The 144,179-nt window shown below is 37.1% G+C and overlaps 8 protein-coding genes across 14 annotated transcripts; 3 read left to right on the forward strand and 5 right to left on the reverse strand.

Moving 5' to 3' along the window:
- Positions 1-646: 646 nt before the first annotated feature.
- On the reverse strand, positions 647-36,830 carry LOC125228794 (1-acylglycerol-3-phosphate O-acyltransferase Pnpla3-like). Of its 3 annotated transcripts, none has more exons than XM_048133473.1 (10): positions 36,440-36,830; positions 33,110-33,342; positions 30,180-30,368; positions 28,590-28,853; positions 27,884-28,059; positions 19,166-19,282; positions 17,339-17,521; positions 10,657-10,783; positions 2,629-2,758; positions 647-2,155 (listed from the first exon to the last, which is right to left on the reverse strand). In XM_048133473.1, exons 1-10 carry the CDS (start codon positions 36,597-36,599, stop codon positions 1,995-1,997), a joined length of 1,740 nt encoding a protein of 579 aa, XP_047989430.1. In that variant the 5' UTR covers positions 36,600-36,830; the 3' UTR covers positions 647-1,994. The 3 variants fall into 3 exon arrangements, with proteins under 3 accessions (XP_047989430.1, XP_047989431.1, XP_047989432.1); XM_048133474.1 differs by lacking the exon at positions 19,166-19,282 and adding an exon at positions 21,832-21,936; XM_048133475.1 differs by lacking the exon at positions 19,166-19,282.
- Positions 36,831-37,504: 674 nt separating this feature from the next.
- Positions 37,505-38,911, forward strand: LOC125229004 (nitric oxide synthase-interacting protein homolog). Its single transcript, XM_048133763.1, has 2 exons — positions 37,505-38,291; positions 38,489-38,911. The coding sequence occupies exons 1-2, from the start codon at positions 37,600-37,602 to the stop codon at positions 38,673-38,675; spliced, it is 879 nt and encodes a 292-aa protein (XP_047989720.1). The 5' UTR covers positions 37,505-37,599; the 3' UTR covers positions 38,676-38,911.
- A 608-nt stretch (positions 38,912-39,519) lies between these two features.
- On the reverse strand, positions 39,520-50,282 carry LOC125229003. The gene is made up of 9 exons (XM_048133762.1): positions 50,024-50,282; positions 49,455-49,954; positions 48,830-48,892; positions 48,139-48,264; positions 47,466-47,565; positions 47,144-47,269; positions 42,026-42,175; positions 40,713-40,840; positions 39,520-40,632 (listed from the first exon to the last, which is right to left on the reverse strand). Exons 1-9 carry the CDS (start codon positions 50,105-50,107, stop codon positions 39,618-39,620), a joined length of 2,292 nt encoding a protein of 763 aa, XP_047989719.1. The 5' UTR covers positions 50,108-50,282; the 3' UTR covers positions 39,520-39,617.
- A 335-nt stretch (positions 50,283-50,617) lies between these two features.
- LOC125228749 (60S ribosomal protein L21) lies at positions 50,618-55,126 on the forward strand. Its single transcript, XM_048133415.1, has 3 exons — positions 50,618-50,749; positions 50,941-51,077; positions 54,753-55,126. Exons 2-3 carry the CDS (start codon positions 50,949-50,951, stop codon positions 55,101-55,103), a joined length of 480 nt encoding a protein of 159 aa, XP_047989372.1. The 5' UTR covers positions 50,618-50,749; positions 50,941-50,948; the 3' UTR covers positions 55,104-55,126.
- A 1,198-nt stretch (positions 55,127-56,324) lies between these two features.
- Positions 56,325-70,180, reverse strand: LOC125229173 (ubiquitin carboxyl-terminal hydrolase 46). Of its 2 annotated transcripts, none has more exons than XM_048133963.1 (8): positions 69,962-70,180; positions 69,664-69,744; positions 68,164-68,380; positions 61,530-61,610; positions 57,873-58,072; positions 57,499-57,756; positions 56,781-56,924; positions 56,325-56,624 (listed from the first exon to the last, which is right to left on the reverse strand). In XM_048133963.1, exons 1-8 carry the CDS (start codon positions 70,004-70,006, stop codon positions 56,514-56,516), a joined length of 1,137 nt encoding a protein of 378 aa, XP_047989920.1. In that variant the 5' UTR covers positions 70,007-70,180; the 3' UTR covers positions 56,325-56,513. The 2 variants fall into 2 exon arrangements, with proteins under 2 accessions (XP_047989920.1, XP_047989919.1); XM_048133962.1 differs by having other exon boundaries at positions 56,781-56,936.
- Positions 65,249-67,416, reverse strand: LOC125229174. The gene is made up of 2 exons (XM_048133964.1): positions 66,398-67,416; positions 65,249-66,096 (listed from the first exon to the last, which is right to left on the reverse strand). Exons 1-2 carry the CDS (start codon positions 66,984-66,986, stop codon positions 65,720-65,722), a joined length of 966 nt encoding a protein of 321 aa, XP_047989921.1. The 5' UTR covers positions 66,987-67,416; the 3' UTR covers positions 65,249-65,719.
- A 3,853-nt stretch (positions 70,181-74,033) lies between the features above and the next one.
- LOC125228941 (calumenin-B) lies at positions 74,034-83,249 on the forward strand. The gene is made up of 8 exons (XM_048133661.1): positions 74,034-74,052; positions 74,129-74,233; positions 74,790-75,009; positions 77,693-77,852; positions 78,376-78,502; positions 78,874-78,995; positions 80,032-80,144; positions 81,655-83,249. The coding sequence occupies exons 3-8, from the start codon at positions 74,795-74,797 to the stop codon at positions 81,878-81,880; spliced, it is 963 nt and encodes a 320-aa protein (XP_047989618.1). The 5' UTR covers positions 74,034-74,052; positions 74,129-74,233; positions 74,790-74,794; the 3' UTR covers positions 81,881-83,249.
- A 707-nt stretch (positions 83,250-83,956) lies between these two features.
- On the reverse strand, positions 83,957-92,405 carry LOC125228879 (facilitated trehalose transporter Tret1-like). 4 transcript variants are annotated; one of them, XM_048133580.1, is made up of 9 exons: positions 92,042-92,405; positions 91,457-91,535; positions 91,109-91,228; positions 90,574-90,729; positions 88,574-88,741; positions 87,958-88,090; positions 84,875-85,101; positions 84,555-84,749; positions 83,957-84,386 (listed from the first exon to the last, which is right to left on the reverse strand). In XM_048133580.1, exons 1-9 carry the CDS (start codon positions 92,053-92,055, stop codon positions 84,117-84,119), a joined length of 1,362 nt encoding a protein of 453 aa, XP_047989537.1. In that variant the 5' UTR covers positions 92,056-92,405; the 3' UTR covers positions 83,957-84,116. The 4 variants fall into 4 exon arrangements, with proteins under 4 accessions (XP_047989537.1, XP_047989535.1, XP_047989536.1 ...); XM_048133578.1 differs by having other exon boundaries at positions 91,457-91,566; XM_048133579.1 differs by having other exon boundaries at positions 91,457-91,597; positions 92,042-92,128.
- Positions 92,406-144,179: the final 51,774 nt, after the last annotated feature.

Raw genomic sequence — 144,179 nt, forward strand, 5'->3', positions numbered from 1 at the left:
TGTCTATTAAATTTTCTTTGAAATTTTGCTTGGCACGAAATGTCTAAGGCCCTTTCACTGTAGGACTTGGCTCATATGTGATAGGATAATAATGGAGCCGAGAATCAGATATTTCTTGTCGTGGCAATTAAATTCATTCCTAGTATCAAAGTAGAGAGCAGAGTACCAATAATGTGATGTAAAAAAGAACAATAAAAACAATAGGTTATAAAAATTTAATAATTTCCAAATATCATGTACTTATTGATATTTGTGCGATTCCATAATTCGCTTTTTATTGATAATAAGTTGTTTTGTTACATTTCAGGTACATACTTTTTTATAAGACACCATCGGTTTAGATTGCTGACGTTTGAACAATACCTTAATGATACTATTATACTATGAATTTTCTGAGATGAACATTTCGCTTTAGCCGTAATCTGTTAAACAAAGGCCTTTGTGTCTATTGTTTACGGCGGCTAGCTCCCGTTTAAACGGCACGTGCTATAGTCTCAGTGTAGTTAAAAAGCAACTATCATGATAAAAAGCCCTTTCGGAGATAACACGTTTTGTCATCTTCAACATCTTCAAAAAAAGTTACCTGCATACTGCAAACTGTTTAATAAATTTGAACCTTATTGCTATCATGATAGTTGCTTTTTAACTACACTGAGACTTTAGCACGTGCTGTGGAAACGGGAGCTAGCCACCGTGAATAATAGAAACAAAGGCGTTTGTTTAACAGATTACGGCAAAAGCGAAACGTTCATCTCAGAAAATTCATACTATACATGCATTGTGTTATATTGTTTACAAAGGGATATTCATCTAACTAATGTGTTACCAAATTGAAAAAACAATCTTGGTGAAGGTTTCCTTCACTTTGGTAAGCATATTTAAATTACCATCACCTAAAATATTGGAATACCTAGAGCTTATGCGATTGGTAAATACATACTTCTTATATCGTCAGTTAGATTTGAGACCTAGGTAACAAATTTCTAAACTAAAACGAAACAACATATATATTTATTTTATCACATTTTTGCTTTGAATCTAAGGTAACTTGTTACAGGATATTGTAATATGTAATTTATAGTCATATAAAAACTGGCATGATATTTTTATATCTACATTTAATGTTGCATTCTATGTAAGTTACTATGACTTATTTTTAGGGATACAAATGTCAAAAATACACAGTTTTTGTTAGCTTTCAACAGACCTATGATTTTATTTTACATATATCACATAGAATAATTAATATTCTATAATTTCAAACACCACCAGCCTTAATTGAATTATTAATATTTTATATAATAAGTTCAAGTATCGAGTTAGAAAATTCAAAATCGTAACTGTGAATCGTAAATATGCTTTATATTTTTATTGTCACTACTTCAAGATGCCTAGATTGCCTAGTACGGTAGGCGACGCTATTTGAACATTTTTATTTGCTAAGCCTGTCAGGAACAGAGAAACTTTTTACGCCTATCCTATGCGTCGATGACACGAAGTCAGAGATGTTAGCGCTGTAACTCTTGATATTTCAACGGCGAACTCCAAATTGCGCAATATGGTTGACCGGATTATGACTAGTGCAGAAGTCCATCTGAGCTTGCTCCGCCGTCGACAGGACCAGTTGTGGAGATTTATAATCGTCACAATTTGTCTTATGTACAATAAAGTGTTTACATACATACATACTTTACGATAGGTAAATACACATGTTTAGGTTAGATTTGACGCCCCAAAATTCCATAAAGGTGCGAACACACTGCTGCTTAATAAAAGATGGCGATACGGAATTGCAGCAGCGTACCGTGGACTTTTAAACAACGACACTCCCGAACGCCGAGGTCTTCTCTGAGACCTCTGGGACAACGCCGTCCCTTCGCGAGGTTAGTTTTCAAAACGTAATTATACGCGATAAAGTTATAACTTTAAGTCAAAGTGATGTTAATTCTAAGGTCTGGTAGCAATGATATCTCCACTTGTCAGTGGTGACGTCATCAAGCCTCGTAGAGATGCTGGCGGTCGCTCTCGGGTTGTTCGGCGTCGCTTTCGGAGCTAGCGAGCGAGTGTCGGCGCCACTCGCTCTCGGGGTCCGAGAATATGTTGCGGTCGGCGAGCGACTCCGAGTCCAGGTCGAGGCCGTCCACGTCTAGCGAGTCTGGAATGACAGGGACACATAAGAACTCAATCAACACTCTTTCAATACCATTTTGGTTGGACTATAAATGTCTACGTATCATCAATATCATCATCCTCCTTGCGTTATCCCGGCATTTGCCACGGCTCATGGGAGCCTGGGTCCGGGGCATGGGAACGTATTTAGGGTATCGAATGACCACTAAGAAAATTCGGTTGACATCTAAAATTACAGTATACGACCAGTAACAACTCTCCTAACAAACTTACCTACACCGCGTGATAGTACATACATACCGCGCGGCGTAGGTTATGTTAGAAGAGTTACTACTGGTGTTATACTGTATCTAAAATGTTGCGTTGATGTGAGTACTCTAAAAGTGCACCGTAGGACGACATACGTCTCTTCTCTTACTATTATTAAGTACCTAATATAAAATACCCGATAATCAGATTGTCGGCTGAGTGTATTAATATCAACGAACTAAAAATTACCTGTGTCTGCGATCATGTCGCGCGACCAGTCGTTGTCGAACTCGAGTTGCTCGTTGACGACGCGCTCCGTCGGCGACTGTACGACGTCCGTGTCCGCGTCCGTCACGTCGTATATCTCCGTCATTTTCATCTGAAACGAAAGAGTCGACCAAATATAGTCAATATTCCCAGCCTATTTATTGGTAGGATCCGCTTTCCGACATAAGGCCAGTTGCATCATACACAGTTAACATACACATCAACGTCACGCAGCAGAAGTCTATGAAAAATCCCCAAACACAAAAATACGAACGCTAAAAATCGGTGACAAACGGTTTGGAGCAACCGGAGAACTAAGGAAGAGGAAGATTAAAAGGGAATCTTCACCACTTTGCGGTTTACGACATCCTCACAGGTGCCGAATGGCATTTATACGACGCGAAACGAAAACGAAACGCCGCGAAAGGTAGTCTGGCTCTATCGCGCAAATACGCAAGAGCGATAGAGATGGATATTTACGAGCGTTTCGTTTCGTGCGCGTTTGTGCCATTCGGCTACGGGGCTAGGTGTGAGAGTGTAAGATATTTACGGCACTGTGGCTTGCTAAGTAATGACATTTATTAGGTAATGCCTGACCAGAAGTATATGATCATTCTCTCTGGGGGCATTACGGTATATTCCAAATTTTATTAAATTTAAACCAATAGTTTAGGAATAATTACTAGCCAAAGTTTCTTAGTTTTGTCACTCACTGACTGACTGACATACGATCATCAATGATAATAAGACACTTCTAGTACACTTGGAAGCTTCAAATTTAGAATACAGTAAGTGTTTAGTGTATAGATCACACAATAAACTTTTTAACAAAAAATAAAACCGCCTTCAAAAATAAGCGCGTTACAAAACACGGAGAAACTAAAAAGCCAAAAATAATAAACCTTTCAATTCAGATTTCTTATCGTATTGCAATAAGCTAAACATCCAAATTATAAACAAATCAATTATTTTTGTAGTCGGTACCAGACCTGTTCGTCGCCTTGCTATTGCCTGTTTGCCCCACCCAACCATACACAGGCTGGTACCGACTCCAAAAATAATTGATTTGTTTATAATTTGGATGTTTAACTTATTGCAATACGATAAGAAATCTGAATTGAAAGGTTTATTATTTTTGGCTTTTAATTTCTCCGTGTTTTGTAACGCGCTTATTTTTGAAGGCGGTTTTATTTTTTGTTAAAAAGTTTATTTATTTGTTGATTTTTAGTGGTTCCTAGTGATATTATATGTATCAGTCCGAATACATGTACAGTAGTGAAAGAATTATCCTTTAACTCCTAACCATTGAGGAGTTGACCTTCCATCATCAGCTCAGTTGATTTTTAGTGGTTCCTAGTGATATTATATGTATCAGTCCGAATACATGTACAGTAGTGAAAGAATTATCCTTAAACTCCTAACCATTGAGGAGTTGACCTTCCATCATCAGCTCAGTTGATTTTTAGTGGTTCCTAGTGTTATTATATGTATCAGTCCGAATACATGTACAGTAGTGAAAGAATTATCCTTTAACTCCTAACCATTGAGGAGTTGACCTTCCATCATCAGCTCAGTTGATTTTTAGTGGTTCCTAGTGATATTATATGTATCAGTCCGAATACATATACAGTAGTGAAAGAATTATCCTTAAACTCCTAACCATTGAGGAGTTGACCTTCCATCATCAGCTCAGCCACATAAAATTATTACCATCAGACGTAAATACTGGTGTACCTTTGAAAAATAGACTAAAAACATTACATGTGCCTATAACATTTGAAGAGTTCCCTCGATTTCTCCAGGATTCCATCATCAGACCCTGACTTGGTGCCAATGGGACCATCTCGGGGTTATACCGGTTCGATCAAAAAAAAAATTTTGAAAATCGGTCCACGATTCTCGGAGATATCGAGTAACATACATACAAAAAAATAAAAAAAAAAAAAAAACATTCAGTCGAATTGAGAACCTCCTCCTTTTTTGAAGTCGGTTAAAAATTAAGAAATGTTGCAATTTCATTCCAGGTTTTTAGATACATCAACTGCATAAATAACTTTGTAATCTCATATCAATATATGGAATTACCAAGTTATATTTGCAGTTGATTTGCAGTGAATACCTAAATCAGTGTACCTGTCTATGTAAAATAATAAGTTTATACAGGTGCCCTATGTGGTGATGGGTTAAAAATCTCACAACCCCATTTCCTCACATGGAAGTCGTAGAAGTCAACTATGGGATATGGATTCCATTGTGGTGTGTGCGAATAGGCTGACAACCCTTTAATAATTTGCCAATGGTGGCACTGAAAAGTGTAGTTTCGTGTGCTCTGCCTACCCTGTTTGGGAATACATATATGTGTAAACGAAATTTTCAAACAATCAGTATTCCTATATCACCAACCGCATAACTAACTTTGTAATCCCATATCAATATATAGGATTGCAAAGTTACATGTGCAGTAATTACAGTGAATATATCAGTGTGTTGTAAAATAGAGGTACAATTAAATAATACGTACCTAAATATTATGTTCAAATGTGAAAAAAACTTGTATGTTTAGTTAAGTCGTTAATAGTAGGTACAGTCGAGATCATAAATATGGGTACCTACATTTTTTCAACTAATTTGCAATGGGTTAAGGTGAAAGAATGTGTAGCTGATTAAACGTAGAGCAAGTAGAGCGACCGCTCTAGGCGCCAAATGGTAAGGGGGCCGCCAAAATCGTACAGCTACATGTAAAAAAAAATCAAATAAAAAGTATTACTTCCACTTCCTTCCAAAATAGCGAGAGGTGTCAGGAATTAATTCAGATATTGAAGTGGTTGTGGAACGATGTAACAAAATGTCGCAGTCTCGCAGTGTACAACATTCATAAGGCGCTTGCTGCTGCTAAGGTGCCATGAAAGGAGGATTTTAGTCATTGACAAACCTTTGAAAGACAATACCTATTCTATTAAAATTGTATCAATTATGTGGTGTTGCCTAACATCAAATAAAGTTACGTAGTTACAAAGTTACGTCGTAATCCAAATAGTTAAAATACAGTCCGAAGTGGAGTTCTCCATAAAGCTAAAACCGCCAAAGGCGCAAAACGTCTCAGAGAGTCAAAGGAGCGTAAGCGTGATGATGAGCACACTAGGGAACCGAAGGGACCTACTGAAAAAAATACGGAAATGGGCATGCCGACAGAGTTACTGTAGGCCTAGCACATGATTGCCGCGGGAGTATGTCGCCGCGAGATAGATCACACGTCTTCTTCTAACTGTATTAATGACATAAGGACGGGTAGTCTATCTCGCGGCGACATACTCCCGCGGCAATCATGTGCTAACCCTGCTGGACCTATAAGTATATTTGGCCTATGAAAGACAAGGGCTTTTATATAATCTCCCCCTTCCTCTCCACTAGCGGGTTGAGTCTTGATAAATTGAGTCAATAATAGAAAAAAAATTCGCGCTCGCTTCGCTCGCGTTCACTGGTTCCGCCAAATATCTTTTATTTGTTGGACATAAAGAAATAAGTGCAAATGGTGAACAGAATGCATTTTTTACTTACATACTCGTACTTAGTCAAAATTTCTCGTTTGCTACGCTCACGTTCTTGTTTAAAGTCGGGTTTCTGACGCTGTTATGTCGTAGGTACATGAACACGATATCCCCTATCAGCCCCAGAGCCATATACCTCTATTAGGGCGTGTATGAGGAGGTTCAAATGTACAATGTATATAGGTATTATGCTTATAAATAGGAAAGAAGGAAAAAAGTTGAACTATCTACAGAGAGTCTACAAAAAGAAATGAGATCCCATCAAAAACAAAACTTGTAAAAACACCAAGTCTTCGCAACTCAGTTCTTCTGGCGTAAAAAGAGTTGAGATCCCTGTGATACCAAGTCGGTTAATTTATTCAGTCCCTACTTAAAGGACCTTCTGCCACAAGTTATTACGTAGTTTACCTACAGCTAACCTAATAACATATTACTCATAGCTATCATATCAATATGAAAAATATTTCATGTTTGAAAGAAAATGGACTGACTTGGCAATCGCATGAGTATACAATGTATCTCACAAGTTATCATATTACTTACAACGATGACAAAATTGTTTCATGCGATTGCCAAGTCAGTCCATTTTCTTTCAAACATGAAATATTTTTCAAATTGATATGATAGATTATATTATTCTCATTTATGCGAGAAGAGGATAGGGACAGTATGAAACCACGACACAGTGACATACTTACATGTCTTAAATATGTATATGAATAACAAATACGTTCACTCCGACATTATATAAAGAAAATCTTAAGAGGACACGTATATACACGAGCCATGCACTTCTGTGATAAGCCAACAATAAAGGAAAATAGTGCGATTAAAGATAATGTGATTGCGTAAGTACTAGAAATAGCATGATTACTACTTTGATTGATGTTTCTAGTCTAATAAAGTAAAGGCAAAGCATATGGCAGCGGTAACGGTAGACAGCTAAAAGTATATTACCTCTAGGATCATAAGTACAATATCGTTTAAAAATAAATTTGTAATTTAATCTTCAATTATTAATATTACAGCAAAAACCGATAGAAATCTAACGCACTTGGGTCTATTCGCCAATCAAAACATTGCGATTATATTATGATATTAAACATTAACGCGTCAATATAATGTTATAAAACAACTCCTAGGTATGTTAAACTACGTATTTTTTGCGTCAACCGCCTTGGCGATCAATAGGGAACTGGACTGTAGTTCAAATAAAATATTTTATACCATGCACGAAATAAAACATCAGATAATTATAAGAAAAACATGGACAGAAGTTATTTTTAAATCCAATTTCTATTTAATAAGTCAGGTGGAAATATATAAAGTAAATGAGTTAACCGTGACGTCACTCAATTCGATTTCATATAAATTCCATATTAGCTAGTCGTTCAAATTCGTTTTGACAGTTCTTAAAAATAAGCTGATTTGACTAGGAGGCAAGTAGCATATCAGCTACGACTCCAGAAAATTTTGAAAGTACCGGTTTTTAGGATGGGAACGCGTTTTTTTGAATTTGAATTTCAATGGTCGATAATGGGAAAAAACTTACATCCTCATTAGCGATATCTAAACCGCTTCACAACAAGATACAGATATAATATAGGGATGTATCGACTAGTCGGGAAAGCCGACTATCCGGCCACATTTGTAGTCGGCGATTAGTCGGCGACTAGTCGGCAAAAAGGGCCGATTAGTCGGCACTTCATTAGTGATAGAAAAACAGTACAAAATTAAATTACCAGCTGAAAATTATGGTTGTATTATGTAGCTATTAGTAATTCCTTTTTTTGTCAAAACAATAAATATCTGTTATCACCACAGAAATAAATTTCCTACCTAGGAATCGACTTCATAGGCAGGATCACTACTCTACCCACTAAGCCAAGCCGGTTGTTAAAAATGGAAAATGTATATAAATATTGTCATGAACCTTTGAACATCTGTAAAAAATCATGAAAAGCGCGAACGAAGGACCAAAAATGACATTCAAAATGTGAATTTATCGAAAATTATGTTCTGGCCGACTAGCCGACTAGTTGGCCGACTAATCGGCCACCCAAGCGCCGACTAGTCGGTAGTCGGCCTAGTCGGCCAAATCAATAGTCGGTACATCCCTAAATATAACATTATCAATATCATAAACGATTATAGTTCCGTATCCGCGCCATTGGGTGACCGTCAACAAAGACCTGACTCATGGAGTAAAGATCACTGGCTTGACTTTCAATGCCATATTGAAATAAAAAAGAAGTGTAAAATATGACATTGAAACAATATACAAAGTCCACCTTTTTTTTTGTCTTGTCGCGAAGTACGAACCGTTGCGAGAAAATTTCTCACGCGGCAAACGGCCAACGCATTTCGGCCGAGGAACCTGCCTCGATTGTCGAGGTAGGTCTACATTATCCATTTGCCGAGGAAAATGGTCGCGCGCGCTCTTGATGGACCGGACCGATCCGATCGGTGGTATCCGTCAGATATGGTTAAAAATGCAGAGACACAAGGCCGAAGCAAACATTCATGTAGTTATCTTAATCTTACTGCTGGGCACAAAGGCTTCAACTATTAGCTTTATCGGTTCTTGTGATAGATGGCATAGAACAAAGGCTTGACTCATAAGCTCAACATAGCATCAGTTAGTCGTAAAACATAAATAATTAAATATCTATTCAAAGTAACAAAGAATACATTTATTTCACTGCGGGGCACAGTCTTGTGCTATTTTAAGTCGTTGTGATATTTTCCAAAAAAATAGGGCTCATCTGTACGTCCTGTCCTAACGCTATATCCATGCTGCAACACCACGTACCATAGCAGTATTTATTCGTCCGAAACTACATTACTCTGCCAAGATTGACTCCGTTCAGGAACTAATTACGTACAGACTAAAAGTTCCATTAGATAGCGGAAAAAAATATATGTACCGGACACGACCCAACCGAATCTATCCGATCCAACCACTTAAAATCAATATAATGATGCCGATATCACGTCCCGGACGAACAGAGTTCAGTTTATATATCGCTAAAACACGTCGAGGACACATGTAACCAAAAGATCAATGGATCCGGGTACACAGGTGCACACGGTTCTCAATATTCGGTACCTATCTTCTAGACTCTAAAAAGTCCCATTAATTTTTTAACAAGTTCTTAAATTCGTCCTATTCTGCTTTCGTCACCCATTTGTCATTAATTATTTACGTCAGTAGTCTTGTTTATCGTTGTTTGTCTTCATCTTTCTTATTCGGGCTCATTCGTAATTCTATGATCTTCTATTGGCTTTTTCGCAGTTTAAATATACATAATATTTTATTAAGTTTGAATATATTATCCATAAGAACGACTGGATGAGATTAGCCCAGGACCGGGAGAAGTGGCGTACTAGAAGAGAGGCCTATGCTCAGCAATGGGCGATAAAGGGCTGATATGGTGATGATGATAATGATGATGATGATGATCCATAAGAACAAAATAAGAGCGTTAAAGTGTAACCAATAAATCAGTTTTTCATTTTCAAGAGCAAATACGATAGGACGAAAAAAGAATGTCGAAATAAGAAAGGTACAAACAATTTGAATATATGAATTATATGATCAAAGACTAATTGACAAAAGTTACGAATGATGAAAGGGACGACTTTAAGAACTTAACACAAAACGAATGGGACAGTCACCGGCAATAACATTACACAAAAATAAGTCCGCACAGATATATGACAAAATCTTATTTCTAGACCTAGAGCCATAAGAGTGTGTCAGATATTTATGTACGTTTCTTTTTAGAGTTTTTTGTATGATGTTATTGCCGGTGACCGGACGATCCAAGACGATACCTTTGTATTTTTAATTGCATACCTAGTTGCAGGTACTTTCGTTGGTGTACTGATAAGTGAAGCATTACAAACAAGTGTTTTGCTAATTAGCCATAACAATAAACTAAAACAACAAAGAATGTTCGATGATAACCCGACTGGGTCGCGGCGCGATTGGTGTGATGTAGGTACTATCGCGAGCGTCATCACTGGATGACGTCAACATGTGCGATGGATGTAACATATTTGCAATGAAGTCGGTTAAATGTACTAGCATCTGTAGGTTTAGGTCTTGATAAGGTAAGCACAGATTGGCCCGATTCCTAGATGTGTTCTATTAAGTCTTTTGAACGCTAAGAACAACCTCATTTGTCGATACTGGCCGCGTTCAAAGCCTCAAGAGACAAAAAATATAGCTGTAATGGCCAACGCTGTTAAATCAGCATTCACAGTTTCCAGTAAAGTTTATATCAGCTCCATTGTGTCCGCGAGCTTGAGGACTTGATTCGATTGGCGTGCTGAAATGTATCTAACCTCAACAGCCCGCAATTTAACTAAAATCTTATATGCAAGTTCGCGCGTCGTGTAAATAAGACCTAAAGCGTTCAAAACATTAACAGTAAGTAATAGTGTTGTGCTTTCTCACCTTATTGTCGCTATCTAGGTAGTAATACGCCAGGAGTGCGTCGTTGTGTGACGTCACGTTGAGGATGTGCTCGAACGTGTCGTCTGCGAGCACGTCTCCGTACGATATGCGCATCTCGCTCGCTCTTCTGAAAATAAATTACAAAAAAAAACATTTAGCACAGTTTAAACATCGCTAGTATGTCAAATAACTCATATAGGGACCGTGTGCGTTGGAGGAGATGCCATCTTGAGATTCTTGAGGCTTTCCTCGTAAACTGTGCATTGATATTTCCACTTTCTGCTAAAGCAAGTGCTCCCTTCGAGTGTTAACAAGTACTTTTTGGGCATTGTAAGTAAAGAAAACAAATATTTTGTGGGCTGCATTGGAGTCAGAGACGAGGGAGCTTATCTTATATGCAGGCTATGCAGCCCCCGAAAATTAATTCAAACAGAATTTTATATGGAAAAATAATTCTTTTACACAAATCATCCTGATCCTTAACAGCTAAACACATGCCGCTCTTCACATTGAAATCGTATCCGCACACCGTTCCGGCATTCGCGCGGGATTTCGCTATATGCGTGTATTGCGTGCTCGCACACCGGAGCGGCGTGCGGAGTCGTCGCCAGTGATATTAACCGCATATCATGGAAATGTTAACGCACCGTAATCTGAAAGTAACTTATAACCCGAACAGAACGAGGTCGCGACCTACGCTTAATTCGCTACACTTTATTGGTGACTTTAGACAACAGATTTGGGTAAACGACCGCTAACTACAAAACGATATAATTTTAATAGGCGTTTTCTAAATAAATAAGTTTTACCTAATTGTCTAATACATTTTTACTCGTCATGATGATAATACCTAATTGTCTAATAAATTATTAGTCATGTGCACTACCTACCAGTAGGCATAGACTTTGAATTATATACTATAATTTTGTACTACGTAGGACGTATCCTTCCTCTCTTGATTTAAAATAAAATGGGTTTGCAAAAAACATGAAAGGGCACTCGCATTACAGAAATGATTATAATTCCGTTACAGAACTTAACAATGGTATAGGATTATGTAGTATAATCCTTAGCCAGTATCTGCACGAAAAAATAGTATAAAATTTACTTATCAATAGAATTGATTGTTACAATGAGCGTTAGGAAATAATAAAAGGAAACATATACCTATTGATAGGAACGAATTGCCACATTAAATACAACGTCAAGTCAATGCACAAACAAATAGACAAGTAGGTAAAGTCAGTAGGTAAGGAGCAGGAAGCAATATTATCTTACAGATAAGGAACAAATTCGTTAAATTACGTCATTCGTCGTACAGAAATCATAATACCTACGCCAAGTCATGAATGGTTGCACGCTACATAAAAACAAAACTTAATTGCGCATTTCTAACAGATAAAAATATTAATCTTGGCTAAATACCTGTCACTTCGAGATAATGACGAAGTTACAAAACACCCCCCAAGGTTACCAAAGCCGCTTATCTAAATTCCTAAGAAAATAACCTATTGACATACCGACCTAATCAAATCTACTCGGACAATACGTAATTCTGCCTTTGAAGCGCGCATAATAAGTGCGTCAGAAGGTATTTTTAAAACATAACAGAGGCATCTCTTATGCTTCGGTTTCCTAGGATAGCGGTGCCGTCATATTTTTTTTCTCGTCTGTTTTTAATCTGTTTTTTTTTACTATTTATGTGCTATACCTATTGTTTTTATTTTTTAGTTTCACAGTGCCTTGGTTTTACTTTTATGCTGTGTAACTTATTTGAATAATAAATAAAAATAAATAATATAGCGGCCGTCTCCATACTACGTACTCTCCATACTAATACGAGTAGTGACCACGAGCTTTAGCTAAAGCTGCAGCTTTAGGATGATAATATAATCATGCGCGGATCCAGGGGGGGGGGGGGGGGGGGGGGGGGGGGTCATAGGGGTCATGACCCCCCCCCCCCCCCCCCTAGGTAGGCCATACAAATAGACCACGTGACCCCCCTCTGGGGCCTAGGCCTTTACCACGCCCCCCCCCCCTGGGCACGAAGCTGAATCCGCGCTTGAATATAATGGTTAGAAAGAGTAATAAAAGTACACCTTATGAAAACGACATAAGGGACTTTCGATATTTGTGAAATATTTGACACCTCGTCCGATAGATTTCAAGGCGACTGTACGTAAAAGCATTTAAAATAGGTACCTTCGTATACATCATTAGGTCCCTACGCTACGCCATCATTATGTTTAATTAATTTACTTATAGCATATATTATTTAGTGATTCAATATCGTTTCAACATATCCCCCAAATGAGTTGAAATGAGAAGCTGCAGGAAGGGGAGACCTCTTTAAACAAATGTTAACACAGTTGCCGCGATAAGAAATTCCTGGTAACAAGACAATGCAAGAGAAATGGGTCATGGATAACAATATTTATTTAACAAACGACTGATAATTTTGTAGCTGTGCCTATTTTACCGATTTTGAATGAGGAACTTACTTTTAATTCAATACGAGCTCAAAACTAACTGATAATAAACTGATTAATCTGTATACTAGATTACTAAGGTAAGTGTACGCCGGGACTTACGAACTTATGCTAGCCGGCCGGCCTTATCCAATGACCATACAACAATGGTATAAGTTATTATTTCGCGCTGACTGTAGTAACAACATTGATATATTATTAACAAGTCATATTATTAGTCAATAAAAAATACGTCCAAATTGTGGGACCCATCCATCACGCAAATATCTGTTTTCAATTGGGTTTTAAACCGCACCCACTAATTTAGTGTCAGATATATTTACCTAATCACTAAATGTGTTTTACTATGTAGTATCTAACGATCGTGTGAAATCATTAATTCATTAGTGATCTTACAACCCTACTGATATTTTTTTTTAAAGTATCAATTTAGGGTTGCCATAACTGTCCCATGCTGGACTATTAACGCATCTCAAATTTTTGTCTCGTTAAAATATAGCTGTACACCCCGAGACACGCCATTAGATACTACGTACTCCTTTATCCCGGACCCGGACGGCACTAGTTCACTCCACTCATCATCATTATTCAGTTGCCCTCATACGCGGATCCAGGGGGGGGTCATGGGGGTCATGACCCCCCCCCCCCCCCCTGGAGCCTAGGTTGGCCATACACATAGACCACGTGACCCCCTCTGGGGCCTGGGCCTTTACCACGTAGCTGGATCCGTGCTTGGTTGCCCTACTATTAAAATTTCATCTTATCATCAACACGACATAAATTATAGAGACCAACATGTTTTGTTAGCCGTTGAGTCATATTTGGAAACAAATAATTATAAAGCAATAAAATACGACGCAACGATAAGTCCAAAACAATTAAACACGTGTTGATGAGAACAAGGAGCAATTTATGCGTATAATTTGCTAGGCCCACTTCGAACTTGAAGATGAGTCAAAACGTAGCTCTTGTGACGTACCTACTTGTTTTACATCCGATCGATTCATATCGTATCTAGAGCAGTTTCTTGACTTCTCTCAATGTTCGGATCTGGCACACATGTTCTAACATGCCGAAAGTGTACGTCATAAAAGCCTTTAGGGTCTCCCCAAAACTATCGACGACGAATCGGCTTTCGCCGGATAAAAATCGCTTTATGACCATGCGTTCTGCGACGGCGACGAATCGTCTTCATACTAACCAGCGATTTTTGATCCGCATTGAAGAAACCCTTACGTTGCAACAAATCGGCATAAGATTTTAGATAATTAACAAGGAACTGCAACGGATTGAATAAAGCGATCAAGATGTTAATATCCAAAGGACATTGAGGACTACGAATCTTTTGTAAATGTGAAAGTGAGTGTGTCTGTTTGTTTGTCCATCTTTCACGGCAAAAAGGAGCGACGAATTGACGTGATTTTTCGTGGAGGCTACTTTTTGTCTCTTTCTAACGCGAGCGAAGCCGCGGGCAAAAGCTAGTTTTGTATAAATCCTTTTCCGCTTTCTCCATAAGCCTTAAAAGTGCTCACGTTGAACTTAAGCCGATAGCGATCATGATAACTCTTGCGACGCAATAATCGGCACATTAGGTAAACTTTCTGAAGATAACGTTCCGTACACGGATGCAGGAAGATAAACGCACTTCTGAAGGTTACCGATTAGATATTATATATTGTATTAACATTTAATTCTTTAATGCATTAATTATAAATTAAGTGATAATCTAACAAAGATCTACTTATCAGCCACTTTCGAGATAATTAATTAATAATTCAAATTGATACAATAGGTACATATAATATACCTACAGAGAAAGATGTCTAAACAAAGAAGTTATATTAAAGTACATCTAGTTGTTATATAGAAAAAAAGTCATAAAACAATATTAAATTACAAAAAAATATGTCTAAATGATATTTTTTTCAATACGAGGTACTACACGAATAATACAAACACAACCATAACCTAAATATATTTTCGTATATAACGTACATATTCGTAAGAATGACCTCTAAGCTAATCTATTCGAGTGACCTGGGATGGGACGTTCAAATGTCGTTAACCTGCGACTGCTGTTAAACAAATTCGTTTTACTACCTTTTAAATTGGCTTTACTTAGCATTTTATTATTTGTAAAGATTGATTTTGCACCCTGTTTTCGTAAAATCTCAATACTTGATCTACTTCCAGGTGTCATTCATCGCGTATTATAAAAAAAACCGGTCAAGTGCGAGTCGGACTCGCCCACCGAGGGTGCCGTACAAACTTTCAAACTCTCCAGTTAAAATAATCTCATGTTTTCACATAACTCTAACAACTTGACTAGAAGACAAAAGTATAGGTACTAATGAGTATTATTGTGTATAGCGCCATGTCTAGGTGAATTCGCTAACTAATTTGCGCGACCATAGTATGTTGGTTTTTCAGGGATTATTCTTTATAATGTTAACCGATTTAAACAATTTTTACTTTATTGGAAAGAAGATGATTTACGTAACATCTCGTATTAATTTGAAGTACTATATACATCCGCAAAGGTGGGTAAATTAAAAGTAAAAATCTGAAAAGTTTTTTGTGAATTAAAAAAAAAAGTTTTCAAGATACAAACACGATTATATTTTTCCTGTAATATTTAGCATAAAACCAATGTTTCCTAAAATTTTCATAATTTTTCTTTGGTAAACTTCGAAGATAGGGGGGGGAACGGTATTTTTTTTTACATTTTCCTTCAAAATTCTTTTTTTTTCCACAACAAAAAAATTATAAAAAATTGTTTATTTACGTTCAATTTGAGCTCTTTCTAACGATACCCCACTTGACCTAGTAACTTGAAATTTACAGTTTGCCCCCCTTTCATTTTGGCCATTTTCTACAATTAAAATTAATAAATTTAAAAAAATTATACCTTCTATTTGTAGAGGTTCACAATGTTCACAACTATTCCAAATTTCAAGTTGATAGCACTAGTAGTTCTCGAGATATTTAGGAATGTGACAGACGGACAGAGTCGCACCATAAGGGTTCCTGTTGTACCTTTTTGGTACGGAACCCTAAAAAACCGGCCAAGAGCGTGTCGGGCCACGCTCAGTGTAGGTTTCCGTAGTTTTCCGTATTTTTTCTCAAAAACTACTGAACCAAGTTCAAAACAATTTTCCTAGAAAGTCTTTATAAAGTTCTACTTTCGTGATTTTTTTCCTATTTTTGAAACATATGGTTCAAAAGTTAGAGGGGGGGACACTTTTTTTTCCTTTAGGAGCGATTATTTCCGAAAATATTAATATTATCAATAAACGATTTTAGTAAACCCTTATTCATTTTTAAATACCTATCCAACAATATATCACACATTGGGGTTGGAATGAAAAAAAAATCAGTCCCCACTTTACATGTAGGGGGGGTACCCTAACAACATTTTTTTCCACTTTTTATTTTACTACTTTGTCGGCGTGATTGATATACATATTGGTACCAAATTTCAGCTTTCTAGTGCTAACGGTTACTGAGATTATCCGCGGACGGACGGACGGACGGACAGACAGACATGGCGAAACTATAAGGGTTCCTAGTTCACTACGGAACCCTAAAAAAGAGCGTCCTAGACAGATATAAACGGCCAAACTAGACAACGCAATAACATAACAACCAAGGATCAGTTCAACGGAAATCCTCCGATTGTTGTCAACACGTTTGTTTACCAGCTCAATATTATTGCTAAATACTGTAATGGCATGTCACAGTAACTGATAACGACATGTACCTACATACCTACTATGAGTAGTAAACAATAGCAATTATAATTATAAATTAGCATCCAAGATTTTATTTACACGAACAATTCATAACAACTTATGGTAATTTAAACAAAAAGTAGGTATACAGTTAAAGTCATATAATCATTACAGCTTTTACAATGTAATGTCCATACAATGCGTTGCGATTTTTTTTTAAGGTCGCGGACTGAATTCGCAACAGTCGCGACCGCCGCTGCCCCCCAGTTCCATTCACATTTTGATCCTTCCGAGCGAACCACCGCTCGCCGTACCGAAGCGGCACGAAAAACATGTATAGGTATGAAGCTCTTTAGCGAAAAGACGGGGGCGAACGCTTACCGCCCCGTTTGCCGTTTGAGCGTCCAACCCATAAAACGTAAAGAATCTATTGTGATTGATTTGTTTGAAGCAGAAACTAACCTCCTGTCCATCTGGCGTCCGTCCGTGACCTCCTTTTTGGCGTCCATGGTGAGTTTGTAGTATATCTGCGCGGCGGCCTCGGACCGATCGTGAGCTGAGTACAGGAACCCGTGGAGCTGCTGGATGATGTTGAGACTGAGCTTCCACAGCGACCGCGACATCTTCGGGGTGCACGCTACGAATCTGGAAACAATTTCATATTTGGAAAAACGCATCGTGGCACAATTTTAATAGTCCGTGACACTGTCGAACGATGTTAGTTTAAGGAAAAGGATCCAATCCACAAAAATCTGTCAATATAATTTGAACTTTCTGTCAAAAGGAAAAATCATTCATTTCAAAGGGTGGATCCTCTTCGCTAAACTACGTCCACTTGTGATTTGACATTTCGACGCTCACCTCTGATCGTCCTACCAAAAACATATGAAGGTAGTAAACGATCTTGGAAATCTCTTCAAGTCTCTACTCTTCCCTAATTTCATGATTCTCTGTCCTACGATGATTCTAAAGACGGGTCAAATTATAGCACCTCACTTTATTAAATGTAGGTGTACTTAGTACATATGATATGACTAATGCACGCAAAAGACGATAGTATGCAGGAGGGTACAGTATTATTTGTTTTGTAAATGTTCTAGCGGTCGGTAGCGATCTATTAAACAATTCAATTTTATTTTTTTATAACTTAGGGCCGTCTAATTACGCATGAGAGAAAATTCTAGTAAATAATCTAATTGTAGTCGAAAGTATCCGGGGTAGCTGATAAAAACGTAGGTATGTGTTGCCCAAATAATAACTAAAAATAATGGGCACAATTAAATTTGTTTATCTTTAGCTTGACATGGAAGGAATGGAAATAATCATTTTCTTAAGGACGTTAAATCAATAAAAATAGATAAATCAAATCAAACGATAAGTAAATGATATACGTTCCGCCATTTCCTATTTGTGTTATAGACCGCGAGTTAGGGACAGGTTTCTATGATCAACCCCGGGCTAAAACTTGTAGTATTAATCGTGGACATCAGCTGCCGCTTACTTGGTGGATTGAGAAATGGCGCATAATTTTTACATGTTTATGCCATCAGCTGCTGTTTTTTTCACCGCGATACAACCTGTGGCTGTAATTTGTTGTCTATAAGAGTATCTTAACTATCATCGGGCAAAATATCGTTTGAAAGGCGATGACTAAATAGATATTTTTTACGCCATGCAGTGACTACCATTCCTCAACCCACCAACAAAGAAGTAGCTGACGTCGACGACAATTTATCAAAATGAATCAAAATCACACTCAAAACATATAACAGAATAAACAATGATACACTGATAAGATAAATGAAACAGTAAGATATCACCCGCCACCCTAACCTACATTATAAATATACCACCTGTAGCAAATTGTGAACTAGAAAAATTACAGTGAAATACACAAGTATAAGGACAACCTTATCCGCCAAAAACCAACAATGCGAGACAAGACAAAGGGACGAGTCATTTTGCCAAAAAGTGTTTTTTGTTTTTTACAACCCGCCTTTGCGTATGCTGTGAATACCAGAATTTCGGTATTTGCTATCTCGTCGAAATAGTGGCGTCGAAATCTGAGGTTAATTTTTAGAGGCCCTAGGGTGGCCGAATTAAATTACGCTCGTGGACGTCAGCTGCCACTATAGTGGTGGCGTGAATAGACGCCGCCTCAAATGTGCAAGTAGATAACGAAATATCGAATTTCGAAGTTGGTTTAGCTTCCAGTTCATATATGAAGCAGTAATCAAAGCGAAGCCGAACTATAAGCGACACATATAAGTAATATTAAAAGGTAGGTACGAGAGGTTCATAATTCTCTTCGCCAAATCCAGCAGGGCTAGGGCGTGTTGGTTAGCTGTCACGAGATCAAAGTCTTCGTAAACAAGCCTACGGCCATTCTTGATAGTTGTTATGCCACTGAAAATGGTTATTACGTGTAAATACTAAAAGAGATCAGGTATAAACAATATTCGAACAATATTTAGTTATTTTGCTCTCAAGTTAGTACCTATCTTAAATTTAACAATATGGTTATTGTTGTAGGTAGGTAAAAGCATTAAGAAAATCACTTTATTCTGTCTCTTTGAAAGCTTCAGCTCCTTAGATAGGTACGTAGTTCCTCATAAATAGAAGCAGCTAACAAATACCCGTTTCTTCTATCTAAATTAAACATTTAATTACTGTCCATATTTCTTGTTTCTTTAAGATAAGATAAACTGTATGTATAATGTATAGTAAACTTTTTTTGTAACTGATAATGTAAGTATTTGACGCAATTAGGTCTCGTGATTCATTTCAAAATACATTTTTTTTTTCAAAACATTAAACAAACTATACACGATATCACGTCATATAACAATCTGTGCTATCATTACGATAATTCAACTGAGAGCAATAAAAACGCAACACTTTGTACGAGAAGGTCTATACTTCGTGACCCATTGTCATGCTTTAGTTATAACAAAGCGATACGCGGGGAGACCATATGCGTCAGACCCTTGACCCAATAGTCGTGCGATGTATGAACTTAGATACGGAAACGATCAGATATTCTTTAACTCAACATACCGATAATGGTACCACTACATCACGTAAAGTTTCATCCAAGCAGATAGTCAGAGGTGTGTTCAAATAACATTATGATATGAGAAACGAAATTTAATTAAATATGTTTGATGATTATTAATTTATTACTTTATAATCTTATAACACAACTTTAATTTTAATCAATGATTTCAATCATCAATGCCTTCTGGCATTAAGTTCGCCTTTTGTAGATTTTTTTACTGTGCAATAAAGATTAAATAAATAATGTTCATGATATAAGGACCTACCCACACCTATAAATTAAACAAATTTCCTTACAAGCAAGCTTGTATCACCATATTAAGCATTAGTCGCTGGCTATATTTTTCTGACAACAGGAAACTATATTATTATCTATCTATCTTATCAAAGAGTTTTAAAAATTCTTATGACACCACAGAGCCAGATGGCCAGGCTTTGGCATAAATATTTATACATGAATATCAAAAAATTATGTACCTAAATCAAACACTGGCTTGGGTTGCCGTAACCACTACAGATATTTTTATATTAAACTAGCTTGATTGAAAACAAATGTTACCCTACATCTTTATCCATTTAAAGCGCTTATTTTAAATATGTTAAACAAATAATGCGTGCAAAATCTGACGTTATCAGTTCGTCTAGGCGCCACTGGCAAACATTTTTGGAGTTATTTACATATAGTATGTCATCATCACAGATGTCATATATACCATAGATCAAGTAAACGTATCTACTTAGCGTGTCAAATGAACTCAGTGAAATCCACTGAGTTGTCCGTCTTTAATCGCAGCTTGCAGCTTTCGGGCGTCAATTTTTGTAAGTTGAAGTCAATCAAAACATAAAAAATGCCTCGTTACGTGATATTCAATTGCAACAACACAAAAATTATGAACAATCAAGAGCCTGAGACATATTTAAAATTACAGGCAAGAAACAACTTCAGTACAAAATTTGACACGCTTGGCCCCTATACAAATAGATGAACTTGTTTCTTCTATCTAAATATAGTTCTGTGGTCATCATCATCCTCCTTACGTTATCCCGGCATTTGCCACGGCTCATGGGAGCCTGGGGTCCGCTTTGACAACTAATCCCAAGATTTGGCGTGGGCACTAATTTTACGAAAGCGACTGCCATCTGACCTTCCAACCCGGAGGGTAACTAGGCCTTATTAGGATTAGTCCGGTTTCCTCACGATGTTTTCCTTCACCGAAAAGCGACTGGCAAATATCAAATGACATTTCGCACATAAGTTCCGAAAAACTCATTGGTACGAGCCGGGGTTCGAACCCGCGACCTCCGGATCGAAAGTCGCACGACTCGCACGCTCTTACCGCTAGGCCACCAGCGCTTCCATTTACATATAGATTCCATTTACTATACATACTATTTACATATAGTATGTATAATTAAATAATTGTATGCCCCCACCGAACATTAGATATCCTAATTACCTGTAGGTAGTTACGTGTTTAAAGAAAAACTAGGCCGCTGCGATTAAAGTAATGGTATAGTGATAAATATACAATTATTGTCTCATGAGAAACGTCATTATTTTAACAATTAATGCCCTAAAATAATGTCTATCCAAATAAATGTTCAGCTATTAAAACTAAGTTTAAGATAATGCATTTAAACGTACACAGGCCCAATCGAAATAGCACCATGACCCAAACATAGATATCTATATTCAAACGAACATGTGAAAAACGATCACAACTACGTATTAAGGGTCGGTTGCACCAGACCGTTTGACACCGAATTTAGCGTTCGCAATTTTTTTTTATTAGTGACGTTGATGTTGAAGTGAGCAGTCACTGTGGTTGATGCAACTGGCCCTAAGTCCAAAACCAAGTTAACAGAACGTGGACGAGACGGCACACTGCGGCACTAACCTAGTCATAGTGTTGTTGTGTCGGATACACCTCTTCCTAAGGACGATCACACTTGCACCCACTTTGTATTGCACCGAATGCTTCTCTACAGTATCTCCGATATAGCTAAAATGTGTGAATCGTTTGTTAGACACAGAAATTTTAACAGAAAAGGAATTCCACATAGCGACTAGTGGAAAGTGACTGCCACATTTTGGACAGAAAACTGTTACTATGTTAACAACGAAAATAGTAATTAGTTAATTACTTTAATCAGTGATATCGGTACCTATTATACAGATATGATATTTAAAGGCGCGAAAATCACCCCGCGAAGTTGCTTAAGTGCTAATCTATGCTTAGAAATCGGAGCGATGCCGATGTAGTAACGGGGTGGTCCTGGTCACACATATTTATTAGGAATTATTCGACGGTTCGATTGCAAGCCATATTAGGTACCCTTTTCGTCATATCACAACCTATAATTTTCATTTCACGATTTTCGAAGTAATGTTACACCACAAAACTATAGAACACACGAGTTAGGTCATACGTATTTCATTCGTATTATTCGTGTTACAAGTAGGCCGTAGGTACAGTCAAGTGTGAAAATATGGACATAAAAAAGTTAAATATTTCCTAGGTATAGCTTTTGTACACCCATATTTTACATTTGACGGTGCCTATTTATAATAAAATTAAAACTAGTATCGCGTAATCGTCATTTTAGAAGCGTAAAACAATCCAACAATCTCATTACAAACAATCTGCACAAATATAATATACTCATCATAGCTTGTCCTTTCCCTATCTCTATATTGTATTCTATAAGATTTGACTCAATGAGCTGGCTCAAAAATTCTAAGGCAGCGTTCCCACTTATGCGTCGCGTGTCTCGGGGCGCGCAAAGGGCGTCCGCGCCACGCCACCTGAGTGTAATTCAAAAAGTGGGAACGCTGCCTAAGGATTGACACGGCAAGCGAGTTCATTTTGAAATGCTTTACAGTTTTGTAACTATTTTTTCCCCTCACTAGCTCGGGAACACGTGTTTTGTCCTTTAATACCAGCGGGTAAAAACGCATTTTATCCACTAGTGGGTAAAGTAATTTGTTGACCTTGAATAAAGTCAAATTAACTGCTTTAAAATTGATAAAAGTAGGTGAATCTAGTAATAAAGATGATTTACCACCTGTGGAACTACTGGAAGCAGTGATAAACGCATTTTTTGCGTTGTAGTTTCCTCGCTATAGTGAGGGGAAAAGTTTTGTGTTACACTCGGGTGCAAATGTATTTTACTTCTCGTGTGTTAAAAAACTCGCAAGTTCAGGATTCTATTCTCGAACCACTCGCTTCGCTCGTGGTTCAACTATAGAATCCTTTCACTTGCTCGTTTTTCAATTCCACACTCGGCGTTAAAATACAACTTTGCCCCCTTGTATAACAAATAACTATAAACTGTTAACATAATAAGACCGTGGCCCATTTGCAAAGTGACAAGTTGAGTAACGAAACGAGCACAAATTCGATTATTGTGCGCTTATCGAACTAATAATGATAGATAAAGTGATGTTGTAAGACTTGTACCTATTCATACTATTTATGAATGTACATATCCATCATATGTTGTATGTAGGTAAAATAGGTACCTACATATTTCCACATGAAGATAACTCGAGTATAGGGAAGCTACAGCTCCAATCACAAATATCAAACTCTTCTTACACCATTCTACTGTAAGACCTAACTTACAATTGTAACTTTTACTTACGTAAGTAATTAGGGACAAATCTAGTTGTTAAAGATAATGTAAACAAAACCATTCAATGGGTAGACATGGGGACAACAATAGAGCGAAGTCTAAAACAAGTAGAATTGCCTGCATCATTAGCGGGGCAGAGTTTGCTCAAAGGTCAATTTAGCTTAATTGAAATGTCGTGTCTCATACCATAAAGTACTTACCTACCTACTTACAGTACTTACCTATACCTAACAAACATGTACATTTGTACAATTTCATTGTGTTCACATCATATCAAGGCACATGAGTAAATTCCATTTAAAGCAAAGTATTTTAGCTACATTTTGTGAGAGCTTAAGAACGAGTACCTAATTGTAAATTGCTTCATAATATGTTGTTATCTGTGGTACTCGGTACCGTGTAGAAATTATCTGCGAAATATTTTAGGGCAATATGGTAATATCAAATTATCAAAATCGGATTTTTTTGATAAAAGTGTCAACACAAGTACCTATTCGATAGATATTTGTTTTAAGGGTCATCTACACGCCTCTAATGTAGATATTTTCATTTTTCATATTATTATTTACTATTTACGTTTAAATAAATCTACTGAAGTACTACTTACTTTATACTAACCTAATAAAGTTAGACATTACAATACAAGCTTTCAATCGCAAGATAAACATCTCCATAAGTACCTACAGTAGGGTTAGCACATGATTGCCGCGAGAATATGTCGCCGCGAGATAGACTACCCGTCCTTATGTCATTAGTATAGTTAGAAGAAGACGTATGATCTATTTCGCGACGACATACTCTCGCGACAATCATGTGCAAGGCCTATTACTAGTGTTGTGAATTTAAGCTTTGAGGCGTAAACTACAAAACTCGAGTCGCGACTTCTGAGTCTTAAAGCCTCGAACCCTAAAGCCTCGACCATATAAGCCTCAACCTTATAAGTTTGCGTTGCTGCTTACGAGCACAGAATCCTCGAGTCTTTAGTCCTCAAGCTTTAAAGACTCCTAAGCTTTGAAGGTTTAAGTCTATAAGGTTTGTAGCATTTAAGTCTTAAGAGCTTTTAATAAACTAGATCCTAAGGTCAACAGAAGTAAAAAAACAGGCCAAGTGCGAGACGGACTCGCCCACTGAGAGCTCCGTACTTTTTAGTATCCTGAGATACATGAGATACAGCGTGGTGACGTGACCGGGCGGACGGATATCTGAGTCTTAGTAATAGACTTACGTTTTTACCCATTGTGTACGGAACCCTAAAATCTACCAAACCGACACGTCAAATTAAGGGTTAAAAATAAATACTATCTGCCTATAAAGCTCGTTGCGAGCTCTTAAAGCTTGACACAGGCCTTCGAGGTTTAGGGGGCTTGAGCTCTCTATGAAGCCCGAGTCTTAAAGACTCACTCTTAAGAGCTCATAAAAAGCTTGAGTCGTTAAGGTTCTGAACCGTTTCTGAGCTAAAACCTTTAACGCTTGAGTCTTTAAAGCGTGAACCTTTAGGGTTTGCAAGTCTTTAAGGTTTAAAAGTCTTCAAGACTAGTCTTATAACAACACTACCTATTACAGTTCAGAAATATTATACCTATACCGATTTATTTACATGTCCCCGACTTCATTGTTCTTCACCGAATGTCAATTCATCTGATTACACAATGTAAATAAACAACAAATATGGCGGGAACTATGTCAACTAAGCACAAGATATCATGTTTACTAATTGAAATGCATACAATTTGTATGCATTCATTAAAGTATGATAAAGTTACTGTATACTTGTAAATTAATATAGCTTTTAGTGCTATAAGTTAAGTGGTCAGAGTTGATTGAAAGGAGAGAGATAGTCGCTAGTGATAAAAGGTTATCAGCCGACATGGGAGTTTGACTTACTATTTTTAAATTATACGCCGATTAATATACTTTTAGAAAGGTCTAAAAACGTGTAATACTATACCTGGTACTCTTCACAGTCCTAACCTAAATGAACTTTCTATCGTTCGTTATTTCTTTTATTTTTTTCGCAAAAGAAACTTTTTAATTGATTAATATGTCGAATCGAAGTAGAAGTATTATCATAGCAATGTGTTTCAAAGCTTTTGAACGCTACATATATGTAATAAAAATTACGTGCCTCCGACTATCTGTTTAGGATCATTGATTTGAAAGTTGTTACTTAATTACGAATTTACGAGAAACAGAAAAATGCGATTACGTTCGTCACTGAAGAATAGGCCGATCAACTTATAACAAGAACTTAAAGTACTTAGGTATTGGATAATTTTGTCAATTAACTCAATTGAGTACCTGTTTAATGTGTATAGTCAACCAATTGGAACCCTAGGTCACTCTACAACCATGTCAAAATAACAAGCAGTAAGAGATTTCATACAATCTGATTTATAACGTCACTGTGACATAGTTCTACAGTGGCCCTAGGGTTCGAATAGGCTAGTTTCTTACTAGTCAAATCAGCATCTTTTTATGAACTGTCAAAACGATTTGCTAATATGGAATTAGTAGGTATGAAATACTGAGGAGTGACGTCACGGTCAATTCATTTACTTTTTAGCTTTATCTCTTTGACTTATTAAATAGAAATTATGTTTAAAAATAACTACTGTCCATATTTTTCTTCTAATTATGTGATGATTTATTTCGTGCACTGCATATAATATTTTATTAAGTATAGGAAACTAGCCTATTGGTTGGGGGCTGTCCATAAATTACGTCATCGATTTTTTTCAGATTTTAGACCCCCCCCCCTATAATCATCCTATCGTCATATCTTAATGACCCCCCCCCCCCTTCTCCCAAAATTGACGTCATTACCAGTTTGACAAAATAAAACATTGCAGATTTGAGAAAAATAGGGTATTATATGATTAAAACCCTTGGTTATAGAATCATCTTTTATTATTTTTTTTGGCAATAATCATTGATATAATATAACCACTTATAATATAATATAAATACATAGTATAAAACAAAGTCGATTTCGCTGTCTGTCCCTATGTATGCTTAGATCTTTAAAACTACGCAACGGATTTTGATGCGGTTTTTTTAAATAGATAGACTGATTCTTAAAGAAGGTTTATATGTATAATACATTTAAGTACCACGGGCGAAGCCGGGGCGGGCAGCTAGTATTATATGTAATATTATTGTTAGAGTATTTTATCTGTAGTTATTACTGTATTTGTGTACATCTATGTTGCATTACTTATGTATGTTTATTATGAGTTATTTTAGTATTGTATGCGCCTTAGCCGCCTCTCACATTTGCAGTCTCACTTACTAGGTGTGCTGGAAGAAATTTCTTTTTAGAAATAATCTTTTTGTACGTGAAAAATAAACTATAAATAAATAAATAAGAATGACGTCAATTTCGAAACACCCCCCCCCATCTATCATTTACCGTCATCCGCAGACCAAACCCCCCCCCCTAATTTAGAATGACGTAATTTATGGACGGCCCCTTGGCTGTACAATATACAGTAGGTACAGTCAACCAATAGGGAACTTGACTGTACTTAAAATAAAATATTTTATACCATGCACGAAATAAAGCATCAGATAAATATTAGAAAAACATGGATTTGTTAGTTTTAATCCAATTTCTATTTAACAAGTCAGGTACAAATATATAAGGTAACTGAGTTGACCGTGACGTCACTCAATTCAATTTCATAATAATTCCATATTAGCAAGACATTGAAATTCGTTTTAACAGTTCTTAAAAAGAAGCTGATTTGACTATGAGGCAAGTAGCCTATTGCCAGCCACTGTAGAACTATGTCATAGTGACGTTATAAATCAGATTGTAAGAAATATCTTACTGCTTGTCATTTTGATATGGTTGTAGAGTGGCCTATTGGTTGACTATACCTACAACAACTAACTTATGATCACGGTTGCCGCTGCACATTGCGTTAAGCGTCACTATGTAAATACTTATTCGAATTTAAGGCTTTATACGTGCCAGTTGGACAATCCGTTCTTATCAGACTGATCACCGGTAACGGCCGGTCTGCTATGAAATCTCCCATACAATTTAGCGAACGCTTTAACTGTGACAGATTTTTTTATGCAACCCTAACATTTTGTGGCATTACGCAGCGTACAGTCAACCAATTGGAACCCTAGGCCACTCTACAACCATGTAAAAATGACAAGCAGTAAGAGGTTTCTTACAATCTGATTTATAACGTCAATGTGACAAAGTTCTACAGTGGCCTAGGGTTCCAATTGGTTGACTGTACATCGTCAACCAACCAATAAAACACAAAACTTTGATACAATGAAAATAATCAGCCGACTTACTTGGTGAGAGTAGCGTACATGATGTCAATGGGTACGCGGTATGGAAGTGTCATGATGCTGAGGTAGCGTACTGCACGCTGTCGCATCACCCAGTTCACGATGCCGTGGTTGGCCGAGTCTATTGCGTTTTGGAATATCGACATCACTGTGTCGGGTAGGTCGTCTACTAGTGCATCCTGGAATAATTCAATAAGTCAATAATTTCGTTCACAAATGTGAGCCAGTAAAAGTGAAAAGAACTATTTTGAACAGCTGACCGAGGACCGCCATCTTGCCGATCAAATTTGCTCGGGCGAGGCAAACGTGCGCGCATAAGTACGGACGTTTTCCTCGTGCGGCCAGTGTGGACCCGGCTAATGCCTTATTTTCTTTTATACTACGTCGGCGACAAACAAGCACACGTTCAGCCTGATGGAAAGCGGTCCCCGTCACCTGTGGACGCCTGCAACTCAAGGAGTGTTACGTGCCAACCCTTTAGAAACTTCGTACACTCCTTTTTGCTATGTCTTGTGTGTGTGTGTGTGTGTGTGTGTGTGTGTGTGTGTGTGTGTGTGTGTGTGTGTGTGTGTGTGTGTGTGTGTGTGTGTGTGTGTGTGTGTGTGTGTGTGTGTGTGTGTGTGTGTGTGTGTGTGTGTGTGTGTGTGTGTGTGTGTGTGTGTGTGTGTGTGTGTGTGTGTGTGTGTGTTTTGTGTGTTATGAGACCAACCTGTCTATGTGTCTTGCACTCCTCACAGTCCGGGTCATAATCGTACACGGTGTCATCCAAGACCTCCTGCAGTTGGAAGGTAGACTGCACGGCCAAGCACCTTGTGCATGAGATCATGTTGTTCCTGTGCAGGAACCTTAGGGCATCGTCAAAGCCCTGCTTGCACATGTTGCTAAGAACTTCTGGCTTCGGCGGGAAGAGAATGCGGGCGAATCGATTGATGTTCTGCTTTGATAGCTCTATGCTTGTGTTGGCTATACTGACCTGCGGGAAAGACGACATGTTTAAGGTAACCCCCGAGAGTTAGGTTGGATGATTGATATAGTTATTAACCCACATTATAGTAGCTGGCCGCTTGAGCAGGTATTATTATCGTTATTTAGCAATTTAAGCGTCGATTCGATCGTCGATCGAGAACTTGCATGCTATTTTTATGACGTAGCACCGGACATTGCATTCACTCAGTGGATTGCAGTTCAGTGGGTATTTGGGTGATCGACTATATTCATTGTAATTTGTGGTGAATCTTTACAAAACTTGTTTCTGATACAAAATAATAACAAAGAATAACTAAAATGTTCTCACAATATTCAGGCTACGAACAAATTCCTAAGTATAATTTATTCTAAACTTTTTCATAACTCATTTGTAAAAAAAACAGTAGGAATTTGTAATTTTGAGACAACATTGTAACTACTGTTTTCTTTAGTCACGAAAGAACGTGAGATTACTGTAAATACGTTTAATCACTGTGAGTTTAATTCGAGTAGGTAACTTAGATAAAAGTTGACATGATTTCCGCGGTAAACACGGTAATACTGATCGACACAGTAATACGTCAGACTTAGTTGTCAACGAGTATATATGCGTAATGATGAACGCTTGAGAACCCTAGCTTTTACAGATCGTGAGATTTCAAAATGCCCCTTCGGTTTTCGGGAGAAATCGGACGTAATAAAAAAATTACATTATTCTAGTATTATCGCTCCAAAATCCGAAGGCCCTCTTGAAGACTCACGCACTGTACAAATATTTACTACATTTGTTTCTATTACAAAATGTTCCACTTTGTTCGTAGATGATGATGACGACACGGTACTGCTATTGCATAGAGTAAGTATATGCTATTATCAGCTTCAACGCGCTTATGATATAACGATGCAATGCTTTTAAGTAGGTAGGTACTGGTAAATCGTAGTTTTAGGTAAATTGTTGCGAATGGAACTTGGCATTTCACAAGTTCAACAATTTGCAACAATGAAATACAGTAATTAATTCCTTCCGTGATGTACGAGTATTACACGACAAATTGTAAAGTATAGGACAAATATTAGAGCGCTTTCACTTTATTCGATCCGATATCGGATATAGCTGTCAAAAGCAGATTTTAAAGATTGCTTTTGATGTATAGGAGATCGGTCCTACATCCGATGTCACATCTGATACAATGAAAACGCTCTTAAACTGCAGAGTTGAGGCATCGACGAGTCAGCAATTGCGTTTTCTACTAAACCATATTATCAGTAAGCAATGATGGAACAATGATAAGATTTAGGTATGAGTCGACTGTGGGACAAAAGGAGCACTCACATGGAACAACTGCGAGCTAAGGTCCCTCGGGCAGATGTCGCTCTCTCCGCAGAAGGGGCTGACTGTGATGGTATTCTCGTTGAGCACGGGCAGGTTGTCGCTAAAGCCGCCGTCCATGTATCGGATGCCGTGGAACCGCGGTGGTAACATACCACTGAACACTGGCACGAAACATGACGCTAGTAATGCCTGGAACAAACACAACATAACAATAACTTTGTAGGGGTGATCAAATCGAGTTTACAACTTTACATGTACAACTGAACATCGTCCATTGCATGTTTTATGCTTGATTCATACAATTATCATATCGAGGGTTTACTGGTGAAACCCTATAAATCGAGATAATTTGTCCTTGAAATAACAACATTGTGGAAATTACACAGTTCGAATTTCAAAAACCAGTTTGCTCAACTTATCAGGTTTCACCAGAATCACCATCACCAGTAAACCCTCGATGTATTTATAATATTGTCGAATATCTATTAATAATTCCAGATGGAATCGTCCTCCTATTAACACGCGGATCATCAGGGCCCTATGTGATACTGATAGCGAGCTATATTTACCTATGATGACATAAGATTAGTAAGTAGGTATTATTTGTGCTCTACATTCGTAATAAGACTAATAAGGTAACTGATATCCTGCTCGAAATGTTATCCCCTTTATTTTATTTTTTTAATACTACGTCGTCGGTGGCAAACAAGCATACAGTCCGCCTGATGGGACGCGGTCACCGTAATCTATGGACGCCTGCAACTCAAGGAGTGTCACTGCGCGTTACCAACCCATTTGGCTGCGGTCTTCTGTAAGGCGGAGGTACTTCCCCAGTTGGGCTCTGCTCTAGATTCGAGCGAGATGATATCCGCTGTGCTGTGCCCTACCACACAAAGTGGAATATCATTCACTATGCCCTACCTCCTTGAAAAATCCTTTTTAGTAAAGTCATAGCTTAGGTGTGAATGTACAATAATAATACGGCACACCAAATTTCCCCTTACGATTACGCTCTAAAAAGAAAAGCATAGTTAAAGACGAGAACCGGAATCACAAGACTGGTTAAAGGATTGTTAGTAAGTGAACATGTTTTTATTGGGTCATCCATCGCTAAGACAATAGGTTAGGCCTATACTTTAATATATTGCAAAGAGGATCGAGTATTATAGAGTTACTGTCTAAGTAAAATGTGTAATCACAGTGCATAGACTGCCATCTCTTGACACAGGCTTAAAACATTTGAAACTCAGTTTTGACAATTTGATCCATATTCTTAGCTCGATATGTATTAAAACGTCGAATATCAATATTAGCGCCATCTACCTGAGCGTACCCCAAAGGTGTAATGCCATCTAGGCCACCGTACTTTTTTCTGTATGGTACTGAGGTACGTTTTTTTCTTAGACTTTATCTGTCTATACGAAGTTATATATGTCTTTGATATATTGTAGCAAAAGTTTGCAAGTTGCGAATGCATCTAAATAATCACATAATCAGAGAGCTTGATTGCATGTCGATTGCGTACATATAATGCTAGTGTTCGTTCAGACAGGTTTTCGAGAGAAAGTTAGAGACTGAGACTTGATCCATAATTATATGCTTTAAAGGTAATGTGATATTACAACACAAGACTTATTTTTCACTGCAACTTATATCCTCGTCGTGGTTGCAACTACCTTATATGATTCGCGATGACGAATAGGTATTTTAGACATTTGTTAGTACCCGTGTGGTGACGGGTTAAGAATTTCACCACCCCCTATCTTCCCGTGGGTATCGTAGAAGGCGACTGTGGGGATATGGGTTAAATTGTGGCGTAGGCGAGAGGGTGACAACCTGTTACTGCAATGATGACACAGGTTCGTTTTCTTTCAACCCCTTATTTGCCAAGAGTGGCACTGTAACTTTAGCAGTTTCATGTGCTCTGCTTACCCCCTTTATACATGCGTGATTGTATGTGTTGTTAGTACTTACCTATGCTGTTTTTCTTTGACATATAGTAAAAGGACGATAATAATATTATAACGGAATATCCAATCATGGGCTCGAACCCAAAACCTTCGTTTGGACTACGGTTATGCTACTCTGAGCTTTACCTGATGCACCTGACCCTACGTCAATCATCTAGTTCAATTTGTTAAAAAGTCAGATAAACCAAACGACAAACCATCACGTAAAATAAGGTTGCCAAAAGCAGACTCCGCTCTTCCTTTCAAGATGCAACCGGGCGAGTTCTAAGATGAAGAGTTTGTCTACACCGTGTTTTTTTTGTTTTCCATTAAATTCGACGCGTCGTTAGGTTCATTATCAGGAACCATCCTGTATATCACTTTCAGTTAAATTCGCAAAAAAAAAATTTTCAGTACAGATGGTGTTTTTTTTACGCACTAGTGCGAGAGAAGTGGTTCATTATATGCCAGGTCGAAACTTCGCAGGCTCATCTGTACTGAAAAACGTCGTACGATACACGTGCGAAAAGGAAATTCGTAACTCGTGTCGATTTAAAACACTCCCTTCGGTCGTGTTTTAATTTATCGCCACTCGTTTCGAACTTCCTTTTTTACGCACTTGTATCGTAATGTACTATTTCATCATTTTCATACATAATAAATGAATTTATTAGTGTGGGAGACCCTTAAGAATATCATTAATTGGCACATGTCAAAACAAATAACATTAGGAATTTGTAAAGGCTGTGACACACGCGTTCAGCAATTATCTTTATTTTTTTAATAAATCGATAACCGCAAGAGTTAAGACGCTAGTTTCTTAGAGAAATTAATTGCATTTTATGTAATGAATCTTCCCTTAAAGTTAACGGAATTCAATAAAAACAAGGTGTAGAAGCTGGTCTAGCTTTTGGCAGACGATTTCTAAGAGGAAAGAGTTTGTCCAGAAACTAGTATATTCGAAGCGTTAGTTGGCCTCACCTGCATTAAATCCTGCCTCGTCGGGAACTCAGATACTATCACGTTTTTCCCATCGTACACTCTCGTGAGTGATATGTGCAGCTTGCCACTGACGATCTTGTGCACATCGTGTGGCAGGTACTTGTCCATGCCCTCTAGGAGCACATTCTGGATGTTGAACGACGGGCTGAAGGGGCCGAGGGACCCTGCCCGCGCCTCCCCCACCACTCGGAGGACATCACTGGTTATTTCACCTGAGATGAGAGTAGGTAATCAGTATAGAGTATTTTTATTGCTCCTATAGGTACAATAAGGTACTTTACTTATAGGTACATTTCCTTCCCTTTCCCATTTCCAGAACTCTCAGTTGGTAGGGACAGTGTGCTGCACTATTAGGCATGTATGTAATTATTAGCAGCTTCTTAACTTAAGACGATACGGTGGGGGCAATTCTCCATACAAACGCTCTCGACTATTTCCTCCCTAATTTTTGAAGATAGAGCAATGATTTTTTCAACACAGATTGTTATTATTTTTATCTGTGTCGGACCGTTTTGATTTTTTTGATATTCTGCTTTTTAAAGACTCTAGAGCCAATCAAAAATTTCCAAAACGGCCTTTTTCATTGTGGCGCAAAAAAAGGTGTGATACTCAAGATTGGTAACAATTAACCAAAAACCGGCCAAGAGCGTGGCGGGGCACGCTCAGTGTAGGGTTCCGTAGTTTTCCGTATTCTTCTCAAAAACTACTGAACCTATCAAGTTCAAAATAATTTTCCTAGAAAGTCTTTATAAAGTTCTACTTTTGTAATTTTTTTCATATTTTTTAAACATATGGTTCAAAAGTTAGATGGGGGGGACGCACTTTTTTTTTCTTTAGGAGCGATTATTTCCGAAAATATTAATATTATCAAAAAACGATCTTAGTAAACCCTTATTAATTTTTAAATACCTATCCAACAATATATCACACGTTGGGGTTGGAATGAAAAAAAATATTAGCCCCCACTTTACATGTAGGGGGGGTACCCTAATAAAACATTTTTTTCAATTTTTTATTTTTGCACTTTGTTGGCATGATTGATATACATATTGGTACCAAATTTCAGCTTTCTAGTGCTAACGGTTACTGAGATTATCCGCGGACGGACGGACGGACGGACGGACGGACGGACGGACGGACAGACAGACATGGCGAAACTATAAGGGTTCCTAGTTGACTACGGAACCCTAAAAAAGCTAAACGGTCCGACATTGATTATTTCATTGTTATTCAGATTCTCAAATTTCGTTCCGATTGATTAAGTTTTGAAGGAGGAAAGAGTCGAGAGCGGAACCTCGATTTTAAAGATTTTTTTGAAATATCTTTTGACTGAGTTGTTCTTAATGGACAATTTTTTTTCGATAAATCTAGTTAATAACACTTGTATATTTAACTAAAACCTCAATCACTGATACTGCTGATAATTACTACTATTAGCCAAAGTTACTAGCAGAAGCTATAGCTTACCTACCTATAGTATACCTAAATATACCTACATAAAAAAATTGTCACAAACTAGGTAATTTGGGCGTTTTCAAAAATTGGGACCCAGAATTAGTGAAAGTTGTTAACAAAAATTAACTCGATGTCAGTTTTGTGACGACAATTAAGAATGAAATTTCAATAAAAATATTGCTTCTGTGTTAATTACGTAAACTATAAGCAATAATCTACATTTAGACATGAAAAAGTTGGTTTTTAGACAAATTTTATTCTTAATTGTCGTCACAAAACTGAGAAGTTAATTTTTGTTAACAACTTTCACTAATTTTGGGTCCCAATTTCTGAAAATGCCCAAATGGAAAATCAATTTTGCATTATCAAAATGCAGTAGGTACGCAGAAGTTAATCAGTGATATACCTATATTAACACTTCTTTATTTGTTTGTTTGCTTCATTACTATGCAAATGCATCTCAAGGCTTTAAAATTGTGTGTAAATGACCCGTTCAATACAAATGAACTGCAGGTAATGAGTTAAGTTACTATTTTCATAAGCATTACCATTTTAATGATTTCTTCAAATCAAGGGTGAAAAGATATCTTCTGGGCAAGCTCACTCCATCGTATAATTAAAAAAAAAGGAAATTACCTATTAAGTTCAGTATGAATTACAAGGGTACAAATTTATTTCACTAATATCAATTAAGCAGTAAATAATTGAAGAAGGACGGGTGGAAGGGCGTGGATGAATGTGGCAAGAGACAGGAAGCAGTGGAAGACTTTAGAAGAGGCCTTCATCAAAGAACGAGTTGGAGTTGCCAATGTAAATAAATAACAAAATATGTACTTGAAATGAAACTTAGAGAATAAAGGCTACTTTTATTTTTTATTTTATTTTAAATAATTGAAACCTTTTTTGTAATGAGTTTCAACACATGCTTATTTTTTGTGCTTTTGTAGTTTTGTGAGAAAATATGAAAGCAACAATAAATTGATAATAAAATTACCTTATATAAACAAAATTTTGTTTCCTTTCTATAAACCATGTAAAAGACAGCTATTAAGTTAAAGGCATTTTTATGGGTTGACTAGAGAGAAATTTCTAGAAGAAAAATATAATAGATAAAATAAATATCATTAAAAAAATACCCTAATAATGGCTAAACCAGTCTGAAGACAAACATAATTACATAATGAGCAAGTAGCTCACAATTTACTAAACATCTTATCAAGATCTGTTGTTAGGGAAGCAATTTTTTAATGGGATCATTGTGTTAAAGATTAATTAAAGATGTATGAGTATTATGTAATAATGAAAGCTAAAGAAAATAAATATTTGCATATTATATTGTTTGATTTTAAACAATATTTAATTAAATATACATTATGTGAAGACCAAAAGAAATTTTATAAATAATCGAAGCAATTGTATTTATATGTGTTGAGTGGTTACAGAAGTAAGTACAGAAGGTGTTACTTTGAGAGTATTATTTGATCTGTGCTTTGAGTTACATTCATAGTATGAATTTAAACAGTTACCTAGGTTGGTCCAGTGATCGACTTGATCATCATTATTGACTAAAATTTTAATGTTAGTTGTTCAATATGGTGTTATAGATCTAGAAAACGAATTTAATTGAGTAATTTAAGTGTTAAACTATATATTTTAATGTAACACTTACATCAAATATGAATCTAACCTTTAAATAAGGCTGAATTAGAATCCTATGGCTGCCAAATTCCTCAAAGTCATTGTAATTGTAAAAAAGTTTAAATGACTCTATTTAACAGATATCATGTGAAGTGAACGGAAATAAAACATTGCGCTGTTCTGTATGTGTGTATTTATGCCTCAACAATAACTCACCTATAGGCACATCACAAAGTAAACAGCAGGCTGACAAGGCACCAAATGAGGCGCCAGAGATTTTACCTAAGAGCAAGTGTGGTGCATATTTTTTAAAACACACTGCGACTCCGACATGATATATGCCAAGAAACCCGCAACCAGCGAACGATAAATTCATTATTCACTGTATAACTGCCACAAAATATGTAATAATAAAAAAATAAATCACAACTACGTAAATGAACACTGCACTACGAAGCACAAACACAATAACTTTGATAAATACGATAAAATACACGAAATCCTAATTATCTACGAGATTAAATATCTCTGATACGTTAAGTACTGTACAAGACTAAATTAATAATGTCGCTTGTTACAAAACACGTCCGCGTAATAACACTTTATGAAAATAACTAAACTAAACAAAAGAGAAATCGTATCACATCACATAATCATACGACAGACAGTGACGTGCGTGACGTTCGTAAGCGTTTTATTATTGCACGTGTTGTTTACAATACATGTCAATTAATGTCCAGGGCTATACAGACCAATGATTTATTCAATCAATCTTATAGGGTCGGTTACATCTACACGTTGAAACAGACCGACGTTTAAAGAAATAAAATATTTTTTTGGTATGTTTTACATACTTCGTGTCAAAGAGCATTAAATTACTACGTTCTAAGTTGATTTTAAGAGTCGGCAATGTCGGCATCGGTCTGGTCTAATCGGTCTAATCTATAAATTTGTGATTTAAGTAGCCCTTGTAGAAAGAAGTTCAAATTGTTTCCATGTTTAATTTGTAAAGCACATTCATAGCCGACATTCGCAGCCGCACTACAATTAACATGTTTCGTGACGCGAATTCACGTCTTCGGTAGTGAATGGGTTAAATGCCAAGCTGACTAGGCTGTTAGGCTCCGCGCACACGGGAGACAAAACTGTTTTGTCTCCGTCGTATTTGTATGAAAAGTTGCGTCGCCTCGTGTGCGCACCTTCATACTAGCCCATAGACCGAGCGACGGAGACAAAACAGTTTTGTCTCCCGTTTGTGGGGGGGCTTAGAGCCAGAGCTGTCAGTGTCAGATTAGACGTACCTGTACTACCTGTACCGATCCAAACCGTAAATTATTATTGTTTATTTGGTGTTCATGGGTTAATTTTGCAATATAATGACAAGACACGCAAGAAACTGTACTGCTGGAGCAGTTTATACTTACCACGAGAAGAAAAAAGACGCAGCAGCATCTGGTTATGGCACCCAAAGTGAACGCGTAGGCAAGGACTCTGTTAAGAACTTCGACGACTGCAGCCTAACTTTGCAGCCTTGCAGGAACCCCGTAATCACTAAAGAAGGCTATCTTTTCGATAAGGAAGCTATCCTAGAGTACGTGATTTCAAAAAAGACCGAATACACGCGTAAACTTAAACGCTACGAAAAGCAATTAAAAAAAGAAGAGAATGAAAAAAATGAGCTAGCAGCGGCCGAAAAAGAGGCAAACCTTATCAAATTTATGAACAGAGAAAAGAATATATCAAGCTCCACATCTAAAAACTCAGAAAGTGGGCCGTCATCATCCACCTCTGTATCAAATCTCGCGAATGGCAAAGAGAAGCATTTACCTAGTTTCTGGGTACCAGCTATGCTGCCAGATGCCAAAATTTCTAAAGTCGAGAAGCCAGATCCAACAGTGTACTGCCCAATCAGTGGGAAACCGTTGAAAATGAAAGACTTGATTGAAGTGAAGTGGACACTGGTACCAGACCCTGATGATAAGAAATCTTTGATTGCAAAAGAAAATAGATACATGTGTCCAGTAACCCATGACATTCTGAGTAATGCTATTCCATGCGCAGTTATCAGGTAATCGAGATAGATTCAAGATATATTATGCAACTATTATGATCCTGCCTGTGATAGGGTTAAGTAAACATAAAGAAAGTTAAACATTTATAATAACATTTGCACTGGCAAGGCTTTTAATAGAACTTATATTGGTCTAGTTCTTGTATATTTTTTGGCTTTAAACAAGTGATATAAAACATTAATTTAACTTTCAGAACAACCGGTCATGTGGTGACAATGGAGTGTGTTGAAAACCTGATAAAGAAGGACTGGGTGCACCCGCTCACTGGAGACAAATTGAAGGAAAAGGATATCATTCCGTTGCAGAGGGGTGGCACTGGTTATGCCCTCACCAACCAGAACTTGGAGGGCAAGAATGAGAGGCCTGTGTTGCAGGCCTAGTCTTTAGGAATTAATATTATTGGTTGATGTAATTAAGACTCTTAATTACAGCTTTGTATGACTCTTAATTTAAGAGTCATACAAAGCTAGTTTGGCGGTGATTTTGACGGACTTGCTGGTGCAAATGTTATTTGAAATGTGTATGAGAATATGTTGTTTATTTAAGCCTTCCACAAATGAGGGTATCAAAATCATTGCAAAGTTAGCTTGGTCGGAATATATAATTCTTAAGTTTTTTTAAATGTTTTATTTGCATGCATGAAAGGAAAATCCAATCAAGGCCATCAAGGGTACCTATTATATAGAGCAAGAAATTATTCAATTTAAAACTAAAATCAGTGACTACACAAAACTTGTGCAGGGCAGTGTACATACTCCATCTTAGTTAATAGGAAAACAGCCAAAAGATTAAAACCAAATCTAGAAATAGCCAAACTAATTGCTATTGTTTAACAGTATAATTCTGTGTAAGAATGTCCTATAATATTTATTTATAATCCTGCTCCAGTGACCTGAATCTACCTGTTAGTATATTATATTATAACAACACAAATAAATAGCTTTTAATATCTTGTTTGACAAGTCTGACCTTAATATTGTCTTCTTTACTCTGATAGTTACTCATGAAATAAAACTATGGAAACAGATTATATTGCGATGTTTCGAACACTAGTTCATGGTCAAGGGGTGACGTCTGACCTGAATGCAGCAAAAGAGATCAGGGTGTGAACTCAACTTCAATTGTCTTATTTCTCTGTTCAAATTACGTGACGTATCTTATTGCGCTTGCCAGATTAATTACAGGGTGACCAACGAAAAAATGGGACTAAATCAAACAGATGTGTAGGAAATTCTACTAAAATTATTTTATTGTAAATAAACATTACTTATTTATCAGTCATGTGTGCTTAATTTAAATATACCTATGCTTAGGAACTAGTGTTAAGTATTATTAAACGAAAATAAGTCTAATTGAAAGTCAACTGCAGCATTTCTAATCTCAGGTTCAGGATAACTTAGTTCATTACCTAAGGTTTCTAGAAAGTTCAATACTGATTGATGTTGACTCAAACTTAGGCGGCCATCTTGAGTATCGTGTTCGTCAGTCAATACTGGCATATCAGCGTTTTGGTTGATATCACTATAAGCCAGACTATCGTCAGGTATGTGTAACAGAGCCGGCTCTATCACCGCATTCGACTGGTCATCATTCGAAGACGATATCGCCCAATCCTTACCACTATTGAAATTAAGTCCATCACTGAGTTCATTATTTATTACATTTTTACACGACATTTCTATTTCATCTCTAAATATACTATCTAACTTTGTACAATCTGAGATCGTCGGCGTTTCATTTATAACTTCATTGGGTGTCTGATCTAGCTCCAGGGGCCTTATGATTTGCACGTTTAATTTCTCCATCTTATCGGGGTTTATCTGGAACGTCCGGAACACCGTGGAGGAGGAGGGTTTGATAGGGGACGAGCGGATATCGAAGTGCGCACTATGAAACTTAACGTGACCTTTAGGTTTCTCGATTTCTTCCGTTTGGGGTTTGTCGGGTTGCGGGTCGGGCTCGATTTCATTTTTGAGAAGGGAGATCATCTTTTGCGGGACCGGGACCTCGGCGTCGCTCGCGCCGAGGGCGAGGAGGTCCTCGCGGTTGAGTTCTATTATTTCGCTGTCGGGGACGAGCTTCATTTTCTTGTTCTTTTGAGTCTTCTGCTTGATGTCGTGGAGCTTGGGGCCGACGACGGGCCAGGAGTGCGCGGTGTGCACGCGCGCGCAGTCGTCGCGGTGCTGGTGGCGCCAGCGCTGCGAGGGCTTGCCGTCCGCGGGGCCCGCCGCCGCCGCGGGCTGCGCGGGGTTGTGCTTGCAGTGCCCGTCCTTGCCCTTGACGCAGCTCAAGGCGTCCATGTCCAGGTTGTACTTGCCGGAACTCAGACCGAATAATCTGCAATACATGTTTAGATCACTTTACGTTCAATGCATTAATATTTTTTTTGTTCTATGTAAATGTGAAGTGTGGCTTACCTGCCGACGTCGTCTCCGATGTCAGCGGGCTGCGCGGAGGGCTTGCCGCCGGGCTCCCCGTTGGACGCGCCGGCGCCGGCCAGCAGACACGGCAGCAGCGCCTTCAGCTTCCGGACCAACAGCTCCAGCTGAAATGTTTTATGATATGAGGCACATGAACAATGAACATACTTGTCGCTAGAGGGCGGCTACTGGCTAGACAACGTTGCCGGCTTTTATGATGGTGGTAGCTTATTTTCATGAAAAAATAAATAATACATTAATATTTTCATGTGTCAATTTCTAAAACAATGAAATAAAGATATGATGATGACGATTATTATATCCTGTTGTCCCTCATCAGGGGCATAGGGCTCTTAGGAAGGATTTCCACTGTTCCCGGTCCGATGCGGCCTCCTCCAGGCGCGCCCAGCCGAGGCCCACTGAGCCAGCCTCCTTTTCCACCGTGCGCCTCCAGGTAGTTCGCGAGCGACCTCTCCCCCTTGATCCGGTAATATTCCAAATCAACCCTTGCTTGGACAGGTGGTTTTTTGGCTTTCGAAAGACATGTCCTATACAGCGCCATTTCCGCAGAAGTATTAAGGTTTTGTCCAGTCGAATCCCATAATAGGCTAGTTTCCTATACTTGAAATAAAATATTTTATGCAGTGCACGAAATAAAACACCACATAATTAGAAGAAAAACATGGACAGTAGTTATGTTTAAACATAATTTCTATTTAATAAGTCAAAGAGAAAGATATAAAGTAAATGAATTGACCGTGACGTCACTCCTCATTATTTCATAGTAATTCCATATTAGCAAATCGTTTTGACAGTTCTTAAAAAGGAACTGATTTGACTAGTAGGAAACTAGCCTATTTCGCATTAGAGATGGTTCGTGGCCAGAAGACTCCAACGATTCGACGCAAACACTTGTTTACGAACACCTGAAGTCTTCTGCTATGTCTTGTGTCACGGGCCATGATTCACAATATGTTTCAAGACATGATGAAGTACACAATAAATAAAAAACGCGAAAACGCCGTTCAAACGTACTTAGACGGTGTGTGAGCTGATCAGCCGACTCTGGAAGTGTTTAGTATTCGGTCCCTGTTGTATGAACAGCTTATCCTTGGCCTCGGCGGGCGTGCCGGCCTCGATAGCTAGCAGGCAATGGAATAGATAGCATCTCGGCTAGCATGGAAAGTGACTGCAGTAATATGTAGCTCTCGTATGAACAGCTTGGTCCTGGCTTCAGCAGGTGAGTTAGCTTGTAATAGAATAGACAGAGCGTCTCGGCCAGAATGTAATGTGACTGTAGTGACATCTACCTGTTGTATGAACAGCTTAGCCCTGGCCTCAGCAGGCGAGCCGGCCACGATGGCCAGCAGACAGTGGAACAGGCTCCAGTGCGTCTTGGACGGTGCGTGGGTGGGCTGGCTCTCGTAGTGCTTCTGCAACTGGTAGAGGCTGCCAAAGTCCTAGAAACATTGAAAGTGTTGGATAAATACCTACACTACACTTGCTCTAATAGCGAGAACTCTATCACAAACATATTATAATATAACTGTAAAGGCTTGGCCAAACACACGGCGCGACGCAGCGTGGCGTCCGCGCGGATCACGCCGGCCTCGCGCTCTCACCACGCGCCCGTGGAGGGTCGCTTACTCCTTGACTGTGTGAGTGAGCGCGGCGCAGCGTGCCGCGACGTCCGCGCCGCGTGGACGCGCGACGCGGGGCGCGATGCCGGCGGGACGCAGTCTGTTTGACGTCGCTAACCTTGCAGCGCTGCGTCGCGCCGTGTGTTTGGCCAAGCCTTAATGGGTTCATGAGTTGTAAATATGACACGGGATAAGCGGTCAAACCCGAAACTTAAGCTAACTGGTTATTGAAATTCGAACTATGTGCAATTTTACTATGCTATGTCATACAAACTATGTCAAATAATTTCTAATTATCGGGTTTACTTGGTTTTACTTCTAACCCTTCGAATTATCATTTGATTCTATCATGCTTTCAAAATTTGTATTTACAATTACTTTCCTTATAGTTACCATTTCGCGCCTTTTTCTACTGACAATTTGGGTGTGTTTCAGTATAAGTTAAGAGCGCTATGACAAAAAAAGGCGATATATTGTAAAATGCACAATATTTATCGACAAAATTGTACACTTTACTCATACTAAAAGACAGTGAAAGTACTTGTTTCAGTTAGAACATCTTATTAACTGTCGGTTAAATAAAAAACATATGAAAAAAAAAAGCTTTTTCAATTAGTAATGATTGTTTTTCTGATGCTCGTTTAGGAAAAACCGCGTGAAGCACAGAATTCGGAGCTCTTATTATGTACAATTTGATAAGATCACTCTCATAAATGAGGTAAATTTAAGTTCCAAATATCTTGTACTTAAGGCCCATTAAACAATATTTATCATTTAATCCTTTGAAATTGAGAAATTGAAAGTAAAACGAACTCAATTTTGTCTTGAAAATACATCGAAACAAGTGATCATTTCTCCGAAAATCTACATGTTATCGAATTTATTTTAGTATATAAATAATCTGCACAATGTGCTTAAACTGCTGTTATCCATTTGTCGTTATAATATTTTATCATGATTTTTTGCCAATTTTTTGAAAACTAGCCTTCCTGTCGCTATTTTACCGGCGACGGACGCCTGCGATTTCAGTGCCGCGCCGGAGCTCGAGGAGGTAAGACGTATGTCGCTTTGGTCTCCGAGTTTTCATCGCAAACGTCGAGAATATTTATTGTTGTGTGGGTCGGACGCCTTGTTTCTACACGGGCTATTCTCGCATTGTGTGTGTGTAAACAGCGACCAACGAATTTGATCCTAGATCCGTAAATATTTGCTTTTGTAATACTTTGTTATGTTTAAATGTTAAAGTATTACAACGTTGTGATGATAAAAATGTGAAAATTACAATACGGTCAAGATGATAAGACACATCAAGATGGTACTCGGGATCTGATGATGGAGCCAGAAGGTGGTCACCAGTACCAGTGAACCATGTAAGTAAACGACTTCGTGTTTAGGCTCGTTGGGTTCGTCTCAACAAGACCTTTGACAAGAGGTGGTACTCAGGGTCTGATGATGGAGCCAGATGGTGGTCACCAGTACCAATGAACCATATAACTAAACCCAGAGATGGGGAAATCGTAATCGATTCCAGATTACACGATTACTTGATTTTACTTTATAATCTGACACTACTGGGTGTCAGATTACTTGTAATGTAATCAAGTGAAACGGTAAATTACCATTACATGTAAAGGAATCACTAATCATCTATACAATCATTACTATTACCAATAATTCGGAATCATAGTCGATTCAAAATAACTGAAATTATTGACTTGATTACTTTCAGATTACGAATATGTAGTACCTCAGATTGCTGACTGTCACTTTGACACAAAAGTCGTCATGGGTGTCGTAAAATAGGTTTTAGGAGGTGCTGATTCCAAAATTAATGACTAATCTTCAATCTGACATTGCTGACTGTCACTCTGACACAAAAGTCGTCATGGGTGTCGTAAAATAGGTTTTAGGGGTGCTGATTCCAAAATGAATGACCAATTTGGAATCTGACATTGCTGACTGTCACTTTGACACAAAAGTCGTCATGGGTGTCGTAAAATAGGTTTTAGGGGTGCTGATTCCAAAATTAATGACCAATGTGGAATCTGACATTGCTGACTGTCACTTTGACACAAAAGTCGTCATGGGTGTCGTAAAATAGGTTTTAGGAGGTGCTGATTCCAAAATTAATGACTAATGTTCAATCTGACATTGCTGACTGTCACTCTGACACAAAAGTCGTCATGGGTGTCGTAAAATAGGTTTTAGGGGGTGCTGATTCCAAAATTAATGACCAATTTGGAATCTGACATTGCTGACTGTCACTTTGACACAAAAGTCGTCATGGGTGTCGTAAAATAGGTTTTAGGGGGTGCTGATTCCAAAATTAATGACCAATGTGGAATCTGACATTGCTGACTGTCACTTTGACACAAAAGTCGTCATGGGTGTCGTAAAATAGGTTTTAGGGGGTGCTGATTCCAAAATTAATGACCAATGTTCAATCTGACATTGCTGACTGTCACTCTGACACAAAAGTCGTCATGGGTGTCGTAAAATAGGTTTTAGGGGGTGCTGATTTCAAAATTAATGACCAATGTTCAATCTGACCTTGCTGACTGTCACTCTGACACAAAAGTCGTCATGGGTGTCGTAAAATAGGTTTTAGGGGGTGCTGATTCCAAAATTAATGACCAATGTTCAATCTGACATTGCTGACTGTCACTTTGACACAAAAGTCGTCATGGGTGTCGTAAAATAGGTTTTAGGGGGTGCTGATTCCAAAATTAGTGACCAATTTGGAATCTGACATTGCTGACTGTCACTTTGACACAAAAGTCGTCATGGGTGTCGTCAAATAGGTATCCGGAGGTGTTTGAAAACTAATGACCAATTTGGAATCTGACACTGTTGACTGTCACTTTGACACAAAAGTGATTATGGGTGTCTTCAAATAGGTTTTCATGGGTACTGATCTCAATATTAATGATCAATTAGGAATCTGACATTGCTGACTGTCACTTTGACATAAAAGTCGTTATGGGTGTCGTCAAATAGGTTTCCTTTCCAGGGGTACTGTGCAATGTCAGGTTCCAAATCGGTCATTACTTTTTAAATCATTTCATTAATTTTGGAATCAGTGCCCCCTAAAAACTATTTGACTACACCCATGATTCCTTTTGTGTCAAAATTACAATTAGCACTGTGAGATTCCAAAATAGTCGTTAATTTTGGAATCAGCACCCCGGAAACCTTTTTGAAGACACCCATGACGACTTTTGTGTCAAAGTGACAGTCAGCAATGTCAAGATTCCAAATCGGTCATTAATTTTCAAATCAGCACCTCCGGAAACCTATTTGACGACACCCATGACGACTTTTGTGTCAAAGTGACAGTCAGCAATGTTAGATTCCACATTAGTCATTATTTTTGGAATCAGCACCCCTAAAACCTATTTTACGACACCCATGATGACTTTTGTGTCAAAGTGGCAGTCAGCAATGTTAGATTCCACATTGGTCATTAATTTTGGAATCAGCACCCCCAAAACCAATTTTACGACACCCATGACGACTTTTGTGTCAAAGTGACAGTCAGCAATGTCAGATTCCACATTGTTCATTAATTTTGGAATCAGCACCCCGCAAACCTATTTGACGACACCCATGACGACTTTTGTGTCAAAGTGACAGTCAGCAATGTCAGATTCCACATTGGTCATTAATTTTGGAATCAGCACCCCCTAAAACCTATTTTACGACACCCATGACGACTTTTGTGTCAAAGTGACAGTCAGCAATGTCAGATTCCACATTGTTCATTAATTTTGGAATCAGCACCCCCGCAAACCTATTTGACGACACCCATGACGACTTTTGTGTCAAAGTGACAGTCAGCAATGTCAGATTCCACATTGGCCATTAATTTTGGAATCAGCACCCCTAAAACCTATTTTACGACACCCATGACGACTTTTGTGTCAAAGTGACAGTCAGCAATGTCAGATTCCAAATCGGTCATTAATTTTTAAATCAGCACACCCGAAAACCTATACTCGTGGTATATGCACTTGAAATGTGAAAGTGAAAATGCTAGAATGACATGTAAACCACGAAGTTGTATAGTCATATTGTTCATTGGTATTGGTGACCACCATCTGGCTCCATCATCAGACCCTGAGCACCACCTTGAAGTAATTAGAATTGTATTTGTCTTATTTTATCATCATATTAATATAATTATACTTTACTCTAATACTTATCATATAACAAAAGCAAATATTTGGGATGGGATCTACTTTTATAATTATTACTTTAATTTTTTAAATAAATTTTAACATAATTGATATTATTTCGCGCTATATTCTCGTATTTTCGTACAAAATAATGTTTATTAGAAACCAAAAGTTTATATCGAGATAGTAGATTGTGGTTGTTATCAAAATTCCATAGAAAGGATCAAGATTGTTTTGTCCATTATTGTAGTGCGAGCGAGTGATAAGACGTGCTAGAAAGGGTCGGCATATTGGGCTCGCGCGGCGGGTAAAATACCTAATTTCGCCCGACGCCGAAATGTTATAACGCTCTTAAAGGGTACAGTCGACTACAAAGAGATGTATCCACTTTTTGGCCTTATTACAATGCAATGAAAATTGACTGTACAATTGGCGGCACATAACTTTAGCGCTCACAGTTATTGCCCAGAAGTCAATAACAAGTCTTACAGGGGATTACATGGGGTGGTTGATATGTGTCTCCATACGCAGCTATCCCCTCCACACTTCACTCAGCGCTAAACTTATGTGCCGCCACTTGTAAGAAGTTGTTATTTGTAATTTGATGACTTACAGTGTCGCACTGCGCGCATGTGACGACGGTGGCGGGCTTCCGTGCGGTGGGGCGGGGCTTCTGTGGCTCTTCCTCCTGCACGGCGCGCGGCAGCCGCACCTTGCGCCCGCTGCGCGTGATCACCGTCTGTCACCACACAATGTTATACATCAGACATCACACTTGCAATAAGAAAGAGAAAGAAAAGATTACATAGCTAAGAGAGAAGCAAATTTTGGTACAAGAAAGTATATAACTAAGGGAGAAAACGTTTTTCGGTTCTATCAGTCTCGCTACACCTAGTAAGTAGTAAGCAAGTGTGATGAAATAAGTATTCACTCACCCCCAACGGGCGCGTCTCGACCGCGGCGGCGACACGGCGCTGCTCTTTCAGCGCCACCTTGTTGCGCCCGACCACCTTTAAGTCTTTTGGTGACACGACCCTGTAAAATAACAGAAATTACATTGAAAAAAAAAAGCCTTTTATTCCAAATCTTACATTTAAAGTGTTTATGTATTGGTTAGTAGTTTCCTATAGCTAGGTGTTAATGTTAATTATTACGTTTATACTGTGTGTGTGTAGCATTAATACTAATTTATTTGATTTAAGGAAATCGGGAAAGCCATATAAACGATGGATAGACGATATAAAGGAAACGGCAGGAAAACACTGGCTAAACAAAGCCCAAGATAGGGAAAATGAGAGTTGGAGGAGGCCTACACTCTAAGAGGGGTCTAAATCAAATAAAAGAAATGACATTATTACATCTTATTTGTAAGCCTGTTAAAGATAGATAAACTTTTGGTTGTGTCTAAAAATTGTGACCATATAAAGCCTGAAATAAAATATTAGAAAGCTTTACTTTACAGTACCAAAACACGATTTTAATATTATAATATAACACGATTTTAAAATAGGTTTGACGTGCCTTGGTCTGTGTGGACCCGGCTATTGAAAATAACAGTTTTGTTTCACGGAAAACTTGATCGGCTCTATTGGAAGCAGTATTTCTTACTTGTATATGAATCGTGTATTTGTGACAGGGTCGTAAGCAGGCTCAGGAGGGATCTTTTCTGGATCCTTGATGATGTTCAGAGCTTGGTTCACCATTTTCACCTGGTCGTCACTCAGGACATTGAGACTAGAAGAAAAAATTTTATTGGTTAGGAAAATAACAAAACATATTATTTTTTTAATTTAATTTAATTTTTTTAATTTTTAATATTGGGGTCACCTTACACAGATCAACATAGCCCCAAACTAAGCAAAGCTTGTACTATGGGTGCTAGGCGACTGTATACATACTTATATAGATAAATACATATTTATATACATAGAAAACATCCATGACTCAGGAACAAATATCTGTGCTCATCACACAAATAAATGCCCTTACCGGGATGCGAACCCAGGACCGTGGCTTAGCAGACAGGGTCACTACCGACTGAGCCATACCGGGCGTCTGATAATGTAAATGTTGTATAGTGTAGTATTAACTTTCCTCCGGTATATTCATTATGACGAGCCTTCCATATTTCCATTGCCAGACAGAATAAAAAGAGGTCTGTAGGTCTTGTGGGACTGAACTGAACATGTTAACTATTGACTTGATATGAAGTCAGAACATTTCATTTCCAAAGATTCCAAAGAATTATTTAACTACATTTACCTTACTTATAGACTGCTTTGAATAAATTAATACAAACCTATGGTATGTCTCTCCTAGCTTGAGTAACTGCACTGATGTATATTTTGGCGGTTCTGGTGTCCTGCAAAAGAGAATATACAATATAATAATAGTACATTACAATACAAGTGCGGAAAAGAGGAAGTTCGAAATGAGGTGATAAATCGACACGAGTTACGAATTTCATTTTCACACGTGTATCGTACGACGTTTTTAGTACAGATGGCACGCTCAAGTTTCAACCCGACTAGAAAGCCATCTTCAGAGGGCCACCTGTACTGAAAAACATATGATACACATGCGAAAAGGAAATTCATAACAAAGGCCTCCATCCAGTATTAACTGTATTTATATGGTAAATAATTAACAAATTTACAGAATAAAAAGATGCTTGTTTGTAAACTGTGTTACTGTGGCACTTTGGTGCATCATGGACAATAAACAGAGGTTAAGCAATACTCTTTACCATGATACCTATCTATGAGTATTACAAATGGCCATATGTTAGATTAGGATGCCAAGATTACTTTATAATTAGTGAGCTAAGGAGCAAAAATTTCGGGAACCTCTATACTAGATAGTATGTTTGTTTCTGAGATAAAATATAATTAAAATATTAATTTCGAAAATGTAATGATACTTACACTTCTTTGGGTTTTATCTTTGGTACTGATCTACCACGGAAATGTCTTGAAGCTGTATCAGAGGGCTTCAACTTCACAATCTTCCTGTCCATGTCTAGCTTCGGCACTGCATGCGTCATGGTGAGCGGAACATTCTGGCTAGTAGTAACCACAGTAGCTGTCGCCGGCTTGAACACTATATTGTTCGCGGTGTTAACTGTGTTCAATGTGTTCACTGTGTTCAATGTGTTCACTGTGGTCACAGTGTTTACTGTGTGCACCGGCTTTGTCTGAACATTATGAGCACTTGTCTTCGGCACAAGAAAACTGGCTAATTTCAGGTTATTTCCAATCTGACCCGCTTCAGCTTTCTTCAAAATTCTAGGCTTCGCCGCTGGGGGCTCTGGGCTATTCAGAAGAACACTCTTCTCCAAATTCCCGCTACTTTCGTAAAATCTTTTGAGGTTACTCACTGGTTTTTGTTCAACTTGGTTCGCCGGTGTTAAAACATACGACGTAGCCTGAAAATTTAATTTATTTCATTACAAATGCTCGCAAAAAAAATGCAACACAATAGAGATAACAAATACCTGAGCGACGCCCGAATCCTGTATCAAATATATCGGTGTTAGTTCACAAGAATTCACTATGATGTTATCCGGTGTCCCGTCCATGTTTATTTAATACTAAATTATGCTAGTTTAATTAAAAATCTAATACGTAAAATTAACTAAAAGTAAATAATGCTCTCAACCCACAACCCGCCTCTCTTGCGCGTAAAATGACACATATACATTGACAATAATGTGACACAAAAGCTTCGTTCAGAAATCTATATTATGCAAGCCAATGCAATCAATTAAGGCTTCTATAGACCATCGAACTCAAATAACAATACTCACATGAACCAACATGTTTTGAAAATGCCAAAATTATAACATTTGGCATGCGATAATTTTATTTATTTTAGGAAAAATTTTACATGTCAGTCAAAGTAGTGATTCATTGCTCTTTGATCAGTCTTTCTAAAACAGAACATATTAAATACTTTGATGAAATAGAACAAAGCTGGTTCACAAGTTATGGGAATGGTATCTATCGTTCTAATTACACCTTGTCAAACGTAGTGATTCAATGCTCTTTGCACCTTGTAGTGAAAAAGAAAGATGTGCGCATTTTTCGCTTCATTGTTTGTCATTTTTGACGGTTGGACCGTGTGAGAGCAGCTTTATAAACCAACACTTCCTTTTCCTTGCTACTCTATACCATAAACTAAACTAACCTCTTTCTTTATCCGTCAAGCTTTGTAAGCAAAGGTGAATAGTAAAATTATTTCTTTAAAATATATAATTTAATTACACATAGAGTGTAAAACCACATAAAAATGTAGACTGAGCTTAAGACAATGTATAGGAATAATGTTCTTTACAAACAGTTTCATATTTTAAGTGATCAGTGCAATTGTTAAGTCCACGTGCAGAAGGTTACAACGTTGGTTTGATTTCAGGCGACAAGATGACGAACTCAAAGGGTTACCGCCGCGGTACGAGGGATCTGTTCGCCCGCAGGTTCCGCACCCATGGCGTCATCCCGCTCTCCACGTATATGAAAGTGTACAAAGTTGGAGACATCGTTGACATCAGGGTTAGTTTTTTACACCTATTTTTGTCTTCGCATGCAACAGTAATCTCATTTCAAATAATGTGTTTATTCCCTTTACACATTAGCACGAAATTAAATTTCGTATTCATAACCAATAGTTCGAAACATCATCAATTTTATTGCAGCTACTAACAAACAATTCCAGTTTAAATGTCTGAAGAATGTATGTTTTTTAAAGTACTATTTGTGCGTAGAAGCTGATGCTAGTATTATTTTCTAACTAATTCATGTACTGTAAGGATGTTGATTTCCAGTTAATCTAACTTGTATATGTAATTTCTGCAGTAGTGATACTCCATGAGTATGTTACACATTTTTCATGTGCGGTAGCTACCTCAATATAACTCGTATATCATGAAGATATTTCTTCATTTTATGGTTAATATACCTGCCTTCTCATCAGCAATATGGGTCTGAATAAGCAAATAAAGTAAAGTAAAGTAAAATTTATTTCCAAAATAAGTCATTTTGCTAGTCACACATTTAGTGGATCACACTAGGCAGAGCCTGTCTCGTGACTCAACGGTTTTTACATTATTTTGAAAGACTATTATTAAGTTTATACATTATGTTATTATTATATTATTATTCAGGAAATCTATTCATAAGGACAATTCAGTATAATATTGATTAACGATTGATGAACGTGTAATATTTATAATATTATTAATAAAATGTCTATGTCTATGTCTATATTTAATTCAGTAGTATATAAAAATGTGAGATCTATCAGGCTATTTATCTTAAATTAAAATATATATATAATTAGAATTTACAAGATTTAGATTTAGGGTTACCATACATGTTTTACAGATAGAGCATAGAGCAACAGTTCATTTTTATTATAGCCAATGCCAATAATTTGATAATCAAGGAAATTAAAAAAAGTGGTATCTGATTAATCTGGTAGCCTTACTCCCAGGTGCCAATCACAGTTTTCGTAATTGAATTTTATGTAAATTAGACAGATATTCACATTACCACTTCATCATTGACAAGGCAATTGTAGCCATAACACCAGAGCCGTATCAGCAGGCAATTATGTAGATCCTAGAGTGTCAAATTACTATGCCAGCGATTGTTAATATACCTAGATGTCTAAAGAGCTCTCAAAAATGACCCCACGAATATTGTGCCACGGTGGGCGGGGCCTAAAAATTGTGCCACGGAGTTTGTCAGTGCGCTAATGGCGGCCAGTCGGAACAGTCGTAGTACGGCATATTTAGAATATATGTTTACAAAAAGAATATGCCGTACTGTTTTGTAATATCATGTGCTAGTCGTTCCAACAAATACGGAGAAAAATATGGGATTAAGTTTCATGTGTAATTTGGCGAGGATCATAATTATTTCGATTTATTTTGTACGAGCTACTTTTGTATGGGGATGATGTTATGCAATATTTTTAATAGCCATTGATATTTAAAAACTTTCATTTTTGTATAATTTTATTAATATCGCGCGACCATGTTTGCCTGCCTGCTGTGCGGCCGACATAGGCCAGTAAACTTGTTTAAACACACGTACGTGTCAGTGGCATAGGAGTTCGATTATTTTGATCACAGACCTTGTGTCACCGGCATAGTGGTTTAAATGGCCAATCTGAACACATTCGTGGACACGTATGGTATAGCATACGCGTAGTCATTTGTTTCCTTTGGTCTATGACAGATGACGTCACTAAGCGTCCCTAAACGTGTTAATTTAGAAAGTTGTAGAATAGAAATAGACGTGACGTCCGGTGTCAGTACGGCGTATAATGATTTTGGAACCACTTTTCGGCTGGCATTTTGTTTGAAAGTAGTGTTCTATGTTATTATCTTTCGGTGGCGACATCTAAGTAATTACATATTCAAGGGCCGGTTTTTTAGTCGCCAGATAAATATATCTACCAGATAAAGTTATCACTATCCTTTTCATCACACGTATAAATTACAGTGACAGCTGACATTTATCTGACAGATATTATTTATCTGGCGATTGAAAAACCTGACCAGCCCTGAAAAGGTAAAATTTATAAAATGAAAGCCTACGTTTAACACCTGTTAACAATAGATGGCAACTGACAACAACCTGAACGTGACTGTACATTGATATACAGATATAAATTGAATTTATCTAGCCATAAAAATACTTATTATAGCGGCATACGTGTAAGACATAATTTTTATTTTCATATGTAGGTTGTTACTTCATAACAAATTAATTATGTAGTTATTTTTTAATATGCATAAAATTAAAATTATTTCTGCTTGGTTCTTTAATGTATGACATGAACCGCGAATTCTTAGCTGCCAGTACGTACAGCAAGAAGGTTTTTAGCCGAATAAAATCGCTGATTGGTAGTTAGTGACATTATATGCATTTCAGCTACACTTATCTGTGTGCATTAGTATAAAAGAGATGACTATTGTTTTGTTTACCAGTTTTGATTACAGGGCCTGTAAACGTATTGTCTTGTGTAAATGTAGGCGTAATTGTGTATGTGTGCTAAACGGTGCCAAGAATTTGAACGGTAATGTTCTTAAAAGCGGCTTCCATGTTTATCTTACTTCGTTGTTTTGCCCCATAGATATATGGGGTAAAATGTCAGTAGGTAAACATTAACTGTATAATATTAATAAGCCGAATTTATTTTTGGTTTTAGCAGTTACTGAGAGGCAGCTATAAATATAAAAACACCATGTTTTACATGATTTCTACTGAATTCATTTCGACTGAGTAGCGTATAAACTCGTATACGATTCTCGCATATGTGTTTTGTTTACACGGATACATACAAATATCAAAGGCGAGGCGATTATCGCCCCCTCTCGTGCGATATCGTACGCATAGTTTACATGATACGATATTTTTTCTCGTACTTCGATAATCGTACGTTCGAGGCGAGAAACTCGTACCATCTAAATGGGGCTTTAGTGTAATTCAAAAAACGTCTCCTCAGTACATTTTGTATAGGAAGGACGTAAGGCGCGCCGCCAAGCGGCGCGGCGCGCGCCCCGCCGCCGCCACGCCACCTGGGGCGCGTCTTACGTCTTTCCTATACAAAATGTACTGAGGAGACGTTTTTTGAATTACACTTAAGCGGCGTGGCGCGGACGCCCCTTGCGCGCCCCGAGACACGCGACGCATAAGTGGGAACGCTGCCTTAGAAACTCTATAAGGGAATGTCTTCCTGCATTTATGTTATTTAAATGTTTATAGGTACTCAAATGTTAACCTTGATGATGATATCCTTTTATCTCTCATTTTTAACTGACTGTTAACTTTAGAAGTATTAATTGATTTCTTGACTCCACAATCAAACTTATACTGTAGTTTTGTGGAGCACTGTATATTTATACTATTGTTACCTTTGATTGAAATAATTAAATAAATAAATAAGTTAAACTGCTGAATATGTATATATCAATCTGAACGTTATTCTAGATATTGGGTGGGATGCAGAACATGCCATATGAATAAACACATACTTTGCAACAACAATATTTAATTTTTTTTACAATGCCTATAAAATTTTATAATCAGAGAAGTTATCTCTTAAAGTGTAAAATAATTTTTGTTCTTTAAGTAACCCATAAGGTACAACAATAAAAAGTACATCAAATAGAAGAAAATTAAAAATTTTCTAACCGGGTATCACTTCTCTCTTTTCAGGGTAACGGTGCAGTCCAAAAGGGTATGCCCCACAAGGTCTACCACGGAAAGACTGGCCGAGTGTACAATGTCACAGCCCACGCCCTAGGAGTCATTGTAAACAAGCGAGTTCGCGGCCGCATCATCCCCAAGCGCATCAACATCCGCATTGAGCACGTGAAGCACTCCAAGTGCAGACAGGACTTCCTCAAGCGTGTCAAGGAAAACGAGAGGCTGCTGAAGGAAGCGAAGGCCGCCAACAAGGTCGTCAAGCTGAAGAGACAGCCTGCTGCCCCCAAGCCCGCACACATCGTCAGTGGTACAGAGAAACCAGTGCTGCTGGCTCCTATCCCATATGAATTCATAGCCTAAGGGGATTAAAGTAATTTAAGCAAGCTCTTGTTTCATTTCATATTAGACAAATTACAGACATGGGTGAGAGTTGAACTCACAGCCTCTGGAGCAGTGGTGGACAAACTTTTATCACTGGGGGCCAAAATTTTAAGGAATTTTAGAGGTGGGCCAGATTTACGCCAAAAATGCATTTTTACTACAATGCTGGCCATATCACATACTATTTTGAAGGACTGGTGGCAGGCCGGATACAATCCTGTCGCGAGCCGGACTTGGCCCGCGGGCCGTACTTTGCCAGTTTGCCCACCACTGCTCTGGATCATTGGTTGCCGATGTTTCTGCTTACTAAAAAAATTTTATCTCATCTTGTCAGGTGCAATTAAAACGAATTATTTTAACCCTTAAATGCATGGTGTTGTATAGGTTTCACTTGTAAAATTACTTAAAAAGAATTGAAATCCACTCCTTCAATTTTAAACTTAGCTACAGAGTGACTAAGGGCCGCCTGTCACGGTTAAAGCATTCGTTATATTTTATTAGTAGGGGAAGTTCCATAGATGCCTGCTGCGTGACGATGATGTGTCTGTCAAATGTTGATGCAACTGGCGCTTTGTCTCATATATGATATGTATATTATCAAATATTATTGACGTCAATCTGATGTCTAGTTATGTCATTTCGCATTTTTGATACCATATGCATCTAAGGGTTAAAAATTAATCTTGTTTTGATTTGTGAATGCTGCACTAAACTTAGGTTCCTTATCACAGACCTTTCTCTTCAAGGACCCGGCTCTACTCTCGAGTACGTGCATATTATGTACAATAATGTATTCATAGGCAATGGAAAAAACAGTAGGTATGTAACTTTGGCGTTTACATTTAAATCCGTCACTACGCTCAGGATTCAATTATAGAAATCTTTGTTTAGGATTCAATGTCCCGCTATAAGTATGTTACATTGCTTCCTAGTTGTGATATTTGCCTAACTAGAAGGTACCCCTAACCGATTACCATCAGCCGGGCGGGCTGTATGCTTGTTTGCGATAAACATAGCGTCTGTTAAAGTTAGTTAAGGATACGTGTAAATGCGACTAAAGGGGAATTGCGTCTATTTAGTATCTCTCTAACGGCTCTCTTTGCCACAGGCCACAGCATTGCGACTTGCGTAACTGGCGGCGGCAACAATAGATGGGAAAAGGTCCCATTTCAACACCCAACCCATAAAATAAAACACAAGTTTCAGATAATAATTTGAAATGAAATATATTTATTTACAAATGAAATCTAAAGATGAATATCTCAATGTTTCGAATTGAACAATATTTCAATAATTTTATTATGCCCTTTCAACTTTAACAAACGAGGCATATCAAAGAACGTACTTCGCACTAACCTATAGTATATAAATTAATTAAATTAGTTAAACTTAACAACTAGCATCTCTAGATTGATAAAATAGTATATATCCCGTTTCTGATGATTTTTGTATATCTGAAGTTAGGCCGTAGAAATCTTCTATAGCTGATGCGTCTATTTTCTGCAAAAAGAAAAGTAATCATTGGGCTATTATGGTACACTTTGAGAACTAAGGTCAATATAGAGAAGATCTAGTTAGGGTATGAGCCACTGTGCACCACAACGGCAACAGTCTTACAACGTCTACTAAAGTGTGCTCTGTATGTGAAATACTCACGTCTACCATATCGTCGTCGAACAACAGCCAGAAGCCATGGCTCTTGACGATGCTGATGTAGTGTCCTCTGTTCGGGCCAGAGCCGCAGTGCACCACGACAGCCACGAGGTCGTACAGCCGGTCCGGGTTGACCGCGTCGTCAGACTGCAATTTACTCTTTATTAAGGATAGAAAGAAGTTTTCGAGAGCGAATGGGATCACTGTTAAAATTGGCTATTATGGTATGTCTTACTCAGAGACAGAAAGACGCACGATTTACTGAACGTTTTCGTAAGAAGTAGTAGTCATAGAGACCATAGAGTAGAAAAACTTAAAAACAGAGATAAATAGTATCATACTGGTAACTTCCATACTTTTTGGGGAAGACTTAATTGTTACGTAGGTACGTCGTCACGACGTTTCAAACATTTCTTCTAAAGCTAATTATGCAAGAAAACAAAATTTCAGTTTATTTTGATATCAGAGTGGAGAATATTTAGAGTTCCATTTCTTTTGAAATAAAATGCGACCTCCAGGTGTAGCACACTATGATAAACCTTATTGAAATATTGTTCACTTACAAATAGTGCGAAAAGGACGGCCTTACGTGATAGACTTTATCACACTAGTGTGCTAAGCCTGCTGTTCAAAGTAAACATGATTTGAATATTGTTTGAAGTAATAATAGGTTAATAGTGGGCCTTGGTAGCATAAGTTAGGACAACAAAAAAATACTAACCGTATTAAATAACCTGAGCTCCAACGGAAACACAACTCTATGCGATACTTTTATATGCCTATTATATTGCTCCATATACTTAAATCTCTTGAGGTGTAGTGCGAGGATGAGCGGGAGTTTCTTGACCCTCATCCGTTTCTGCGCCTCCTGGTAGCTGCTACAGTTATCACACTTGAATTTGTTGTCGTTGCATAGCGTTTCTGTGTCGCTGAAGCATTTTAGACAGTGCGTTATGCTTGTGTTCTGGCCTACGTCCACCTGGAATAACCGGAAATATGTTGAGAAAATATAAAAAAGTCTATGAGAAAACTAAAGCAAATCTATAGCAGATAAAGACTTTGTATAAAGTACCCCAAAAGATATTAATTTTATACCTGCAGGTCGAAGAAATGCTCATCCTTGCTGCTAACAGTCTCACAGTTGAGACATCGCGTCTCGCTGGTGAGCGTGCCCTGGAAGATCTCGTGCACCCACGTGGGCTCGCCGCCGCCGGGAGCCGAGCTCGTCCCGTTGCACGTCACGCTCTCTCCTGACGCATTCTTCTGAACTTTTAGAGTGCTCTGGTTGCGTTCCGCTGGAAATTTCAAGCAGTTTAAGAGACATCGCTGATACAGACGGCAACCACAGAATATATAAGTAATAGTACAACTGCAACCCAACTGTAACTTTTATGGGAACTGCACAAGTCTATAGTGAAGTTGCAGATGGCACGCAATCGGTGAGCGTCAGGACCCCTGGACCACTACAGATATTTGATGTTTAGTACATACTAAAATTTAGTACCTATTTGATACTATTTGGTACCTGAGTACATATATTTGGTACCTCCACTGATATCGAAAAACCGGCCAAGAGCGTGTCGGGCCACGCTCAGTGTAGGGTTCCGTAGTTTTCCGCATTTTTCTCAAAAACTACTGAACCTATCAAGTTCAAAACAATTTTCCTAGAAAGTCTTTATAAAGTTCTACTTTTGTGATTTTTTTCATATTTTTTAAACATATGGTTCAAAAGTTAGAGGGGGGGGGACGCACTTTTTTTTCCTTTAGGAGCGATTATTTCCGAAAATATAAATATTATCAAAAAACGATCTTCGTAAATCCTTATTCATTTTTAAATACCTATCCAACAATATATCACACGTTGGGGTTGGAATGAAAAAAAATATCAGCCCCCACTTTACATGTAGGGGGGGTACCCTAATAAAACATTTTTTTCCATTTTTTATTTTTGCACTTTGTTGGCGTGATTGATATACATATTGGTACCAAATTTCAGCTTTCTAAGTGCTAACGGTTACTGAGATTATCGGCGGACGGACGGACGGACGGACGGACGGACAGACAGACATGGCGAAACTATAAGGGTTCCTAGTTTACTACGGAACCCTAAAAATCGAGCGAATAAAGTGGCCAGACATTCTGACGTCAGGATGTCTGGACCATTTTTGGTTTACATAGTTCTAGACAACACTACTAATTGATATCTTAGTCAATATTTACTACCTATTTGGTACCCGTCAATATATTTTTTTCAAATTTTTTTGGCGTACCAGAAAAAATTTATGACGGAATTTAAAGTTGTGAGCCCGGCCGTGCCGTTGGAGTATGTAGCGCCTGTCAAAAGTATAGAGGCAAATCCGCCTGCCCAACGCAGCGCAGGAGCGCGCGTCAACTTAAATAGGAATTTAGTTTCAGGCACTCGCACATCATCTCTACTACTGACTAGTGGCATTAATATAGTCGAAATATAATAGTTATTTGTTATACAAGGGGGCAAAGTTGTATTTTAACGCCGAGTGTGGAATTGAAAAACGAGCAAGTGAAAGGATTCTATAGTTGAACCACGAGCGAAGCGAGTGGTTCGAGAATAGAATCCTGAACTTGCGAGTTTTTTAACACACGAAAAGTAAAATACATTTGCACCCGAGTGTAACACAAAACTTTTCCCCTCACTATAGCGAGGCAACTACAACGCAAAAATTGCGTTTATCACTGCTTCCAGTAGTTCCGCAGGTGGTAAATCATCTTTATAACTAGATTCACCTACTTTTATCAATTTTAAAGCAGTCAATTTGACTTTATTCAAGGTCAAATTACTTTACCCACTAGTGAATAAAATGCGTTTTTACCCGCTGGTATTAAAGGACAAAACTCGAGTTTCCGAGCAAGTGAGGGGAAAAAGTAATTAGTGTAATTACACTAGTTTTCCATTTTCCTCCTGAGAGACCTAAACACGTGGCAACAGTTGGGCAAATTCTAGGGGGGAAATAGCATAAACTGTTATAATTAACAGCGTCATTGGTAATATTGGTATATAGGATGTATTTTGATGATGTGGACCAGTCTATGGTCCACGAGCTCCGTTATAGGGGTTCATCATATAAATAAACCACTGCTTTCGGTATCATTTGTTTTTTGCATCGATTAGTGTCAATTATGAATTAAGAATAAATACAAACATCAAATCAATCATCTACTATCAGTACCTACAACCACAATGCCGCCAAATCTGCCATACAGCTCTACAGCTGCTGAACAGTCGCAAAAATGACCGGCTGTCAGGGGTGGGTGCGTATCGATCGATATAACTTTTTTTGATATATTTTTAGTCGTTATAACGATCATTTGATATAATTATTGAATCATATAACAACAAATAATATACTAACAAATCGTATAATTCTTATTAAATATAATGAACATTTTTTCGAATAACATTTACACACTTACACACTTACATACTTACATACTTTGAGTATAATGCTTATTTCCGATAATAAATGATTTATTTATTATCGGAAATAAGCATAACGCAAATTCTTTCTAAAGCACAGAATAAAAAAGTACAATAGGTAAATTAGATCTATCATTTACCAGAAAAGTAGATTAGGTTAGAACTGTGACCCCTACGCATAATGCGCTGCTACCAGAAAAATAGGTTAGGTTAGGTTAGAACTGTGACCCTTAAACATATGTACTGCTATTATTATATATTCTGTGCTGCTATCAGAAAAGTAGGTTAGGTTAGAGCTGTGATTCCTTCAAAAAAAGGATAAAATTAATTCATGAAATGTTTTATACTGTTTGCTAGTTATATCATACTAATCGTATATCAATAGATAGTTATACCATATAACGGTTATTATAAATAAGTGTTATACGAAATAACAGCAATTCCCGTCAACTTTGTACAAAAATTAAGGGAAAAGTTAAATTTGTTTTTATTAATTCCTATTTTGTTACCAAGATTTTGTTGATTAATTGAGATTTTATTAAGTTTTATTTCGTCATTAAGGTTCTCTAGTATCTATATTTTCTTAATTATAACAATTATCCTGTATATATATTACGAAAGTCGAATTATATTACTAAATGTTGGTAACAAAATAGGATCAATTAAAATTTGCTGACGTGGCATTGTACAAAGTTGACGGGAATTGCTGATAATGGTTATACAAAATAAAAGTAGACATTTTGTAGTTATACCAAATGTTCATTATGTCATATGAGTGATTATATCCTTTAAATATATACCAAATGTTGTTATATCAAATGTTACTATACCAAAAAAAGTTATACCAATCATTACACACCCGTCAGGGGTAAACTGATTTACAAATTTCTCCGCCAGGAGATGTCTACGCAATCGGCATACTAGTTGCTGAATTGGTCTTTAACAATGTTGAAAAATTTGCCAAGGCAGAAAAGTGTCTGTTTGTTTGTCCGTCTTTCACGGAAAAACGGAGTGACGAATTGACGTGATTTTTTAAGTGGAGATAGTTGAAGGGATGGAGAGTGACATAGCTTATTTTTGTCTCTTTTTAACGCGAGCGAAGCTGCGGGCAAAAGCTAGTTTATAATAATTGTGTATAAACGGCCCTCAAAAGGTTAAGCCTCTATAGGACAGAGATTATATTCCCAAATGATTTGAACATTATTTCCAAATGATAGGGTTCAATTTTGGGATAATTTCTGATGTACCCTTGTTTTAAAAAGGTTAATTGACTATTTATTCGTTGAGCTGGTACATACCTAGAATAATTTCATTTATATGATTGATAAGGAAGTTTAGAAACTCGTGGGCATCTTGCTGCATGTAGTTATCAAATTCCTCTGAAAATAAAAATATTAACAATTTAATGAATATATCAATAATCTAAATTTTTGCCAGGCTAAGCCAGATTGGTTAAGTATATACTTATACTATAGTTTTAATAAAGATTTATGAATGTCAGCTACTTTATATACGAAATGAAATTGTTGAATAGCCAGGTCAAAACAGAGCAAGGCACGCCGTGAGGCAATGTGCCCACGCGGCAAATATCCAAAGTAGACGTGCCTCGGCTGAGGCAGGTTGCTCGGCCGAGCAAAACTCAATCAATCAATCAATCAAAATATTCTTTATTCAAATAGGCTTACAATAAGCACTTTTAAATTGTCAACAGTGTACAATATTCATCTTATTCTAAATATCAGAGCAATTTATTGGTGCAATAAACAATATTGTTTTAAAACTACATTGATTTAATAAAATGATATCAATCTAAATTGTATAAAAAAATACTAGTATAAAAACTTCTAGAATAAATTCTAAATGTCAAAAAAATTGTATAAAATACATTGAATTATCAATAATTATCATCATTAATAAGCTATATAATTAATGGTTTTCAACAATACTTGTATCCCACGGTGTTTCATCATTCATGTAGTCTTGTGTGCTGTAGTAGGCTTTAGAGATCAGTATACGCTTTACATAATGTTTAAATCGATTAAAAGACAGTTCAGTGATGGCATTAGGAAGTTTGTTATAAAATCTTACACAATTACCCATGAATGATTTTTTAATTTTATGGAGCCGAGTGAAGGGCACTGCAAGCTTATGCTTATTTCTAGTGTTTATATTATGTACATCACAGTTTTTCTTAAATTTACAAATGTTTTTATGTACATACATAATATTCTCATAAATATATTGACAATGCACTGTCATTATATTAATGTCCTTAAACTTATCTCTAAGTGAGTCTCTATGGTTCATTTTGTATATTGCTCGAATAGCCCTCTTCTGCAGAACAAATATGGTATTTATCTCTGAAGCACTGCCCCATAGTAAAATACCATATGACATAATGCTGTGAAAGTAACTAAAATAAACTAATCGAGCTGTTTCCACGTCTGTTAACTGACGGATCTTGCTCACTGCAAATGCTGCAGAGCTCAGTCTATTCGAGAGGGTAGCAATATGGGGACCCCACTGAAGTTTAGAATCTAAAGTTATGCCAAGAAAAACTGTACTATCTACCAGTTCCAATTCCTCATCCTTCACAACGACACTTGCTTGTTCATTTTTAGCATTACTCGTTACAAACTTAATACATTTAGTCTTTTTCTCATTTAACAATAAGTTATTAACACTAAACCAATTAACTACTTCGGAAATAGCATTGTTTACATTTTCACAAGTTTGTTGCTGACGTTTGACTTTGAAAATAAGGGAAGTATCATCTGCAAACAATACTATATCATGGTGGGTCTTTACAAGATATGGCAGGTCATTAATGTAGATAAGGAACAGGAAAGGCCCCAATATTGATCCCTGCGGTACACCCATAGAGACTAGTGACCCCGGTGAGCGCTGTCCATTCACGTCGACCCTTTGTATTCTATCGTGTAAGTAAGATTTGACTAAATTCAGTGCCGATCCTCGCACTCCATAGTAGTGCAATTTCCTGATCAGTGTTTCATGACAGACGCAATCGAAAGCCTTAGATAAATCACAGAAGATACCCAAGGCATCCTGTGACTCCTCCCAGGCATCGAAAATCTGTTTGATTAGCTCAACACCAGCGTCGGTTGTTGAGCGACCCCGTGTAAAACCAAATTGTTTATTGTGCATTAGATTATTGATGTTAAAATGTTGCAATAGCTGAAATAACACTAACTTTTCAAAAATTTTGCTGAATGTCGGTAACACTGATATCGGTCTAAAATTAGTGGGGTCGGATGTGCTACCAGATTTAAATAATGGAATGACTTTACTGTGTTTCATAAGATCAGGAAACTTACCACAATCAACACTGTTATTAAAGATAACTACCAAGTCAGGCGCTACAATTTCTATTAAAGATTTAACACCATGGACAGAGACTCCCCAGAGGTCACAAGTTTTTTTAACATTAATTGATTGAAATGCCTTAATTATATCTGAGGTACTAACATGTTCAAATACAAGGTCTCTACTACATTCTGTGACATTATCTTCTAACAATGTAACGGCAGATGCGGGTGATGAATTTAAGTGCCTAGTTGTGGAAACTGGTATATCAGTGAAGAACTTTTCAAATTCTGTTGCTACTTCTAAATTGGAATCTACAATTTTGCCATCAATTTTTAATTTCAGTTCATTTGTTCTTTGCTTTGACCGACCAGTCTCCACGTTAATTACTTTCCACGTTGCTTTAATTATATCGGAACTACTTTTAATTTTCTTGCTTAAATGATTACGTTTAGCGGTATGACAATCTAATTTAAACTGTTTCGAAAATTGTTTGACATGTTCTTTAAATTCATCACTCGTATTAAACCGCCATTCCTCATACAAGGCATACAATGCACGTCTTCGTTGATGTAACTCTGCAGTTGCCCACTCACTAAAAACTGATGCATCACTAACCGTGACCGTTTTTGTTGTAAATATCGTATTATAATTTTCCATATATGTGTGAAAGAATGAATTATACATATCATTAGGACTCATGTTTGGAGACAGAACGGGTAGCGCCTGAACTAAACTCTGTTTCATTCTTTCCACGCGGTCCGAGGTTACTGGTACAAAAGTTATCTGTTTTTTCAAGGTATTTTTCCTAGCAGCTTCAAATACCATTAATTGACCTAAATGGTCGGACTCTAAATTGCTGATTACATTTTTTGTAATAGGAAAAATATCTGTGAAAATATTATCTATACAGGTTGCACTAGTAGCAGTCACTCTAGTAGGCTCCATAAAAATGTGGTTCAGATTACATGATTTGAAAAAATTCAACAGCCTACAACTTAATGTCGAATTTTCTAAAATATTTACATTAAAGTCGCCGCAAATAAGTAATTTCTTGCTGGAAGGCGATATTTTCAGTAGCACAGATTCCATTATGCTTTCAAATAACTCAAAATTACTTAATGGCGGCCTATACACGCACACAACAATAAATTGCTCCAATTCTACTGCACTTAGTTCTATAGTCCGTTCAACAGACATGGACACAATATCCTTGCGTTCCTTAAATTTTAACTGATTATTTATTATAATTAACGACCCACCATGTATGGAACTATGCCTGGTGAACGAACTTCCTACCTGGTGATTAATAAATTGAGGCATTAATTCATTATTTTTTAACCAGTGTTCAGTAATACATAAAATATCTATATAAAAATCCTTCATAAAAAGTTCAATTTGTAAATCTTTACCTCTAATACATTGAATATTTTGATGCACCAGGTGGATATACTTCCCTTGCTTACAGTTTTTTTCCTTATATTTACTTAAGTCTAGATTGCCAGAGACAGAATCTTTTGTCTTAAAAGCTAGTTTAAATCATTGGTTATGACTGGAACCAATTCCAAGTTCATACTTTGCTGCTCAATAGGAGCAGAATTGTCTGCCAAATTTTTGGCAGAAATGTCAAGTAAATAGGATAGCGATAATGCTATTTGTCTTTTGTAATAATTTGAAAGGTAACAATTACCTTTAGTCAAAAATACCATAGGCATATGGTATTTACTAACAAATTTGTTAGTGTCAATTATGCTAACCTTACTACTATATGTACAAAGATTATATAAAGCTATATTTAACTTATGTCTAGTGTTATTTTCTGCCTCTGACATTTGGGAACAGTAGGGGAATGTGAAAAAAATAATTTTATGCACTGCCATTGAGTTTAACTGTTCAAAGTATTTGACCAAATTATTTTTGTTCACATTGCCCCTATTTCCCATAAAGATAAGCAGTGTCGTCTGAGAATGAATATCACTGTCATTTAAAATTTGTTTTAAAATATTTTCAAAACTACTATGAGGCAAACAATGGTTGATTGTACTAAGTCCCTTTAAGTAAAAGTTTAGAAATGAGCTCATATCGCTTCCAATTTCATCACAGTACATAATAACATTAGGCTTAGGTATACATTTTAGAGAAGTGTCGAAAGAGCTACTACCACTTATATGCTGTTGTTGTAAACTGTCATACAGGCTTGGGTAGAGTGTGCTGGTTGACAAATCCCGGTCACCTGCTTACATGCACATGACTGGGCATTGGTCAACGACTCAAAGCGGTCTGAATTATGCTTTATCTGGGATATTAAGTCATCCATAGCCAAAGAATATTCATTAATAACTTTTTTTGAACTTTCATTTATGCCTTCCAAAGATTTTATTGAATCCTCCAAAGTCTGAATTTTTGATTTTAACGCCTGTGTGTCAGTTTCATACTGTAATTTACTATTTTCTAACTGAGCAGAATACAAATCCAACTTATCCACTAAGCCTATATTAACTTTACAATATTTTAATTTTTTGAAAAACAATTTATTTATTTTTGACAAATAAATTGTTTTGTTATTTTCTTAAAACTAACCTAGTGCTTTCTTCTTTTAATTACTATGCATGATCTCTGTAATGTTAGATTGTTACACTAATTAATTTTTAATTTTCAAATCAAAATGTTATTTTCTTGTTTACTTTTAATAACTTATGTTTGTTATCGTTAGTTAGCAACCCAGTAAGGAAGAGCGGTATCTCTTGACACAGGTATCTTGTATACTTAAAAAGAGACACCATCATGTATATTGTTAAGTTCTGAAGTTAATGAATAAACCATTTTTATTTTATTTATTTATTTGACAGTTTTTCTTTTTTTCTAATGACTTTATTCAATTTAATATATTTCTTTAGTTTGTTTCCGCTGCAATTTACTAACCTTGGTGTGGTGGTATCATTGGCTAAATCTGTAGCGACCAAAGGGATTTCAATTGCTGCGGTAACCAACTGGGAGTCAGGCCGGACCAGTTCCTCGAACAAGGTCTGAGTGTGTGCCGCAGCTGCTTGGTTTTGGGCCTCCCGTAGCTCGTAGATTTGTTCGTGGGCGTCGTGCAGTGCTCTCTCCAATGAGTCTATGTCTTTCAGGGCCTGTTCATATGCAGCATTGCACTCCATAAACCTGTCAACCGTCTCCTGAAGCCGGGCCCGCTCTGAATTTACATTATTGTAATCACTCTCTAATGTACACAGTTCCTTTTTCAACTTATCATTCCTATCAATTACTAATAAAAGCTCTTTCTCACTGTCTTCTCTTTCACTGAGCAATTGAGCACTAAATTCCTTGGATTGTTTTAATTCCAGCAAGGTAAGTTGGAGCTTATCACACTTTTCAGGCTCCTGCTGGAGAGCCGCTGCTGCGGCTGCTGCAGCTGCTCTGCGTGTTTGCATTGTAGATGGGTTTTTAATGTACTAAACACTAAAACAAAGCAAGAAATTGCTTACTCAAGCTCAGCGGTTGCAGGTAGGTACTTACATGAAATAATGACGCTTAACTATGTCTACACTTGTTCTAGCCTTGTACACACGTTAACACTGAATTGAAAAACACAATTAACAATAACTAGTGACAATACGACCTAGAAAGTGTACAAAGGCGAACAGATATTTCAAATTTATAACCTATAACGGCTACAAACCTGAGACATCAAAGACACTGGTAAACGTCACTAAAACACTTCACTTATTATATTAATACAAAACTTAATGTTAAATCTACTTAGTTTACACTTAAAATAGTAATTATTACACAAAATATCCTTAAAAAATAATTATTTTAAAGGGACCTAGCAAAATCAGCTGCTTATCGTTTGACAGCCGGGGTTGCCATCAACTCGCGCACTGCCTCAGCATAATAAATAAAGGTTAATCAATAATAAATAAAATTAATTCATTAATTGCCAGGAGTGGCACTGACATTTGCGATTATGGTTCGTTAACACCATATTCTTAAAACGTTGCAATGCTAAAACAGATTAGTCTCATAATGTCTAAAACTTGAAATTACTTAAACCTACTTCTAAAATTACCATATTCCCAAAATGTCTAAAAGTCAAATTAACTTAAAACCAAAACTTCACTTTCTCAAAATGCCTATAATGCAGTTTCCATGAAAACTGTATTTTGACAGTTTTTCATAAATAGTTAGCAATAATTTAACTAATGAATACTAAAGTTAATAATAAAACATAGTGCAAGGAATATAATGCACACTGTAAATAAAATTTTACATATAGAAAGAATCATTGTCATTTTGAATTTTGGTTGTGAATGTAAATAAATCTAAAACCCCACTAACTATTAATAAGTTTCAAACACTAATGTGGTTATGTAAAAAGACTCATAGATTAAAAAGAAAAAATAATTTGAATGCCAGTATCTTTGAAAATTATTTAATTTCCCATAGTGGATACCCCCCTCCAACTGAGGGGGGACTGAAATCTTCTCGAGGCTGAGGCGTAGGGTTAGAGCGTAGCTTTATTTGACGTTCATATGCGCATTGTGATATGCCTACTTGGAAAATTAATATTTCATTTCATTTCATAAGAAAAGGTAAATACAAACTCACCTTTCTCCTTCCTAAGTCGTGCAATAAATTTCTTTGGAGCTATTGAGCCAACTTTCTTCTTCTGAGTGGCAATGCTATAGAACAGATCTGCTAGACATGAGAGCAGCGTCTCCTTGGTACGCTTGTTCTTTGCCTTGTATTCCAGCACCTTTTCTCTGAATGGACGGCAGAAGTATAGGGCTTGCAACACAGAGTTGCTGTAGCAAGTGTTGCCAAACTGAAAAAAAAGGGAATCTTTTTAACCATGTTTCAGTGTCAAACATGGGAGACTGCCCATTGCTTTAAGCTTGCATTGCTTTTTGCTGTGTTTGTCAGTGACGTTCATAACAAATGTTTTGTTTTAGGTTTTCCCTTCACATCCTTCATAAAAAAAAAATAATACCAAACATTCTCCTCACGTGTGAAAGTCAACGCTACGGTAACACCAAGCCAACACTGACATTGGCAAATTCACCCTGTGCAAATTGGCAGGGAGTAAAAGCCAAAGCAGAAAAAAAAAATTGCTTTAAGTAGCTTTTAAATGCTTTGAAGCAAAGTATTGTCAGTTAAAGTGTATGTAGTTAATGCTTATGTGGAAATACCTATCGAGATTGCTCGCCTCAAAGGGTTTAAGTATATTTTCATATATTATTAATAAATACACCAATTTTAACATTCAATTAACAAAACAACTGTTAGTATATCAAAATTTATATTTTATTTTATCTTTTTCATACAGATAAAATTTTATTCAATTCAATAGTGTGTTTGATGTTGGTTGTCACACTTTGAACTTGACAATACATTGTGTCATAGAATAAATTTTAAATGTAATACAAATTAAAACATAAGTTATTGTTACAGTTAAATAGTCTTATTATAACACTTTGTTCAAGCAGTGTCAAAAATTCAGTGTTCTGTATTCTATTCAATGTGCATTCATCTCTATAAATTTAAAATATATTAAAGTTACTATGACTCATTCCTTTTAAAATGTAATGATATTAAATCTTATTAGAATTTATTATCTGATATAGAAATCCTTATCAGTCACAACTGTCACAAGGCAATGATTATCTCGATTATACAAAAGAAAATTGGTATCTAAATTAGTGATTCAAACCATGTATATAATTAACCAGATACATACAAGATACTTTAAAATTAATAATGTAGAAACATTTTTACATATGCTGTTTTGAGCTGTTAAGTGTACACAACTAGGGCCTAGGTATACAGATATAGTACTGATAGACAACAGTTTTATCACTAGATGTCATCTACCATGGGTAGATAGATTTTTGCACAATGCCATTGCATCTCTAACTTATCATGACTTTATAAGAAATAATTCTACCAAGGCATTTCACATACTTTCTAATATACCTAGTTCTTATTTTATACTTACGAATGAACATCAAAATAATTTTCAGCAATTAAAATACCCAATTTTAGTAAAATCCTAAATAAAAACAAAATGATTCAATGTATGATGTTTGCATAACTAGATAGTATACTTACATTGACTAAACCAAAGTAGTGCTCATTAGGTGGGAACTGTTCTGAACCAATATCTCTTTCCAACTGCGATATATTTGCGCCCTGAAAAAATAGCATACATTTCAATGCCTAATTTTTTTATATTCAATGAAAATTAAGAGAAATTGCCGAATCTTCTTAGGTAATGAAGTGTAACAGAAATATGCGAAAACTTGTATGCTCCGTATTACTCGGTGACCGAAAAAACAATCTACATGAACGAGTTGGGAGTTTACGGCAATTAAAATGAGCATAAAATGTAATTAACCGTGTTTCTCACCATTCTCTGTTGGAAATTAAGGCCGAGATCCTGACATATTGACATTTGCAATCCGTTTTTAGCAACTTATAACCAGAATATGTATTTAATGCAGTATTTAAACGATTAATTAACGACTAAGTAATTGTATTATTCAGAAACATAATTAAATTTTCTCTTTGGAACTAAAAATTAGGCAAAACTGGCTAATCGTACAACACACATGACAGTTCCTCGGCGGCTGGCAGTTACCACATGACCAGAGACAATACGGTACAGTACAGAAACATAAAAGAAACAAATGCCATGCGTCTATGGTACAGGAATGTTGTCATATATTGCACCTAGATTTTCCTTTTTTTAACCCCCGACGCAAAAACGACGGGGTGTTATAAGTTTGACGTGTCTGTCTGTGTGTGTGTACTGTGTGTCTGTCTGTATGTCTGTGTGTGTGTGTCTGTCTGTGGCATCGTAGCTCCAGAACGGATGAACCGATTTGGATTTAGTTTTTTTTGTCTGAAAGCTGAGTAAGTCGGGAGTGTTCTTAGCCATGTTTCATGAAAATCGGTCTACTATGTCGCGGTCGGGGGTTTTTTCAAAATTTTAATTCTGTTGCATCTTTGTTTCAAATTGAAATTTGCATTGTATTTGTAACGTAGTGATTCAACTCTCATCATCATCAACCACAGCAACCACTATTGAAGGTCCCATTCTCACAATGGTTCTGGTATAATACGCCCATAATCCGACAAATATTTGTGTTCCTATTCAGCGCCGGCCCGTGCTCTCGATCAGGGTAGAGCGAGTTTGAGTTTCAGCGCCCTTGGGAAGAAGTTTCACTACAGAGGAAAAAAAATCGCGAGCGTAGCGAGCGCGGAATTTTTTTCACCGTAACGCCGTAATTTGAAGATTAACGTAATACAGAATTTATGAATTTCATGTAGATTTCACACCTGTGGAATTTCATCATACAAAGTACGAATGTGACAAAAGGTTGAACTTTCTCAGTTGCACCCTAGTATAGTTACGTGGGGTTGAACGTGAATCCACATAATGTAACAAACAAAATGGACACACAACATGTACATAAATAACAAAATGTGTAAAAAAAAAATAATGGAGTACTATAGTGCCCAAGTCAGGAAAGCAGACTTGAAATGAAAACGCGACCGCTGCGAGTGTGGAATAATAGTAAGCGCGAGCGAAGCGAGCGCGATTTTTTTCCGAACTTCCAAGCTTTGACCTCCTGCAAAGCTGCGGTCGTTGGCATATTTTGGGGTATTTTGACTTCACAGGGCGGCATGTTCCCGGTTTTTAGGCCATATATTTCTCCATCACTATTATTTTTATATATTAAGAGTTAATTAAGAGATTTACTCCGGACTCGGTCGTCACCGTCGGGGTGCCCATTTCGGTATTTTGCCACTAAGTTCCCTTCGGGATCTTATTAGTGTTTTGAAGTTCGCTCATCATCTTCTGCATGTGACTCACAAAATTGCGCCTCTCTGAGACGTTTTGCGCCTTTGGCTTTATGAGGAACTATGCTTTGGACTATCGGATAGACTCATATTTTTGCATTTGGATAGCGACGTAACTTTGTCGATCGGCCGCACAACAATGTGGTTCGTCAAGGGCTGGAAATGCTAGAATCCTGCTTTTACGGCGCCCTAACAACAGCGCCCTTATGAATGTTGGTATATGTTGGCAATGTGGCCCAACTTTCCACTTAATCTGAAACCAAATCTAGATTTTCAATATCTGGATTCATTCTCGACTCCTCTCGTCATTTTGTGATATGTGCGCGCCCACACAGTGTATTATTTTTTGTATGGATTTTTCCACATCCTCGATTTTGGCGCCCCCTTACCATGTGGCGCCTAGAGCGGCCGCTCCACTCGCTCTACCCTTAATCCGGCCCTGTTCCTATTTAATTAAGATGTAAGCAGTGAGGCCACCCAGATTTTTGATGCAGGGCAAGGGTGGGGCAATTTAGTTAACGATGTTAAGGTTGATAGTAGTTTCTAAGTCAAGTTTAATGGCATTTGCAAGTAAATCGGAGATACAGACGTGAATTTTCATTTAAGTCGGTTAATTCATATGGGTAGGTATGTAACCAATAATATAGTTATTATTATTGATTACATACCCATACCAACGTTTTCGCCGCAATATTCGGCCGAATGTTCGGTTACGCCATATTTTTAAAGCGGGTGTTGAGATTAAAACTATTAAATGATTGATAATGGCTACATAATATGTTACTACAACTATGTTCTTATGATTTAGTGGATAACTCAGTTAAAACAACTCTGAACTCTTCTCAACTCTTAAACTACGGTATTTTTTTACATATTTTGACGTATCAATTATCTCTTTTTAGTGGTTCCTTAGAAAGCTACTAAAATAGGAGCTTATTATCCAATGGAATACGTAAGATCTTAATTAGTTATTTACTTTGTTTATTCAGCAATGCAACCGAATTATTCGGCCGAATACGAACATTGAAAAATTTGCTGATTTTTTTTTTTTAGTTTATTCAGAATCCAAACAGTCACATAAACACATTATATATTGGCAATACAAAAATGTACTGAAAAAAAAAAGAAAATAGCTACAAAAGACCTGGAGGTTCATAATTGTACATTCTAAATAATGTTTACTTAATGAAAATATGAAAACAACATAACGTAACGTAATACAAGAAAAATGAAACTGCATACAAGTTTTACCGAATATTCGGACCATCTCTAAACTGAATACTACATTTCAAAAAAATAAACGGAAATAAATGTCATCTACAAAGAAAAAATGACCAAGGCCTCAGAGTGTCCAAAGCTGGAATCGAACCAGCGTCCTCCGTTTTATAGCCACGGATGCTTGAACCACTCATCCATTCGGCCACGGTGACAGGGGTCAACATTTTCAAGTATATGACACAATTACTGAAGGCTTATGGCGCCCCCTGCCATCTCTGAGGTAGTAGCGAAACTAGTTCGATCTCCTAACTGAATCGACACATGTGACTACGAGTTAGCGAAGAGACATGGCACTGAGACCTGTAAACTCTTAGAACATATAAATTATTTTTTCTACTCCAGAAGTGTTATTCATAATTTACAGGGTCGTGCATAGATATTTAAAACCCTACATAAAAGTCTATTCCCCAAAGTCAGCGTCCGCCGACTTTCCGCGCATGCGCGCAGTAACGAAAAAATTGAAAACGCATTGTTTGGCTCTGTAACCATGGCAACGCATTGTTATAACGATACTGCGCGCGTGCGCGGGATGTGTTTGGGCAGCTGCGCTGACAGTGCAAACCTTTGCGTCAAACTAAGTGCATGGTCGTAGAAAAAGTATAATATGTAACGGTGTTTAACTGAGTCAAAAAATACTCGTGGCGTCTTTATTAACAATTTTCGGCTTTGCCTCAAATTGTTACCCACGCCACTCGTCTTTTTTGACCTCATTTAAACGCCTGTTGCATAAAATACTATTAATAGAAAATATTTTAGCTTGTACTCTTTAGTAGAAACTTTACTACTAACTATAAACTGAAATAAATGTCATATACGAAGAAAAAATGACTAAGCCAAATGTCTGCTAAAGGAAATCTCTTGTTGACGACACGCGTCTTTTTTAAGTTTTTTAGACCTACACGGTTGTCTATTCCATTCACTTCTAGGAAAAAGGGCGCTCGAAGCCCGTAGACGTGGGATTTGAAATTCAATGCCATAGTTCCTTGAATTTAGGGAAATTATACACTACAGGTAACACTTCACCGTTACACGGTTTGACATATACGTTCGAATACCGTATATTTATACACACTTATAAGTTAATAATATTATCTTTATTTAAAACTTGCTTTACCTACTATATAAACACTAAACAGGACCATTCTGTGACAGGACAAGAAATACAATTAATTTTCGCAACATTGTTTGATCAACTAGTAAAGAAAAATTTAATGGTTGTTTTTGACATTTCATCCTAGCAAAATATTACAGTAGGTACTGAACGTGTTTTTATCTCACTCAAGTCAGTTCAGTTCAGTGGTTCGTTCAGTTGATTGCTTGCATCAAATTTATCCCCGGTATCCTATCCTACTACTCCTAGCAGGCAACTATGGTCGCGCGATAAATGATACTCGCACTTACTAATAGTACTCGTCAGACCATGCTACCCGTGCTACTCAGCATCGCCGGCTGTTTATTGTCTCATCTAGCGGAAACGGAACGGGATAGTTGGCCGTTGCTACGTGGCCCGCGTTGACGTGGCGATTTCAGTTTACAGGCGAGTGTTCTGGACTTTCTGGAGTATTTCAACTAAAACCCAGTAAAGCAGTATTCAATTTTATTACATCTAACAAATTTGTAGTAGGTGTTGGTGTAAAAGTGAACGAATAAGTTATATTTCGGTAATGGTATTTTATTTTTAATTAGATACTGAGCAATATAATATATTGTGAACAGAAATTGAAAAATTTATATGTATTTATCAAATACCACTTTTTTCAGCTTTTTATACTAGTAGTAGGTACATATCTGATTTACTTATAGTTTTATTTAACCAACACACGAAATTGATTGGTGATTGATATATGAAATACTATCATGTAGACTCATTTTTGCACTGTTGTTTTGGAATTTTAATGAATACCATTGTAGTTCAAAAGTTGAATTTATTTAAAGGAACTCAGGACTAGAGGGTTAGCTAAAGTTTTTAAAAATGGATTGTTAATATTTTAAAGGAAGTCTAAATTGGTAGTAGGATTAATAATTTTCAAATTCATTTCTGGTAGTACCAAAGTATACTGTTGATATCAGAAAATGTCCTCTTATAATTCCAGATAAAATGTTGACCTCCCTGTATGTCTTACTGGTGGTGACGGCAGTATGTGCCGGAGTACCAGAGGACACTAAAAGGATGATGGATCACCTCTCTGATGCCGAGCACTTCAAGAATGACCACCACAACAAGCAGTTTGATCATGAAGCCTTCCTTGGGGAGGATCAGGCCAAGACTTTTGATCAGCTGCCTCCTGAAGAGAGTAAAAGGAGACTGGGTGAGTTTTTGTTTCCTTTGCATATTATATCCTCCAAATTTTAAGTAAAAAAAATAATAATTCATGTTTCTTTAATACTGGCTTGTCCTTAATGTTTCTTGTTACAAAAATGAAAAAGAGGAGTAGATTGCTCATTAAAGGGTTATCTGGAGAGGTCAGACAGGGTGAGCTATTTACCTTAATGCCAAAAATATTTATTCATAATTTTTCAGTAGTTGAAACTATGTGATAATGCTACTTTTATATGTGTTCTAAAAACCTTGATTTTAATTTTTTTTATTACTTATTTCATTCCAGCGTGTAACTAAAGGTAAGATCCCTTGCACTGAATCAAAGCTTAATAGCCATTAGCTATATACTATTATTTCTTACAATGTTGTTTTTTCCCTTAAACCTCTGGATTTTATTATTTGTGGTTAAACTGGGAATAGTTAATACCACTGAAACAATTTTTTTAGTAAGTTATATATAGTAAGAAGAAGAAGAAGAAGAAGTTGTATAGAGTTAATTTCTGGTATTTTTTTCTTGGTTTTTTTTTTGGTTGTTTTTTTTTTTTGTATGGATTTTTCCACATTCTCGATTTTGGCGCCCCCTTACCATGTGGCGCCTAGAGCGGCCGCTCCACTCGCTCTACCCTTAATCCGGCCCTGCTTAGGCCCCTCCCACATCTAGCGTCTCGCGAGCGTAGCATCGGGCCAACTGTATAGCAAAGTCTGACGCCGCGTCGGCGCCACAGATGCGGCGTCTTTTCCCATTGAGTTGGCCGACGTTGTTCCTTTGAGTGCCACATGAGTAAGGGATGCCAAGAGTCTGCAGTATGTTAATCGAAATTGGACCTAGGATGTTGCAGGGGTCAATAGGCTTTCAGTTCTTCTCACTATCAGACCATTTGCTTGTTTCTCACCAAAGTAAAATAAAATAATATTTAGGATATTTCGATATTAGTGCGGAAAAGATTAATTTTTAAATTGACACGAGTTACGAATTATCTTTTCGCACATTTAAAATTGGGGTATATTGATTATGTGTTAATTATGTGTGTTTATCGTTGTCACAATTTGGATTTCTTTCAACCCATTTTTGCTAAGAGTGGCACTGAAACTTAGTAGTTCAAGTGCTCTGCCTACCCCTTTATGGGATACAGGCGTGATTATATGTATGTATGTATGTTCATTATGATAAATGTGAACAACTTAATTAAAATAGCTCCATAAATAAACAGCTCTAGTTTAACAACGTGCAATAAACGACCGACACCAGCTGAACTAACTCCAACGTTATCTTTACTTAATCTCGCCGAGTCGTTAACCTATTGTTCCAATTTAAAAGATAAACGCCAATTTCCTTACAAGTGAGGCGATATATGTACATGTTTAATATACTTTTTACACGGTGTAACATGAGGGAACCGAAAGATTTTAACTACGTATTACTGAGGGCAAAATAAAGTTAAAATGTTATAACCTAATTGTAATTTTTTTAAATGTTTATTTTATTTTTTTATTATAACTCTGAAAGTAGCCAATCCAGAAAAGTTTATATGACATGTTAATCTCCTAACATGGTTCGGTTCAGCAGGAGCCCAGGGTGCTAGGCATGGGGTGGGAGGAGGTTACCCAAACTGCTGGAGACTGGAGAAAATGGAGAAATATGATTCGAGCCCTACACCCCAGCAGAGGGTAACAGGATGCAAAGAAGATGAAGAATATGATGAGGAATACGCTGTTAAAAGTTATCCGGCTTCCTCATGTTACACCGTGTATTAAAAGTGAGACATTTAAGAAGAATGTTTGTTAACTTTATCTTTCCGGTCGCGGAGATAAGACCGTTGATTGATTATCTTTATACTGGATATTTCAGTATAATGAACTGCTGTTGCTTTCAATATTAAATTCTGTTTTATTAATATTTTACGTAATAAGCACGTAATAAGTATAAAATTTACAAAATGCTCTATAACAAAAAAGGAAAATCGAAATATCTTTATCTGCTCATAACATAATAATATGTATATCGCTCTGCAAAGTGATGGAGAAGCACATTACTTAAGACATTTCGATTTTTAATTTCTGGGAATGATCTCTATAATTTTTAAGTTCCGCACGAGCACGAAACGACGCCTTAGCCAATAGCCATACATATTTCATGAAAATTGGTTAATAAGTTTTTAATTATCTTCTTAACCTCATCTTATGATCATGTCATGGTTATAGCTAGTAATCTTTGATGGTGAAGGTTGAAGTACAAGCTGTGACAATAATAAGATGATAAAGTGTCTAGACTGAATGCAACGAGTGAGAGAGCGTGGGTCGCGTCACTGTTATTAGCAACGCCAATGAAACCAATGTTGCGTGACCAAGATCCCTTTGCGCGAAGGGCCTTAACTGCTTTTTGTAAATATTACGATTTTTTGCCGCAAGAGAAATAACAAAATGTTGTGCAAAAAAACTTTGCCGCGTAGTCGACAATTAAATAAATAGGTATCGATGTGAAGAGGAGGCTGTTACGTATTTAACGTAAGGTATGTATTTAGAATCGTAAGATCAGAAACAACATGGTTGCCAGATTGCTGCACTTTTAGCACCAGCCAGGGGTAATACTTGTAGGGTACCGCTTGGTAATCCTTACTACGGATAATTTGCAACTCGACCTCCCATTTAAAATTAAATGTCAATGTTCAATTCCAGACTGATCGTAGACAAAATAGACGTGGACGGCGACGGTTTCGTGACCCTTGTGGAACTGAAGGACTGGATTCGGTACACACAGAAACGGTACATCGAGGAAGATGTGGAGCGTCACTGGAAACAGCACAACCCGCAAGGCGCTGAGACCATTCCTTGGGAGGTATGGATATGGTTTTAAAACTTCTAAATAGACACTTGTTTTGACGACCGATCAGGTCTAGTCGGTAGTGACCCTGCCTGCTACGCCGCGGTCCCGGGTTCGAATCCCGGTAAGGGCATTTATTTGTGTGATGAGCACAGATATTTGTTCCTGAGTCATGGACATGGATGTTTTCTACGTATATAAGTATTTGTATATTATATATATCGTTGTCTGAGTACAACACAAGCCATCTTGAGCTTACCGTGGGACTCAGTCAATCTGTGTAAGAATGTCCTATAATGTAATGTTTAAAAAAATAATTTAAAAAAACTTTTAACCAAATGTGTCGTATGTCTGCATTCGGCATTCATCTAGGACGCACTTGGTTTAAAGGCCATCTTTGTAAATATAGTTTAGTTTCTGAGTGATAGTTTTATGTAGATAATTTTCCTTTGTAAAAACTTTCAGTTTAATAAGAAAACTATAATTTTGCGTCAGTTACAATAGTTACATAGTATGACCCTCTGTTTGATGATTCCAGACGTACCAGAAAAACGTGTACGGCTTCATGGAAGAAATGTCCCCGGCAGAGCTCACGGCACCGAACAGCGAGGGCTTCACATACTCCAACCTTCGCAAGAGGGATCGTAGGCGCTGGACCTACGCTGGTACGCCAAAAGATTTTTTTTTATTTTAGGGACAATCTTACAACAGATCAATCTAGTTTCATGTTAAGTAAAGCTACTAATAAATGTATTCAGCAGGATTCGAACTTGAGACCCTGTTTTTAGTCAAAATACAATGCAGGTTACTAACTAGCGAGGCTAATTGCTTCCAATAATGTAAATAAGTCTAAGTCAAAAGTCTTTACTATGCTCATCTTCATTTATAGACAAGAGACTCGCTCTGCCTTTTAGCTAAAGCTATGAGCTGAGCGAAGATAGCTGTAAATGAAGTGGTTCAATTGGTCCATAAAAAAAATCTACACTCACTTGTTTTCCCATCTTTTGTGTGTCATTTAATTGTGGATATATTTCAGATGGGGATGCGGACGACGCGCTGAACCGTACAGAATTCGCGTCGTTCCTGCACCCCGAGGACCATCCCAACATGCGCGACATTGTCGTGCTAGAGACGCTCGAGGACATCGACAAGGATAAGGTGCGTATTGCGTACACACTCTCTTTAACCTGGACACAGTACTCGACTGACTCGTTAGCGCTGACGTGGGTTCAACGTAGATATCAATCATGATGTGTATTGTATACACTGCAGCGCTGGCAGCCTTTTAGAACTATACTACAATAGGCTAGTTCACTATAATTAAAATAGTGAGTAGTGTAGTGCACGAAATAAATATGGAAAGTAGTTATGTTTCAACATAATTTCCATTTAATAAGTCAAAGAGAACGATATAAAGTAAATGAATTGACCGTGACGTTACTCCTCAGTATTTCATAGTAATTCCATAAAGCAATTTAGCAAATCGTTTTGACAGTTCTTAAAAAGAAGCTGATTTGACTAGTAGGAAACTAGCCTATTCTATACAGTAAGTGAGTAAGTAAATATTCTCTATCACACCATAAATAATACATTTTACATGTAATACTACAAAGAGATGACATATGTAGTGTGAGCGCTGACGCCACTGCTTTACTGACACGACGCAACCGAGTCCAGCACTGCGGGGCTATCATGCTTGCAATTTTATCACTTATCAACGTGGATAAGACATCTGCGACTCTCACACTGACATAAGTAAGTACTTACAGATGTAGTGCAAAAAAATTTGCTTTCGCATTGTTTTCCGTATACAACAACGTACGGAAGTCAGTCTTAGTACAAGATGTACTGACATTGACTGAACTAGCATGACAAATACGAACGTTTCCGGAAAAATACGAAGGAAACTCTTTTCGCATATCTGTACCAAAACGTGACCGATGCTTTATCCACGTAGATATTACCTAAGTGATAAAATTTAAAGCATAATAGCCGGGCTGAACACTTGCTTACGGCCGACGGTTAGCGCCTTTGGTATGCGTTGACAGTCGGGCGAGCGGCGTTTCCACATCGAGCCTTAGAAAGTATCGAGAACTAAATAATAGATATGCATAATTGCTTATGAAAAGTATAATACTGTGTCATAAAAAAGTGATAGTAACTTGTACGTAAAGTAGTATGGTTGTTGTTCCAGGACGGTAAAGTATCCCTGGAGGAGTACATCGGCGACATGTATCAAGCCGAGGAGGGCGAGGAGGAGGAGCCCGACTGGGTCAAGCAGGAGCGTGAGCAGTTCACCGGCTACAGGTCAGTGACACACCATTAAGACACAGTATAAAACCAGTAATAATTCTTCTAACAAATTTTGCGCCGCGCGGTTTGTCCTTGAGTAGCGCTCGCACGCAGCGAGGTGCAGAGAGTACATGTGGAAACGGACGATCGCAGTCGCGCCAGTACACGCCGCCAAGGTCGCGCGCGGCGCGTGCAAGAGAGCCAAACACCGATCGCGGGAGATTTACTACTGGGTCGTCCTTATACTGTGATTAAGATATCACTTAGATTATAAGGCAAATTCGAATCGGCCTGCTAAACCACTTGAAAGTTGGAACACATTTTTTTACGCTATTGCGTGGCTGCCATTTATCAACCTACCAACAAAGTGCAAGCTGACTTTCATGAACTGGGTGAATCCACGTAAAAGTAACTTGATTCACGAGCTCATTGAGTGTTAATTTGAACTACAGCTGCAAATTAAAGGATCTATGCATATATCTGGAAAGTAACACTTATTTAGAGATAGACTATCACTTGAACTTGCGTCGTGAATAAATGGAACATGTCATAAAATCGTAACTCATTTTACTCTTGCCGCGGATTGACCCAATTACGATTTTTTAGGGTTCCGTACCAAAAAGGTACAACAGGAACCCTTATGGTGCGACTCTGTCCGTCTGTCTGTCCGTCTGTCACATTCCTAAATATCTCGAGAACTACTAATGCTATCGACTTGAAATTTGGAATAGTTGTGAACATTGTAAACCTCTACAAATAGAAAGTGTATTTTTTTTAAATATATTAATTTTAATTGTAGAAAATGGCCAAAATGAAAGGGGGGCAAACTGTAAATTTCAAGTTACTAGGTCAAGTGGGGTATCGTTGGAAAGAGCTCAAATTGAACGTAAATAAGCTATTTTTTATAATTTTTTTGTTGTGGAAAAAAAAAGAATTTTGAAGGAAAATGTAAAAAAAAAATACCGTTCCCCCCTTATCTCCGAAGTTTACCAACGAAAAATTATGAAAATTTTAGTAAACATTGGTTTTATGCTAAATATTACAGGAAAAATATAATCGTGTTTGTATTTTGAATACTTTTTTTTTTAATTCACAAAAAACTTTTCAGATTTTTACTTTCAATTTACCCACCCTTGCGGATGTATATCGTACTTCAAATTAATACGAGATGTTACGTAAACCATCTTCTGTCCAATAAAGTAAAAACTGTTTAAATCGGTTAACATTATAAAGAATTATCCCTGAAAAACCAGGTCGCGCAAATTAGTTAGCAAATTGACCGGGAGATGGCGCTATACACAATAATACTCATTAGTGCCTATACTTTTGTCTTCTAGTCGTCATTAGAGTTATATGAAAATATGAGATTATTTTTACTAGGTAGTTTGAAAGAAAGTTTGTACGGAACCCTCAGTGGGCGAGTCCGACTCGCACTTGGCCGGTTTTTTTTAATTTTATTCCGTGTTAAATGTGAGTCGAAACGCGAAATGGCGCAACTGACAAAAGATATCTTCATTGTTTCCAGAGACACAAACAAAGACGGTCACATGGACGCGAACGAGGTGAAGGACTGGATCGCGCCGCCCGAGTTCGACCACGCGGAGGCGGAGGCGCGCCACCTCGTGTTCGAGGCGGACGGCGACGCCGACGAGCGCCTCACCAAGCCCGAGATCCTCGACAAGTACGACCTCTTCGTCGGCTCACAAGCCACTGACTTCGGAGAGGCGCTCGCCCGCCATGACGAGTTCTAGAACGTTCCCGGATCTCTAGCCGAGTCTCCATCGCGGGCGAAGCAGACTTATTAATGAGGAATGATTTAATTTCATGTAAACCCAGGGACTTTAATCGATGAGCCATATAGTCAAACTAAATTTGCGATTTTAATGTGTTCGAGGTTAACAGCGTCGCCTCACCGAGCTTGAGATCCTCGACAAGTACGACCTCTTCGTCGGCTCATAGGCTACGGACTTCGGAAAGGCGCTCGCCCGCCATGATGAGTTCTAGAACCTTCCCGGATTTCTAGCCGGCGAAGCGGACTCATTAATGAGCAATAACTTAATTTCATGTACACCCAGGGACTTTAATTGTTGAGCCATTTAGTAATTTTAATGTGTTCGCCCGCCATGAGGACCTTCAAGGAGCTGTAGCTGAGTCTCCATTGGGGACGAAACAGACTAATTAATGAGCAATTACTTAATTTCATGTACAGTGAGCTGCAAGTGTACGTTCAAATTGTTAATTTAATGGAAATTACATTCCTATAATATTTGAAATCCTTTGCTTCCTAACAGAGCTCTCTGTCATAAATTACATAGGACTTACTTGACGAAATTTACCATTTCGAGACTTCTATACGACGAAATGTCAGAAATCGGAAGATGGTATAACTTAGTGCCAAATGCCAATACTTCTTTACAACCAGCGTTACACTTGTGAATTGTACATGGACACGAGTTCAGTTGGAAACAGTTTTTACAAAAGTTGGATTGTTTCTCGCTAGCAACGTACAAAAATCTAATATAAAATTGCGCAGAGACTTTTTGCAGTTAGCGTAAATTAACAGATTATATTTGAATAACAAAATGTAAACTGGTTTGTTTACATTACTTTTAAAATCTCTACTAGCTGCAAAATGCTACTGCATAATAACTTAGAAAATACATATAATGGCAGTTAAAGGCAACTTATTCCTTTATGCTTAATACTTTAAAATTCTAACCCATTCCATGTCGGCAATCTCTATCTCATATACAGTACTTAACACGTATTTTTATAATTATGACTTTGCCATATTTTTCTACTCGGCTCTAATTATAGTTGTAAGTTTAGATTTAGTTCGAGACCAAAGTTCAGTGGATTTCTTATCTATATTTAAGGTATTCTGTTGTATTTTATATCCTGTTGAGTCTCATTATGAAATATTTCAATTCCTTATGTAGGTATGTAAATCTCCTACTTTTGTGATAAAAATAATATATGCATTTATCGTATTTATTTCGAGCTTTTTGCTAATATATTGTTAAGTTTTGTTAAGTCAATAACTGAATAAATATTATGTAAGTCTGGGTTCACTAATAATTTAAGTTCTGTACTTTCAGAAATTAAATACTTACATTTTTATAAAATAGTTTTCATCACCCAATTGAAAGTGTGTAAGCATTACAAGATGGGTAAGCGTTCCATTTAAAATCTCTGGTTATTACTGCTCTGGACCAAGTGAAACAGTTACAGGTGTGAAAAAATTGAAATATCTGACAACTGAAATTATACTACCTACCTAAAGTACTTACCTGGAGCTACTATTATGTACTATTTTTGTAAACTGCCTTGAGGTCGATACTTGCAAATCAGGAGTGAAAATTATGTTCTAAAAACCGGCCAAGAGCGTGTCGGGCCACGCTCAGTGTAGGGTTCCGTAGTTTTCCGTATTTTTCTCAAAAACTACCGAACCTATCAAGTTCAAAACAATTTTCCTAGAAAGTTTTTATAAAGTTCTACTTTTGTGATTTTTTTCATATTTTTTAAACATATGGTTCAAAAGTTAGAGGGGGGGGGGGGACGCACTTTTTTTCCTTTAGGAGCGATTATTTCCGAAAATATTAATATTATCAAAAAACGATCTTAGAAAACCCTTATTCATTTTTAAATACCTATCCAACAATATATCACACGTTGGGGTTGGAATGAAAAAAAATATCAGCCCCCATTTTACATGTAGGGGGGGGGGGGTACCCTAATAAAACATTTTTTACCATTTTTTATTTTTGCACTTTGTCGGCGTGATTGATATACACATTGGTACCAAATTTCAGCTTTCTAGTGCTAACGGTTACTGAGATTATCCGCGGACGGACGGACGGACGGACAGACGGACAAACAGACAGACATGGCGAAACTATAAGGGTTCCTAGTTAACTACGGAACCCTAAAAAGTTGGTTATCTTATCGTTCAATTAATTGTTAAAAAAAAGTAAGTTTATAATTATTTCAGGCTTCCAATTTATCCAAATTGACCGATTCATCTAATGCCTTCTCTTTCTTTGTCCTGAGATCCAAATAAATCTCGCTCAAGCTTCGCGTTTTGGTCTCCGGAACGACCAGGATAACATACAAAGCAGCGAGTAGGCAGACCAGGCTGAAGAAATAGAACGCCACGTGCGCGCCCACCGTGGTGGCCAGGGGCTTGAAGAATAACATTTGGAAGAAGTCCGAAAGTGACGTCATCGACATTGTTGTAGCCATCACTGTTCCTCGGTACTGAAAAAGTCAAGTTTTTTTAAAAATTAAAATTATGAATTTTGTGTGATGTAATGGCTTACATGTAAAATCCGTAGCAAGCGCGCTCGCCAGGTTTGCTTTTGCTCATAAATCATACTATCGCGGTGTAGGTACCTAAGTACCTAAAATAGAGGATAAATAGGTTACCTTGAAAGAAAATATTTCACTGGTAAGTATAACCGACACAGGCTGCAAGCCCGCAGCGTCGCAGAAAATGCAAAGGCACAAGGTGAATATCGGCAGCCAGCTCGGCGCGGAGATTCCGAGGCTTCTCACTAGGAAGAAGGTCGCCAGACCGCCCATGCTTAGACCTGACACTAGTGAAGTCGAGAAGAGGAGTGGCTGTAACAAAAAAAAAGGCAGCCGTAAATTGGGGTTACTTTGATTCGTGAGGTGACGTTGTGGAATAGGGACTATTCTAGGGACTTCTTCGGCCGTTAGTTTCATCCAGTCAACGGTCTGCATACCTTTCTCCCAGCCTTCTCCACAATGATGGAGGCCAGCGCGGAGCCAGCGACCTGCACAGCGCCCAGCGCCATAGCCTGCTGGTTGGGCGTCAGCACGAGCCCCGAGCCCGCCGCCATACTGAAGATATCACCCGCGAAGTTCAGAACTGGCACGGAGCCGCACACCTCACGGGCGAGCGACACCACCACCGCTATGCGGAACGCTCGGAACAGAATCTTGTCGGACACTGAAAGTGAAATGTTTCAGTCTTGATGCTTGCATGGGATACATGGGCAATTGGGCATGTGTGAGCTAGAGTTAGATCATCGTGATCATTCAGAAGTAGAAGACAAAGGTGACATGAGAGGTTTTAATGGTTTTACTTGTGCGTTTTTGTTATTTCTAAAGATAATTTTTAAGAAAAAAAAACCGTCGCCTTTCGGGTTCTGGTGAAAGTTACTTGCGAATGTTGGATTATGTAGAAATGTGTAGGTATTTTTTAAAACTGCTTTTAATGCTTTAATTATTAGATGGCAACATAAATGAATATACGTATAACGTTAAGGTTTGAGGAGTTTCCTCAATTCCTCATGAATCCGATATTATATTATAAGAAATCGAAGCTTGACAAACTTTGACTTGAAAACTCAATATGCTTAACAAACATAACTAAATAAATAAATGTCACTGTTCTGAACTTAAATGCATGCTTTTCTTGCAAAAATACCAAAGTCACTTATGAGTGTGCCGTTCAGATTTGAGGAGTACGGTTCTGACTATCATCAGCAGTTCCACTGCACCAAATGTCACTGTTCTGGACGCAAGTGCATGCTGTTCTTATAAAAATACCAAGGTCACTATAAGCGTGCCGTTCAGATTTGAGGAGTTCGGTTCTGACCATCAGCAGTTCCACTGTACCAAATGTCACTGTTCTAGACGTAAGCGCATGCTGTTCTTATAAAAATGGCAAAGTCACTATAAGCGTGCCGTTCAGATTTGAGGAGTTCGGTTCTGACCATCATCAGCAATTCCGCTGCACCAAATGTCACTGTTCTGGATGAAAGTGCATGCTGTTCTTATAAAAATACCAAAGTCACTATAAGCGTGCCGTTCAGATTTGAAGAGTTCTATTCTGGCCATCATCAGCAGTTCCACTGCACCAAATGTCACTGTTCCGTACCTAAATGCATGCTGTTCCTTTAAAAATACAAAAATCACTATATGTATGCCTTTCAGATTCGAGGAGTTCCCTCGATTTCTCCAGGATCCCATCATCAGAACTGGGTTCTGAGAAAAATGGGACCAATCTGTATGTATATACATTCAATTAAAAAAAAAAAATCAAAATCGGTCCAGTAACGACGGATATATCGGGGAACAAACATTAAAAAAAAAAAAAAAAAAAAAAACATACAGACGACTTGATAACCGTCCTTCTTGAGATATGAGGCGACGCGACGGTTAAAAATATAAAGCTAGGCAAAAAAGAGTAGAAATTAAAAAGTATCAATATCATTTATAGTGTCGTCCCGTTTACTCGCACAAATTTATAAAAAAAATTACTATTTTTTTACCAGATTTTGCTATTTAATTTTTAGTGTAACCTATCCAACCTTCGTACCAAAAAGTTATGTAAAAATAGGACGAATACTGGCCAACGACAGGAAAAGCATAATCTGCCCAAACCCTAGTTGGTGTCATGTCAAAACCACAGTCAAATCCTACAAGGCAGTACAAACATTAATTCTCCGTAAAAACATATGTAGTTTATTAAAAAAAAAAAAAAGAAATAATACAGAACGGGTCACCGCCGACGCCTCTGCAAGTCTGCGTGCTGAGGGCCCGCTTGTATCACTGGTAAGTCAACCCAGTTCATTAGAATTAGCCACATTTTTTTATTCTAAAAATATACCTACCAGTCGAAGTATTTCTGGGATTTCCCAGAAATTTGTGCCGAAGTACCTAAAGCTAGGTTTTACCGATGCCTATTGGTAAAAGCCCGAAGTGAGGAGTAGGTTTTAGTTTTACCGTACTTCGGGCTTTTACAGTAACATATAAATTAATTAATTACATTGAAGACTATACGTATACAGTAAGAGTAAGAATTAAGACGATACAGGAGGGGTCAATTCTCCATACAAGCGCTCTCGACTATTTCCTCCCTGGTTTTTGAAGATAGAGAGATCTGTGTCGGACCGTTTTGATTTTTTTGTTACTTATTCTATATCTTTACAGACGCTAGAGCCCATCAAAAATTTCCAAAAACGGCCTTATTGATTATGGCGCAAAAAAGGTGTGGTATTCAAAATTGGTACCAAGTTTTTTTCGATAAATCTAGTTAATAACACAAGTATATTTAACTAAAATTTCGTAATGAAAGGGGGGCTCCTTTCCATTTTAGCATTTTCGCTCCTGTAGCCTCTTAACGGAGGTCGACAAACTCTTTTACCGCCTACGCTACAGCAATTTGTTGTACCTATTCCTGTTAGTCTGAGTCTTTCTTATGAAATCTGACAAGGACTCTCAATGTTAAACGATTATTTGAGTTTAACTCAATAAAATTAATGACGAATGAGTTCATTTTATTTAAACGAGTGAGTAAAAGGATTATTTTTAACACAAATATTTGCTTTACTAACATTTGTCTGGTGCCATTTAATATGAATATTTGTTATTTGAAATACCTAAATGTTTATAAAGGTTCTACACTGCCTAAAGTTCGAATTAGTTGACTTCAAATTAGTTTTTTTTTTAAATACTACGTCGGTGGCAAACAAGCACACGGCCCGCCTGATGTAAAGCGGCCACCGTAACCTATGGACGCCGGCAACTCAAACAGTGTCACATGCGCGTTGCCACCCCATTAGAAATATTAGAATTAGTTGGAAGCAAAAAAGTCGACTGTAGGTCACATTCTTTCGTTTTTTCCTCTTTTTCTGAAAATTATCAATAATTTAGTAAAAATGAAATTGCAGTAGGTATTATTGCTTGTTTATTTAGCTATCAAAACATAAATAACTAATGAAATCGGTTAAGTAGGTAATTTTCAGGTTGTTATTTTTGTAGAAAACAACATTGTTTGTATGCTGTAAGGTGTACTTACAAACAGCTTTAAGTATGAAATTGCTGCTGCTCTCGTCCTTCGTCTGTTCATCCTTGATGACCTGGAGCTCGCGACGGACGAACACGTCATCAGCGCTGCGGCAGCGTAACCATCCGAGGACTCTTTTAGCTTCCTGAAGGAACACACATGTATTTATTCTCAGCCAAAAGGTGTTACCAATCTGGCCAAAGTATATACCTATTTTATTCAGATTAATTATCGATTTTTTTCTCTAATATAAAAATATAATATAATATATATTTATATTTAAATATAATATAATATTTATATTTGGATTTGATTTTTTTAAGCTGCCGAGCCAAAGGTACTCTATTTTAAAGGCGCATGGTGGCGCCATTTTTCCACCTCACTCACACTTGCATGTAAGAGGACAGGGTTCACAGGGTCAAGGTGTAAACATATAGAATTTCTAGACAGTTCATTCCGTTGTCGCGGTCTTCAGTGGCGATGCTAGACAGGCGAAATATAAGTTGAGTGTTGTACTTTGGTGATGGTAACTGTACATTTTTATTTTGCATGTAAAAATACGCAAGTAAGCACGGGTTAGATATTAGAATTACTTAGCATGTAATATTTTTGTTTTAATTAGTCATACCTCCTCTTTACCAGTCCGCATAAGGTAGGAAGGTGACTCGGGCATCATTAAGAACAGTGCCAAATGTATCGTGGGCAGTGACAGGCAGACCCAAAGGACAGTGTTGTAACTCAAAATGTCTCCTATTATGTAGAGGAATAGGTTCCCTGATGTGTGGAATAGGATCACCTGGAAGGAAATGTGACTTGAAAATGTAATCGGCTCTTTGTTTCGTCATCACTGGAACAACAAAATTTAAAATTTACAGTGGGATAATGTGCACCTAAGAAATTCTCTACCCTGGCCCCGTAGCCGAATGGCATTTCTCCGACGTCAAACGAAAGCGATACGCCGCTGGCTCTGTCGCGCCAATACGCAAGCGCGATAGAGATAGATATCTACTAGCGCTTCGTTTCGTGAGCGTTTCGTGAGCGTTTGTGCCATTCGGCTAGCCACCCTGTATTCAGGAATTTGCTCTATGTACCTAGGTTACTAGATAAGTTTTGCAATACACAAATATGACACAAGGAAGTGGCCAAGCACTATTTTTTTTTTAAACTATAGTTCCATAGACAATGTTTGGCGGGAAAACATTTTCGTTTTTTTTTAAATTTCTTAATAAAAAAAAAATTGAAGTTTAATCATGTCGGCGTGGTCTAGAGACGACATAAGAATTGTAATTCGCTACAACTTTGAGAGGGGCCTGTCGTTAGATGACTGTCTTAAGGAAATGCAAACTGTTTTTAAAGAAAACTGCCCTCATCGTACGACTGTTTATCGTTGGTTTTGTGAATTTAAACGCGGGAATTTTGAGGTTTCTGATGCACCATTCTTTAGGTAACGTATCCAAAGTAGAAGAAATGCTGCGAGTTGACCGTCGAATGACCTATAGGCAAATAGAAGAATCCCTGGGCATTAGTGCACCAAGTGTTCACAAAATTTTGCACGACATTCTCGGAGTAAGAAAAGTTTGCACTCTATGGGTACCTCACGACCTTACCGAGGAGCAAAGGGCCTGTCGAGTTAAATGGTGTAAGAAAATGTTAAAACAATATGAAAACGGGTCAAGTGCTTATGTAAACAGCATTATCACAGGAGATGAAACATGGCTGCATTATTATGACGTGCCATCAAAAAGTAAAAATAAAGTTTGGCTCTTTGAAAATGAACCTACGCCAACACAACCCCGTAAATCTAAATCTGTTAAGAAAAAGATGATAGCTGTATTTTTTACAAACCGTGGTATAGTGGATCGAGTTGTTCTAGAGAGTCAGCGTACGGTAACATCTACCTGGTACACTACAGAATGTTTACCTCGGGTGCTAAATAAACTTCAGGAAATCCGTCCCAACTCAAGACTCGGTACTTGGCATTTTCACCATGATAACGCACCGGCACATCAGGCGGCTCAAACAGTCAATTTTTTAAAGAATACCGGGATAAAAATGGTTGAGCATCCGCCATACAGCCCCGATCTAGCACCATGCGACTTTGCATTATTCCCTGTTATCAAAGATAAGCTGAAAGGTAGAAAATTTACCAATGATGAGGAACTTTTAAGGGCCTGGGACAATGAGTGTGCTTTACTTCCAGAAAAAAAATGGAAAGATATTTTTGATGATTGGTTTTTACGCATGACTAAGTGTATTAATTGTGACGGAAAATACTTTGAACGATTGTAAAAAATAAAGTTGTTTTGCAAAATTTACCTAGTAACCTATGTAGAACATGCTCTGTTTTCATGTCTGTACTGTATGCGTAAATATGTAGGCGTTCTTACTGCCAAGTTTGTGGAAAGTTAATGTAGAATCCGTTAGGGTAGATACAGATATACGTACATCATAAACGGCGCATTGCTTGACACTGGATCCACAATATCAAATTTAGCCTTTATACTTGTAGTTAGGGGTAATACCCGAAATTATTCTTCTTCTCAGTCGTATCTATGTTCAGAGTAGTCGTGGTCGTTGTGTGAGGTGTGTGGTGTGTGTCTAGTGGTCATGTCTGATGTTGTAACTTACTAGTGTTCCCAAGAAGCCACGGATGGTGTCCTGGCTGATTTCCTTGGTGTAGAGTGGGCAGGTGACGTACGCACCCGCGCAGCTCACTCCTATGGCTGCACGGGCGAGGATGAACGCCCACATGCTCAGCGAACTCAGCTTTATTATCCAGCAGACCTACAACACACAGATTTTAGCAAATTTCTTTAAATTCCCTATTTTTATAAACTTCATGATAATCATCCTGTCCTGGATGGTTTTGGCCACGTCTACGGGGTTTGTAGGTACCGGTTAGGGAGAGCAACGATCGAAAGCTCTCAAGCGGATCACGTAGCCTATTTTTGTAGTGAATGTACCTTACTCACAACAGGTCAGCCCCCCTCTGACAGCACTTCAGATCAGACTCCAACCGTTACCCTGGTTTTTGATGGTTTGCAATTTTATACTCAACTCAAAGTATATATGCCTCCACTTCGACCGATCTTGTGTCAGTCTCCCTCAAATCAAAGCAAATGCTTGTTTTCGCGTCCCACTTTGCTACTATCGATAAACTTACACCACCCATAATAGACATGAAGATCAGCGTCAGTTTCCTCCCTATGCAATCACCCATGAACGCCATCAGGTAGTTAGCTGGTATGCTCATCAAGTACGGTAGCGCTGCTATCCACGAAATCTGGAACATTTTTTAAAGTTTCTTATGATCAATAGGTAATCAAAAACTGTTAAAGAATTTAAAAAAATGTTTTATAAGGGGCAAAGTTGTTGTTTAACCGTACGTTTGGTCGAGCAAGGGAAAAATTCCAATATTCGCGAGCGTAGCGAATATTTCGAAAAGTGGTACGGTTCGGTAGTGGTCCTAAGTATTATAAAAACATGTAATAAAATAGTGGTACCTACTTACTTCGGTATCGGTGAGCGGCCTGCCAGTGGGAGAATCCTTCGACTGCAGCAGTAGAGTCATCGGCGATATCCACCCGATGCTGGCTCCGTACACGAACACGGGCAAGTTTACTGTCATGCAAGGTTATAACCAACCGATAAACTTTACAAAATAAAAACAAAAATACTGGTATTAATTTCGGACAACAAAAAACGTACGGAGTTATGGAGCATAGATTGGTTATAGTTTGCATTCAATTGTCTTTCAGAGAGAGGTATATGTCCAAAAGATAGAGAATTGTATTATACTAGCTTTTACCCGCGGCTTCGCTCGCGTTAAATTCGAAAATTGTGGAATGCTCCATACAAACTTCCACCACTCCTTTTAGGGAAATCGGGGGTTAGAAAGAGACAAAAAGTAGTCTATGTCACTCTCCATCTTTTCAACTATCTCCCCTTAAAAAATCGTCAATCGTCGTGGCTCCGTTTTGCCGTGAAAGACGGACAAATAAACAGACACACACACACACACTTTTCCATTTATAATATTAGAATGGATTTCCTGTACTTACACAACCCTTAAAATTAATAAATGCAGAATACTTACTTAATACAGCACATATTATTTGATTAACTTTACTGCCTTCTCCGAACAGAAAATAATATTTCTTCATTTTTTCAATATATTTTGTATGACGAATCTTTTCGTATGACGTACATAATTTTATCAGAAGGTATTATAAATATTTCGTGGGTTAAGACTTTGCAATTGTGCCTTCCCCAATGTGCACGTTATACTGAATCTTTATTTAAGCATTGCTATCTCTATTATGAATATGTAGTTGCCATGTTTACAGATGAAATTGATATGATACGTAGCTATTTAGACAAGTATTAAAAGATATATAGTACGAGTTCTTAACCAGATCTATAGTCCGGTCTGGCAGAAGGCATGAAACTTGGCATGTATATAGCTTATAGTATAGGGTTATAAGAAATAAAAAAAAATAGAAGTAGAAACACGCCAAGGTGTCAATGTTTCCCCTCCTACCCCCACTTTTGTATCCCTGTTTTCAGTTTTTTTTATATTTCCATTAAAACCGTGAAAGCTACCATCACGATGTCTAGCAGAAGTATATTCTCCATAAAATTGTCTACAATATTGTCTTTGGAAGTATAAAGCCAGAACTTATAATTTTCAAACTATGCTCATTTTCCCCTAACAATATTTCTGTTTGATGACCTGTAGCCTGTACGATAAGTAAGACTAGCGACTTTGCTCTTTTACCTGTGGCGATGTTGCTTGACAAAATTGTTCCTTGGGTCAAACTGATCTGATTTAGCTCAATAGTCATGAAATCGCATGTGACTACCTACCCCTCATAAAGACAAAGGGCCGGTTTCCTCGGTGAAATCTATGCATTACTTCTTTTTGCTCTTAGCGACTAGGGCAAATCGTATATCATTTTCGTGTAATATAGGGACGAGTTAATCATTTCTGAAAAAAGCAAAATAATGCTTTTTTAACTGCCGCCTCAAATCTCTCAGGGAAGGTAGTTCTCAATTCGTCTGTATGTTTTTTTATTTTTATTTTTTTTAATGTTTGTTCCACGATATCTCCGTCGTTACTGGACCGATTTTGAAAAAATTTTTTTTTGATTGAATGTATATGCATACAGATTGGTCCCGTTATTCTCAGAACTCAGTTCTGATGATGGGATCCTGGAGAAATCGAGGGAACTCCTCAAATCTGAAAGGCACACAAATGATGATTTTTGTGTTTTTTAAGGAACAGTATGCATTTACGTACGGAACAGTGACATTTGGTACAGTGGAACTGCTGATGATGGTCAGAACGGAACTCCTCAAATCTGAACGGCACGCTTATAGTGACTTTGGTATTTTTATAAGAACAGCATGCACTTACGTCCAGAACAGTGACATTTGGTGCAGTGGAACTGCTGATGATGGTCAGAACCGAACTCCTCAAATCTGAACGGCACACTTATAGTGACTTTGGTATTTTTATAAGAACAGCATGCACTTACGTCCAGAACAGTGACATTTGGTGCATTGGAACTGCTGATGATAGTCAGAACCGAACTCCTCAAATCTGAACGGCACACTTAAAGTGACTTTGGTATTTTTATAAGAACAGCATGCACTTACGTCCAGAACAGTGACATTTGGTGCAGTGGAACTGCTGATGATGGTTAGAACGAAACTCCTCAAATCTGAACGGCACGCTTATAGTGACTTTGGTATTTTTATAAGAACAGCATGCACTTACGTCCAGAACAGTGACATTTGGTGCAGTGGAACTGCTGATGATGGTCAGAACCGAACTCCTCAAATCTGAACGGCACACTTATAGTGACTTTGGTATTTTTATAAGAACAGCATGCACTTACGTCCAGAACAGGGACATTTGGTGCAGTGGAACTGCTGATGATGGTCAGAACCGAACTCCTCAAATCTGAACGGCACACTTATATTGACTTTGGTATTTTTATAAGAACAGCATGCACTTACGTCCAGAACAGTGACATTTGGTGCAGTGGAACTGCTGATGAAGATCAGATCGGAACTCCTTAAATCTGAACGGCACACTTATAGTGACATTGGTATTTTTATGAGAATAGCATGCATTTAAGTTTAGAACAGTGACATTTATTTAGTTATGTTTGTTAAGAATATTGAGTTTTCAAGTCAAATTTTGTCAAGCTTCGATTTCTTATAATTGGATTCATGAGGTTGAGGAAACTCCTCAAACCTTAACGGTATACGTATATTCATTTGTGCTGAAATGAAATGAAATAAAATGAAATATTTATTTTCAAGTATAGGCATATTACAATGCGCTTATGAACGTCAAATAAAGCTACACCGGCTCTAATCCTACGCCTCAGCCTCGAGAAGATTTCAGTCCCCCCTCAGTTGGAAGGGGGTATCCACTATGGGACCGGCAAGAAACTCGGCGGGCCACTTCTTTTCAAAACATTACATCTTATAATTAACATGCATTAAAAAACGAGATACAATTTAATCAGCAAAAGTATTCATCAAAAAAAAAAGAAATATTAACAGACTAGGAACCTACTCTATGGAAATTCATTTCAGTAAATTATACAAAGTACAAAGCTACTATGATTAATAAAAGATGTTAGAGATGTATAGTCTCTAAATGTTAAAGTACATCTAAAAAAAAGAAAAATTATACATGATGAAGAAAAAAAAACGAACTGGTACAAATAAAAGATAACTAAAATAACTTTAGAGTTGTAAAAGACTCTTGATGTCTCAACTAAAGAAAAAAAAATAGATATACTTAATCTACTTTTTTCCTTGGAGATGTATATGGTCTCCAAGAGTCAGAAAGAAAATAAACAAACAAGGACCGAACAGAGTGCCTCAATGTAATCAAAATTAATGTTACAATATAATAGTTATAGCCTCTATTAGCTGAAACAGACCGGTCTTCACAAACAGCACCCGTTCACGAGTATGGCGCGTATCTCAGACATTGCCATCAAATAATTGAATATTAAAAGCAGTTTTAATAAATACCTACACATTTCTACATAATCCAACATTCGCAAGTAGCTTTCACCAGAATCCCAAAGGCCAATCCCAATTTTTTTTTTCTTAAAAATTATTTCTTATAAACCTATAAGCTATATACATGCCAATGCCAAGTTTCATGCTTTCTGCCAGCAGGGATCGCCGTTTCCGCGGACTACATCACCGTGAAACAAATTCATGAGAAAATTAACTCCGAGGCACAATCATATTGGGAGAACAATATACCAATGTCAACGATTACATATGCCCCTATGACGTCCGTAGACTGTGAACGGACTTTTTCAACGCATAAATGGGTCCTAAATTCACGTTGTTATAGGCTCACACCTGAAAAATTAGAAAAAATTTTGGTCATTCTATTTTATTGGCGAAAGTAATTTTCGTAATAATAATCATTAACTAATTTGTCACTGGATATAAATTATATGGTCCAATAAATTTATAAAACACTTACATTTTTTTTATTAACATAAGGAGCTCTGCTGTATGGAACAGGGTTACATTTTCGAAATGACGGGCGTTTGTCCGATCCTTGATAATAATGAATGAATGATCGTTGGATATTTTAAAGCAAAGATATAATATAATTATTATGCTTAAACTCCGTCGCGGTAAGGCTCTCTTGATACTAGTCTGTTCAATAAATACTTAAGTAAAAAAAAACCACAGCGCAGTCTTCGTCATAGTATGTGAAGTTGGCCATAAATTGAAAACAATCAATGACAAAATACAACTACCTTCGTACCTGTCTCAAAGTTCCCCATTATTCCCGCTGCATTTCCCCGCTGGGCTACAATAGAGACCTGTTGGACCAAATATAATATATTTACCAACGCTATATTGCATTTTGTCGTAAATATACATTGCGTGTATAAATCTTGTATTTATTTTGTCGTCCCGAGCGCCTGGGACAATGAATATAAGCACTCTACTCAAACCTACGAAACGGCCGAACAAAAATCTAATCTCCATCTCCATACAAATACTACTACCCTAACGAAATAATCTGAATAATCCGGGCACAATCGGCCCGATTATTTACAAAACAAATGCAGATTACCTCCTCCACGCACCGATCCGTATTTTCGCTTCAACAGAATGACGGCTCCATATTTTTGCATACTTATAGGGCGACAGTAATACCGGTTCATATAAGAAAGAGAATTTGTATGATAATTTTCATTTTGCATTCGCGGTTATTCTTCTTGTGGCTTGTTGTGGATGGCGCTCGGGGGAAATTCCGCGGCTGTGTCGCGGCGGTATTGGTCGAGCGATGTTGGGCTAGCTGGAAGCGATACCATATTTAAAAGTGATATGGCATTTTTATTGGGATGGAAAGCAGAAATAGATTTAGTTTGTAGGTGCCTTAATATATTTTTCCCCTCACTAGCTCGGAAACACATGTTTTGTCCTTTAATACCAGCGGGTAAAAACGCATTTTATCCACTAGTGGGTAAAGTAATTTGACCTTGAATAAAGTCAAATTAACTGCTTTAAAATTGATAAAAGTAGGTTAATCTAGTAATAAAGATGATTTACCACCTGTGGAACTACTGGAAGCAGTGATAAACGCATTTTTTGCGTTGTAGTTTCCTCGCTATAGTGAGGGGAAATATATTTTTCTATATTTTTCTTGATTAGGCCGAATCTCGCCATCTTTACCCATCATAAGCGAAACTTCAGAACTTACAAGAGGAAGCTGAATCTGCTCAGCTGAAGCCATTAGGTAGGTACGTCAGCGAATCAACCAACATAACTGTCAACGTACGATTATATCAATTTGCTCGGAACGAGGACCTTTTGTTTTTCAAAAACAGCTGCATTGAATCTCTAACTTGTTGGGGTGGTGCAGAAGATAAAAAAAAACCGGCCAAGAGCGTGTCGGGCCACGCTCAGTGTAGGGTTCCGTAGTTTTCCGTATTTTTCTCAAAAACTATTGAACCTATCAAGTTCAAAACAATTTTCCTAGAAAGTCTTTATAAAGTTCTACTTTTGTGATTTATTTCATATTTTTTAAACATGTGGTTCAAAAGTTAGAGGGGGGGGGGACGCACTTTTTTTCCTTTAGGAGCGATTATTTCCGAAAATATTAATATTATCAAAAAATGATTTTAGTAAACCCTTATTCATTTTTAAATACCTATCCAACAATATATCACACGTTGGAGTTGGAATGAAGAAAAATATCAGCCCCCACTTTACATGTAGGGGGGGTACCCTAATAAAACATTTTTTCCATTTTTTATTTTTGCACTTTGTTGGCGTGATTGATATACATATTGGTACCAAATTTCAGCTTTCTAGTGCTTACGGTTACTGAGATTATCCGCGAACGGACGGACGGACGGACGGACGGACGGACGGACGGACGGACGGACGGACGGACGGACGGACGGACGGACGGACGGACGGACAGACAGACATGGCGAAACTATAAGGGTTCCTAGTTGACTACGGAACCCTAAAAAAGAAGGCATAAGCTGAATTTGCTCAATATCAGCAGGTTTGGGATTAAGACGTACTTATAGGCTGCGTTACATCTTCTAAACCATGGTCAATTCCGTGCTATTCTTTGGCTGTGATATGTGGAAAGGAAGGTGCATACACACAAGCCAGAATTATTTGTCGATTAATCTTTCCGGTTGATGGCCAAATACCATAAGAAATGAACATTAATAGGTAATTACGAACATACATCAGATACCTACTTACATTTGCAAGTTAAATAAGAGCTTCTGAAAATGTCATCTCTTCCATATATGTATATAGCGATGTGCGGAAAGCGATGGTAGCGTAATTGCCGTCTTGGGTGCCTGTTGCGATATCAATACCGGTAAATATGAGGGGCTTAACTAGCAGATGAGATGAACCCAAAAGGAAATTTATAGACATCACCTAAATAACAAATATGGACTCAATATTTTGTGATTTTGTTATGCCTGCACGTACACTAAGGGGTGGATATATTGGGTTGGTAAGAAAGTAATGAGCGAATAATAACCAATATTGTAATTTTTATTTAATTTATTATTTTAATCATTTATCAAAAATATAACGGCCTTCGTTATCTACTACTTGTCTCCATCGTTCTGGTAAAGAATGAATAGCATCGGCGAAGAAGTTCTTAGGTTTAGATTCAAAAAACTCAGCTATGTACTGTCGTAGATGGGCTTGATCATCGAACTTTTTTTCATTCAAGGCATTGCTTAGCGATCTGAACAATGCGTAATCCGTAGGTGCCAAGTCTGGAGAGTACGGTGGATGAGGTATCACTTTCCAACCTAGCTCCAATAGCTTTAGCCGAGTCACTTTTGCAATGTGTGGGCGAGCATTGTCGTGTAAGAAAAAAACTTTAGCATGCTGTGGACGATTCTGACAGATTTTTTGGTTTAAATTTTCAAGCTGATTACAGTATACTGATGCGGTAACAGTCATTCCACTTGGTAGGAGTTCCCAGTGAATAATACCATGAATATCCCACCAAACGGACAGCATAACTTTTATCGGGTGAGGCTCTGTTTTTGGTGCCTCTATTCCTTTTTCGTTTGGAGCTAGCCACTGACGTTTGCGTGTGTGATTTATATATAAGACCCATTTTTCATCTCCAGTGATAAGATGGTCCAACCAGTTGAATGTGCGGCGAAAAGACAGAAGTTGTATGCAGATATCGGCACGGCGGTTTAGTTGATCTCTATCAAGTTCGTGCGGTATCCAAACACTGTATTTGTAGTTTTTTCCCAACTCGTGTAAATGTGTTTCTATGGTGACATGAGAGCAGCCTAACCCGGTAGCAAGAGTACGACTCGTTAGCCTCGGATCTCCTTCAATTAAGGTTTTTAATTTGGCTACATCAATCTTCACCGGTCGACCAGACTTAGGTTGATCTGATAATGAAAAGTCGCCACTACGAAACCGCTGGAACCATCGTTTCGCCGTGGCCTCAGACACAACTTCAGGAGCAACACGCTGACATATATTACGCACTGCTTCGGCGGATGAATGGTCAGACTGAAATTCATATAGTAAGCAATGCCTTACATGCATTTTTAATTCGTCCATTTTCTTCCTTCTATTAACTCGGCGACAGCTAGTGAATGACTGACGAGAAACTGTGCGACTCGCTCTTTATATACTTTCGACCATAGAAGATTCTAGAACACTCTCAAAAATTTTATGTGGAATTCAATCGATCGCTCATTACTTTCTTACCAACCCAATATTATGTCGGTCACACAGATACAACACGGGTCAACAGCGAATGCTAGCGCCCGCGCTCTGCCCTCTGAGCTACGAAGACTAAGCTAAGCTATTTATGTATAACAGCAATATCAGACTTATGAATTATGAGTCTTACTTACTTTGAGAATACTTAATTTAAGAAGTTGAAAATTATTCTGTAGTTGCCTGTAGTTATTATGTATTATACTCGTAATGTGTAACGACAACGACCCCAAGGTAAACACTGCCATTTACTACTGTAAACTCACTGTACGACACCCGGGGGCCACTGCTTGCAACCTAACAAAAATTAACGCTAACATTTGAATTCCCAAAAGTACCAGCATGTGAATAATATCAGTATAATTTGTTTAAGCCGCATATCGTGATGTCACTTTCAAAGGTGCGTATTCCATTCAGCACCACCATTTGCAAAAAAGACGTTGAGTTTACGGCAATAAAGTTTAAAGTGTGTATGATTTTTTATGTTTTATAAGAGTTTGAAGAAGTAGCCAATGATTTACAGAGCTAGCACGGAATTTTGCCACAATACAGCACTTTAATTAGTAGTGGCTTAATGAAATTTTCCAGTAATGTTAAATATTTGCATCGCCCGAAGGTTTTAAAACGCTCCGCGAGTCCCTTATCTCATTTTTGATTTATTTACACAGGGGGTAGGTGTATGTAAATAATAACTGTGGTGAGTATTCATAATTTTATGTAATTACCTATGCTACATTTGTCGGTGATAAATTTTATTAAAATAAATGTAATCATTACTGTATGTAACCGTTCTTACACCCTTGAAAAACAAAAGCTAATTCGACAAATGTTAGCTAATTCTTATAATATTACCAAGATAGATTTCTTATAAGTAACTATTTCTTTCCCATCATGAAAGAACGGTGTTTCAGACGTTTTGGGAGGCATACACGTAGTCGAAGTTAACTGTTAAAAAATCGATGGTATTTAAGAGGTCCTTAAAAATGAATAAAATTTTACTCCCGAGTCCGACAGACGTCCGACGTCCGACAGACGGTGGCGTTGACTCGTCCACACAAGGCAACATGTAGGACGGGCCAAGGGCAAAACTAAAGGTGTCTAGCGAGGGTGTACTTCATTCATAAAGCCAACCCACCACTTATATGTTTCCATTTCCGCATCGACCCTTGAGAACGCAACTCTTGCGACTCATTCTGGCTGGAAGGTTAAGGCAAACCCGAGAACCCAAGTCCAAACCAAACTCAGGCTCTCATCATTTCAATAAATTTATCACTCGGACAATACAAGAGATGGAGCTGCTTTGTTTATATCAATAGACTATCTTCAAATTCGAAATCTTTAGGCATTATAGACAGATCACAAAAATCTGTTGTTTATGTGTTGTATGTCTAAATAAATCTTACCGTATTAAGACTGTAGTAACGTAGTCCATTTGATTGTCTCCAGAGAACGCGTGTGTGGTTCCTGATTTAATTAAACATTTTCATCCTTTTAACAATCGCGCCCCGTTTAGCGAGTAATTATACGCCACCCATTTTTGTTAGATATTCGAAATAATTAATTTGACTTCACTTTGCTTTGTTTGCTGAGCAACAAATTAAATTCACGGAACTGTCAGAATCATTTAAATACTGAAATTTTTGCGTGGGTTCTGAACTTCATTCCTTTGGATTGCAATGTAATAACCATGTATTGAATAATAACTACTAAAAATTGTTTTTGGTATTGATATTGAAAACATTAATAAGGTTTGTTTAACCTACCTTTAGGTTTAACGTCTTTTACGTTGCTTTAACGTCCTAATAATTAATTTATATAATGTAGATATTTTATAAGGTACATTTTACGCATTTTTATTGGTATAAAGTTAGATTTTAATTTTAATTTCAAAATATATGTACAAAAAATAACCTTAAAAAAGTAGAGTATTTTGGACTAACGTCATTTTCTGAATAAATTCAATTGCTCATTTTATTCCATAACATGCTCCAAAACCCTATTTTTATTATGACTCGCTAGAATTCAAAATTAATTGAGTGGAGTGTGTTGAAAATTGCCTTTCCCGACTCCATTAAACTTATTTAGTCCGCTCATGCGTGAGATTTGAGCACCGACGCTTGGAAATTAATCTACGCAGAAAACCGCTAATCTCCAATGGCAATTTAAATAAAATTCATCCCGAGGGATTCCCACGTTTCAGGCCCAGAGCAATGCAATAAAAAACAACTTTGCCCTAAGTTTTAATTCCTCTAAGCATACTTAAGTAAACAGAGAGAAAAGTATGGAAAACTCGTCGGATAGCAAGGACAGGGGTCTAAAAAACTCCGAATACGTCAAACAACGTCCACCGTTGGGTGTACTATTCCCCAAACATAGATTTCACATTGAAAAACATCGAAGCTACGCTGAAATGATTCCTAATGGCTTTGAAATAAGGCGACCATTTAAACTTCAGGTCTTTTCTGTGTTTGGGCATTCAATTAAAACAACAAAGTGGCGAAGTTGGTAACTCATTAGGGAGCCTGGATGTTTACCGAAACACCTCGTGCGCTAAATTGAATTTAATCCGGAGTTAATTAAGATGTTTCCCGTTGATTCCTTGTTGTGGATTCAGAGCGCGCCGCTCGATGACCAAAGCAGCCTCTTTTGTGTTAAAATTGACGTACTTAAATATTATAATTTACAAGCAAAAGCTGTACAAGAGCTGAGATTTGTTTCATTAAAGATTTAAGTAGGTACACATCTTAGGTCTTAGCGCTTTCGTTTGTTTACAAATTCTGAGCTTACAACTCGTACCTACTTGTAGAGCGCGCCTTTGAATTATTTTATTTTATTTCTCCACACTAAGACGATTCTTGATATTTAAATTATTGTCTATAACATAACATCGAAAATATTTTAGATCATACAAGTTTATAGGGTTCCGTACCAAAAACAAAAGAAACCCTTATGCCTATATCTGTCCGTCTGTCACATTACTAAATATCTCGAGAACTACTGCTATCGATATGAAATTTGGAATATTTATGAACAAATTGAAGATATTTTTTTTAAATAATTTAATATGAATTACTGAAAATGGCCAAAATGAAAGGGGGGCAAACTGTAAATGTCAAGTTACTAGGTCAAGTGGGGTATCGTTAGAAACATCTTAAAATGTAGAAAAAAAGAATTATGAAGGATAATGTAAAAAAAATACCGTTTCCCTCACTTATCTCTGAAGTTTACCCACGAAAAATTATGAAAATTATAAAACACAAAATTTATGTCTGTAATTTGGAAACATTTTTTTTATTAAAAAATACTTTAGATATTAACTTTCAATTTAATCACTCTTGCATATCATTCTTTAAATTAAGACAAGAGTTTACGTAAAAAATATATGTCTTTCAAATAGGGTCTTTAATTGTCGAAATCGGTTAACATCATAAAGAACCATGCCTGAAAAACCAACATAGGTACTATACACATACAGGCCGCGCAAATGAGCGAATTCACCGAGAGATGACGTTGGCGCTATTCCGTCTAGTCAAGTCTTTAAAGTTATATTGAGAAACATGATTAACTTACTATTGAAAGTTTGTACGGATATGGAACCTTCGGTGGGCGAGTCCGACTCGCACTTGGCCGGTTTTTTTTCATCTTTGATCTATTAACCAATAGATTATACGAATAATCATTGATTCCAAGAGCATAAGCCAAAACTGAACAAAGGTGAAAATTAATATCCTTTTTCATGTATTCATTGATCTAAAAACATTTTTCAAGCTCGGAAACAGGTCCTTTAATACGGGTAAAAAATAATCATTGATTGACCTTGAATAAAGTCAAATTAACTGCTTTAAAATTGATAAAAGAATCTAGTAATAAAGATGATTTACCACCTGTGGAAACTGAACAGTGATGAAAAGGTGAAAAAATTAAAATATAAAAAATGCAATATTCTTCCTATATCGCTATGTATTCATTGAAAAGTATGCATATTGTAAAAACATTTATGGCTTATGACTGGGTTCGCTAATCCCGGATCACAAGCCCGGGTTTTTGCTCACACGGATAGTTTTAACGGCAATTATCCAGTGTATTGAGTCGAGTAGTCGCATTCGGTGCTCCCAATGACATGAGTAAATTGTGGATATTCCTTATTCGGATTATTAGCTGAGTAAGAATTCCTAATACTCAAAACAGAACACTTTTACCGGAGTTAGTAAAAGGTAACTTGCACCTGGCGACACTAGCGCGAATTGGGTTTCTGCAAAATTCCTATTACTAAATAATGATGAAAGTACAAAAGTGTAAACTGGATTATAAATACAGATTGTACTTTGCTACTAAACAAAACTGTTAAAAAGTCACACATCAACTTAATCATTGGCGTTTAAAAAACGCTGGTAGGCGCGGGTTCTTAATCCAATTCAGACTAGGGTTTGCAAAAACCGGTTAACTTAAAAAACCGGTTAATAACCGAGACATTTCCTTCAAAACCGGTTAACCGGTTATTAACCGGTTTTGAGGATTTTTAGTAAATGGCCGTACTACGCAATAATTACCATTACCTTTAAGAATTCTGATGTTGATGATATCGTAGCAGGTATTACTTGCACGATGAAGATCATTTTTCTCCAGTTTTTGGAAATTTTGTAAAATGCGGAAATTGCAAAAAAAGGCTTGTGTGGTTTGAATGTGACGTCAGTTTTGCGTTTTCTAGGCATGTGGCGAAGGTCTACAGCTCCCAGAGCCCCTAGTAATACAAGCAATTGATGTAAGAAAACCAAGATTCCATTTTACCTTTCTTTTAAAAAATATAGTTTGAAATATACGGAAATAGACTCCGGTTACAACGACGCTCAAGGGACAGCTGATATTACGTCGCACTAACCGGATGTCGTACAAAACGAATTTCATTTCTTTTAATTAAAAATAATATCTACATCTCTATTACTAGAACATTTCAATCAATAGGTTTATTTGTTGTTGTTGTATGTCCTAAGGCACCCCATAGGTGCATAGGGCCTCCACAAGATCCTTCCACGCCTTTTTATCTTGAGCCACCGCCTTGGCCTCGTTCCAGCTCAGTCCATATTCCCTCAGCTCGTTCTCAACGCTCCGCCTCCAGGTGTGTACGGGGCGTTTGCGGGCCCGCTTTCCTCCTTGAGGCCGCCACTCAAACGCGATACTGGTGCTGTTGGTAGCTCCTTTCCGAAGGGTATGACCGATCCATCTCCATTTCCGCGAGCCACTTCCTGGGCGATCGGAGGTTGTCGGCACATACTCCACAGATCCTCATTTCTTATAGTTTCGGCCAGAAGATACGGAGGATCGACCGGAGGGACTTATTGACAAACACTTGTAGCTTGTGTGTCAGCCCCTTTGTCACTCTCCATGTCTCACAGACGAAGAGAAGCACGGTCTTGACAATAGATTCGAAGAGGGAGATTTTCACGCGACGAGTAAGCACGTTTGAATCCCAAACAGGCTTGAGTTGAGCAAATGCAGCTTTTGCCTTCTTAATTCTGCTCTCGACGTCATCGTCTGCACCTCCCTGACACGACAGTGTACTGCCGAGGTACACAAACTTGGAGACTGATTCAAGGCGGTCGTTTTTGAGCAACAAAGGTTCCTTACAAGCTGATTGTACTCGCATATTGACAGTCTTTCGTCGGTTGATTCGCAGGCCCATGGCTTCAACTTCCTCTTGAAGACTCTCAAGTTATTTACAGGGTATTATTATCATAGTATTAATACCTTATTTTATTGTGACTAGTTTAGTTAGAAAAAGTCGTTTTTAGTATGCGTGCTTGCTCATCATTTGTAAGTAAAGCTAGTTTATACGCAATCGAAAAATACAAATTGGGTTCTATTTAGCTTATTAGGATTAGACCCGAGGTGAACTAATTGTTAAAATTTTAAAAGTACTCCAAAAAGTTACATGGCCACAATGTCATCTTGCTACTTGTTGTAGGCAAGACAGGGGGCCGTGCTCGGGTGGAAGTAGCTTTGTTTCCTCAATTTACTAGTAAAACTAAAAACGTTGTCGCTCGTCGTTGCAACGGACTTGACGGACGGATTCTGTGTAAAATGTGTCGTAAAAAGCGGCTGGTCGTTAAAATCGGAGTCGTAATAAACGGATGTACTTTCATACTATCACATACGAAAACCAAATAAATGCCTGTGCTTATGTCGTTGTAAGAGGTTGGACGTTAGGTCTATGCGGAGTCGTAATAAACTAACCGGACTCTACTGTATTGTATAAAATGTATAATTGAATAGACTCGGGACTAATTTTTAAAATAAAATCATTACAGATAATAATGTTGTCAATGAAAAGTAATGAATAAATCTTTATTATTACAAAACATTAAATAATTACGTATTTTTTAACCTTTTTATGGCTAATTTTCCAAATTTTGAGAAATAAATACAGTTTCGGTTATTAACCGGTTAGATAAATAAAAACCGGTTTTTAACAGAGGCCAAAAAGTCTCGGTTAACCGGTTTTTCGGTTAACCGGTTAACCGGTTTGCACACCCTAATTCAGACCCTTGAGCACAATTTGCCTTGTCGCGCGCGAGTCCGTACTTGAAGTCGCGTCGCGCTTGATGTATGGATTCGCGCGCGACAAGGCAAGTTGTGCTAAAGGGCCAGGTCTAGTATAACTTTTGAATTGGAAGGTCATGGCAGTCGATATCATGAAAACTAGTGCCTTCGCCAATTATGATTATGTTATGCAGTTGGCATACGAACCCCAAGCTATGATGTGATCATTACGATAGTAGTACCTATGTTTTTTATGGTCAGAGAAAATGGCATTTTTCTGCAGACAAGCTGTAAAGCATCCACTTAATTTTCCAGACATAATCCAAACTTTGAAATAGTATATTAATCAGGGGTATATCTCGTCAAAGCCATCAGTCAGCGCGGCCCAATCTGCATCAGATTAAGCACAGCTAAACTTTTGATGGATTCTCCCGCCCGTGCGCGAGGCGAGTGCACTCACTACTAATTACCCACTTCCTAATAAGTGCTCATGCAAGAGCAAATAATTCATTACGTCTGTGTTCACAACATAGGTAGGTATAATAATAACCAACGAAGTGGAAAAAATAACAAACCAAGAGTATTTTAAGGCGCAGTTAGCGATGTGCATTATGTGCAGATTGCAGACCATTCTCAAAATTTCAGCAAATTACTGGCAATTTTCATGCGAAAATTCTCACGTAAGTTTCCATTACATGGAGAATATTCTCTTTAAAATTGCGACATATTAGGCAAAGTTATCAACAGTTGACGATCGTTACACCCTGGTGTTTATTATGAAATGCCATTAAAATGTACCCTAAAGGCTTGGCAATACGTGCGAAGAATAATATCACCGAAACTCTTTCACACGGAAACGCTCAATTTTGAATCTTTTTTCGGTGCATTGCCTGGTGCAGTGGGTCCAGCCAGAAGATCTCAAAATCAAAAGAAAAAGGCATCCTTATTATTATCAGGCATCTGTCTGTTTATTAAATATTGTGTGAAATATATGCCTCCTAGCCGGTATCAGCCACAGCGACTATATTCATGGGCTAAAGTGACCGCTTAACTTCATTGGGAAATCATGCTTGTTTTGTTGGTCACCGATGTTGTATTCAAAATGTGGAAAACCAATACTTAGGCAGCTGTTACAAAGGTAAGTATGCACTGCAGTGTGCTTGCCTGTTAGCGTAATGACGCAGTTGTTACTCCTGTTTCTGTAACATGCTTAGTTCTGTTTACAAGGTAGCAACTACACATGTGGTAAAAAAATCAGAAGGTTTACTTCGCGTTATTTTTAGAAGATGATGTTTTTCGGACATACATTTCACGATTTTTCTCCTTCTACACAAACTGTATATTAAAGTAATGAAAATACCTGTCGCAAAAATTTAATCATCGAAAGATTTAAAATATAATTTTTAAGAAAAAAACACCGCCACTTTGGGGTTCTAGTGAAAGGTACTTGCGAATGTTGGATTATGTAGAAATGTGTAGGTAATTTTTAAAACTGCTTTTAATATAAATCTTTGATTATTTGACGGAAACACAAATTTAATGAATATAGGTAATACCGTTAAGGTTTGAGGAGTTTCCTCAATTCCTCATGAATCCGATATCCGATTACATATAAGAAATCGAGCTTGACAGAATTTGACTTGAAAACTCAATATGTAAGCATAACAAAGAGAACAAATCTCCTAACAAATAAATGTCACTATTCTAAACTTAAATGAATGCTGTTATTATAAAAATACGAAAGTCACAATATGTGTGCCATCAGGGGCGGCTCACTCCGCGTTTCTATCGCCACGCTGCAATAATCAGGGGTGGCGCGCGTTCTCACGAAACGCACTTTCGCACGTTCTATTGTTACTTTACGTCGCGAGTTTTTTTTAAGGTTCTTATGCGATGTCCGCTTGTGTTAAATAGATATCATGAATAAAATGCCATTCAGATGTTGAAGAGTTACCCAAGACGTATAACATTTTATTCTGATCATCATCATCGCCGGAAGTTCGTTTCTTTGTAAGAATTTTGTAGGCATTTAAAAAGGCGGCATGTCGTGAACAAATGTCACTGTTCTGAAGAGTTCCGGACGTAAGTGCATGTTGTTCTTATGCATGTTGTTCTTATAAAAATACCAAAGTCACTATAAGTGTGACGTTCAGATGAGGAGTTCCGTTCTGACCGTCATCAGCAGTTTCACTGCACCAAATGTCACTGTTCCGTACGCAAATGCATGCTGTTCTTATAAAAACACAAAAATCACCCTTCAGATATGATTCTTCTTTCAGATTTGAGGAGTTCCCCCGATTTCTCCAGGATCCCATTATCAGAACTGGGTTCTATTAAAAATAGGACCAATCTGTATATGTACATTAGATCCGGAAACATTAGATCAAAAATTTTTTTTTCAAAATCGGTCTAGGAACGACGGAGATATCGTGGAAAAAAATAAAAAAAATAAAAAATACAGACGAATTGAGAACCACCTTCCTTGAGATTTCGGTTAAAAACAACTGGCATACAATTTTGGCCTACATATTCAGACGGATCTGTCAGTAAAATACAGCCACCAAAAAATGACAAAACGACTACGTTTAACAAATCCATACTAATATTATAATTGGGAAAGTGTGTGTGTCTGTTTGTTTGGCCGCCTTTCACGGCGAAAGCGAGCGACGAATTGACTTGATTTTTTAAGTGGAGATAGTTGAAGGGATGGAGAGTGACAAAGGCTACTTTTTGTCTCTTTCTAATGCGAGCGAAGCCGCGGGCAAAAGCTAGTCGTCTATAAAATGACTAGGTATGTCGCCAACTAAATAAAATGTATCTTACCCTAGTAAATAAATCTGTTTGATACAATTTACAATTTCAAAGATTAGTTCAGTTTCATCTTCATGTGTTTCTAGGTGTCATTGAATTATTAAGCAGCAACATTATAGTCCTTGTAATTATGTATATAAAAATCTATTGCTTTAGAGAATATAAAGAATTGCGTCCTGCTGCATCCAGCCTCCTTGTGGCACGCTTGTAGCTCAAATGTCAAGTAGGTTTCTAGCAAGGAATATTGATTGCTAGAAACCTACGAAGCGGTTCAAAGGTTAGCAAGAATTGCTCAGAAACCTGACCATCACAGCGTTCTAAACGCACTTGTATCGAGGTCGTCAGAAATACATTTATTTACTTCCCTAGAAGTATAGGTTCCAAGATCATTCCATAGCCTCTGCCATGAGGCCCATGAAATTTGGACGTTTAAGAATACATCACTCGATAGCGTAAACGCCACAGAAAATGACTGTTTTTGTTTGGAGAAAGTGAACATAACTAGAACCTAATTCATTAATTAGTAACGTATTCTAAAACGTCAAACTCATTATAGAGGCTCAGTAGGCTGCATTTTTTTTAAAGATTTTGTCTATATAACATGGAAAAACTAAATTAATGGGCCCTGGAGTAAAAGTTACACTCAGCAGTTCGTATAGAATTTTTCATTGAAAATATTTGTTCTTATAACTTGGTCTCGTCCATTGAAGTGTACAAGTACAAGAACTACTAAGAAAAGCCAAATTTCTTTAAACTCTTCCCGGTTACCCGTCCGGAATGATTTTACCCGCCCCGATATAATGTACGTTGAGCAATTTCTTGCCACGAGTCAAAGGCGGGGCTCGAACGGAATTTAGATTAAAAATGATCCGCGCAGAAGTGCAACGTTTCGTGAAATGTTTTGGGCCGACATTAATTTATTCGCGTTCGAGATAAGACGTAACGTACGTGAACTCGCGTTCACTAAACGTCGGGAGCGGGGGAGTAGTGTTGTACCGTTCTTGAGAATATAGCTCGAGCTGGCGGCCGCTTCTAGAAACATTGCTGGACGAACCGTGTAGTTACAAGGTACAGATTATTTGATATTTTCCTCCCAGTTCCAGGAAGTTCCTTCGTTAATGAACGTGTGCACTTGTTAATGACATCTAAAAACGTTCTAAAGCGAAAAAGCGATAGGGAGAAATAAGTAGGTACTTACCTACTATATTGTATTATTGAACCTCTTGCAATAAAAAGTATAAAACGTATGCATGGAGAAAAACTGAAGATAACAAAATGTCTCCAATAAAAATGATAACTGGCAACAATATCTTGGCAGTAGCAAGAATTAAGGGCCTACGCTAGCTTACGCGGACGCCCGCCGCGTGCGCACGCTCGCGGGTCCCGCTCCGGACACCCGCCGCGGGCCAGCGAGTCCGCGACGGACGCCCGCGACGGGCGCACGCCTAACTTAGCGCTACCAGTATAATTTTGGTTCACAGTGTGTACAGACGTGTCCGCTAGATAATGGTTTTTTCAACAATTTATTATAAGGCGCAAAAACGTCGACAGATCTCAGTGTTCCTGAAAAATAGGTTGCTGAATAGTGAATTTGTAATCAAATTTTCGCTTTTGAGAGAAGATGAGAAAGCATTTTGCAGATATTTTAAAATGACTTCAAAGACATTTGATGTATTATTCATAAGATTAGAGCCGCATTTGAAAAAAATGATTATAGAATCAATGTAAAGACAGTAAATTTCACTTTTTAAGGCAGTTATGAAAAATTGTTCGAAACATGTTTAAAAACTTATTTTCACTTGTATCGATGTACTATTTTTACTTACCTTATAGCTATTGCTAGCCTTTCTATGGGTGTTATCGGAACATTGATTCAAAAATAGTACATTTCGTATAAGTGAAAATAAGTTTTTAAACATGTTTCGAACAATTTTTTTCATAACAAGTGCCTTAAAAAGTGAAATTTACTGTCTTTATATAATTCATTTCTCATATCCCATAATACTGGTCGAGCTTGCACATCTAATATTACGCGCTCCGTGTCGATCATTATATTATCTCAACTGTACTGTCCGACGGGTGTATCCGCGGCACGATGCGGCGCTCGACTGAATTCAAGAAACAAGTCCGCGAGCGTGTGCCCGCCGCGTGCGCACGGAGCGGACACCCGCCGCCCGCCGCGCGGATTAACGTCCGTCGCACGCGCCCGCGCCAGTTAGCGGTGTCTATACAATTTCTTTGAGGCGGGCGTCCGTTGCGGGTAATCCGCGTAAGCTAGCGTAGGCCCTCAGGGCACGGCACTATGCGACAGTATGGGAAAATGCGCTCTGAATTCCGCCTTTGGGTCAGAGGAATCTGTCTGCCGCTTATCGACAAAAAACGGGAAAATACATTATCGACAAAAACGGGAAAAACTAAAATGTTCGGAATTCAGCTATCTTGGCTACGTCACGTCATCTAAAAGGAAAAGAGTAGGTACGCATAAATAATATGTTTCGTACCCACGTGTCACGAGCAACGTGTACATTAAATAGGTAGGTAGCTACCAACCCAGTACAGTCGCTATGAAATATATTGGAGCTGCTAAAGCTGCCACAAATAACGGAACACGCCTTGATATTTGTAACATCTTTGATGGCTGCTCCAATATTCATATCTGCTGGCGATCGACGGCGACTTAGTACAACGCAACGCTAACGCAATCTAAATTCACACGGTAAATACTAGGTTTGTCAATTTTTGCTCTTGGTAAAAAGGGTAGTAGGTATGAGCCAGCCCATGCAATGGTCATATGGAGTCTCGAATGTCTCGATCAGTGTTTTAAGGCACTGATATGACCTCAGATATGATCGCTAGGTACGTCGGCGTAAACACGTGTCGTGAAACCATCCTAATGGTTTTCAAGACAAAATTAGATTCGTTTAGTGATTATAAATAAAGACTTGTTTACATCATTTGCGCAGTGTCGTTAGCCTAAAAAGTTTAACAAAGGTCATTAGCATAAATTACGGATATCCGGATCTCCTTACGTGATATTTTGAAATGTTAATATTATTGAATTTTAAATACGTTAGTTTATTCATAGAGGCTAGTCCCAAAGCGATCGCGTCATTGTTTGCTGCTAAATATTTGTTTTGCTGTTTCGACATGGATTTTCGCAGTTTATTTTTAATTTGCACGATTTCGAAATTTTTCATATTTTGTCATGGTGTTTATCAAACAGAGTTAATAAGTGTGGAACCTTGTGAGAAGACCGATCCTCCTTACGAATTGGACAGAAAAGTGTTAGCAAATGTTTCAATTCATACAATAAATAATGATACATATATGAGGGGGGTTATAGTCATAAAAGAAAATCTGGTCGGATATCTTTGGAGACTAAAATCGGGCGTACATCGAAATGGTGTTTTAAAATATAATTTGGACAGCAAAGGTATGACTTGCAAAAACATTTTAGTGCGAATGATCACACTGGCAGCAAAAGTCAAAATAGATAAATCTTGTAAAATATACAAAGGATCCTATGTTTTTGAAAATTTTGATGTAAAGAAAATTGATAGAGCTGTCAATTTTATACCAATGAGAGAAATGGGATTAAATAGTTGGGTTATCTCGTTGTATGGAACTCATGACACGCTTGTGTGCTACGATGTTCGCCTTATGTTAAAATATTTAAAGCAATAAAGCTCTCTACGTCGACATATTGCTTTTTTATGGAGATTAGTTGTTTATTTTAATTTTATTAATAAATCCAAAATCCTCAATCTGTTTTTTTCTGACAAATGTTATACTGCTCAACGAGAAATTTAGTACAGAATCCACCGGCCCATAATAATTCGTAATTCGTAAGCAACCTATGTTTGTTTGTAGAGTTTATTTTGCAAGTAATTTTGCACAAAGAAGGTAGCCGTGTAAGGGAACAAAAAATGCCCCTGACGTTTTTAGTTAATGAATCTATCCGACCCGAGGGACCCGACATATTGGTCACAATGCTAGTTATTATTCTCGGCAAATTTTATGTCATAATTATTGACAGTTTCCTTGAAATGTCACTTTAAAGTTTTTTTAACTTTTCAATATATTTCAAAAACTACTGGTCCGATTTTTTTGTGATTCACATATATTATGTTGTTAATAACTTAAAGAGGAATAATTACGCCAAAAACCAGAAGGCTCCAGGTCAACATTAACTTTGTGTTTTTTAATGTCAAATATTTAAAAATTTTTTTTGACATTTGTGACTTAGCGACACCTACAATTTTTTTTACACTAATGTGACATCTTTTTCCGTACTAATTTTTTTTTTCAAATTAATTGGGTTGGAACAACATGGTGATTTTTTGAATAATGTTTAGGTACCTACAGTACTGGACAAAATTCTTCATACATCGACATAAAAAAATAAACTTTCTATCATAATTTCTCTACCCTTAAACTTAACATCACAGTTGTGTTGAAAACTTTTGGCTAATTTCATGGCGTACAACATACAGACAACAATATATCAATGATTGTACAATTATTGTTTTACATGGGTATAAATATAAATATTAGTACTTTTGGCTCTGGACAAATTTGATCATACAGTAATTAAAATACGAATGAAATGCAATGTATTAGTGTGTATGGCTTTCATCTGCTTTAGATATGGCTGCTTGTCTCGGAGGAACATTTTCAGGTACAAACTGAAATTTATCTAACCCAAGCTTTTTCCTGTGTGCCTACTAAAGTAGGCAAAGTGGGTATAATTCAGAATAACATTTGATATTTTCTTTGTTTTTCCAAAAACTTCCTTAAATTTTGACTAGGATTGATAACATGAGACTATGTCAGCCATTGAAGCTACTTAATCCTATGAATCACAACGAACGCATGAAATAGACATACTAGTATTTTCTTTCAGTCATCTTTCATATATATTCAGACGGGCGATGGCTGAAAGATAATACCAGTATGTATATCTCATGCGTTTGTTATGATTAATAGGAATGAATAGCTTGAATGGCTAACATAGTCTCATGTAATCAATCCAAGCCAAAATTTAAGGAAGTTTTTGGAAAAATAAAGAAAATATCAAATGTCATTCTGAATTATACCCACTTTGCCTACTTCAGTAGACACACAGGAAAAAGCTTGGGTTAGATAAATACTTTCAGTTTCTAACATAAAATGTTCCTCCGAGACAATCAGCGATATCTAAAGCAGATGACAGCCATACACACCACTACATTGCATTTCATTCGTATTTTAATTACTGTATGATCAAATTTGTCCAGTGCCAAAAGTACTGATATTTATATTTATACTCATGTAAAAAAATAATTGTACGATCATTGATATGTTATTGTCTGTATGTTGTACGCCATGAAATTAGTTAAAAGTTTTCCAATACAACTGTGATGTTAAGTTTAAGGGTAAATAAATTATGATAGAAAGTTTATTTTATATGTCGGTGTATGAAGAATTTTGTCCAGTACTGTACATATCTACGAACAATATTGAAGAGGTTACAACAAAAAGTTTTCTTATTAATACAGGTTCAATAATGCTGGCTAGTCATTATAATACTTTACGAAGGAAAACTTTTCGCACTACATCTGTACATGTATGTAGGTACATAACCTAATCCAAGTCCTTAAAGACCCACGTTGGGCGCCAATTTAGCCGGCTAGCCAGCGGAGAAAATAAACTAAGGTTCTTTCTGTAAACAATGACAGATCTTTGTTTATCTTATTGTTTATAAATATTCTGTTTATATTACATTGTTTACAGGAAGATCCTTAGTTTATTTTCTCCACTGGCTAGTGTAATACCCCGGTACCCCTTAATTAATTCCTTTCTTAATCTAACACTACCTAACTTAAGTCCAAATTATTATCCTTAATTAAAACAAAACACTATTAAAAAATTGGCCATAAAAAGAAATACTGTGATCGTCTAGTAAGTGGTAGGACCCCGTAGTTGTGCGTAGTAATCCAGATTCTTTTTACCTTTAGGAACTTGCTATTAGGGTTAAATTTAATTTGATAAAACTAAGGCAGTAATATATTCACTTGAGGTATAATAAGCAAAGTGAACGACATTTGTGAAAGAATTTAGTGCGTTGAGATAAGAGTGTGAGAGATAGGTAAAATTGTGTAAGGAATATAAATACAGGAAATATATTAAAAATATATACAAGACATTAGCGGGACCTATGCTCCAGGTTGGAAGTGTAAAATGTCATAACGCCGGCGGCCTGCTGAACGGATCACCGGGATCTGGCTACCGCAGTCTCACCTCTCGACAACCTTTCAGCCACTCTTCAAGTGTTGCTCTGTTGTCGCACCATGCGTGCGGCCGTTTTGCAGGGCCCACTCAATGAGTTGGCGAGTCACCGCCTGTCTTTTACAATCTTGAGACTAGTTGTCATGGCAGGTGTCCGATAGTCTCCCCCCATAGACCATTATCCAGTCCATCCAACTTGCACAACAATAGCCTATGACCTTAGTTCCCATCGCAACACAAAAGTGCTGCACTGAAATAGTCTTTACACCTGGCGGGGACCATCTCCGGATGTATCATATTGTGCGCTCGGGGATGGTATCCGCCACGTGTATCCCTTGCCTTTAGATTAAAGTGTCTAAAAGGGCCTCTGTGCTGTTGGCTTCGGCCCCACACATGCCTCCCAAAAGTCCGGGACCCCATGGTCCCGAGATATGGTAAGACATACAAATAATAATAACAAGACATTATTTAAAATGGGGTTAATTGCTTCCGACCCACGAGTCCCTTATACGTAGGAATAATATAAAGACCTCGCTCGAGCATATGGACAAACCAGGTTGCCGGTTCAATTTATGTTTTAGGTTTAGGTTTAAAGATATTTTTATTCTCATAAAAGACATACAAGTCACTTACACGAGAACAGAATTTCAAAGTAAAAATAATCTTATTTACGGTAGCATACAAAGTCGCTCAAGTCAAGAGGTACACGCTCACGCAACTTTTTTTTTTAAGGTGGGTAGTGGTTTAAAATGTGTTGCGATAATCTAGTTTTAAATGTGTTGAATGAGCCTGTGTCTCTTAAATCAGACGGTAACTTATTATAAAGCTGTGCACCTTCATACGTAAACATTTTTTTCCTAACTGAGTTCTTATCTTAGGCAATACAATGAAGCTCGCACGACGAGTAGTTCGTTTAGATACTTGTTTCTTTGTCGTAAAGGCTAAGTTAGTATGGAGTGCGCTATTTAATATTTTCCTAACAAGAATGCTAGTACTATAAATATACAGTTGTTTGATGTTCATCAGGCCAGTTTCTGCATAAATACGTGTGGTTGGTGTTAGACGGTGATAATTAAATAGAATTTTGATTATTTTGTTTTGAAGTATTTGTAAGGAAGTAAGTTTGGTTTTGACAGCACTACCCCACAGTTCAATCAAGTAAAGTAAGTGTGGTTTAATTAGGGAATTATATATGGTGTAGCGTAGCTTATGTGGAATACAGCTTGATATTCGTCGTAAAGAACCCGTGATAGATGATAATTTTGCTCTTATATGTTCAATTTGAGTATTCCACGTAAGGTAACTATCCATTCGTAGGCCAAGGTACTTTTCGTTATTTTTATTTGTTATAGCTAGATTATTTATTGTCAGTGGGCTATGCAGAGGAATATTTTTATTTTTTGCTCTAAAAATGACATAACTCGTTTTGGATGTATTTATCGTGAGGAGATTGTATTGAAACCATGAGTGTAATTTATTCAAATCGGTTTGGGCGTTTCTTATTAAATTTCCTACCGAAGGGCCGAAATAGAACAAACATGTGTCATCTGCATATAATGATACATGACCTTGAAGGCCTATATCGTGTACATTATTGATGTATATTTGTTTATTTGTTTATTTGTTTATTTTATTGAGAAAACCAACAGCGATACAAAGTAATTTTATCTTATGCTAGTGTACAGTAGTATGGCCACTTACAGGATTTCCTTTATAACTTGTATTGTATAGACAACATCAAACGGACTTTTTTTTTTTATAATGGAAAAATTATAAGTTACGAGTAACATGAGAGGTGTACATTGAGTGCAGATATAAAATATTTAATTAGATAAGGTAGGTGAGATATTAGTAAAATGAGGTCGGTGAGATCTCTACAAAAAAAAAAAACTGAATAACTAAATGATACGATGATATAATATATCTAAATATTAAAAACAGGAGAGGTCCTAAAATGGAGCCTTGAGGAATTCCGCACGTTATAGGCAATTTAGAACTTTGAGTTTTATTTATTTTAACTACTTGGGATCTATTTTCAAGGTATGATTGAAACATTTTTAGTGCATTACCAGATATACCAATTACTTGTAGTTTTTGAAGAAGCAAATTATGACATATAACGTTTTATCAAACATTGAACAAATGGGTTCCTTAGAACAAAAGTAAACTGATGTAAAGTGTCTTTGCACTACTTAAAAATGTACTACCATAGTAGTAGATATCAAATAATTAGTCAAGGACCCTATAATCCCGGTATAATTTTATATGTTTTGGGATGTTTCTGCAACCAAATTCTCTACCGTCAGGATGAAAGCTGCTCTACCTATTCCTGGTCTATCAAGGAAACAGAATATCTATTTTGATATCCATTATTGGGCTATTCATTGACCTTCTTTTGATACTAAGACAAATATTCATTGACCTTCAAATCCCTTTGATACTAAGACAAATACTGACCAACATTTGAGTGACTAGTCTTTAAATTTTCAATTTTTCATACAAAATAAATATGACGCCATTAAACGTTGTCTGTCACCTAGACTAACAGAATTCGCCATACATTACCCTTAGAAAAAACTTTCAAGGGTATAAAAATCAAAATAGTTATTTTTAAAAGTCGCTGAACAAATCTTGATCAGTATAAGGAGAATTACAGTTTAATTTTTTGCTTTTGTTCTGGTTCGGCCTTAGCCATCGAAAGTTGTCCAAGATCCCAAAGTATAAATTCTATATGCGTGCAATATCCCACGTTCCAAGTATAGTGGTCTATTGCTTGACATCGTGTTACACTAGTCAATGCTAGAATTGTTTGATTTCCCAGACAATGTTATCGTTAACCATATTATGAAAATGGAATGATGATTCCAAAGTCTGCCAATCTCGAGACCAGTGTCAATAATTCAATTTTTGTGAACAATCCTATTTTTGAATCAATGATTCTCCTTGATAGCGACAGGATCTTAACATCCATAGATGTCCTATGCCTCCCTAGTATTTAGTATTAGTATTAATTCCCACAAGTTATCCTTTAACTCTAATAAAGTTTACATGTTATGAACAATAAATAAAGTTATTAATCCTACTTTCATTGAAATAGCAAAATTATCTTACTTAGGGATGAGATAATAGTGGGGAAATCCTTCTAATCACCCAAAGAGATTCTAGCTAATAGAATGTGCATGTACATAAAGTAAATATGTATAATATTTTATGTATCTATTTTGTTACAATCACCCAAAGAGATTCTAGCTAATAGAATGTGTATGTACATAAAGTAAATATGTGTAATATTTTATGTATCTATTTTGTTACATGTAGTAGTCATATTAGAAATACTCATATCCTAATTTTAATTAATAATATTCCAAATTAACCGTTAGTGTTAATTGTATGCAATAAATAAATTGAAATTTGAACAACTTTAAATAATCACCACATAAATATAACATTCATGAATATCCCGTTTATATGAAATGAATAAGTACCATAATCAATTTTAACACACAATTAAATAATTAAATTTTATCACTTACTTGCACTCCTTCACTATACTTTACCAATATAAACTCAAACTCCTTCTCACTCTAATTATTTCTATTTAAATGCTTCAATCAGGATCACACCAACAGACTTCCTTTGGTAAGCCAACGTCGTACAACTAATACTGCTCCTCTCTCCCATTTTGCTCTGCCTTTTATATCCTATTCGCGCATGCGTTTGCATCTTTCGTCCAAAGTTCCCCTTTCTCCTATTCCTCTCAATAAATCAATAGTTAGGGACGCCATCTTTAATATTTTCGTCAAGGCTGACCGCTTTCCTCGATAACAACGCTTACGGCAATAGTTTAAAGAATGTTTGATTTTGTAAATTACGCTAACTTTAATATTTTTATCCCGATTTACTGCTTTCCTCGATAATAACGCTTTTGGCAACAGTTTTAGAAATGTTGATCTTTGTAAATTATGTACGTTTGAATTCCGGGAATAATTATTATTTTTTCATACTATTAGACGTTTACTTCTAATATAAGTTATTAAAATTGTTTACTATAATTACACCTAAGTAAGGGTGTTTTAATAAATATCTCCTTTGATTTGAACCGAGGACTGTGTGGTCCGTTACACTAGCCTGCTAAATTGGCGCCTAACGAGGGTCTTTAAGGACTTGGATTGGGTTATGTACCAAATGTAGCAAAGTCATACCGCTTTTTAAATCGGGTGATTCGAGTGATATAACCAATTTCCGTCCCATATCAATACTTTCTGTACTAAGTAAAGTCTTTGAGAAGCTAATGTTAAATGATCTACTGGGACACTTCAACAGACATAGATTACTTACAAGCAAACAGTTCGGTTTCACAAGGGGCCGTTCCACGACCGATGCTGCTTCGGTACTCATTAAACATATATATAATATTTGGGAAAATTCTTGTGATGCAATTGGCATATTTTGTGATCTTTCAAAAGCCTTTGATTGTGTGGATCATGGAACGCTGATTTTGAAATTAGAACACTATGGTTTGTCTATAAATGCCCTAAACTTTATGTCTTCTTACCTTAGCAATAGAACACAAACAGTAGTTGTTAACAAAACTCGCTCTAGCGGGACTGTAGTCCAATTTTAGGTCCATTCCTGTTTTTGGTTTATATAAATGATTTGCCATGTATAGTAAAAAACTTTTGTGAAATAGTACTTTTTGCTGATGATACATCACTGCTTTTTAATGTTGACCGAAAATCTACGGATTACAATGTAATTAATAGCACGTTAGCTGATGTACTGCAGTGGTTTACTGTCAACAATTTACTTCTTAATTCTAAGAAAACCAAATGTATTCGATTTTCTCTGCCGAATGTTAAACCAATCGATACAAAAATACTTTTGAATGATGAATGCTTAGAGATGGTAGATACAACACTGTTCCTTGGTTTAACATTGGACAAAAATCTACAATGGAGTCCTCATATAAGGAAACTAGCAAGCAAATTAAGTTCAGCCGTATACGCCGTTAGGAGAATCAGGCAACTGACTAATGTTGAGACAGCTCGCCTAGTGTATCATAGTTATTTTCACAGTGTAATGTCATACGGTATTCTGGTTTGGGGCAAAGCAGCTGACATACAGACTATCTTTGTATTACAAAAGAGAGCCATTCGTTCTATTTCCAACTTAGGAACACGTGAATCAGTAAGAGAACTCTTCAAAGAAATTAACATCTTAACTGTAGCTTCCCAATACATTTATGATAGTATAATTTATGTTGTTAAGAATTTAGACTGTTTCACTAAGAATTCTGATATCCATAATTATAACACTAGAAACAAAAATAAGCTTGCCATAAAGAAGTTTCGTGTCCGTAAAGTACAGAAGTCATTTGTTGGGCAATGCATTCATTTTTATAATAAGTTACCTGACACTGCTTTGAGATTACCCCTCCCAGCTCTTAAGAACAACTTAAAAAAATCATTGATGTTAAAGGCTTATTACAGAGTCGAGGACTATTTGACAGACAAACATGCATGGCCCGAACCAGAAACTACAAAAAACGAATAGCAATTAAAATAATTGTATTATGTATAGAGGACACAGTTCAGATAAGAAAGCACATCAAATATTTTATATTTTATGTTGTGTAGGTAAATTACATATTTAATGATATTGAGATTCATATTATCTTTTTCTTCTGTGACAATTTGATATGTTTTCTCTGAAGAAGAACGACGTATTATTAAGCAATAATATAATTTATTGAAATTAATTTCCATAGAGTACCTAGTCTGTTCATATTCTTTAATGAATACTTTTGCATGTTAAATTGTATCTTGTTATTTAATGCATGTTAATTATAAGATGTAATGTTTTGAAAAGAAGTTGCCCGCCGAGTTTCTTGCCGGTCCCATAGTGGATACTCCCCTCCCAACTGAGGGGGGACTGAAATCTTCTCGAGGCTGAGGCGTAGGGTTAGAGCCGGCGTAGCTTTATTTGACGTTCATATGCGCATTGTAATATGCCTACTTGAAAAATAAATATTTAATTTTCATTTTCATTTTCATTTACCTACATACTTGTACAGAGGTAGTAGCCTGCGTTAGTGTCCCACTGCTGGGCAAAGGCCTCCCCTCTCTTCCTCCACTCGACCCTATCACTCGCATTTCCCCACCAGTTGAGATAAAATTTTTCCAGGTCGTCGCACCATCTCCTTTTTGGTCTGCCTGTACCTCTAGCTACACCATCTATCGTAGTCCGTGGGTCCCACTCGGTAACCATTTTAGCCCACCTTTCAGGATGCATGCGGCAGACGTGTCCAGCCCAGTCCCACTTAAGCTTAGCGGTCTTGGCACCTACATCTACTACTCGAGTTCTGGAGCGCAGCCTTTGTAAAATATTAAAATGACTAGCCAGCATTATTGCACCTGTATCAATAAGATTTTTTTTGTTGTAACCTCTTCAATATTGTTCGTAGATGTGTATGTACCTAAACATTATTCAAAAAATCACCGTTTCTCCAACCCAATTCATTTGAAAAAAAAAATAGTACGGAAAGAGATGTCACATTAGTGTAAAAAAAATTGTAGGTGTCGCTAAGTCACAAATGTCAAAAAAACTATTTTGAAATATTTGATATTAAAAAACATAAAGTTAATGTTGACTTGGAACCTTCTGGTTTTTGGCGTAATTATTCCTCTTTAAGTTATTAACAACATAATATATGTGAATCACAAAAAAATCGGACCAGTAGTTTTTGAAATATTTTGAAAAGTTAAAAAAACTTTAAAGTGACATTTCAAGGAAACTGTCAATAATAATGACATAAAATTTGCCCGAATAATACCTAGCATTGTGACCAACACGTAGGATAGATTCATTAACTAAAAACGTCAGGGGCATTTTTTGTTCCCTTACACGGCTATCTTCTTTATGACAGATTACATAAAGACGAACAAGGTTGGATCTTGGGCCGCTTCTTTTCTTCGTTTACATTAACGATATTAATGACTTAGGGCTCAAGGGCGAACTCACACTTTATGCCGACGATACATGCCTCTTCTATTACGGCCGTAAAATCGAACATATTCTCGTAGACATTCAAAAAGACCTAAATCTTCTAAACGCATGGTTTCGAGTAAACTTGTTAACAATAAATATCGATAAAACTAATTACGTAATATATTCGGCAATAAATAAAAAAATTGAAAATTACACGCCACCATCAATAAACAATAAAAATATAAACTTGAAAAGTAATGAAAAATATCTGGGCTTAACCATGGACAGTCATCACCTATCCTGGAAACCCCACATAGAAAAAATAAAATCAAAACTCACCTCTCTCGCGGGCGCTATTCGCAACATCTCCCGATGCCTACCGCAAAAAGTGAGATATCTAATATATAACTCGTTGATAAAACCACGCATAGATTACCTAGTAGAAATATGGGGAACAGCTGCTATCACTAATCTTACTGGCCTCCAAAGAGCACAAAACAAGCTACTAAAAAGTTTATTTAACTATAATTTCTTAACACCAACTCAGAAAATCTATAAAGAATTAAAGATTATGAATGTTACACAAACGTATATATATTATACTTGTCTTTTGGTACGTAAAATCCTTCATAAGAATATATACACTCACATATAAGCTTTACACAAAAACATCACGTACAAAGAATTAAACTACGAAATGCCGATCACTTAATCTTACGGCCAGCAAGAACAAAATATGGTAAGCGCAGTATAATCTACGAAGGTGCACAACTTTATAACAGGTTGCCAAAAGATATCAAGGAATCTAAATCCTTGGCTAGGTTTAAAAAGCATTTAAAATTTCATATAATAAATAATGTAATTACTAAATGATCTGCATACGAGTATATATTTGTTAGGCAAATACTATCTATGTACTAATTATAAAATACTAATTATATTTTTGTAGGTATCCTAAAAATTGTACGCATGAAAATGAATATTAATATTTTGTGTTTTAATTTATAATTATCTTATATCTGCTAAGTACTCAAATTTAATCAAAATACCACCTATAAGCAAAATACCATTATAAATATTAATAAATAAATACAAAACTATACCACTCATTTGATTATTGTAAAAAAAATATATTTATAAGTAAATAACCATACATGCATACATAAATACTTAAAAAATAATAATAATAACAAACAACATTAACATTAATAAGTAATTATACTTACCCAGCATGTTTATAATTTCTAATATACTTAGTAGCATACATCATTGTAATATATAACCAATTGACTTATCCATGCTAACCGCTTCGTAGCTCGCCGACACTCGCACGGCAACGGGTTCCCATAGACCCACTGACGGACGCATGTTCAGCTCACCAGTATAACGCGACTCCTCACTCTTAATGACCGAGCTAAACCGAAAGACCTAATTATACTTGGTAGTGTAAACTCGTATGCGCTAGGTAAGCGTTGGGAATGCACCACAGTTACTTGCATGAGTTTAGTTACTCAAGCCGGCTAGTAACATACTTCTACCCACTTTGTTAATATTTTGTTATGATCATTTATTTATCACTGCCTGCACGTTAGTTTTAAGATATATTAAAACAATTATTGTGTTCTCATAAGCGAATTTATGTAAATTCTTATTGAGAATAAAGTTCTTAAACCATAATTAGCTTTTGCCCGTGGCGGGAAAAAATGCGGAAAGCTCCATACAAACGTCCACCCTCCATTTTAGGGAAGTGGGGAGTTGGAAAGAGACCAAAAATAGCCTTTGTCACTCTCCATCCCTTCAACTATCCCCACTTAAAAACCACTTCGAATAACTTCATATCGAGTCAAAATGCGCTTTCCTGAATTTTTAAAATTACCACCTGTAACAGCCCCGGTTTAACCCTAAAACGTCATTTTGTAAATATTTCTATCTAGTTTTTACCCACGGCTTCGCTCCCGTTAAATTCGAAAATTGTGGAATGCTCCATACAACCCCCCCCTCCCCTATTTTAGGGAAGTGGGGGTTTATAAAGAGACAAAAGTAGCCCTATGTCAATCTTCAACTATCTCTACTTAAAAAATCACGTCAATTGGTATCTCCGTTTTACCGTGAAAGACGGACAAACAAACCGACACGCACACTTTCCCATTCAAAATATTAAAAATATGGATTTCGTTTCGTGGATTACACGTTCACAACCAAACGTTGACATTGACACAACTGAAACTAGCGATGGCGTTCCCATACTAAATTATTACGGATTATCATATGTGTGGTGACTGAGTTGGCTTGAATGCTCCGTCTAGTAGTTGAGGTGGTCTGTGCCATTTTTATATGTATGTATGTATGTATATCTATCTATCGGTCTGGATATATGCAGCATGCATTTCTCGTACACGCGCAGCGCTGCACCTAGCGGTATAATTAATCTAATTGATAGGCGACAGTGACAATTACGCGATTAAATTTTGCGACATGCGGTTGGGCCCATGTAGCCAGTAGCATAGCTGGGCATTAACTCGTTAATCCCTTAATCGTTAATTAACGAAGTTAACATTTCGATTAACGGATTAACTTTTAAGTTAACTTTAAAAAATGTTAACGGATTCGTTAACTTCCGTTAAATTTCATCTAGTCCGTTAATCGTTAATCCAGCACCCCAAGCGGCTCACTGCGCCGCGAAAACCACGTTCTTACTGCTACTGTAAAAGCCCGTAGTACGGCAAAACCTAGGTTTTATCGGTAAAAGCAGATCCGTCGGTTATAAACAGTCTAAAGACCAATTGGCGACTTTGGATCACTTATTCGAGATCTCCTAAATGTTATTAGGCGTGCTAGATCGATCACTAACCTGGGAATAGAGTGCAATCATCAGGCATGACAGACAAATCGCGCAACCGACGCATCGAGTTAGAGTCCGGCGCGGGCCTTAGATTACTCTACCAAGTTATCGTGGCCCACAATACCGAGTTGTCATCTAAAATCTCAATCTGAAGAACCGACGCACCACGATCGCGACCGCATGAATAACCCAATAATTACCAATCTGAAGTAAAATATAGGATTTAGCCAACCAACGGCGGTAAAAGCCCGAAGAGACCGTAATTATTACATTTAGGTTTTTTACCGGTCACAGGTTTTAATGGTTTTTGGTGGATACTTAGTAAATAGAAATACATAATACCTACAGTGGAGTCCTATTTTTATGACGTGTTAACGGATTATCGATTAACTTTAACTTCCGTTAAATCTACCGAAATGTATCGCTTTAACGATTAACGAAGTTAACTTTTTAAGTAACGGATTAACGATTATCGAAGTTAACTATTTGATTAACGGTGCCCAGCTATGGCCAGTAGCCACCTTGATGAGTTGAAATTATATTACTCCATAGCGTTCACGTTACGAACAATATATCACAGAATTACAGTTAAACCAGAATGAGTAGTTAGGTCAAAAAGTGTGTCCACATGAGAGGTCATTGTTTGGACTGGTGTCCCTCTCGCACTTACTGACAATGTCATCACTGTCATACATTGGGGATACCAGTCAATTTTCAAAGTTACTACCAAATCTACTAATACCCATTTGAACATATTTTTTAATTATACAAATCTTTGATTTATTGGCATCAAAATAATTACATTATAATTATTTTCCAATTCTTTGAAGTTTGAATATAACACTAAAATAATATAAGAAGTTATAAAGTCAGGTAATATACAGATAAAAATACTACTACTATGGTAACCTCATTAACACTGGCCACACGTGCGAGAGGGACACCAGTCCAAACAATGCCCTCTAATGTGGACCGTTTTCGCTAGTCTGATACGATCACCTTTCTGTATCAGTGTCTCAGTGATAAGGTTCCACAATCTAGTTTAATAATTCTAAATCTATGCAATATATATAGAGTAGGTACAGTCGGCTGCAGAGAAAAATAGACCCCCTTGCTACCTTGCATACAAAGGAGTCTACTTTTCTCTGAAGCTGACTGTACATGTTTGGGGGAGTTGCTTACTTTCTCCACTCCCGCGTGGCGATCTCGCTATCGACTAAGCTTCGAGTTGATCATATTTATAGAGAATATTTTTAATCAGAACTGGGAAAGGAAGAATAAGAGAATGAATGACACTGTATCAAGGAAAAATGCTAAAGCGAAAATGAATGAAGATATAATTATTTAATTTAACTGATGGCGCTGGCACCGCGGAGCTTACCCTGTTAATTTCGAAGATTCAAGATTTGTTATTCGGAACATTTTTCTGGATGCCAGTCTTATTAGACAAAATATGTTGTGGAACATACCTTAATTATTTCACAGACAAGTCCGCGCCCCTCTCTCATACCATATATCGAGGGTTTACTGGTAAATCCCGATATCAGTCACTAAAGATACTTATATAAATTGGAATTGACCAAAATAACCTTTCCTAAATCAATAAAAACAGGTTACTGATTAAGTCGAATTAATAAGACAAGGGCAAGTTATGGCGTCATCTATGAACCCTTGACGTATGGCAATCCCATTACATCGAAGTCTGCTTCAATGTTTTGGTATGAAACAAACATGTCCGTCCTCGGATAAACAAACACATTTCCCGCCCACAATACATGCCCGAGCACAAATCGTGCTTCGAGTCCCTCACAAACAGTGCACCTAATGTACCCCGCGACACATTTACTCCTATATTTACTTACAATATGGAAATATCACCAGTAAACCAACAGCTTTGGATGAATATAAGGTCAGTGGCATAGGAGTCCGATTATTTTGATCACAGACCTTGTGTCACCGGCATAGTGGTTTAAATGGCCAATCTGAACACATTCGTGGACACGTATGGTATAGCATACGCGTAGTCATTTGTTTCCTTTGGTCTATGACAGATGACGTCACTAAGCGTCCCTGAACGTGTTAATTTAGAAGGTTGTAGAATAGAAATAGACGTGACCTGTGGTCCGGTGTCAGTACGGCGTATTATAAATATATCTACCAGATAAAGTTATCACTATCCTTTTCATCACACGTATAAATAACAATGACAGCTAACATTTATCTGACAGATATTATTTATCTGGCAATTGAAAAACCAGCCCTAAAAAGGTAAAATTTATAAAATGAAAGCCTGCGTTTAACACCTGTTAACAATAGATGGCAACTGACAACAACCTGAACGTGACTATACATTGATATACAGATATAAATTGAATTTACTTAGCCACAAAAATACTTATTATAGCGGAAATTGGGTACAACTTACCTATAGTTATTTTTGGCCTTATGAAATAACGTAACAACCAAAATAAAATTTTGAATACACCCCCGACCGCGACATAGTGGACCGATCGATTTTCATGAAATATGGCTAAGAACACTCCCGACTAATTCAGCTTTCAAACAAAAAACTAAATCTTAATAGGTTCATCCATTAGGGAGCTACTATGCCATAGACAGACACACACACAAACAGACAGACAGACACGTCAAACTTATAACACCCCGTCGTTTTTGCGTCGGGGGTTAATAAAAGAAAACGGTAGCACTAACGAAACCAAGTTCGAAGAATCACTTACACAAGTGATATTTCTTCAACAGATATTTGTTTAATTGCACATATTGAAATATTAATTGAAATATTGGTAAATATACTTAAGAGTTTATCTGCAGCAGCGTGACGTCCTCGGAAGCTTGTGCTATCTGGCCGGAACTGGCGGGTTGACCATACCGCCTGGTCGCGTAGCAAACATGACAATCGTCCACGCTCCGTACGGAACCAAAAGCAACTATGTATTATGGAAAACATTGAAGTGAAATTGTAGAAAGTTAAAATTTACAACGTCTGTGTTCCCAAAAGGGTAGGCAGAGCACACGAAACTGCTCAAATATCAGTGCCACTTTTAGCAATGAAGGGATAGAAAGAAAACGTAATTGTGTGTAGATGTCATGCAAAGTTAGCTTGGTCCGACTATCATTTTCTTATAACACCGATGGTACCGTAATCATTTGGTAGCACTTACCACGCTTACAAAATTCATCGCTTGTAAGAAAATAATATCTCGCATCCCCTTGGTGAAATTACGCAAAAGACGTGACCAAATAAAGGCGCCCTCATGCACATATCTGCCGACGTTCCGCTTTTTTATGAAACAACGTATATATTTGTATGTAAAAAATGACGGTACAGAAAGGTAAGGAACGATACGGAGTGTCACACAAATTCGGCCCGACGTTCGACGCAATGGGCTCATTTACTTGGGTCGCGGCAAATCTACTCTCCAGTCGTATCTTGGACATAGTCATTGGAATACAAATTTAATTTAGTTTCGTTTAGGTAGTTTTTACTGGAGTAGAACGGAAGGGATATGTGAAGTTGAGTAGAATAAAACTTTGAATTATTCTGTGCCAGTGGGTATCAGGTAAAATCCAGTCTCAGGTAGATTTGGTGCTTTATGTCCAAGTTTGTGCGGCAGAGCAGGGTGGGTACAGAAGAATTATTTTTCAGTCGCTCAAGGCGTTACAAAAATAATGGAGGTTAAACTGACGTTTAATTAAGGACGTGTTCTGTATAGTGTAGTTAATGAGTAGAAATTATTTATTTCTTAAGTTTCCGTTTTGGAACAGGATTTGTGACCACAGTTTCGGCTTTTCAGAGAAATTATTTATCATTTTTTCTTGTGAGTGAATTTTTTTATCGTCTAAACTTTGCCAGTTATGGACCTCTGTGTCAATGTCAAGTTACCTTAAATATCATGCACAAGCAATGGACGACAGTTTTTTTATCTATTAGTCCAACAACATCTAAATTGAAATTTAGTTCGCCAATGTGTTGACGCTTTTAACATTTGGCTTCGCTGTTTGGCACCGACCTCAAACCTTTACTCCATTTAAAAAAAAGGAAAAGACCATCTTCTAAGTGCTTTTGACGTTTGATCTGTAACTATGAAAACCTTCGGCGACCTCGGTGTATTTAGTAGGTATCTATAAGCAACTTGCTTTAGAGGTCTTGTGTACCTATGTACAAAGACGGATGAACTAGCTTGCGTCAATTGATTGGATTGTATCCCCTGAGATTTGACAAACGGGATGTTAGAAGCCAGAGTCCCTTAACTCCGAGAAGCTGACCTCAGGCCGTTTGATTTAAGAATCAATTATTTATTGGCATGAACCGTGAGTCCTAAGCTAGGTAGCTATTGACATGTTTTAGTTGGTTGATTGGTTGTTTGATTTTTTTATGTTGTACCCAACCAATCATGTCATGATATTGTTTGTTCATATTTAATCTGGATACGAAATATAGACCTGATACACGGTCGTTACCAAGTTGGTTCAAACTAGCAGCAGTTTATATTCACGAGCAGAATTGCCGTATGTCGATATTTCTCACAGCAGTGTTGCGTTGCGATGTTTTCCACATGGCACTATAATTGGCGTGCCGCTAGTTACGCGCGTTAATCCGTGCGGGCTTAGCTAAGAGAATCCAATCAAACTTGTTTGAACTTGCCTCGGCAACAGGGTTGTCACTATTTTTTATTATGTACCTAGGTAGGTATATTTGTTTGTCAAACATCGGAAGCTCTGGCGCGCGGGTTTGTCAATTCTTCGATCTGACTTACAAATAAAAAAAATGATCAGACAAAGTCAAAATAAATGGAATTATTCACCAATAATACCTATTGAAGAGTTTTTGTTAGTCCTTGGAGAGAGACTAATTTGCAGAATGGCAATAGTGAATTTGATGAAAATCTTATATGGTGGAGTTGCTGGGACCACAAACTCTCTTATATGGTGGAGTTGCTAGGATCACAAACTCTATTATATGGTGGAGTTGCTGGGATCACCAACTCTCTTATATGGTGGAGTTGCTGGGATCATAAACTCTCTTATATGGTGGAGTTGCTGGGATCATAAACTCTCTTACATGGTGGAGTTGCTGGGATCACAAACGCTCTTATATGGTGAATAAGGTTAAACTTGCAACCCTAAGATATGGACACAACAATCCAAATATAATGTACCACCTGTATAACCTATGAAAGCAATAAACATACTCATTATTTTTAAAATCGGGACTTAATCGCGTATAACTACATACACACACACACACACACACACACACACACACACACACACACACAAGACACACACACACACACACACACACACACACGACACGACACACACACACAACGACAGAGTAACATCCCTAGTGCGCAAACAGTTCAAGTTGATAATCAAAACCAAGTGCGGGTAGTTCGAAAAACTCGCGCGGCTGTCAGAAGGTGTTGATGTCATTTCAAGCCAGTCTTCTCCGAGACCACGGGGACAACGCCGTCCTTGAAACGTTGGAGGTCAGTTTAATATGTAGTTATACGCGATTAAGTCCCGATTTTAAAAATAATGATGTGTAATAATCGTGAAAGTTTAAATCAGTGTTTTAATAAACATACTGATTACTGATTACTGAAATGCAATGCGCTTTTCATTAATGTGAAATTTTGTACCAAATTCATGGCACAGTGGATATTTCTGTTGAGTTTCAGATGTCGGTTATATGAGATTTTCCCGCCAGCCCGCTGCGCCCGGCAACTATAATATCAGTCAATATATACCGATACGAAAAACGGCTGTCGCAGCACCCTTTTCCTCCAGAATAACATTATCAAATGGAGAAAAGTTGTATTGTGGCAACCCTGAGCTGTTCAGATCGCTTTAAACTTGCGGGTAGACAATGAGCGCGCGCCGTTCGGGTGTGAACGGGTTGCGTACAAAGCATTCGTTGATTTGTGGGCCAAGTTGCACTTTTGCTTCATACACATCTATGCAGTCTTCGCTGGCGTACTGTGCACTTTTTTCCTATCAGTTATCCGTTCTGTCCAAGTTCTAAGAGAAATATTGGGTCAAAGCAGCACATGAATATGAATACCGCTGTGGAGACATCTAGGGGCCCATTTCTCCAAGAGTCCGGAGGGCGACAATCTGGAGTAAGTATAAAATTCTAATCGCCATCTCTATTTAGTTTAAATAGCTTTCCGAAGCTACTGTAAGCGTTAGAATAAAAAGTAATTTCTTCCATTCCTTCGCTCCATTATGACTTCTTTAATTACAATACCATTACTTCAGTTCCAGTCACTGAATGGCATTCCCTTTATCTCTATAAAACAGATCAAATACTAATTTCGCTGAGACAAAGACGGAAAATTAGAAGTGTAGTCATGCGCAAAATGTCAGCCTTTTGGAACGGTGTTTCGAGAAAATTCCACAATCCCAGATTACCTACATATTAATAGGAATTGCACAATATGGGTGAGATAAGTGGTTATTATTTTTACTAATGCGGAACTCACTTGCCGACTTAGCCAGGGTGACGATCGCTTGCGCTACGAATGCTACGATAGTGAGCTCTTCCATATTGGTGCGACAGTGATATTTGACTTTCCTTCGCTACGTTCCGTACGAGTTTACCTAGATAATTGGCACGTTGGTTAAGAGGTCTGATGCTGCTTAAATAATATTGCATCGTTAGGTTCGGGTGACGGGCAGGACTATAAACATATACGAACTATTTTTTAATGTACATACCGACACATGATGTATATAGGTATTAACCTATCTACTTTATTCTCAAATCCGCAACGCAGGCTTCGTCAACTGAATACAAAATCCGTTTTTAGCTACAAGCTTCATCAAAAAGCAAGACAATGGAAAATCCGCAACATGCTCATGTACTTTATGAAATTCTTAATTTGGTACATTACGTAAAGAATCCAGTGGTATATCTGCTAACAGTATTATAATTTAATCTTATCTAGCCTAAGTGGGTAGCCTGATGGATACAACATTTCCGGTAACACTCAATCACTCGCTTTCGGATAGTTAAGCAACAAAACAGTAACCTATGTATGAGAGGTCCCGCTTTCCCGGTGTCTTATCTTTAATTTTAATTTCCCTTAAGCTCAGTGCCTCATTATATTAAAACAACCTCTACTTTTTCTGGAAAATATGTGATTTTCCTACCTAGGAAAATACCGTGATTTTATAAAGAATTAGTTTCCCCGTGAAGTAAGAACGAAATATTCAAATATTCAGCGATGTTTAAAAGTACTACAAATACCAAGTAAGTAAATTGCTCTAAAATATGTCCCATACCCCTTAATCCGTCAACATATTTTAGAGCTACTTATTAGGACTGAGACATATTTTTGACCCGCCCACATTTATTACGCTTGACTGTACTAAATAACAGAGAAAATGTTGCAGTGTCGAAATGGTTGCAAACACCTCTGCCATGCACAAAGCATGCCTTTGCGTGTCGAGCAACCCAATCCGGCAAATTGACAATGATTCGTCGAGGTTTGTACCTAGTTCCACGGCCGAGGCTTAAGCGAAACCAGACATAATAATATCTGGCCCCGTAGCCGAATGGCATTTCTCCGACGCCAAACGAAAGCGATACGCCGCACAGTGGATCGAAATGAATAAAAAATGGACATTCGCATTTTTTTCCAAAAATCCTATTTTAAAAAATGCTCTTCGGTTGAAAATGATATGAGAAATAAAAAATGTTATATAAAATTTTTCAAAATGAGGCTTATTTTAAGCAGAAAAAAATAAAATGTGTTTTTTTGTATGAAACTGAAAAATGGGTATCTTATTGTAAGAAAACCGTAACCGATCCCGCTTTCAAACCTTTACAGTGTCATTGTCCTACTTTAGAACAGTAGAAAATAGTAAAAACCTTATCTGAGTAGGTGCCCGTTATTTTTTGTAGTCCAATCAAAAGTCAGTAAATACAACATTTTTCTTAGTGCTTTATTTTTTTATTTTCATAAAAAAAACGGTATATTCATGACAATTTAGTATAAAAATAAAATATATATGACATTTTGATACAGATAAATACAAGTTTTTACAAGGAAATGGTTAAAAATGACATTAAAATCGAAACATTTATTGCGATGTTTTTAGTAACTATGATAGTAACAAAAAGTTAAAATTTACTTGAAATCAACAATAACAATATAAGTTATAAAAAAAAATACATTGTATAGATCTATTTTATTCACCACCTTCTTCTACACTTTCAAACATTTCTATATTTTCAGTATCATCAGTGCTTATGTTTTCTATTATTAATAATTCCAAAGCTTTAGAAGAGAGGGTCTTTTTAGTCGCTTTACTTAGCGGTGGCCTCAAAAAAGACAATCTTGGATCAGATGACACCAAAAAATTGTTATTGTTGATTTCAAGTATATTTTAGCTATTTGTTTACTATCAATAAAACACCGCAATAATTGTTTCTCTTTCAATGCAATTTTCTTGTAAAAAATTGTATTTATCCTTAATAAAATGTCATATATATTTTGTTTTTATACTAAATTGTCATGAATACACCGTTTTTTTAATATAAATAAAAAAATAAAGCACTAAGAAAAATGTTGTATTTACTGACATTTGATTGGACTACAAAAAAAAAACGGGCACCTACTCAGATAAGGTTTTTACTATTTTCTACTGTTCTAAAGTAGGACAATGACATTGTAAAGGTTTGAAAGCGGGATCGGTTACGGTTTTCTTACAATAAGATACCTATTTTTCAGTTTCATACAAAAAAAACACATTTTATTTTTTTCTGCTTAAAATAAGCCTCATTTTGAAAAATTTTACATAACATTTTTTATTTCTCATATCATTTTAAACCGAAGAGCATTTTTTAAAATAGGATTTTTGGAAAAAAATGCGAATGTCCATTTTTTATTCATTTCGATCCACTGTGCGCCGCTGGCTCTGTCGCGCCAATACGCAAGCGCGATAGAGATAGATATCTACTAGCGCTTCGTTTCGTGAGCGTTTCGTGAGCGATTGTGCCATTCGGCTAGCCACCCTGAGCGGCCACGGTGCTCAAATATGTGTACACACGCACTGAGCCGCAGAGGCGCGTGCAGATGTTTGTGACCACCTCAGGCGCTCCGGTATATCTGATACCGACTGTACCTACTAGAGTTTGATATATGGGAACCAGCGTAACTGTACCTTCATGACTAGCTGAGATCGGAGATAGCACTTATAACATTGAATCACATGAGGCGAAGCGGGAGTGATGAGATGCCGGACTTAGTCAGGACGTAATCTAGCATGTATTGACTATTGAACTTTGCAGACTATGGATGTGCTCTCCCGAAATTGGGTATTCTATTGTTTTGGATAAATAGCTGGAACTACACAAACAACACGGCTGGTCAAATTTACTACCAAGAATTGACATTCACGTGAACGATTTTTTATGGGCAATTTTGGCTTTGCAATTTCTGCTGATGTCGCCCATAATCAAAATCGACGTGGAAGTGCGAGAAGAATTAATAGCGCAATTCGAACTTTAAGATGCGATAGGTAAATACGTTATACGGCGGGTTTGTTTGAAATAACGAATCGGGCCGTGGGTGTTCGGCACGTGAGGTTAATTTTTTATAAGTTGCTTATATCTGGCTCCTCCGAATAATACTTAATCGGTCGATTAATTCTTCATACAAAGTATTAAAACATAGGTTCGTTATAAATATCGGGCTACCTGTTATTAAAAGTGTTTTCTGTATTTATTGTAAGGCCAGTGTAGAAACACTGGTTAAGACAATACAGTAAGAGTCAAGTATCCTGCAATGTGGGAAGTAATCGAAACGACTAGTTATCTTTAGGACGTTTATTGCAATCCTATATATGGGTGGATACAGCTCTTATATACTAGCATCATAGAGTAGTAATACATAGAGAGTATACAAAGAGTATAAATGTAGACATGTAATAAGGCATAATACTTATAACACTACACCTCCATTCCTTGAGAAAAAAAATAGATTACCGTAAAGATAACAGACACAATAATCTATTTTTTTTTATTAATATAGAAACATATGTTTTAAAAGTACATTTTTGAATAATTTTATAAAGAAGTTACGAAAATGACTAAACAATCAAAATTACAAAACGTTAAATTGTCAATTCAAATTGATCACAACTATTTTTAGACAAAAGGCCAAATCAATTAAAAAAAAAATTGTACGCTAGTCTGCTGGAATACCCAGCCATTTTTATAGCGGAGTACATAATCCGCTTCATCTTTGTTAATTAAATTACAATTACTTAATTACAAATTTCTGCTTTGACGAAGAAACGAAATTGCAATACAAAGTTTCTAAATACAAAATAATTTTCAATTAATACGAACGAAATTACATAATACAAGAAAACACACGTGTTATATGAGACACAGAAAATACAATAACACTAATAAAAAAATAAAAAGCATTGTCCATGTCTAGGTACCTAGTTGTATCCTCGGAGTAACTATAATAATCTAATCGTGATTCGTGGTGCTTGCAAGCCTTATTTATCATAATGTAGTATACATACCTAACTCATTTCATTTAGGTATACCCTTTTCATATTAAACGTCATTGTTAGTACTGTCATTATCATTTTTACAATTTAAATCATTTAATAACTTAAGCATCTAAAGCGTGCAACTCTGGGCAAGGGTACACAACGCATTTATTTACCTGGTCGGCCGACCTTTTATTTATTTATTTATTTATTAGCTCAGGATACAAGGATATTTATTTTTAAGCGCGCAAATACTACATTTATTCATACTCCCAGGCAGTTCTTTTAACACATCCATACATAATATCATTCCGCGTGTCCAAGGGTCTCCACGATTGATACTCGATCGAATCATGGTCAGACACCAAGGATTCCGTGCCTGCCTTGTATCCTGGCATACCCTTGCTATACCATTTCGATCAAAGGTGCCTCTCAGGCCACCGAAGATGCGATAGGTATTTATTCATTTTAATAAAAAAATAACAATATTCATACATTCCCATTCTTTCCAATTAAAATACACATTCAAAGTCACAACAACAGAACAACACAAACTTAGAAAACTTTAATATATGTAAGAATGTCAACAACCCCTAGCTGATCAGGCTAGGTGTCCTGTGAAAAGCTTAGATATATAAGTTTTCCCAGCAACTATACTAAAACGCCATTCAAAATCAATCAAATCCTTACGTGCCATTTATACATACCTTTACCCTACAAAAAAAATAACCGTACACATACAATACTCAACTTTTACGCACCTTCTAGCCATAAAATCCAACATTAACTATAACATAACACTTATACAACACAAAACAATTCAACAATTAATAATTCATAATCTGTGCATAACATTCTCATATCATATTTTAGTAAGTAATTATTTATCATCATGTAGTGTGATTGTGGCCTGTCACACTACAAAATGATGTATTTCCATATTATTAAGTGTCACATCCGTAAAAAATGTCTATTCCAGGTAACATCTTATTTTTATTATATGTCTTAAACCAAATTAAAATAATTCTAAACAGAATACAATGTAAATCTATATGGTATAATTATGAGGTTAAAAGTCTGTTGCGTGAATGTTTATACCTACATTTAAAAATCGGTATAAGTAATGTTCTAATACTATTTTAATTAACAATGAAATTCAAATGATTTAAAACGGTGCACAAATACTATGTAATTCGAGATGTAATAACAGACGGGCGCATGCCGATCCCTTTAAGGAGTGCACGCGCCGCCGTCATGTGCCATATTTGTAAGAGATAAATTTATGTCACGAAAACAACTATTGTATGAAGTTGAATAAAGTAAATGTAAATTATTTATGAAAAATTAATGAAAGAAGTAATTAATACACACATCTTTAAGATATCCATGAGAAAAATAATTTTAGACCAATATTTTAACCATAATTAAACAATTTATACTATGTACCTATATTTATACGATTTTAATATTTAAATTCAAACGTACACAATTATTATTATAAGGTCCAATTAGCAAATAAAATACCTATTTACTGTTAACCATGTCTTTTACACGGCACGTCACTAAATACACGATGTCACTTTATTGTTCACGACTCACGATGCAACCAATCTATCAATCACCAATTCACCATTACCTACTACATATCAGTCATATCACTTTAGCACATTCTCGGACCTCCCTGGCACCATCGAAGGCCAAGGACACCATCAACTCCCTGCTGCAACCGTATTTATACTCGTACTTTAAATTGATTTTTATTTTTAACAGTCCAAATCAATTTCCGTTCCAGCCATTTAATTATTACAAAATTTTCACTTGGTAGTAATATATTCAGTCACTGATTTTTTTTAAAATTTACTTTACACGTTGTGTTTTTCAGTCCACGATAAATTTTTCCTTAACTACTCGTACTTATATTTTCACTCACCAACATCACTATTCACGTATCAAAAGTTTCAGCAGTCCGTCACACTTATTGTTTTATACTTAAAAAGTTCAATAAGTCAAAATAATAATTTGCGCACTATTATATAATACTGGCGGCCTCGGCGCGCCGCCAGTGCAGCGCAAGGCCGCACTGGCAGGATCGCCATGCAATGTGGGAAGTAATCGAAACGACTAGTTATCTTTAGGACGTTTATTGCAATCCTATATATGGGTGGATACAGCTCTTATATACTAGCATCATAGAGTAGTAATACATAGAGAGTATACAAAGAGTATAAATGTAGACATGTAATAAGGCATAATACTTATAACACTACAATCCAATAAATACCCCATGTGGTTTACCCTTGAATCGCCGACAGACACTTGTTCGAATATTATTTCAAATACAACGTTTCAAATAATTTCATTTCATCGACAGTTCATATCGTAGAACAATCGACACAAGTAAAATCAAACCGTAGACTTTTACTTCGTAGTACGTAAGTTATTCCGAGTATACTTTATATCGTGGTATTTCATTTCGTGTTTTTTCATTTCATTTTGTTTTACATTAAATACAATTCATTACGCATAATATTATTTCAATTATGTTTCTTTCTAAAATTGTACAATTTGTAAACTGTTTGTTTGGTCACAGTTCTAACCTAACCCAAACCTACTCGGTAAGCTGGTCGTTTTTGTGTGTGGTCACAGTTCTAACCTAACCTAAACCTAATTTAAAAGCCATTGGTTGTAGTGTAGGTCGCAGTTCAAACCTAACCTAAACCTACTCGGTAAGCCGTTTATTTCTGTGTGATCACAGTTCTAACCTAACCTAAACGTACTCTGTAAGCCGGTCGTTTTTGTGTGTGGTCACAGTTATAACCTAACCTAAACCTACTCTAGGATTTAAGCCAATGGTCATAGTTTAATTATGGACGTAAATTATGTGATGTGCCACGATAAAATCGACAATTTGAAGTTTCCTAGAATAGAAACATCTATTAACGTGTAGTACGACAAATGAGAAAGTATTGTAATAATACGTCGAATAAATGAATTGCGATGTTTTGTAGTTCTGCTATTTGAAGTACTTTGAAACGAATCAGCGATGAAACAATATTCGTTGAATAGTATTTATAATAACTAAGAAAATTTCAAATAAATAGTAGTTGAAACAAAATTACTCGAAACAATTTTACTCGAACTAAACTTTCGATGATTTGTTGTCGATGAAATGATATTCGATGAAAAGTTTGTCGGCGAAACAAGGGTACACCACCCCATGTTTATGAACGGACAAGAGGGGGCAAAATAGAAATACAAAAATCTGTCAAGGTGGTCAAAGACATGCACTAACCTTCTCTCCGGGAGTCAGGAACTGCAGGCAGGATTGGCTGGGGTCCACAATTCATCACGGAAGCACAACCGTTTTCGCACATGTCTTATAACAGTCTGTCATAGGTGTCAACCACTAATTAGAGGGCCGCGCGGGGCGGAGCGAGGCGCGAGGGGAGGGGAAACATATCTTTTAAATATATATGGTTAGATAGGTAGAATTATAGGTAGAATTTTGAACACCCCAATTTAAATTTTGAAGAAGGTCCAAAACTGAAGAACAACCGTCACAGCAACAAAACACACAGTAAGATAGATAATATGATTCATGGTTTTATTCATTGCTTGTTTACACAAAAAACCAATTTCTTAAAGTGACATACAACCAACCCAGCTTACGCAAACACAGAGAGTTTATTAGCCTGCCGAGCAAGCATGCACATACTACTCCTGTCTTCTTTGATTAAACTTTATTGAGCGGCATGCTAACGGTGACAACCCTTTGTTCTAATTCCCTGTACCACCACTAACATTAATATACTGCTCACGAATACCTTATTCTACAAACTTTAGGTTCAAATTTGGGTAACAGATATGTAAGGGACTGTTTGGAACGGGCGCCCCTTTAAAACAATTACGCGAATTGGTCTAATTTTACTATCCAAGGCCCGATCTAAAAAATATATGGTACGTTAATCCGATTTAGCGATGTTCACATGTTTTTATTCTTCTTCGTTAGCTAATGCAATTTTATCGGTAGCTGGTATGGACGTTATGAACGATCCATATCTGTATGTTGTACTAACATATTTTTTACGCGGATGTTCAATACACCCGTAGAAGAGTTATATTATGTGACTGATGCATTCATAGAATAAACACATTTTCGACCGGTTTGCCTAATTTGTAGACTAGGTACTCCAATTTTCCTGTAAATAGGTTTGACATTCTGCTGCAGTATAAAGGGACAGTTCTATACACCGTGTAAGCCCGTATAAGGCGATAAATGAAACCAGGGTGCGTAGCCGAATGGCACAAACGCCACAAACGCTCACGAAACGAAACGCTAGTAGATATCTATCCCTATCGCTCTTGCGTATTGGCGCGACAGAGCCAGACTACGTTTCGTTTTCGTTTGGCGTCGGAGAAATGTCATTTGGCTACGTACCCTGATATAGAAACGCATTACAGTTATCATTAATTAAGAGGGGCTTTCAAGTTACTCTTAATTTTCACCCCATAATTATTGTTTTTTTTTCCATCGGAAATGTATTGTAAAAATGGTTGCGATGACAGTTAATGACATCACATACGCAATACGATATTTTAGAAGTAACTGTCAACAAGCGTTTAACGCGAGTGTGTTTTTATGTATTACATTGAATTTGCATGGATACAATTTTAAATTTATCTTGTAGTAAAAGTTATCTACTTAATTACTAAGAAATGTAAACGTTTTTACTTTGTCCTTGACAGTTGTAGGTTTTGTAAACCCATTATACCTATTTATCTATTATAATTATGTTCACCAAGTTTATTTTACTGGATAAACAATGAATTAGAAAATCAGATTTTCTAAAATCTTTAATTTATATTTGAAAGCTTCAGAAGATAAAATTTAATTTCTATGCGGTTAATCTGATTGCGTAAACGGCCAATTTACTTGTCTTCAAAATTAGGGGCCAACATTTTATTAATAATATCACGATTTTGGTTGTTATAGTGCCCCCACACTAGGCTGTTATAAATGTTAAATAACATATATGGTATGACAGGGACAGAGCGCCATCGCGCCACCACACCATGTTATAAGTAACTATACATGCCACCAGTGGGCTTGATCGCTTTTTCTTTAGTGTATGGTAGCTATTTCAGTTTATAATTTTATTTATGGTTCAAAAGTTACATTTTATTTTTACTTTTGGAGCGATTAAATATTTCCGAAAATATTAACAATATCAAAAAACGTTTTTCGTAAACCCCTATTCATTTTTAAATACCTATCCAACAATATATCATACGTTAGCGTTGAAGTAAAAAGAAATCACTCCCCACTTTACGTCGGCCCTACCCTAATTAAATATTTTTTTCCACTTTTTATTTTACCACTTTGTCGGCGTGATTGATGTACATATTGGTACCAAATTTCAGCTTTCTAGTGCTAACGGTCACTGAGATTATCCGCGGACGGACGGACGGGGGCAGACATGGCGAAACTATAAGGGTTTCTAGTTGACTACGGAACCCTAAAAACTATAATGAATAATAATTGAAATAAAAAGCAGGAATGACTTCAACAATAAGGGGTCAATCAAGTCAGTACATTCATCGGTGCTTATGGAAGGAAAGTCGCACATCGCTCGTCGTCAGCTCGCCTCGCCGGCTCTCAGCTAACTTTTCTCGTTTAAACTTATTTCCTTTTATCTAGCCACGAGGGAGACCGTCTTCGACTTATCGCCGGTTTTATTAAATTACTTGATAATTTCAATCCCTAACGTCTCAGACATCTTGTTTGTTCTTTCACGGAGTTAAGAAACTCACTCTGATTCTGTTTTGGCTAGGCTAAATAACTATATTTTTCAGTACAGATGGTGTTTTTTTTACGCACTAGTGCGAGAAGTAATATGCCAGGTCGAAACTTCGGAGAGCCACCTGTACTGAAAAACGTCGTACGATACACGTGCGAAAAGGAAATTCCTAACTCGTGTCGATTTGAAACACTCCCTTCGGTCGTGTTTTAATTTATCGCCACTCGTTTCGAACTTCTTTTTTTACGCACTTGTATCGTAATGTACTAATTCGTAACACAGAATTTAATATCAATATAATTTAATACAATGTGTAAAATTGAATAAGAGTAATAGCATTAATTATTCCATTGCACTCGCAATGCTCTAATTACTACAATTATTTTCGGTACCTATAACATGCGTCAGCTTCGTATGTTGCGAGAATTATGGCCAGATTCAAATTTAAAGATATATTATAATGTTTTTATTTACTTCAAATAGTTATAAATGTTACAATAAGTTTTGACACTGATGACTTTTCTTTTCAAATTATTACCGGTCATTTAATAAAATCAAACTAAACTTTTTTTTTTTTTTTAATACTACGTCGGTGGCAAACAAGCATACGGTCCGCCTGATGGAAAGCGGTCACCGTAACCTATGAACGCATACAACGCAAACAGTGTATTTTTAACCCCCGACGCAAAAAAACGACGGGGTCTGTCTGTCTGTCTGTTTGTCTGTCTGTGTGTGTGTCTGTCTGTGGCATCGTAGCTCCCGAACGGATGAACCGATTTAGATTTAGTTTTTTTTGTCTGAAAGCTGAGTTAGTCGGGAGTGTTCTTAGCCATGTTTCATGAAAATCGGTCTACTATGTCGCGGTCGGGGGTTTTTTCAAAATTTTAATTTTGTGGTTAGGTTATTAAATATCAAAAACGCCAACAAAATTGGTTTAAGTTATTCAGTCCCTTTTATTTTCGAGTGTAATTTATAGATAACATATCTGAATAACAAAAGTGCAGTACTTGCGTGCAATAGATTGTAATCCAGATAGCTGATCGCTTTATTTATTGATATTGCAGTGGGGGAGAAAATTGCAAGTTGGCGCGCTTTCGTCATAAATATGGCGGATATGCTATAAGACGGTTTTGAGATTAGTCTCCACTATCCTTTATTACTTACTAGCTTTTGTCCGCGGCTTCGCTCGCGTTAGAAAGGGACAAAAAGTAGCCTATGTCACTCTCCATCCCTTCAACTATCTCCACTTAAAAAATCACGTCAATTCGTCGCTCCGTTTGGCCGTGAAAGACGGACAAACAAACAGACACACACACTTTCCCATTTATAATATTAGTATGGATTATGTTTAGGTACCTACCTAAACATAATCCATACTAATAATATACCTAATATTATACTTAATATTATACTTACACCTAACTTCCACATGGATCGGGTCAATACTATAAGGTTACACATCAAACAAAACAATACATTACATACACATACACATCAATACTATAAGGTTAGATTAAGGTATACAAATAATATTTGTGCCATTTTTTTAAGTTGTCCACCCCACTTTTTTTTTGATTTGGAATTTTTTATCTGGTTTCCACTCAGGATCCGGAGCTCTTTCAATCCTAATAGGAGAAAAAGTGTCCCAAGGTTTTTTCCCATTCTGATACCATTTTTTCATACATTTTGTATGTCGATAACGGAATGGAAGGTTTGAAAAATGTATGGAAATCTTAGGACATTTTTTTCTTCTAATTGGATCGAAAGACCTCGTGATTCTGAGTATGAATCGCGTAAACAATACCCATGGCCATGTTAAAAAAACTGGGGTGGACAACTTTGAAAATAATTTTTAAGAAAAAAAAAACCGTCGCCTTTCGGGTTCTGGTGAAAGCTACTTGCGAATGTTGGATTATGTAGAAATGTGTAAGTATTTTTTAAAACTGCTTTTAATGATTTAATTATTAGATGGCAACACAAATGAATATACTCAATATATGTATAACGTTGAGGAGTTTCCTCAATTCCTCATGAATCCGATTATATTATAAGAAATCGAAGCTTGACAAACTTTGACTTGAAAACTCAATATGCTTAACAAACATAACTAAATAAATGTCACTGACTCACTGTTCTGAACTTAAATGCATGCTTTTCTTACAAAAATACCAAAGTCACTATGAGTGTGCCGTTCAGATTTGAGGAGTTCGGTTCTGACTATTATCGTCAGCAGTTCCACTGCACCAAATGTCACTGTTCTGGACGTAAGTGCATGCTGTTCTTATAAAAATACCAAAGTCACTATAAGCGTGCCGTTCAGATTTGAGGAGTTCGGTTCTGACCATCATCAGCAGTTCCACTGTACCAAATGTCACTGTTCTAGACGTAAGCGCATGCTGTTCTTATAAAAATGGCAAAGTAAATATAAGCGTGCCGTTCAGATTTGAGGAGTTTGGTTCTGGCCATCATCTGCAGTTCCACTGAACCAAATGTCACTGTTCTGGACGAAAGTGCATGCTGTTCTTATAAAAATACCAAAGTCACTATAAGCGTGCCGTTCAGATTTGAGGAGTTCGGTTCTGACCATCATCAGCAGTTCCACTGTACCAAATGTCACTGTTCTAGACGTAAGCGCATGCTGTTCTTATAAAAATGTCAAAGTCAATATAAGCGTGCCGTTCAGATTTGAGGAGTTTGGTTCTGGCCATCATATGCAGTTCCACTGAACCAAATGTCACTGTTCTGGACGAAAGTGCATGCTGTTCTTATAAAAATACCAAAGTCACTATAAGCGTGCCGTTCAGATTTGAGGAGTTCGGTTCTGACCATCATCAGCAATTCCACTGCACCAAATGTCACTGTTCTGGACGAAAGTGCATGCTGTTCTTATAAAAATACTAAAGTCACAATAAGCGTGCCATTCAGATTTGAAGAGTTCCGTTCTGGCCATCATCAGCAGTTCCACTGCACCAAATGTCACTGTTCCGTACCTAAATGCATGATGTTATTTTAAAAACACAAAAATCACCATATCGATACTTTCAGATTCGAGGAGTTCCCTCGATTTTTCCAGGATCCCATCATCAGAACTGGGTTCTGAGAAAAATGGGACCAATCTGTATGCAATCTGTATACATTCAATAAAAAAAAAAATTTTCTAA

Source organism: Leguminivora glycinivorella, chromosome 8, assembly GCF_023078275.1.
Source record: "Leguminivora glycinivorella isolate SPB_JAAS2020 chromosome 8, LegGlyc_1.1, whole genome shotgun sequence".
Taxonomy (NCBI): domain Eukaryota; kingdom Metazoa; phylum Arthropoda; class Insecta; order Lepidoptera; family Tortricidae; genus Leguminivora; species Leguminivora glycinivorella.

What these genes read in the sequence shown, in the direction of transcription:
- LOC125229003 (XM_048133762.1), bottom strand. Translation starts at nt 50,107, where the DNA reads ATGGACGGGACACCGGATAACATCATAGTGAATTCTTGTGAACTAACA. An exon ending in CTAGGAGAGACATACCATAG is followed by an intron (nt 48,265 to 48,829) that starts GTTTGTATTAAT and finishes TTTTTCTTCTAG; the next exon opens with TCTCAATGTCCTGAGTGACG. An exon ending in TCGAGACGCGCCCGTTGGGG is followed by an intron (nt 47,270 to 47,465) that starts GTGAGTGAATAC and finishes GTGTGGTGACAG; the next exon opens with ACGGTGATCACGCGCAGCGG.
- LOC125229173 (XM_048133962.1), bottom strand. Translation starts at nt 70,006, where the DNA reads ATGTCAATATGTCAGGATCTCGGCCTTAATTTCCAACAGAGAATG. An exon ending in AGCATTTCTTCGACCTGCAG is followed by an intron (nt 57,757 to 57,872) that starts GTATAAAATTAA and finishes CGGTTATTCCAG; the next exon opens with GTGGACGTAGGCCAGAACAC. An exon ending in AGCTCAGGTTATTTAATACG is followed by an intron (nt 56,937 to 57,498) that starts GTTAGTATTTTT and finishes TCCTTAATAAAG; the next exon opens with AGTAAATTGCAGTCTGACGA.
- LOC125228941 (XM_048133661.1), top strand. Translation starts at nt 74,795, where the DNA reads ATGTTGACCTCCCTGTATGTCTTACTGGTGGTGACGGCAGTATGTGCC. An exon ending in CTGAGACCATTCCTTGGGAG is followed by an intron (nt 77,853 to 78,375) that starts GTATGGATATGG and finishes TGATGATTCCAG; the next exon opens with ACGTACCAGAAAAACGTGTA. An exon ending in TAGGCGCTGGACCTACGCTG is followed by an intron (nt 78,503 to 78,873) that starts GTACGCCAAAAG and finishes GATATATTTCAG; the next exon opens with ATGGGGATGCGGACGACGCG.
- LOC125229174 (XM_048133964.1), bottom strand. Translation starts at nt 66,986, where the DNA reads ATGCAAACACGCAGAGCAGCTGCAGCAGCCGCAGCAGCGGCTCTCCAG. An exon ending in AAAAAAAGAAAAACTGTCAA is followed by an intron (nt 66,097 to 66,397) that starts ATAAATAAATAA and finishes TTTATTTGTCAA; the next exon opens with AAATAAATAAATTGTTTTTC.
- LOC125228749 (XM_048133415.1), top strand. Translation starts at nt 50,949, where the DNA reads ATGACGAACTCAAAGGGTTACCGCCGCGGTACGAGGGATCTGTTCGCC. An exon ending in GAGACATCGTTGACATCAGG is followed by an intron (nt 51,078 to 54,752) that starts GTTAGTTTTTTA and finishes CTCTCTTTTCAG; the next exon opens with GGTAACGGTGCAGTCCAAAA.
- LOC125228879 (XM_048133578.1), bottom strand. Translation starts at nt 92,108, where the DNA reads ATGAAGAAATATTATTTTCTGTTCGGAGAAGGCAGTAAAGTTAATCAA. An exon ending in AATAATATGTGCTGTATTAA is followed by an intron (nt 91,567 to 92,041) that starts GTAAGTATTCTG and finishes CTTGCATGACAG; the next exon opens with TAAACTTGCCCGTGTTCGTG. An exon ending in TCATGTCTATTATGGGTGGT is followed by an intron (nt 90,730 to 91,108) that starts GTAAGTTTATCG and finishes TGTGTGTTGTAG; the next exon opens with GTCTGCTGGATAATAAAGCT.
- LOC125228794 (XM_048133473.1), bottom strand. Translation starts at nt 36,599, where the DNA reads ATGAATTTATCGTTCGCTGGTTGCGGGTTTCTTGGCATATATCATGTC. An exon ending in CGAGGCAGGATTTAATGCAG is followed by an intron (nt 30,369 to 33,109) that starts GTGAGGCCAACT and finishes TGTTTGTTCCAG; the next exon opens with GCATTACTAGCGTCATGTTT. An exon ending in AGTGCAAGACACATAGACAG is followed by an intron (nt 28,060 to 28,589) that starts GTTGGTCTCATA and finishes GAATTATTCCAG; the next exon opens with GATGCACTAGTAGACGACCT.
- LOC125229004 (XM_048133763.1), top strand. Translation starts at nt 37,600, where the DNA reads ATGACAAGACACGCAAGAAACTGTACTGCTGGAGCAGTTTATACTTAC. An exon ending in ATTCCATGCGCAGTTATCAG is followed by an intron (nt 38,292 to 38,488) that starts GTAATCGAGATA and finishes TTTAACTTTCAG; the next exon opens with AACAACCGGTCATGTGGTGA.